Raw genomic sequence first — 110,550 nt, forward strand, 5'->3', positions numbered from 1 at the left:
AATAAATGACTCAAGGAGTATTTTTTTTGTTTTATTAATCCAACCTCATTTTTTTAATTGCCTTTTTTTTTTGTTTTTTTACTAATCCATATCATTCAAACAACATCGTTTTGAGATTTTTTTTAATTATGTTATAAAATTACAATTTCACACATCATTAAAATATAAAAGCTTGTGAATGAATAAAGGTAACGGTGGTGGTTAAGATGGTGAAATCACATGATAATTTGTCTGCTAAAATCCACAACAAATCACGAGGAACAATCCACCTTGAGCATGAATTTTTGCATACAATCATTGCAAATTATTCAATTTAAATAAAAGAATAATAGCCTAAAGATACACCAACTATTAATTTATTAGTATAATTTTAACCATGAATTTTAGTATATTAAAGAAATCAAAATATTTGGATCGTAAAAAAATGATTAAGTACTAAAAGTTAGTACTATACATTTTTCACCATATTAAAAATTCATAGTAGTAAAAATCTGAATGCGCCAATAGTTGATAAATAAGTACTCGTTCCGTCTCAAAGAAGATGACTCATTCCTTAGGTGGCACAGAATTTTATGCATTTTTATTTTGTGTATTAAGTGGAGAGAGTAAAGTAAGAGTGAGAGAATAAAGTAGAGATAAAAGTGTTTGCATTTTAAGTAATGAGTCATCTTGGTTGGGACAAACTAAAAGGGAAAATGAGTCATTTTTAATGGGACAGAAAGAGTACTATATAGCCCTTAGATTAGATATATAGTCATTTCAGTCAATTATTGACACGTTTATTTTGGACATACTTTACTAAATATTTAGAAATGTTGAAAATTGTGTTAAATCGTGGCAACTTAAATGCCCAAAAACGATAGTATTTCGTACACTACTTGATAACTACTCCTTCCTTCCCACAATAAGAATTATATTTAGGGTGGACATAAATTTTAAGAAATGTTAAGAATATTGAGTTGAAAATATTAGTGAAATATGAAATCCACTTTTTATATTAGTTTTATGATAGAATGTGAGTGAAGTGATTTAGTGGACTGTGTGACCTACTTACCTTTTATGGTAAAAGTGAAATGTGATTCTTATTGTAGGACGGACTGAAATAGCAAAATGTAACTCTTATTGTGAGAGGAATGATAGAGTAACATTTTTTAAAATAATTTAGCAAATCTAAAAAAAATTGTTTCTTATATGAATAAGAATAGCATAGATGTGATTAAAGTTTCGACATGGAACGAATTCATAATTCTCAAATTTAACTAATTAAATAAGAATGTATTTATAAATTCTAATTTGAACTTAAAATTAGTAAAATATTTATGAAAGAAATCAACATTGTTTAGGGGCCCCTCCACCCCTATGTAAATGTGTGTTAAAAATATATTATTAGTTGAAGTTGTGTATAATAAAAGTATCTTAAAAACGTGGCATGCTTTATGAAATAACTGAAAGGATCTGTAATTAATAACGGGATAAAATTAAATTATTTGTCCAAATCATATTTTTCTGTCACATACTACTATCATCCAAAAAAATTTTTTGTCATATTTTGTATGTTACAAATATTTATTAACTATTTTAGACAAATCTAGTATGTAGTGGACGTGGTATTAAAAAGTTGCTTTTAAATTTAATTAGTGATAAGAAGAAAAAATTGCTTATAAAATTAGTTAGTGATAAGAAAAAGTGGAAAATTTATTATATTTGTCCATAACAATTCCATGAAGATCCAGATAATTAAACACTGCCATTAATTTGCATTGTTGACAAAATTAGAAGTTTGACATCATTTTTTTTATAAATTAAATTAAATATATGCTTCATTGAGAATAAGTTTTATCTTAAAATTAATTTGGATTTTCCTTTTAATTTCTTTTTAGCAAATTGAAATAATGTGTGTTTATGATAGTAATATTTGTATATCTTTATAAAAAATGTTCTAAACAAGAATTAGCAAGCAACAAAATATTATTAATACAAAAGCGGTTTAAAAGTAGAATAATAATAAAAAAACAACGAAGTCCACTGACTTTATACGATGAATTATATGGAACTTAGTTTCCTAGAAGGGTCAGTATTATTTTGTCACATATATTATATATTAAAATTTATGTCTATATTTAAATACAATGGATCTGATAATTGAGACCTGATAGATACGTGTATTCATGGCTCATCTCAAATGGTATCCAATGCAAATGTCAATGTGCATCCTTCTCCTACCACATATATAAATTAATTACAAATTATAATATCAAGATAGAATCAAATAGAAATCTAATCGGGAATATTTTTCTTATATGAATCTCGATTGTCATGAATTAAATATTAATCGTAATGTATAACACATATAAATCTTGATATTATTTGACTACTTGCCTTGTATAATATACATCGAAGAGAATGATTAAATAAAAAATAAATCTATTTACATTAATTAAATTCAACTCGGTATTATATGATACTAGTATTATAAAAAAGTTTTACTGTACAAAAATAAATTTAGTGATAAAAACACCTATAAATCAATTTTGACCATCTATTTAATCAAGATATCCGATAAAAAAAATTTATCGTAGTGTAGTTTTTGGCGACACATTCTTATAATTCACAATTATTTGTATTTTAATTTATCTCTTAGAAATTTAGACATGGCATGGAGTAAAAAATATATATAAATATGGTTAAAGGGTGGGGGGGGGGGTGGATTTTGGGGGTGGGAGAGAGGTGGCAAACATGTTGAGATTAGATAATTAATGTTTTTTGGAAACATTCTCATTGATTAGAATGGAGTAAAATCCTAGCAGTAAAATTTAATAATCGATAAAGTTACCATGTGAAATGTCTCATAATTATCAATTATAGTTCTAGAAAAAGAAAAAATAAATAAAAGGAGAATATTTTTATAATTATATTGATTATGCACATGCACCACTGTAATATGTTTATAGATAGATAATTTTACTTCATGAAGCTATAATAGTCTTAAGAAAAACTATACTTAGCTATAAACTTTTACACAACGATTCACATAAATTAATATTGAATGTTAAAATATATTATACAAATAAAAAATAGTACTACTATTTAGTAAATTAATATTGAATGTTATTATACAAATAAAAATAGTACTAATATTTAGTATAGGCTGAAGCTCCTCTTAGCTCTTATTAATTATCACTAATTTAGAATAATGCTATGCGGCCACATTATGGCCAGCCATAAATTAATTAAATAACAAAAAAAATTGATTTTTTTTCAAATTTTTGGTTTAATACTACTTGATTTTACTTTTATGTCATCTTCATTATATGTTGCTCAACATGTTAGTGTTGCTCTTTCGTAGTTTTTGCTCAACTTATTACTACTGTCATTTCTTGATTGTTGCTCAACGTATACACTAATTCGTGATATTAATGTGTTTTACGTAATGGAATTCAAAGATAAGTATCAACTCACAAGTCCATTCACACACATATAAGTTTATATCGGTAATTCTAATTTTTTATACATATAAATGGACTAAATTAACTCTTTATGGCCGGCCACATTATGGCCATTTAGCATCACTCAATTTTTAATTGTGTTTTTGCTCATCTTTGCTTATTTTCTTGGATAGCATCGATTCTCTCTTCCTCGGATTAAAACAAAAACAGATTCTTCCTCGTAATCCGCATGCACAGTAGTAGTTTTTGAACATATGAATATATAGGAATTAGAAATAATTGTGGGAATATAATACCATCCCTATTTGCAATGTGATTATAAGTATATTAGTTTTTTAGGAAAATGCATTCCCCTTACAAAAATAAGGCTTTGTAGCAAATTTATATGGTTTTACATTTATCTGGTGATGATGCTGATTTGAAGTCTCGATCTATTGATTAACATAAATATATTTATTATCTATTAAGCAACACTTCATTCACGCACTATCAAGTTGAATACATCAAGTTCACGACCATTTTTTTTATTTCTAACATTGTAACGTGAATGAAACAACATTGTCTCACGTTTGAGGTCAATCAACCTAGCTTTTCAAAACTTTCGCAAAGACACTCGCCTTAAACTGCAAAACAACGTTTTTTTATCCACCTTAGTAAAATATGTGTCACATAATCGTATCTAGTTGTCAGTTGTAATGTCCAACATTATAAAACTATGTGCCAGGATTACACAATTTCAATTTTTTATACTCAAATGTAGTACTAATATTTATTCTCAAAATCATAACTAAACCACTGGCTATACCTTCCACAATTTATTTAAAGTTATATTTCAAGGCGAAAAAAAAAAAATTAAACCGACAAAAATAGAAAGTGGGGAAAAGCAAGTTGGTTTAGAGCCAAAAGCGTGTGAGGGGATGGTGGTGGGAGCCCTTTCATTTTAGCACTTTTATTACTTTTTCAAGTAACGTAACTTCTAAACTTGCTATTGTTGCTAATCTCTCTCTCTCTCTCTCTCACACACACACACACACACACACTATACATATATACTTAAGCAATCTTCATGTGGACTGAATTGATTAATTAATTTAAGACACCTCATAACTAAGGTCAGTATAAACAGCAGAGCATTATTACTTTAGACAGCAATGGGAATAATGAGACCAATTGTCATCTAAGTTAAGTGATGGAGTACGAAATAAACAAGCCCAATAGCAGGGACAGCTCGGCTAGCCCAAAGCCCAAGAAAGAGTTCAGTTCGGCCAAGAGTTCAGTTCGGCACAACCAAAGAGTTCGGCCATAGCCTATAGCTCGGTAAAAGCCAACTAATCAAGCTCTGCTCTCTGGTCGGCATCAAGCTCTACTCTCAGATCGGCAAAAGCTGCTCGGCAATAATTTCAGCAGTTCGGTCTCAGTATTCGACCGAACTAGGAGATAGTGGACTCATGAAAGGCCTCCACGACCTCCACTACACCCACGATCTATTTAGTGGTGTCAAGCAGTCATTAACTCGGGCAGGATAGTGGACCCATGCAAGGTCGCCACGATCTCCACGACATCCACTACCTAATAAATGCTGCATGCCACGATCTTGGTTCGAAATATAAATAGAACCTAGGTCAGATAGATAAGGGATCTTCTCCTTCTTCTGTTAAATTCTAAAAAGCTCTCTAGAGAGAATATCATAAAGCAGGCCAGTGTTGTAAGCTGTAATTCGCAGATCAAGCAATACAAACCTGCCCCCATTTCTCCCCGTGGACGTAGATTTACCTCAGTAAATCGAACCACGTAAAATCTCTGTGTGTTGATCTTCATTTATTTCCTGCATTTACTAACATCAGAAATTCGCCGCCTCATCACTGGCGCCGTCTGTGGGAAACAGAGAACCAAATTTGTGATAAAGCGAGTTTTTGATCCTCCTCCACCAAAAAAATGCATTCCAGATCACGTAACACCCATATTTCTGTCCGTGACAACCGTGAGGAAGTAAGTCTAGCTCGCAGGTCTGAAAAACGGCCTCGGGAGACATCTACTTCCAGTTCTCACGAAGGAGCAAGCCACTCCAGGAGTCATCGCACAGAATCTTCCCAGCAGCCCGATTTAAATGAGGTTGTCAAGCTGTTTTTGGCCGAGAAGCAGGAGGAGTTCTTAGCCTTCCTGCAAAAAAGCCAGCAGCCGGAGAAGAAAACGGGGGATTCTCCCTCCTCCTTCAGACATGAAAGTCACTACCGCAGTAGTAACGTGTCCTCCAGGCGAGAGAATCCTCACCCCCGACATGTTCTTCCTCGCCGAACTCCTTTTGAAAGAATTCAGAGGGCACCGGTACGAAGTAGATTGGGACCACGTCTCAATCCTGAGACGCCACCCGCTCAGTTCGTACCATTGAACAAGTCAAGAGCGGAAATTTTCGAACTACATTCCGAAATGTTCGAAAAACCAAAACGGATGACGAAATCGGCCACACGCCGAAGTCTTGATGCATATTGCTCCTTCCATCAAACCCACGGTCACGATACCGAGGAGTGCCGAAATTTGGCTGCAGGTATTGATGTTCTTGTGAAAACAGGAACGTTAAAAAAATACCAAAGCAAGCAGCCGAAAAACAAAAAACAAAAAGCAGAGGGGTACGAGCTGCTTTCCTCAGAATCCGAAAAGGCAACAGGATCCCGAAGACGATGACGAGCAACAATATGATGGAGTAATCCTGACCATTGATGCTTTCCCTGCCGGGAAGACTAAATCGTCCCTGAAGCCGTAATTCCGGTAGAGATCGGCATACCCAGTTTCCGAACTCTAAACTTCTTCTCAGCAGATCTTGCCGAAGAAGAGAACTGGCCTGCATATAAACAGCCAAGTACAAGGAGCAAGTAGCCCGGTATTACAACCAAAGGGTGAAGAAGCTGCAACTTCAAGTGGGAGATCTCATCTTGAGAAACAACGAAGTTGGCCGAGCAGAAAAGCTGGGCAAACTCTAACCCACCATCAAAAATTTCCATATCGGGTGTCAGAAGTCCTCGGCAAAGGGTCTTATAAATTGACTCTCAAGTCAGGAGAATAAACGCCCCGAGCATGGCATATTTCCAACCTCAAAAAGTTCCATTTGTAAGAGACAGTTCAGTCAGTCTTATGTGTTTTCTTTGTTTTTTACTTGTTCTTGTCTCTACGTGCGTTGTGTCTGTCTATGTGAGTGTCGTCTCTTGCAAATATAACTGAGGTATCTCGTTCTTCAAAGGCTAATCCCCTTTTTAGAACATAACAAGCCAACGATTGTGCGTCAAAGCTTCTACAGAAGATACAAGACCACAATTCAGCTTAAACAAGCAGTTCGTCCGAAACGAGCTGCAACAAGCTAAAGATTGTGTCAAAGCTTCTAAAGAAGATACAAGACCACAATTCAGCTTAAACAAGCAGTTCGTCCGAAACGAGCTGCAACAAGCTAAAGATTGTGTCAAAGCTTCTAAAGAAGATACAAGACCACAATTCAGCTTAAACAAGCAGTTCGTCCGAAACGAGCTGCAACAAGCCAACGATTGTGCGTCAAAGCTTCTACAGAAGATACAAGACCACAATTCAGCTTAAACAAGCAGTTCGTCCGAAACGAGCTGCAACAAGCTAAAGATTGTGTCAAAGCTTCTAAAGAGGATACAAGACCACAATTCTGCTTAAGAATCAAGCACTTCGTCTGAAACGAACTGCAACAAAAGTCCGATTCTCGCGATAAAACTTGCCTGAATTAGGACAAGGGAAAGTCCAATCCACGCGATAAAACTCGCCGAATTAGGACGACCAAGTTCGGTCAAAGCAGTTTACCTCATAAGACCGAGGACGACCATGTCTAGTCAAAGAGGTTTACTGCATAAGACCACTTCGGTTAACTGGGAAAGTCCGATCCACGCGATAAAACTCGCCGAATTAGGACAAGGGAAAGTTCGATCCCGGCGACAAAAATCGCCAAATTAGAACACAAACCAAGTCCGGTCAAAGATGTTTATTTCATCAGACCAAAGACGAATCCGGTCAAAGATGTTTATTTCATCAGACCGACAAGCCAAGTTCGGACAAAGATGTTTATTTCATCAGACCGACAAGCCAAGTCCGGACAAAGATGTTTATTTCATCAGACCGACAAGCCAAGTCCGGACAAAGATGTTTATTTCATCAGACCAAAGACGAGTCCGGTCAAAAGATGTTTATTTCATCAGACCAAAGACGAGTCCGGTCAAAGATGTTTATTTCATCAGACCAAAGACGAATCCGGTCAAAGATGTTTATTTCATCAGACCGACAAGCCAAGTCCGGACAAAGATGTTTATTTCATCAGACCGACAAGCCAAGTCCGGACAAAGATGTTTATTTCATCAGACCGACAAGCCAAGTCCGGACAAAGATGTTTATTTCATTAGACCAAAGACGAGTCCGGTCAAAAGATGTTTATTTCATCAGACCAAAGACGAGTCCGGTCAAAGATGTTTATTTCATCAGACCAAAGACGAGTTCGGTCAAAGATGTTTATTTCATCAGACCAAGGACCTAGTCCGGTCAAAGAAGTTTACTTCAAGGCCATTTTACATAAAGGAAGAAACCAAACTAAGAGAAAGGAGACGAAATCATACTCCGCCAGCTTCGTCTCCGCCTTCTCGGTGAGGTTCAGCTTCCTTCTCCTTGTCTGCCTCAGCTTCAGCCTCCCCCGTATCCTTATCCAGAATGCCGAAGTGATTCACTTCGCTTTTTCGAGGGGGGGTAGTGATGGAGTACGAAATAAACAAGCCCAATAGCAGGGACAGCTCGGCTAGCCCAAAGCCCAAGAAAGAGTTCAGTTCGGCCAAGAGTTCAGTTCGGCACAACCAAAGAGTTCGGCCATAGCCTATAGCTCGGTAAAAGCCAACTAATCAAGCTCTGCTCTCTGGTCGGCATCAAGCTCTACTCTCAGATCGGCAAAAGCTGCTCGGCAATAATTTCAGCAGTTCGGTCTCAGTATTCGACCGAACTAGGAGATAGTGGACTCATGCAAGATTTCCACCTCCGCTACACCGACGATCTATTTTAGTGGTGTCAAGCAGTCATTAACTCATGCAGGATAGTGGACCCATGCAAGGTCGCCACGATCTCCACGACATCCACTACCTAGTAAATGGTGCTGCATGCCACGATCTTGGTTCGAAATATAAATAGAACCTAGGTCAGATAGATAAGGGATCTTCTTCTTCTTCTTCTTCTGTAAAATTCTAATAAGCTCTCTAGAGAGAATATCATAAAGCAGGCCAGTGTTGTAAGCTGTAATTCGCAGATCAAGCAATACAAACCTGCCCCCATTTCTCCCCGTGGACGTAGATTTACCTCAGTAAATCGAACCACGTAAAATCTCTGTGTTGATCTTCATTTATTTCCTGCATTTACAAGCATCAAAAATTCGCCGCTTCATCATTAAGAATCTCTTTTTTGGTCTAAAATAGGATACATTGCTTCTGATTTCTGCATTAGAAGTGTGATCACTAAGGTTTATATACTATTTTAAATTGATTCTCTAAGATTGTGGCTTACTCTAATGAATATAAAGTACATAAATCATCAAAAATTTGGTAATACATCGTAATTTTCGATACGGTACAGGAAGTATGGTATAATAATCGCTTTGACAGTGTTGGAGACTTGCAGTGACTCATCTCTAATATGGTATCAGAGCGGGCCCAACTTGATAATTGATTTTATCTCATTATCTCTTCTCTTGCCTACCCACGTGACGGAAGTCTGATGTGTCATTCCGGCCCACACGTGAGGGGACGTGTTAAAAACTCTTAAATCTTATCCCACATCGACTTGGTGGTGATCCTAGCCCCTCTATATAAGTATGGATAACTGTATCAAACAATTTTGATATAAAATGATTGGTATTTGAATATATTGTAAAAAATTTGGGTGTATCGTAATTTGCAATATAGTATGGTATAACGCAAATATAGTATACGACATAATTGAAAATGCTTCTACCAAAATTAAATATACTTGGAAATTTTATATAGTTTTTTTTATTTATATCGATATTTTTATATATTAAGTATACAAGTATAATATTTTCATTACTTCTCTTACCAATCTAGTGGTAGCGTAACTCATAGCTTTGATGAATTGCAAAATCTAGGTGAGATGTATAATAAAGATGGAAGATTGCAACTTTAAAATCATTAAACCCTCAAAACAAGCAAGAAAAAAGCACTTTTCAAGAATCCTTTTTTTAAGCTCAAGTCATCATAAGTGAGATACAAGGAAAAGGCAAGTTAATTTAAACAATGAAAATTGGTCTATTTTAATTTACTCTACTCACAAAATATACAAAATTCAATGCTTAAATTAATATCCAATCAAAATCCAATGGGGATAAAATTAGAGGTCTGGACCAAATATCTGGCTCAATTAATTTCTGTTAATTTTTATGTAGCACTCTATATATATTTCATTTTACCAATAAGTAATAATACGCAGTATCATTAAACAAAAATAATACTAAGAGCATCCACAACCGTGCCCTTGCCAGCGAGCACGGTTGTGGGCCCGGACCCACTTTTTCTGTCTGCTCTCTGGCAAGAGCACAACACCTACAGCCGTGCTCTTCCGCAAGGACGAGCACAATTCAATTTAAAATTCAATTAAACAAAAACATTTCTATAATATTAAAATTCATTATAAAAACCTAAATAATATTACAAATGACAAATAAAATAAAAACCACATAATTAAAATTCTAAAAATTAAAAATTACATAATTAAAATACTAAAAATTAAAAATTACGTAATTAGACTCCTAAAAATTAAAAATTACATAATTAAAATCCTACAATTTGAGATTGAGAGAGTTGTTTGGTATAGTGTCATTTTTTTGTGTTTGAAATGAGACTATTTATATATGAAAGTATGAATTTTGGGGTTAAAATAATGAAAAAAATAAATTAAAAGTGTGGAAAAAATGGATATATTTTATTAGGAAGTGGAAAAATATTTTTTTTATTAATTTTTAATTTTTCATATTTTTTCGATTAAAAATAATAATAATAATAAAATGATAAATCAACGGGCCAATCAGAGCATGCCACGTCGACGCCTCGTGCTCTTGCCGTTGGCACGGACGTGCTCTTAGCTAAGAGCACGTCCGTGCCAGCGGCAAGAGCGCAGCGGCGGCGGAGCTCGTCCTTGCCAGCGGCACGGACGGACGGACGTCGTCCTTCTACCGTTGTGGATGCTCTAATAATCAATATTTAAAATAAACTATAAAAAAAGAGAAGGCCCCACATTGTCACAAAGACATCAATAAATATAGATCTAAATCCAAATCTTTACATAATTACACTGAGAAATAGTCTTACACGAAAAATTTCTAAATGGACATGACGCCGAAATTGTAAAAGAAAACTATTTTTTTCGACCAAAAAAGCCAACTAATAATAACGAAAAGATGGTCCCACATTGACACGAACATGCTAATAAAACACACATCCAAATCTAAATGAGAAAGGAACGAAAAAATTCCTTTCAAGAACTTGCAAAATCACCATAAAAATTATTGTCTCAAACACGTCAATAAATACAAATCTATATCCAAATTTTCACAAAACACGTCAAACACGATCACACGTGAAGTTCTCTTAAATAATACTATTCCCCTAACAAAACTCATCACGTAAATTGTAACTGAGAATCTCACGACTGTTTTTTCTGACCCAAAGGCATCGATCTCATCCAATTAAAAAGTGTATTATTAAAAATAGGCAACAAATAATGAGAAAAAGAAAACAACAAAAAAAGCTTTTCAAGAATGGCAAATTTAGCCTTAAAAATGGCAAACCAACCATAAATTTCATGTGCCAAACAACCAATAATGAAAAAGAAAAAAGTGAGAGATGGCCCACGTTATCTCAGATACGTCGATAAGCACAAATCTCGATCCAAATCCTTGCATGTTCACGCCGTTAAACTGTCACACACAAAATTCCCCAAGTGAAACCCGACACATAAACTGGAATAAAAAAAATCCACAATCATCTTCCGGTGCAAAAGGCATTTATCTCATCCCGTAGAATGCGGATATCAAAACAAGCAACAACAAATGGAAAAAAGAAACAAAAAAATCCTTTCAGTAATAATAAATTCAACCTCAAAACCCGCAAGATCACCACAAATTTCACGCGCGAAACAACCTACAATCCACAAAAAGGAGAGAACCGGTCCCACATTATCCCAAACACACCGATAAACACAAATCTAGATCCAAATCTTCACACAACCACACCGTTAAACTATCCCACAAAAAATTCCGCATAGATAAATCTCCAAACGAGCACATCGTTAAACCGTCTCGAATAAAATTCCCCCAGCGAAACCCGACGCCACGGAATCCATTATCCCAAGCCAAAACGCGCCGTTCTCATCCCAAACAAAATATGCAGCCAAGAACCAACTAACTAAAGCGAAAAGAATCCAAAACCACTTTTCATGAATAGTAAAACCCCAAATTACATGTGACCATTGAAAAAGCAAATAACAAAAAGTGGTTACAAACAAACAAAACTGTGAGTTTGGAGATGATGCTGAGATTAAAAAGAAATAGCCCAAGATAGAGATGCATCTTCTCCTAAAGCAAATACTATCTCTTGACATAGACATGTTACAAAAGTTCATCTCATGTTTGTGTAAGAATAAAGAAATCCCACCCCACATTTTTTCCTCACTCAATAAACCTTACTTCGCACGCCTCCCCCCCCCCCCCCCACCCCACCCCCCCTACTATACATATATACACACAATAAATTTCACATTTCACAAACAAACCATCTCATTTTTTTTTCACGTTCATAAATCTCCTTTCCCTCTTTCTCTCTCTCTTGGGCCCCCCCATCAGCCCCCCTGGCTCGCGTAACGATGTCTGCAGATCTCGAGATCAGAGCCGTCCCAATCATGAAGGCGGCGGCGGCGCCGCCATCTTCTCAAGAATCGGAGAAAGTGGCCATGAGCAGCGAGTGCTATACGCCGAAGTCGGCGGAGCACCGGATTCCGGCGATGGTGAGCTGCCCGCCGGCGCCGAGGAAGCCGAGGCGAGGGAGCCTCCTCGCGTGCAAGAGGAGGTTCTACGAGATCGACTTCTACGAGGCCGTGGCCGAGGACCAGATCGAGTCGTTTTTTAGGAGGGCCGAGGTGAAGCGGAGATGCGTAGTGTAATTACGGCGGCGGCGGCGGTGGTGGTGAATTTTTTTTTTTTATGTTTTTTTTAATTGATAGTGAATGTGAATTAATTGATTGGCTTGATGAAAGGTTCAAGCTTATGATTATTATGATCTTTTCTTTTCTGAGATGTGTATATTTTTTTTTGTTTTTACATTTAATTGAGCTATCTTGAGATGGATTCAAACCTTTTATCTCTCAATTAATTCATTCATCAACTATAAAATTTTCAATTGATTCAGGTGGAAAGTTTTATAAGATGGATGGAAAGTTTTATTCCTCATCAACTATTAAATTTTCATTTGATTTTGAGGATTTGAGTAACGCTTACCGGAAATAGAATAGCATGGTTTATAATGGACACCCACAAATAGAAAAATGAGATTTTTAATTACTGCAATTTCAATAGTTGGAATTAGTAACTGATTTGGGAGGATGATGTTTTTGTAAAAAAAAAATACGAAATTTTGCAAATAAGACTAATTCATTGGCGTAAATTTCTTCATTTTTCGATCTGTCCGATTTTATTAGTGTGGGATGATTTGGTGATGAATGATCATGACAACTATGGTTGTCTTTTTTGAATTGGGAAAACCCATATTTTATCATTAGTTTGAATTCATTATTTATTTATGTGGTTAGGAAATTGCTGTCACACTATCGATTAATTTAATTAATTTAAAAATATTACGAACTGATCCAAAATCATGGCATGTGGAATGTGATCTACAGCATCATGTTATAAAACATTATTTCATTAACTAACAAATTTTAAAAATAAAATAAAGTGCCATTATTTTTGTAATGTAGTCACAATATATATTAAAAAGAAAAAACGTACTCCATAAAGTAAAAAATTATTTCATTAATTAACAATTTTAAAAAATCAAATAAAGCACCATTATTTTTGTAATGTAGTCACGATATATATTAAAAAGAAAAAACATACTATAAAATAATTATTGCCGTAACTGAAAGTTTGATTGTTTTTAATGTTATTGAATGGAACTAGTACTAATCAAGGAGTATTCAATAGCCAAAAAATTAGTTAAATAAATGAAGTGTAATATACTTGTGATAAAAAGTTAAATTGATGACTTTGAGTAAAAAATATAGGTGAGGTTGGTTAGTTGCTTTTCTTTCACGGAACGTACTTTTCCAAATTAACTAATTAATTAATTAGTTAGTTAATTGGTATAAGAGGAAAAATTATTATTTTAAATTCATGGTTTGGAAGAAGAAATGGGAAGTTTTGATGGGATCATCAATGGTAATATTTTAAGTATTAAAATATAATTAGTAGGTAATATGGTTGATCTGAATGAGATTTGAGTGACTGACACGTCTTTGGGATTGATAAAATTGACTTCTAATTGTCAGTAATATTAATAGTTCTATGTTAAACAGTTTAATTAAGTATTACTATAGGTCAATTCGGATAATTTTGCCACGCAGTCACAAATTTTCATATGCATTATTTATGTATGGTGAAAACTAATCATAATAAAGCATCTATAGATAAATATATTTGTTGTATTTATAATAGTTTCTCACATAACATATACTCCACTAGTCCACTATAAATATGTGTCAAGTTTCATTCATATTTAATTTCATAAATCAGATTACTATGGAATTAATAGCTAATAAAATTATAAAGTAATATATCACTTTGTATGGATCTAAATCTAAACACGAGTGACATTTTGTAAAATTGTTGCATAAGTACGATTTGAAATATTTTTATACAATATTAATAAAATACAATTACTAAATGAATTGCATGATATTTTTTTAATAAATGAATAGAAATTTAAAAGTTATGGCCTCAAGCACGAAATCTTTGGTTTCAATTATTAACCACTCTACACCAACACGGTCTTTTTTTAATCTAGTGATCGTGTATATATAGTAAAATTTACTCTACATATTCACCTAAGTAAAATAAAATATATCAATATTCGTTTATAGTAATATTAGTTCCAACATCGTGGCTGACTATATCGACACGTTCACAAAACAAGAGATTTTTTGCTTGATTAATTATCGTTTACTTTTAAATAAAAAAATTGAAAGATGAGTAAGATTCAATTTAAATTTGGTGTATACATAGGCACGTTACCCACTAGTGATATTCACATGGCTGCCTAAATTCTATATATAGCATATAGGCATTATTTTATTTATTTAATTATTTATAATAAGTAGGAAATTAATTTAATTATTTTAATCATTTGATATGAGCTAATTTAATTAATTCCATATCATAAAATATATATTTATTGTAGTTACCTTACTAGCTAGCTACTAACATAATTAATCTCACAACATTCGTACTGTAGATAGATTAAGCCGTACTTAAATAAATAAAATTACCTAATTATTAATTGTTATTGAATACATGTGTGGTGGGGAAGGATGTGGTTGAGGAGCCAAAATCAACAGACAAATGGGATAATCATTGTAATAAATCCATGAATATGTGAACCCTATTTTTTTCTATCCATCATCTTTAATTATATGATTGGATATATTTCATATTTTCATATACTAATTCATTGGATGAAACTAAATATCTCCACGTTTTCCAAGAAAAAATGCTCATGGTACTTCATTTGTATAAATTCAAGCACTCAGCCATCTATTAAAATATATTACTCCTACCAAAATAAATTCATATATTATTCCATAAAAAAAATACTAGAGTACTATCTAGCTAGGCTGATTTTAGGTAAGGTCGGGCAATGGAATGAAGTATTAGGAAAATGTCACTTTAAACTTTAAGTTATCTACTTTGTATTAAAAATATCATTCATCAATTTATTTGGCCCTTAAATATTGACATTGTTCATAATTTCTGATATATTAGATCAAAATATGAGGGTAATTTTATGCCATGTTAAATTTTAAAAAGTTACATGCACAATGGCATCCGACTATCTACGTTAAGATTCGAAAAATAGACGCATAATAATTTTGGTGCATACATAATAATTTTGGTACAAAGGCATATGTTATAATTAAATTATCTAATCTTATAGTTCATTTTTTTATATAAGTAGGTACTTATTTAAAATTTTAAAATAATATTTTATGTTATGAAAACCTATATATTCTGATCAGTCAGAATTTCCAAAATCCGATCCGTCTTATTAAAAATTAAGATATGTGCCCATTGGACCATTACTTTAATTATAAAAAAAATAGTATTTTTAATTTAAAATGAAAAAAATAAACAATTCTTTTACTTGATAAAATAGAAAATAAGCACACATATATCTAACAAAAGTGAACTAAAATTATAAATAAAAAATCGGATATTAAATAGAGAATAAATAATGTCCCAAACAATTCCATGAGGTCATATATCATAGTACACAAGAAAAAAATAAAATAAATCTATATAATAAAAAAAAACTGAAAGTATAAACCCAATTTACAATCATGTTTTGAGCTTGGTTTTTTCTTTTTACTAATATGTTTAACAAAGGAACAAATCACTTTGGTTATTTAATAAGTAATTAAGTTGTTATTTTCAAGATAAGTTATTCTACAAACATAGTAATATGCCCAATGAAATTAAAATGTTGAAAATCAATAGATGATTGATGGGTGACCTTTCTCTCTCATTATCTGATTTTTAGTCTCGTTATATTATTAAATACTAAATTAATATTGGATAGTAATAAAAAGCTGATTAAAACACTAGTATTGTTGTACGAGTCAGAGGAATAACTGTGTGTATAAAATTAATTACTTTGCCTTTGATTGAGGCTTAATTCATAAGCCAACAACCTTATCTCAATATTTTACTGACTGAAGCAAACACTAATACTCACATAAAACAATCTTCTAACCTATGTTTGTCGGAACCAACATAGTTAATTTATGGGTTGCAAAAGGCAAAAAATGCCTACTTTTCCTCTTAAGTTATAAGGAAAATCTCAATAACAAAAGTTCCATTGTTACACGTTAGATGTGACTTACAATGTGGTTTATTGTAAATTAGCGAGCGGCGAATTCAAGATGAGGGTGCGAGAGGGGACGATTGCCTCAGATCATCAAGGAGAACCTAATTTGCTTTTAGGATCAACCAGAAATAATGTGATCGTTTTTAGATTTGTAGAAAACTTTATACTGGATAAGAAAACATAATAAAGAAACGTCGTTTTATGATATAAAAACAAATTGATAGTGGAACACGATACTAGAAAGCTGAAAATGAATTGTGGTCCAAACAATCACTTCATTGCTCTTATAATTTGTGAAAATTTGCTTTTTGCACCGAATGAACGTACCAAAAACTTGATCGATATTAATTAGTTAGGTGTACGGATTCTATTTATAAAAAAGAGAACCAAGATTGCCTTACAATATTCAAGTTAGACAAACTGTAATACTCCTACCTACCTAGGTAACTAGTTGTAATGTTATGTTTTGAGAGAGAAGTTGAATATATACTTAGTGGAGTAATTATAATGGTGTTTTCATATAAAAGAAATGCATAGAGCCAAAATTTGGCAAGCAATAAAGTAGTAATAGAACAAAATTAGTTTAGAACTTAAACATCATCAAAAAAACAACAAAATTATTATAACGATAAAAACAAATTATATATCATAAACCACTACATAAGAAAGGTAACGAAAGAGCACAAGAAAAAACGAATCAAAAGGGTATCACATATGTTAGCTTTATCCGTTAATTTCATCCACCAAACACTATGATTGTAACGATCTAGTTCCCAGACTAATGACTATCCCCCACACACATCACAAGTCTTTCCAGTGTGCCCCTGTCCTGACTCATACGCTCTCTGAAATACTTGATAGGGGTGACCCATCTCATAATTGCTCTAGGCTAAACACGTTTAATCTTGGAATTTTTATGAGATGGACGCCATAAAAGAAGGCTTGTCTTGTTTGTATGAATTGTTAAGCTCTCCTCGAATATGCAGTCTCATATTTGTATTTTCTTGTAATTCCTTTTTATCCAATTTGTTTAAATTCACTCATGGCCCTTGAGTCACAAAAGTAGGAACCGCTTCTTGTGAGCATTCTCTACTCTTACATTGGACATTGAATCTATCTAAATAACTTTTAACCAATTCAAATTACACATTCATTGATCCTAGATCTATAATTACATATATAAGCTTAAATATGGCAATATAAGCGCATGAAATTGGAATGACACATTAAATTTTATACATTTTGTTTAAACTCCACAAAAAAGTGTCTACTTTCTTATACCCTTTTCCAATTTCTAGTTTAAGGATTTTTCATTTACCAAATTTCTCAAATAGTGGGGGTGGGTGATGAACCAAATTATTTAAATGTATCATAAAAGTGTATATGGATGTCACTGAAACAACACTCATGTGATGTGCTTATATAGGACCATTATCTTAAAGGGACCAAGTGCTTCTATATAATCAATTAGAAAATGCCAGCTTGACATTTTCGATGTTTGTCCTAAATTAATGTGAATGTTCCAATAATCATGATATTTGTTAATTAAAAAAAACTGTAATCTACAATAATTGTGGCATCCACGTTAAATAATTTTTATTGATGGGATAAGATCAAACTTTAAAAATAATGACATAAAGTTTATTATGATGGTATAGATTCATTTATTTTTAATATATTTGATAAAATATCTTTTTATGGTTTGTTATATTATGATTATATAGATTTATTTACTTTTAATGTAACTATAGATGAAAGCAACGACAATAAAAAGTAAAGTGATTTATAACTGAAATTTGCAACATGTTATTTAATCCTATGAGTCAAAAACATCAGTCGAAAAGTTCTTATATATTTGTCGAATGATGTGATACTCATACTGTCTTACTATGCGAAAACTAAGACCATCCACAACGCGTCTCGCGCCGGGCTCGCGTCTCGTCTCGGAGAGACGAGACCCCCGCGAGACGCATTGCAGCGGCCATCTCGTCTCCAGCTCGCGACCGGCTCGTCGCGTAGCTCGTCTCGGAGAGACACGAGACGAGCTGTCTCGCCACGCGCCCGAGACACGTGGCACGTCCCCATGCGTGCGTGACGCCCACTCGCTGGCCCGCGAGTGGGCGTCGTCACTGATGACGCAATAATTCATTTTTTTTAAAAAAAAATCGATTTTTAATAAAAAAAAATTTTTTTTTTTTTCAAACGGTAATATTACCGTTAAATATTTATTTTCATTTTTTAAATTTTTAATTTTTTTACTCTATAAATAATTCTATTCCATACTCATTTCAAACACAAACACACATCTATTCCTCTCAAATCCTCTCTATCACTCCAATTTCCATCTTCAATCAACTCAAACAAATGGATCCTTTTGAGCAAATGCGCCAATTAATGGAACAATCACTCGAAGAAGATCGACGACGAGAGGCGGAGGAAGCCGCACCACCCCCACGACGCTCCCGGAAGTACATCAATCGGAACCTGGAGGAAGCCGCCGCACGGTTAGTACGCGACTACTTCTGCGATAACCCGATTTGGGGAGATACCTATTTCCGTCGCCGTTTCCGCATGCGGAAACCGCTATTTCTCCACATAGCGAATTTTCGGGCAAGGACACGCGACTCTAGCGCCCACACCCAACTCCAAGAGGATCTAATTGAGCACATTTGGGAAAACTTTGGCGGAGAATATTAAATTATGTCATTTTTATTTTTTAGAATTTTAATTATGTCTTCGCTTTTTTAATGTTAAGTTGTAATATTGTTTTAATTTTAATAAAGTGTGTTTGTTTAAATTGAATTGGGTTTTAAAAAAAATTATAAATTAAATTGAATGAATAGTAATTAAGAGACGGTATAGAGACGGTTAAGAGACGGAGCGTTGCAGCCTCCGTCTCTTAGTTAAGAGATGGAGGAAAAAAGGACAGTGGGGCCCTCAAATAGTGCTCAAATAGTAGTTAAGAGACGGTTTAAGAGACGGTATAGAGACAGCGTTGTGGATGGCCTAAGTCTGTTTTCTGAAAAAGAAAAGAAAAATTCACACTGAGTAGTATCATCAAAAAGTACGAAAATGAAAATAATTGCTTTTAGTGCTGAAATTGAGGCATTGATTTTGACCGCCCAACAAAACAAATTGTAAAGGTTAAGAGCATCCGCATCGCCGTCTCGATGCGGGCTCGGATTCGTCTCGGCGAGACGAGCCAGCATCGAGATAGCGATGCAGCCCTCCCGTCGCGTCGCATGTCCCTCCGCCTCGATGAAGCTGGCGAGCTTGGGGCGAGACGTGACGCTCACTCGCCGGCCCGCGAGTGGGCATCGTCAAGCTGACACAATAAATAAAATTTTTTTAAAATTGATTTTCCGAAAGAAAAAAATTAAAATTGTTTTTTTATGATTTAAATTATAATTTTATTTTATTTAATGAAGTGTGTTTTTATTAATTGAATTTTTTGAAAATAAAAATAAAAAATGAAATTGAATGAATAGTTAAGGGATGAGATGGTTAAGAGATGGGGGGTAGCAGATGATGTATTTTAGTTAAGAGATGAGGTAAAAAGTGCAGTGAGACCCATGACTAGTTAAGGAATGAGACGGTATTGAGACAGAGATGTTGATGGCCTAAGAAGTGTATCTATATTCTTTAAAAATTTAAACATATGAGATGGAATTAATAATTATAACGAGGGTAAAAACTTGTCTATCAAAAGTAGTACAAAGTCAATTATAATTCAAGTCTTATTAGAAAAAAGCAAAAGGAGTCAAAATGAACCTCGATAATATATTATAAATAATAGCTAGAAGTCATCAAATTATTAGTGACCAAATTATGCAAATTAAATAAAACAAAAATAAAGGAAATTGTACAAAGAACTATTTCAAAACTTTGTGGAAAAGAAATTTTCTAATTTCACTTGTGGATTTCTTTCTACACGAAATAAACTCATATTTATTGAAGCACCAGTTAAATTATGAGGTTTTTTACCCCCAAAAAAACTCATTTTACTATTAGTTCGTGTCAAGTAAACCACGAAAAAAATTCATTTTTTAACTAGATATTTGACCATAGGTTTACTGACTATATGGGGGTTGTATGGTGCGGACAACTGTAATTATAAATTTGTGAATTCTACATAAGATTATTTAAAAAAAAGTTTATTTAATTAGACTTAATGATTAATTGTTATGTCAAAGTATATATAGCATCTTCTCAAAGAGATTTTCTAATGACAATGGTTTTGAGCCTTTAGTTGTCTACGGCCCAAATTCGTGGGCCTTTACTAGAAAAAGGGCCCTTAGACCATAAGTATAATAATCCAGGATTAATATATATTCATACCCATTTTAGGCCCATTAGCCCATTAATATAATCATCCAGGAGTATTACTATTTTGTTTCAAAATAAAAGATAAATAAATTAAAATTTATTTAAAAAGAAATAAATTTATTTTTTTTAAATAGTCATATATTTATGGGAGGATAAATATTAAATACCATGCATTTCTTTGGATTCGGCCATATATAAAAAATGAATGCATGAATCATCAATCCATTTTATAGTACTATATATCAGTCACTATAATCATTTTTCTTTGGATTAATGATGTGCATGTGCTGGTACTATGTAAAGTGTGAATATTGTGACAACATAATTTTTAAGAAATAAAAAAAGTCATTAAATTATATTTTCAGGCTATCCACCCAAACCAAGGAACATGAGCTCCACCAAAATTTGAGGCAAATACTAGATTTAAAAAAAACATTTACAGCAAGATAAAATCAAATAAAAAATTGGAAATATAAATAAAAGTGATAATAGTACAAATGTGGACCACAAAAATTGCAATAAAATACAAACCAAATTATTAGATAATCCCACTTGTCATGCCCCATATCTTCCAATTATAATAATTCCATAAAAAAATAAATTACTTAATGGTACCATTCTTGATTGGCCTATCCTATAAATTTCTCCAATCAAACCAGAGAGAGAGAGAGAGAGAGATGGTGGGATTCAGTGAGAAACAAGAAGCATTAGTTAAAGAATCATGGGAGGTCATGAAACATGATGCTCCTAATCTCAGCCTTCGTTTCTTCACTCTGTATGTAACTCTCTGTCTTTCTCTCTTAAGCTAATAATTTAGTGTTAAATTTGATTAATTTGAATGTGAATAATTGTAGGATTTTGGAGATTGCACCAGCAGCAAAGGGGATGTTCTCATTTCTCAAAGACTCTGATGAAATCCCACAAAACAATCCAAAGCTAAAGGCTCATGCTGTCAAAGTTTTCAAGATGGTTGGTGTCTCTATATTTTCAACTATTTTGGATATTGAAAAATTGGTAATGTTGATTAATTGGTGTTTTGGTGAAATTGATGAAAGACATGTGAGTCAGCAATTCAGCTACATGAGAAAGGTGAAGTAGTGGTGGCAGACACTACTCTCAGGTGGTTGGGAGCTATTCACATGTTGGGTATGATTAGTTAAATGATATCTAAAAGTAAAACCAATACTATCTTTGAGGAGTGAAAGATTATATTGGGTATGATTAGTTAAATGAATTAACATGTTTCAATTTTTCTCTCAATTATCTTATTTATATATAAAACGATATGTTCTGGTGATGTTCGAATTAACAACATTTAACTGAAATAAGAAAAAAAGGGAAATGCTTTGAAATAATTGGAAAGAAACAAAAAGAAATACTTTTTTCAATGAAATAATAGCATTTCCAGCATTATCAAAGACGTCGTTTTGTACACGGAAGAGACAATTGAGAAAACTGAAACTCACGAGAAGCAATATACAAGTTGTGAAAGAAGCATTGTTGAGAACGGTGAAAGAGGCGATGGGGAGAAATGCAGCGATGAGATGAGTGGCGCGTTGGCGGACACCTACGATCACTTAGCAACGGCAATCAAGAATGAGATGAAAGCTGAAGCATCTGCTTAATTAGTTACTTATAATCCTCTAATTTACGTTTGAAATCAAATAAATTTTGTAGTTTGGAGTCAGAATGTACTAATCACTAGTGCCCAATTCAAGTTCATATCCTTTTTTTCATCCTTTCAATTTTCATGTCTCTTTATGCATACCTATTTTATAACATTAGCTTTGAACTGATTCTAAGATGTAGTATTAGATTTTGTAACATTCATTCCATGAAATCGATTTTTTTTCGTTGATCTCATCTAATGCATACACTCGAGTCATGGAAATGGCAAGCAACAAAGAAATTAAATTGATTACAGATATTGTATTGAGTTCTTGAGTAAAAATTGAAAATTCAGATAAGGTTGCACTACTTGACCTCATAAGTCATAGTCTCAATTTATGTCTATATGTGTTCATAATATATATTAGTATAATATCCAAATAAAATTAAGATAAAGGCATATATGGATCAACATGAAAGTACTCAGGAGCATAGTCGAAAGCGAAATGTAACACAAAAAGCAATAAAGTTCACTTACTTGAAGAGTTTTTTTAATTACAATTGGGGATCATTAGTATATTTCTCTTGTGTAACAAACTAGTTAAATGAAGAGTATGAAATTAGTATTAAATCTAATAGGAGAATCATATTAACAACTAAGTCACTACTTGCATTTGAGTTAGGTAATAGATTTTACAATAACTAATTTGTCACAATTATTAATCTTATCTACCCCAATAATCCAATTATGATTCACTTTTTTGTTAGAAATGTATTAGGAAAAATATCACTTACCCTTTATTTAATGTTTGTTAGAACTGCAACACTTCATTCAACTAAAATCATCAATAATGGAGTATTTGGGAAAAGTATTTTGTTGAAGGACATCAGAAAAACAAATGTAGACTACATGTGTGGGAACTGGATAGCCAAGAGTTGAGCATTATAATTGGATAATTAAATTGATTTTACTAAAGAATATTGATATAATGTTGAAAACAATTAGTAATTTATAGTTATCCAATTATTGAAAAAGTATTGAGAAATCTAATATTATGCTCTTATTTTAAAATAAGAGAAAGCAACACAACTATTAACCTCTTGCAATGAATAGGATAAACAATGATTGAATTGGTAAGAAGTAATGAAATTTGGTGGAGAGAGAGACATAGCAAAAATCCAAGAAACTAAAACCAACTGTAATAACTCCATAAACCCCCCCCCCCCCCCCAACCCCACCCACCCCACCAGCCTGACCATATCCCTAATCACTTCTTCTTCTTCTCCTACTTAACCATTCACATCATTATTACTTACATTCTCTTCAACACAAACACACACACATTTCTTTTATTTATTCTCTTAAATTGTATAGAGTGATTAGAGAAGGAAATATCTCACACAAAACACACACACACAAAACACAATTGAGAAATGATAAGAGAGAAGATTTTCAGACTTCACAGGCACAAGTCTTCAACATCTTACTCATCAGCCACCACAGATGCATCTGCTCAGAAATTTGATTTCACTTTCTCCAAAATTCAAGCAACTCAGGTTCTTTTCCTTTCATCTTGTGTATGTATGTGTATCTATATTTCTTGATTTTTTTTTAAATTTTGAAAAGATGGCTTTTTTAATGGGGAATCTTGAGTTGGTTTGATGCAGATTCTCTGCACATGCTTTCTTATCCATATTGTTATGTAGTAACATGGGCTGGTTAGGGAATTTCCCATTACTAGGTTGTCTTTTGTATTTATATAGATTAGATATTTTAGCATTTGATTATTTTGCAATTTGGTGGAAATATGTTAGAAATGTGAAAGATTTTAGCTAATTGATGTGGAAATCGGGTAGTTAAGGAGTGATAATTAATTGCCAAATGATGTGCTAGTCAATCACAATTGCAAAAAAATGTGAGATTTTAGCTAGTTAGGAGTAATATTAGTGGTTTGGTTAGGAAACATTGTCACGTGGTATGTCTAGTTAATTATTATTGTAAAAATATTATTTCTTATTTTTTTTTCATTCTGTAGTTAAAATTGGCTGAAGATACTACGTAGCAATATATATGAGCAACTAAAACTTTTACTAATATTTGAAAGAGTTTAGCATCATTTGATTTAATAGTTGATTGGTGGATAATGAATATGTTTGAATCTAGAGGTTATATACTATAGTTGCCTATGATGTTATTATAGTGGACCTAGGCAATAAAATGGTGGTTAGGATTACTACTTATAGCCAATAAAAGATGGGTTTTGGTTATTATTTGATTCTCCTTTTTAAGACAATAATTTAGGCCTCTTTATCTGTTTTTTATAGAGTATTTCGTCACCTCCAATAAATGTTGTCAAAAATTTAAGTTATGATAGATTGCTTTTTTGACTAAAGTGGTGCTATAATTGGAAATAAAATGTCCCGATAATAGTGATACGGTTGAAATCCACATTTTGTGGATCAATTTGCTATCTCGTAAATAGATAATTGATAGTATGTCATATGTCACACATTTTTCAAAGTTTTCATATATTTACTGGTTATTATGTTATAAAAATTTTATATATGGATCATCGGTTTATAAATTACACAAAAATCAAAACATAATTTGTTATTAGAATCATTTCAATATAGAAAGGAGAAATGAGTCATTCTTCTTTATACTTTTGGAGTATAATTTACAAGTTTAATATTAGAAAATAAAAATAAAGATGTTGGTGTGTGTAGCGAAGGGGCTTGAGCCCATACGACACATTTTTTTTCAATTTTTGTAAAGACTTTAAATTTATCAAGAATTTATTCCAATTAATATTCCAACACCCTCAATCTAATCACCTAAAAAAATATACTTATTGAATTCATTTTAGAAAACATAGCCCCTATCAATTTTTTCTGCGTCCGTTCGGGCCCTAAACTACCGGCCCGGCCGGCCGCCGAGCCTCTCTATGGAGACAGTTCATTTAAAGCCTAATCAAATAATTATTCTAGTAAAATTATGACAACATAAAGGTCACAAAATTTAATAAATCTTTTGTAACTATTGTTTCCATTAATAAAAAATAATTGAAGTACATCTTTCTTGATGTGTTAGGTTCCAAAAGGATGGGACAAAATCTATGTCTCCCTCATCTCTCTAGAATCAGGTAAAACAGTGCGTAAATCGGTTAAGGCAAATGTGAAAAATGGGAGTTGCCATTGGACAGAAACCTTTGCAGAATCAATATGGATTTCAGACATTGATTTGGAGGAATGTCTCTTCAAATTCCTTGTTGCAACGGTTAGACATTTCATTTCTTAGAAGATTATGTCTGTTTTCTAATATGAGCAAAGATTCACATCTCTATGGTATTTGGTTATTATAGAGATCTTCAAAATCTAGTATTCTTGGAGAGGTTGAACTCAACCTTGCAGCTTTCTTGAGCTCCGAATCTCCGGTGTTAGTTACATTGCCTCTCAAAAAATGCAGCTATGGGACTGCTTTACAAGTAAGTTTGTTATCTGCTTCGATATCGTTGTCTGACATTGTTGTTGTTTGTTATCATACACTTTACTCGCTAGCTCTTGACTTTGAGCATTTTTTTACTAAAAAAATACGGAGTAGTTTTTTTTATAGAAATCCGCGTATGCTAATTTGGGTTTTGTCACTTGCATGATAGTTGGAGATTTGGGATGGACATGGACGAATTAAAATGGAAAAATCAAACAGAACTAGAATCGTTTTTTATTAGAAAAAATAAAGGTGTTTTAGTAATTTTGTGTTATGATCAGATTTTTTTGAAGTTTTATTATTTTAGTAAAAAAGTGAATCAAGAATTTGTTTTAAGTTGGATCTCTAATCCTATGAATGACTAAGATTAATAAAGAAGCAATTATAGAAATATAACTTTTGGAGATTTGTTAAATTTTTCTAGTTTTGACTTAATATTTGTATGATTTCAATAAAAATCTTGTTGGAAAAACTGTGAAAAGTCTTCTATTGCCCTCATAGTGAAATGATTGGCTCTAGTTAATGAATGTGTGAAATTCTTGCTTCTTTGTAGGTTGAAGTGAAATGCCTTACACCAAAAACCAATCCAAGGTTTGTCACAATCTTGTTAACATCTTTTATAAATGTAATCTTTTTTCTCACATTTTTGTGTAATTGTTAATGCAAAGGGAAGAGAAATGGAGAGCCATGAATGCAGCAAAAGATGAGAATTTAGATCATGAAAGCGTAGGGAATCAATCTGAAGCATCAGACTCTTTCAACAAAAACAACTTTAACAAAGTAAGCTCATTTTTTTTGCAAAACACTTCCCAATTCATGATGATCCATGGCCTAATGCTGTCGAAATCAGGAGACGCGCTACAGCTTCGACTCCATGGATGATTCTGTGGGGAGGCAGAGCAGCTACTCCTCCCATGGCTTCGGAAGGCAGGACTCGGTTGATTCGAATGAGAGCTGGAGCCATAGCTCGGTGAGGTCTGTTCGATCTCTTCAACGGAATCAGAGGGAGGAGTTCAGAAGATCTTGCCATGCTGCAGCCACTTTGCTCCAGCCAAATCTTTCTTTAAAGGAAGGAGTTGCTTTTGTTGATGGTGATGACGACGATGGTAATGATTCGAACGCGAGAGAGCTTGAGGCGGAGGCGAGGATGTGGGAGCAGAATGCAAGGAAGTTGTCTTTGGATTTGGAGAGGCTGAGGGATGAGTTGTCTGATCAGAGTGTGTGTGTGACAAGGCTGAATATGGAGCTTGCTTCGTCACGTTTGGAGTGCCAAGAGCTCACTCAAGAGATCGAAAACACGAAGGCCTTGTTTGAGGAGGAGAGGCATACATTTTTAGGCCAGAAGGAGTTGGAAGAGGAGTTGAGGTTTCAGAGGGAGGAGAATGAGAATCTGTTCTCTCAGCTCAACAAGACCCGAGAATCGAACATTGAACTGATCGGGATTCTTCAGGAGATGGAGGAGACTATTGAGAAGCAGAAGCTTGAGATAGAGAGCCTTTCTGTCTCAGCTAACAAATCATCAAGTGTTTATTTGAATGAGTCGAAGAATTCGAATGGTAGTGACTTGGATGAGGAAAACAGCTGCATCTCGGAGATGCAGGGAGCTCTGCAGTATGAGGTTTTGATCCTTGAAAATGCATTGCAGGAGAGGAACATAGAGGTGGAGATCGAGGAGGGTGTGTGGAGACGTGTTGTCAAGGAGTTTGTCGTTGATTGCACGCACGTATTAGCTCAGAAGGAAGACAAGATCATGAGTTTGGAAGGTAGGATGAATGTGTCCAAGATTAGCAATGAGGATAGCTGTGGATTTGAGGAGAAGAGTGAGATTCTTCAAGAAGAGATTGCTGATCTCGATGATGGCGTCTCTGAGTCCTTAGACGAAATGGACCAAACCGAGCTGATGAAGCTCTTGTCTGATCTGCAAGGGGAGAATATCTACTTGCTGCAGCGCGTTGGCGGTTTAGAAGCTCAGCTGAGGTACCTTACTGATATGAGTGAGACGAGGCGTGTGGAGTTGCAGTTGTCGGAGGGGCAACGCGTGAATCTTGAGAATCATGTCAAGAGATTGGGAGAGGAAATTGAGTCAGAAAAGGCTTTAATGAGGGAGAAGTTGAGTGAAATGGAGAGAAAGTGGTTGGAGGCCGAGGAAGGGCGTGTGGAGTTAGACCAAGTGAATGTAACGCTTCAAGCCACGGCGGAGAGGCTAATGGAGGAATGCAACTGTGTTCACAAGTTCAACGGGGAGCTGAGGGAGCAGAAACGGGAGCTCCAGAGCCGGTGTTTGGCTTTGGAGACGAAAGCTAGAACGTTACAAGAGTTGAAAGAGGATGTCGAAGATCTTGATTATGAATCGAAGGTGAAATCCATCATCGATAAGCTGGACTCGAGGCTGGAGGTGTCTGAGGGCGAGAGGCTTCGTCTGGCTGAGGAGAATTCGCTATTGCACATGCGGTTGGAGAAGGCGTCTGAGGTGGAGAAGGAGGTTTTGGGGCTGAGAGTGTCGGGGCAAGAGATGAGGCTTCGGAGCCAGAAGCTTGAGGCCTCGTTGAGGTCTGTCTCGAGGGATCACCAGGAGATGGAATGCGCGAATGCATTCATGGCTGAGGAGATTCGTAGCCTGAAGAGAGCGGTGTGGAACAAGGAGGACTGCAGGATAAGGAAGGGCGCGTTGGAGGAGAAGATTCTTCGGCTCGAAGGAGATCTGATAGCAAGAGATGCAGTGTGTGTACAGGATGCAGAGATGAGGAATGAGTTGAATCTGATCAAGATTGTCAACAGTCAGCTGTTGGTGAAGGTGAAATGTCTCGAGAGTCTAAGAGGAGCCGAAGATGGATGTCGTAAATCCACTTCAGAATGTCATGGACCTCAAGTTCAGGTTGATATCTCAATCTATCTCTTTGTTGTGTATTGTCTTTGCAACGGAGCGAGTATCCGTTGCAATGTGACAGATCTAACACCCTTCGTTTCTTTCTAGATGCGCGAGAATGGACTTGCAGAGGCCAATGTGGAGTGTGAATCAAAGCTTGAGAGGTACTGTATATATTACTCACTATATTTCTGTTTTAGTAGTTTTTTAAGGCATGGTATGGAAGAATGAAAGATGGGGTTGGATTTTTTATTGTGTGGACAGTGCAAAAGGAGGAGATGAAAGCAAGATTAAACGGCTCGAGGCGGAGTTGCAAGAGATTCGGGAGCGATACTTTGATATGAGCCTAAACTACGCAGAGGTGGAGGATCAACGCGAGCAGCTCGTGATGAAACTCAGAGCTCTCAATGTCTAGAGCTCAACGATCCTCGGTTCATGCCAGTTTCTAGGAAGAAACCGGCATGATTCTTGATGCAAGAAACCATTTTGAGGAAGTTTTGAGAAAGTAGATAATCATTTGATTTTTGAGGTACCATCAACATCTTCTTGAGTTGTTTGTAAATGAATGTCTGAAGAAGGGGGCTTCAACATTTTTTTTTTACTTGTTTGTGCAGTTTCAAAAAGCATTCTTTAATGTAAAGGATTTGTTTGTGTTTTGAAATTGTAACGAGCAATGGGATATTTACATATGAGTTGTCAAACGATGAAAATATGAAGTAAAAAAGAGATCAATTTAATTCTAATAGAACCACATTCTGAATGATAATTTGATGCAATTTACTAATTTCATGGTAATTATACTAGTACTTAGAGATAAACAACATTGTTAAACGGAAGAAATGAAATTAACATTTATCCATTATCATGGCTAGCCAGAAATTGAGTCAACACACATACTTAAAAGAATTGGCATTAATTTATATACGAATTGAATGAGGAAGCAATTAGTGCCAATTGTTGTTCCATACTGCATATATCTTACCACAGTTGTTTAAACCTCCCTTATTTCTTCTTCTCTACATCTTTTTTTACAGTATGGAGTAAGCTCTAATCACCTCGACAATGGGCGCTCGACACAACGGACATTTCCCTCCTCCACGTACCAGCTCGTTTGCACATTTCGAGCACGTGCACATATGCCCACATCTATGCACAGAGACAGAAATATAAGCCAAAACCAAAGAGAGCCAGTAACTGTCTTGAGTTAACGAAGATCGTGTATTTGATAACAACCATACCTGTACAGTAGGGCGTCAATATGGTTATCGCAGCATACGCAGCAGGTGCCCTTTCTCACGTTGCCCCATCTTGACCCGTCGTCTGATGTCTCAGCAGCCCCTGCATTTACAGAAAAAGTTGTGACTGGTGACAATCAACGGTCAGAAGTTGTGTTCTACAGCTTAGCATTACGAGTGCAGACCTTGTCCACCAGGTGATCGATTGAGAGCAGCAGAAACTTCCTGTCTGACCGAGCGTTGGAGTTCCAGTTGCATATCCATGCAAGCTTCCAACATCCGCTGCATGTGATTCATTCCTTGCTGGAGTTTGGCAACATCAGCGCGTAGATCATTCATCATCTCCCATTCCTGCTGAAAGTTGGAAGAATAGAGTGTCAGAGGAGTTAGAAGACAAGTTCTGAACGATGAAAGTTGTAACACGAGGGGGTGAGGGAGGATAACATACAAGCTCTGAACGATGAGCACTATGACGAGACCATCCAGAATGGTGCAATTCCTGGTGCCAAAGAGGTTGAGGTGGTGGTGCTGGAGGAGTCGGTAAAACTAGCGAAGGTCTAGCAGTAGCATCACGTGGATCTTCATTCGGCTCGTCATTCTGTTGGTCTTCGTCCCTCTCAGGTGATGGAGGTAGGGGCAAGTTCCTGTGGAGATCCCAATCAATAGGATCCCCTCCTCGCCTTTCCACATATGACTGAATCAACTGATCGAGGCTCTCACGGAAACCACTACGAAGAAGATTGGAAACACTCCTCCTACAAAAAGTTACAGAAAGTGGGTTTAAAATAGAGTAAATTCGATAACGAGAAGATCAAGACTCATACAATACGAGATTATAACCTGCTCAGTAGTTCCCTGAGTTCCATGCTGTACACATTATCATCATCTGGAGGGTGGAACCTGGTAACTCTCCTAGAAGGAACTGACCGTCGCATTCTTGGAGGGTCTGAAGGCCCTTCCGACCAATTGTCCACGGCCTCTCGTGAGCCATCATCAGGCCAAACCTCATGGCTTTGTTGTAAATGACGCTGTCCTCCATCTTGGGCTACAGCTTCTTCAGATGGCCAGTCGGATGCAGGATTTTGCTGCACATCCCGTCCTATACCATCTGAAGCACCATATATACGTCCAGTAGAGTCATTCTGTGCAGATTGTTGTACGCTTGTTCTCTCATCTCCAGCGACCTGACCTTGTCTATTCCTTCCTTGATCAGGTGCAACATGTTGAATTGTAATTTGAACAGCTGGACTCCGATCCATATTCCCCATTCGATCTGGAAATTGAGCACCAATTTCCTGATTTCCATGTGGCACTTCGTGTGAAGCATTTGTATTACTCTGATCGTTTCTAGAATCAATGTTGCCACTGTTAGGTGAATTCTCTGGATGGCTGCTTACTTGCCCACGAACTATACTTTCCAATCTGGAACGGAACCCTTCCCTAAATAGAAACAACATCAAATCAAAATCACGAACTTCTATTATGCAATGAGAATGATGAACCCATGCCAACAATAACATCGCTACCGGAAAAATATTAAAACATGCTTACTAGAGTAAACATTAAGAAGCAAAAATGAGATCTAATTCCCAGTTCAATAGACTTTCTTAGCCAGATAGATTCTTAAAGAAATTCTATGGCCCCCCAAAAAAATAAGATCATTTCTAAACGGAAATACTTTCCTCAACTTCGGTAGGGAATGCAGTGACTGAAATCACTAGCTAGCTCAAACACTATTCTCTTAGCTGCAGTTATATTTAAGATTCAGGAATCACTCTGATTGAGTTGTAGTTTTCAGGATCTGAACACTAGAGGAAACAATTGGGTAAACTGTAAGCTATGTTAATCATGTATATTGATTTGTAAATATCTTAGCAGCAATCTAAAAAGTCATGCAACAAAGAATGCATTCAATCGATTCCACAAATGAATTTTGACTTTTGAAAGAGGAGAAGCTGTCGGTCTATTGCTTAGCTAAATCAAAACCTTTAACCATAAGATGACAATCTCAAACAAGTACTATCAACAACTTATTCTACAAGAATAGGAATTGAGTATCTGTGGTACTTCTTGAACCGAATAACCAAGAACATGTGATAGAACTGACTAAAATGGTACAGTATATCATAAGCAACTCAGACTGCGATTAAACACAAAAAGGGCAAAAGGTTAAAGAAAGGGAAGGAAAGCCAAAAATCAAAATTAAAGTGTAAGTAAAATATATTGCTCGTGAATATAGCATACCTCATTCCAGAGACCGTATTTCGCTGTCTTAATTGATTCAACTCACCAGCCGCCACTGAAGGTGGTCTCTCTTCCTCAACAGGCCTCTCGTTTCTCAAGAATCGACCTCTAAGAAGTGACTGAAAATTTAAAATGTCCTTCAGAGTAGTCTTTTAGTGGCACAGGATAAACAAGTTTGTACGAATAACAGGGAGGTATTAAGATACTAACACACTAGTTTAAAATGCCCAGAATGGCAGATCAAGATATAAGTATATCACCATTCCTAAAACGCCCTCCCACCATAGAAAATCATGAAACGGGAGTTGTTTATCAATACAAAGACAATATCACAGCTAATCCAGCATAAACTATCATGATTTTGAAACTTCATAAGATCAGCAATGTAAACTTTATGTCACCCAATGATGAAGTGTTCTCCTATGCAGGCATAGCTTACCCAAGTTAACCATAGATTAAAGTATAAATACTATTTGTATAAAAAAACCTGAATACGATTGCGGTGAGCAAAATCAGATACAGCGCGATGTTCAAGTAAACCCTGAAGTTCCCGCTGCCTTTCCCTTTCAACCCTCACAAGCAGATCGAGCACAACTTGCCGTCCTCTTAACCTCAAAAGATCCCTGCGTATATGCTCTGGCTGACTTTCTTCATGGTTAGCAGCAGACCCTTCACGAGCACCATCACCTTGGTTTCCAGTCCTAGTTTCCCGACCCCGTTCTTCCCTCCGTCCACTGCGTGACCCTCTTTGCTGACTTGTCATTTGCATCCACTCCCTCACAATCCTAACCCTCTCACGCTCTGTTTCTCCAAGCCATTCAGCTCTTGGACTATCATTCCGCTGTATAAGATTGGAGGAAGTATCACTGATACCACTCTCCATCCATCCACGAACAATATGCCTCACTCTTTCCCTTTCAACTTCTCCAAGGTCAGGTGATTGCTCACGACTAGAACTGTCATGGTCTCTATTCTCATTCGGAGGGCCCAACTGATTATGCGTCCAGGTAGCATAATCATTCTCACTCTCAGTAGCATCAACCAGACTACCCTGATTCTCACCCTCCCTGCCTTCTTCAGTATTTATAGACGCATTGGTGTTAGAATCGACACTCCTCTGCTGCCTCAGCCTCTCTCTTACTCTCCCCCGAGTACGGTCCAGCACATGCTCATCCTCCAACTCCCGCCACATCTGCAAGATAGATGAGGCTCGGGTGCTGAGCGTTTCCACATTCCCCTGATGCCTCGAAGTCGGAGACTCTGTCTCCCTCAGGAACGACGAGTCAAGCATTGACACTGTATGCAAGCCCGCAAGCGCCATCAGCTCTGACTCACGGTTCCTCCTCTCCATCGTGGTCATCATCTCCTGCGCCTGCCTGGCAGCCCACCTGCTCAAAATCCTAGAGTGACGCCTCCTGGCAGCAGAAGATTCCGCCAGGTCATCCCCATCGAGATCCGACCTCCTCCTCCTCCTGATGAGCTGTTCCCCTTCATCATCCTCTTCCTCAGTAGTAGTTGTTCGAGGAGTGCTACAGGAAGCAAAGGACATGTACTCATCATAATGCCCATTCATAAGCTCCTCCAAACCCCTCTCGAATTCCGAAGGAGTATCGTTCTCTGTGCTCTCAGGTTTCTGCTGCAGCTGCTGACGAACATCATCCATCCTACACTCACCCTAAAAAAGCTACCTTTCCTAACTCAATTCGCCCAAACAGAAAGCCCTAAAACTCAAACATTTACCACAGAAAGCCCTAAACCACATTCACACAAAAACCCAATTTCCACAAACAGGGAACAAACCAAACCCTAGACCCAACAATCCATACTTGGCATCACAATTTCTCATCGAATAGTACTCAATCAACCCCTCCAGACCACTGAGCCGACTCATATTATCACCTGATCAAACAATAATTGACAAATATCACCATTTCCAGCTAACACCACCGCTCAATTAAAAAATCAGGATCAAATTAAGATCCAATAAAAGAAATCAATTAAAATTGGCAATTGAGCAGCAAGCATATTGAAATTCAGCAATTAATTTGATGAAGGAAACGTACCACTGAAGCTATATCTCTTCGATTGCAGTGTGGCAATAGGCAAAGATTAAAAACCCCAACTTTTCCCGTGATAATTATCAGTGTGCGAATATAATAATATATGAATACATACAGTAATTGTACGTATAACTTTCACTGTATGAGAGTGTGTGTGTTAATGGATATCTGTAGAGAGAGCAAGGAAAGCAACTGTAAGAAAAAATCAAATGAGAGAGAGAGAGGAGAAGATGAAGAAAGGACCATGGAAATTTATAAGGAGCGAAATGAAAGGGTTTTCTGTTTCTCTATAATTTTTCATTATATTTTTTAAATTTAGTAATTTTATATTGCTATACATTAAATTATAATTTAGCTACAACATGTCATCGAAAATAGTCGATATAATTTGTATATTTATTTAATTTATTGATATAATATTTTTAAAAATATGTGTATTTCAATATTAGAAAGCCTTATTAGTACTTATGGGTATTTTTAAGGAAAATGTACTAAAATTGCGAAAATGGAGTTAATAAACAAATTTCAAATTTTCGAACTAAATATAATTAGCTTAGTTTATTAATATTGAAGAAAATGAGTCAATACCATTGATGAATATGAAATAAGGAAGTGTTCTAACTCTAATTGTGACTGTATTTAATATTATTCCACAATAAAATTACTAGCACTACTAATCATTAATACTGCGTAGTTACTAAACTGCCCTTCTTTGATTGAATTAAAGCCAATACATCTATCAAAAGAATTTTTTAACATATAAAACAAAAGGTGATTGGTCAAAAGCAAATGAACAAATAATATAGTGCTTTCCAACAACCACAGCAATAATAAATTTCATACATATGTGTATAAATAGTTACAGGATTGTAGATAAATAGATGTAGTTGTAATTATGTGATTGGTTGGTCTACGAGGTTGCAATATTGCGTCTTATTATGATTTTAATAAGTATTACTCTAATAAATCATCATCAATTCATATGTTCCGTGTAGGGGTAAATTAGTAAATTGCGTTAAGCATACAATTAGTTTACTACATTGAATATCAAATCCAAATACTAAGATTTGGTAAAAACATAATTCATTCTAACATATCAAGTAAACACTAATAAATTGATAATAATAATAATAATAATAGCATTGCAATATTTTTATTTAGTCAAAAAATATAACGTGTTTCTATTTTAAAATTGCCGAGCCACTATGACTTTGTAGCAACTTTGTTGTTTGTGGTTAAGTAAGGTCAATACTCAATTGAAAAGAAAACAAAAAATAATTCTCATTTTGTAAAAACTTTGTGGTTTATATTGAATTTTCTTTACAATTTGATTCAGCAAAAATAAATTTGATTTTGCAATTACCGTTGCTAGTGAAAGTGACAACGCCTAGTGGTGGCGGATCCAGGATCTTAAAAGGGAAGGGACAAAATCAAATTTATCGGAAGTTGAAACTTGATGTCTTCGCTCTTCTCTTTGCTGTATTATCGTTGGATTACTCAAGTTAAATTGTCAAACTGATCCAGCTGGCCAGGTGTACACCCTTCTACCTGCAAAATGTCGGTGAATGGATCCAATGGAGATTCAGACTGATCAACCTGACTAGATCTGACTTCAGTGAGAGCTCAAAAGCGCTTTCAAAACCTTAACTCACAATACTATTAACTAGTATAGGGAAGTAAGGATCGATCCCACAGAGACGATGTGTTTAACATTTGTTTGCGGACACGAAATGGGAATGGCTGCTGCCACGCTTCACTACGGTGGGTTAAGTTGAGACTTTTGACTTGAAAGACTAAAGTAACTAAAATGATCCACTTGCTAAACGGACTAAAATCAACTTTATCAACTCATCATAAAATTTCCTGAAATGGACAAACAGAATAAAGCGATAACTGTCAGTCTCCTGCAAAATGTACGATAAAGTAAAATTCTCCCAACGACTTCATCTTCTTCACAGGATCAACATGAAAAATAGAGTAAAGCGGATCTGGGCAATTACTAGTGATGAAACATCATAACAACTTGCAAACTTAAATCTACTCTTAAGAGTTAAACCACATTCACGTAAACACGAAACTAACCCATGATCATGCAGAACCTTCAACTAATCTATCAGATCTAAACATCTTAAAACATTTCAACCATAGTTTCCTTCTTTGCAGTCAAACAAACATGAATCAAACTCACATCCACGAAAATCAAATAGCAACAAAGCATTTGAGCTAAGATATGCATCGCAAGAGAGTAATCAGAAACAGATCCGAGAGATCATGCATAACAACAGAAAATACCAATGAGAAAATGAGATCATAATACTGAATTTACTAAATCTAAAGATCATGAGTAGCAATAGAAACATGAACTGAAAGTAACTAAGAAAACAGGAAATTGTTTCATCGCTCCTTTTCGGAGCGAAATAGCTAAATGAACGATTACAGTCACAAAACTACCACCAAACTGATTCAGAACTAAACTAAACTTGGAACCAAGCGTGTGTGCACGGAAATCAGGAAGATGAAGCAAAAAAGCTCCGATTTCAGCCCTAGAAGAGAGCTGAATTCCTAAAGATATTCTAAGAACGCTTGTGAGATCCCACCCAGACCGGACCTCCTTGTTCTCGTGTTGGGCTTCCTTTATATAGAGAGGCATAGGGCTCTGATCCCTAGGGTACCATCCTCTCCGAAATATCATTTCTACCCTTCACTTTTGTGGTGGGGTCTTCAGCTCTATCTTCCATGTGGAAACTCCTGCTAGCTCCACTTGATTCTGACTTGATCAACTCAATGTCGCAATTTTTTTTACTTTTTTTCTTGATCAGTTCATCCGCCCAACTGATCTGTTCCTTTTCTGAATATGGCGGTTTTCACACACACCTGGCTCAAAATTAGATGTTAGATCACACATTTGAGTATAGTTTTACCACATAACACATGCATGAAACGAGCCTCATCAGAAGCCAACGGAAGAGGAGGGGCGACGTTGGAAGCTATCGAAGGGGGCGACAATGAAAAAATCACGTCCGGGTCCATGGTAGCGGATAGCCGGGGAGGGGCGGTCTCCCCCTCCCTCCCACCATCCGCCATTGACATTGCCAAACGGCATGTGGTGGCGATGGAGGATGAGGTGATGGCATAGAGTGGTGGTGGACTGGTGGTGGTAGAAATAGCGAGAGAAGAAGGATATGAGGAAGTCCAACTCCAACTCCAAGTATTTGAATAGAGAATATAAATTTCTCAAATCTCCAAAATCAGTCTAGGTTGAGGATAAAAACATACAACCCATCTCGTCCCTATGTGGGGCTAGCCTTGGGCCACACTCTACGCATAAATGGTGACTCAACTCGATCCTACGCTAGGCCGACATATATCAAGACGGATTGACATGTTTTTTTTGCAACGTTAATACTAAAATCTCAAATTTAAGTACATAATTAAGTTGCAACAATCCCAAAATATACTCAAATTCTATTTTCTTGATGCTAGACAATAAACTCAATTCAAATGTACTGATTTTTAGCCGAAAAGTACTAATTGATGATGATGTGAAATTAAGATATTTTTCGTGTTAGGATTATGATGGAAATAATAAAGAATAAGAAAATTGTATCCCAACTTCACATGTGGAATTGGCTAAAGAGAGAGTTGGAATGTAAATATTTGTTGGGACGCCCTTTTCTGATTTTGATACCTGCTCCCAAAAATGGGAATTTAGTCATAATTTTCTTTTTTAAAAAAACATCTGAATAAAGTATAATTACATATTGCGATCTTTTCGTAGAAACATGGAGACTGGAGTACATATTAATTCCAAAAAACTAGTAATATTCGCGAAATTAGTAAAAATGTTACTCCAGTTCGAACTATTTTAAAATAATTGAACTGGTGGGGTGAAGAATTAATATCTTGTAAAATCATTGGCATTCATTAAATAATTAAAATCCCAATCAAGTAAAACCAAATAATTGAACTCCGTATTATTTTCTCCTTTTGCATTTCACCTTCTAAGTCAACAAAGTATTAAAAATATGCAAATAGCAATTTAATAATCAATTAAATTCCATGATTTTATCCTTACACACTTCTTATAGGCTAGTTATGGAGATAATATTTACTTTAAATAGGTTTTCATAAATAAAAAAATGATTAATGATACAGCATTTTCATTATATTAGTGGCATCAATCAATAATTGTTGACAAAAAATCAAATAATTGTTCTAAAACATAAACAAACAAAAACATTAGTGAATATGATTGGTCTAAAATGGAATCTAATTTATCTTCTGTAATTGTTTGCATAAAGAAAGTCCCTTTAGTGATTTACACTCCTACACTAGGTCTAGGAGATATATATGCATTTTCCCTTTAGGGAGGTATATAAATAGTTTCACAAAATTAATGACATAAATACATAGAAACTGAGAGCACTGATCTCGTTTTGAGCATATTAGTCTTATTAATTTGAGTTGTTTTATATATTTATTTTGATTCTAATACATAAATTATTATTAACGTAATTAATTTTACAAATTACATAAAATTTGAAACAATTTGTGCATGAACATAAGTTTGACATGTCATGTCCAAGAACCCTAGTTGAGTAATTTTATGTATGTCTATTAGCATTGGGACAAATGCATTGGGATATAAAGTCTCTGCACCTATCCATGACGTTAGGTTAAAAAGATAATTATTTTCAATCTTCATCACATGTTCTTCAATAATCACACTATTGCATAAAACTATGCAAAACTCCATCACCAAGAAACAAACGATCTAATCTATTTTCAAACATTTAGCTCTTGGAGACACTTGGTGTGGACCTACACCTAGTCTTTCGTTTGTCGAACATTGAACTCTTGCATGCGATTTTATGATTTCCTCGGATGGGACATGAAATCTGGATCTTAGGTTGTTGATAGGGTTTACGTTGACGAAACAAGGTTGGAAATCGCGGGAAGATCTTCAATGAGACCGTTTGTCGTGCAATTTGCAAAGATGTGGTTTAGCCACGACCTTGTCGTATAGTAGCTCTTGAGTTGTGGCGAAAAGCATACTAGTGCATCATCAACGAAGTAAGGAGAAGCATGTCTCGGCGTGCGCACACAACAATGGGGGGAGGCACGCGCAGAGATGGCATGCATCGCATACCGTTTCACGCGACACATGTGGACTTTATTTTATTTCAATTTTTTATTCGATTAGTTGTATAAATAACCATAAAAAATCATATACAAAAATATAATACCCCTATAGTATAAGTTATTGGTGAAAAGTGAAAACAACATTTCTCTCTAAGACAATAATTCAGGTTTAAATCTGAGTACTCTCAGCAGTGTTGAGTGAAATGCAATTTTAATACTCATGGTTGTGAGCATCAAGTGATGAAGGAAAATGAATGTAAGGCACTCGAATAGTGCATGTGAAGTGCAGCTATAGTGTGTCCGATTGTTGATGTCCTTATAAAGACGGACATGCATGGTCATATTTTATAGCACATGTTTGTGTTGCACTTCAATTATTTGTTGCTCGGGTTCATGCCTATTTTATGTTTATGGTTTTTCTTTGATGTCCATATTCATTTTGTTTGATCTCTAACAAAAGGAATCAGAAGCTGCTTGAATGTCATACCATATTATTAAGGAAACAGGCTTAATTACGACGTGTGTCTGGATATAGGAATATGGTCGCATGTACATATAGCTTAGTTGCATTTTTGTCCCAATTGATGATTGGTTTCATGTCAATTGAAAAGATCGCACTTTATTTCTCAAAGCGTAATGATTTAAATTCATGTTTGTTGTACAAGTGGCTAAATCTATATTAATCTTAGGTAGTTTTTTCAATACTGTGTCGATCTATACTTATCAATCATATTCTAACATTTTTGTATCAATTTTATATAGAACCCCATCTCGTGATGGTATCCTAAGATATTACTTATTAGTATTTGAAAACGGCGACGTTTAGGATCCTTAGAATATATCTTAAATTGTACTATGAAGAGAGTCCATGTGTTGGCTCTCCATTGGTCACATGACAAATGTGCTTGAAATTAATAATCTTAAAATTACACTAAAACATAAAAATAAAAATAAAAGTTAAAGGAGAAGGAAAAGGAATAAAACTTTGAAAAGTTGTAAATGAGATACATAGTGGAAACCAATTGGATTCCAACCTAAGCCCACTTCGTTTCACTGATGGAGTGAGTCTAACCCAGCCCATACCGAGCTTGGGCCAGTCAACTCCATATGAGATATTATCCATCCTAAAAACATCAAAACATCAGTACCTGCACCCCGTGCTTGGAAACTTAAGCACGCTGATGCAGAATACGCATGCGACTTCTCACGTGAACGTGTGGCTAAGCACATTTTTCGTGTGACCAATGGAGAGCCAACACATGGACTCTTTTCATACAATTTATTCATATTGCTATGAATCAAACTCAAGAGAACCTTCTTCCTTCTCCAATTTAGGATCCTTTTTCACCATCTGGATTTGATTTTACTCATATAATACATCAATTCCTAGATTTAATTCCCTAGGGAGAGTGGGTACGTGAGCAACTAATTGTGGGATAAAGAACTGGTGATTCATATGAATTTGCAAGCAACATGCATGAAGGAACCATTAGTTACACATTTATGCAGCATTAAATCACTCATTTTCCTAGTTGAACTGAAAGATGTACTTACACCACAATAGAGATACTAAAATAGCTAGTGTTGAAGTAGAAAGCTTGTTTTTAGATCTCACCCGTCCCAAGAGGCTGTCTGGAAGTATCTCCGGAAGCCCAAGCTTGATAATCCTTCACTAACTGCACATTGTTTAAAAGAAGAGATTTTAGTTTGCGGATAAGCAAAAAGAACTCAGAATGCCAATCTTTAGCAGCACAAGAATAAGTACCAAGATACTTCCAAGACGAGATCACACAATATTTGGTGAAAGATCTATCAGTTTTACTCCTAGAAAGGAATATTTCTAATAAACAGAATGGGATTTTAAATCCAAACTTAGCTTTCTATTAGTACTACTATTATTTAGTTTATATGCAGCGCCAGAGCTTGAACTTGGAGGAAGGGATCCATTTTTTCCCTTTTAAATGCTCAATAAGACTAAAACCAGCTATTTTTATAATACAAATACAATATTTATAAAACACTTGAGAAATAAAAATAATCACATTTGCAGACCTGTGACATAAATCGTGGAAGCATAGCCTTCAGTATCTGTCCTAGAACTTGGGAGCCAGTTGACTCAATGGATTGTGTTGGAATTGCACGAAATGCAAAAGGAATTTCAATGCTAACCTGCACAAGGCAGACGATGATCATCAAGCCATGTAAGAAAAGTTGCCTGTGTATGTAATAATTGATGAGTTCCACGGGCATAATGTGAGTACCTCAATGACTGCATTGGAAGTCAACTTCTGAACCGGTGAATCACTTCTTGGGCTATCACAGGATATCTTATTCTCCATTGAAGCTGCATTGCCCATACCAAATCAGTGTCAAAGGACTCCTGAAAAGAATTATGCAGTAATATTCAGAATCGAAAGACGCAAATCTAGAAAATCATGCCTTGTTTTCGAAAAATGAAAAAAAAACAAATTACTCATCCTTTAGTTCAAAAAGAAGAATGGGAAATGTGAAACTCGGATCATTAATCATGCCATTCATGATTCAATAACACAATCATTGTTTGAAGCTCTATTACTAATGACAGTGATATTCAACTAGCCTAGAGAGGGGAATGATCAGTCAATCAATCAGTGGATAAAATAATGGAATAGCTTACTCGGGCATGAACATACTGCAACTGAATGGCTTTCTTGGTTATGCAATGTAATCTAGTGAGAACAAAAAACGTAATAGACTATGAAACAGAACGAAAGACACAAAAACAAAGGAGCTGACACCAAACCAATATGTGAAATCCTTTTAGAAAAGGCAGACGAAGCAAAGAGTTCCCTTACTGCAAACTACACCGACTACTTCATCTAACACAACATAATTCTAGCATCTTAAGACTTTTAACAAAGATCAGTACATGTTTAACACCATACACACACCAGATCAGAAACCACTGCATTTTCTTTGTTGCAACACAAAAAAAAACCCTCAATCAGTCAATCCAGTAATTGTTAGTTAGCTCTCAGTTGCAGTTCCCACCAAATAATTGTTAGTGCTTCTCATTTTATAGGGTTTGAAAACAAACGACATTAACCTAGAAACAGTAACTATATACTAAAAATATTCACCGCACAATGTAAATGAAGATGCTAACCATCAAATTTGTCATTCTGAGCAACCACAATGGGCGAACCCTCAAGCTGCAAAAATTAAATTCAACTCAATTCAATAAAATTCATCACACATCACACAAGTATGCTCACCGAGAGAGAAATCGATTCATTACCTTACAAGACAACAGATTAATGGAGCAACCATCAGGCTGCTCCTCCACTCTCACCAGCAAAACAGGACAAACTTCAAACGCGAAAAACTTGAATCTATACACATAACACCTGAACGTATTGTCATCCACTCGCTCTATCCTCTCCGCGTCCAACACCGAGTACTGACTCGCCGGCAAGCTCATGTACTCAGCTGGAGCGAAAAATCATCAACAAACACAGTAAGTCTTAAACGAAATCTCACAAGCAGTTACTGCACGAATTCAGGAAAAAAGTATTACTGAGCGGGCGCTGGAGCTGGCGCACGGAGACGGATTCAGTTCTTCGCGCGATGAATCGAGCTTTGGGGCCGGAATCGGCGGAAATGCGGCGCGCGGGCTTGGAGGAATCCTCCGGCGAGGAGGCGAGGTTGGAGAGTACGACGAGGTACGGAGGAATGGACCTCCTGGATGGGGAATTAGCGTTTCTGAAGTGGAATTGGATGGGATTTGGGGTGAGCGACGCCATTTTTGGAAGAAATTGGGGGATTCGGAATGCTTTGGTTTGGTGTGAGAGTTTTGGTAGTGTGAGTGGATAGCAAGATGTGGTGTAGGATAAGTCCACGAGTGCGATAAAAGTGCAGAGCGTGACGTCTCGGCGCAGGTTAGCTGGGACCCTGGATATTTCCCTACGTCCCCAATAAGGATTTCTCAGGTGATATTTCCGGAATTTTTAAACAATAAATAACAACTTAGTTATTAAAAACTTGATAAATGAGAGATTTCTAAGCAAGATTGGATTTCAGTTCGGTGTGATGTTTGCTCTTCAGCTAATAATTTAGAAGTTCTAAGTGCGATAAAAATAAATGACAAAAACAAGATAGTATGTGGAATTTTCTTTTACTTGAATTACGGGTTTGAAAAAATATTCTAATAGGAGCACTACTATGGCATAGTTTGGTAGGTTAAGTGAAATTATCATCCATATAAATTATCTAATAGAATGTGATTAATAATCATAGCAGCAAAAACCATAGTAAAGCAAGAAACCATTATTGCTTAAAAGAGGAATGTGCAAGGCACTTTTCATTGATCGAAGAAGATGCAATACATATACATCTATATATAATAACTACAAGTGGAAAAACTGCCTCATGGAGTAACTGCCTAGTAAACGTGGGAAAGTGCAGCATTGCATCAAGAACATAGGAGGGTGCTCTCATCCGATTGCTCTCATCCTTTCAGCAGAATATCCTTCTAACTTGGCAAGGATCCTCTTGAGCTGATGTAAAGGTCTTATCCAAAATACTCTCAACATGAACATTCTCATTACCTTACCTGTATTGTCAATGATTCAACATAGGTTAACAATTACCAGCTGATTCATGTTCTGTTTTGTGATCTAATGCTTCAATTTCAGCTCCTACCGATACAGAATCACTCAAAATAAAGATCTCGTTGCTTGATTCGTCTCCGCCGCCGTTTCTGTCGACAGTCCTTGTGCCTTCTTTCCAGACACCATCCAGGACTCCGCATTTATTCAGTACAGCTTTGCTGCTTCGGATCTTAAAATTTTAACTGTTTCATATATCTATTGATATGCGATTTCAATTTCGTCGCGTGTCTTCTGCTTTTTTTTGCTAGCTCAATTGAATTAGTATCTAGGTTTTTAATCGTTTCCCCCAAAACCCTGTTTTGGTTGCTTTTGTGAGAAATTGGGATTGACAGAGGTCAATTATTTCACCTTCTGATTGATTCAACCCATTTTGTTTGCTAGGTTAATTCGTTTTTGGATTTTTGTCAACTAAAAGTTCGTTTTCGCTAGCTCAATTGAATTAGTGGCTAGGTTTTTAATCGTTTTTCACTCAAACCCTGAATGTGTTTGCTTTTGTGAGGAATTGAGATTAACAGAGGTGAATTGCCGTACCTTTCTGATTGATACATCTCATTTTGTTGATCAGGTTAATTAGTTTTTGGGTTTTTATGTTTGCCTACTAAAAAGATCGATTTTTTGTCTAATCATACGCATATTTTGTAAATGTTTTGTAAAAAAAGACGTTGAAATTTGAAATACGAAAGCTAGCAAAAGCTCAATGCTGGCATGTCCTGGGTGCTGTGTGGAAGAAGATGCAGAGAAGTTTGCCGATTTGCTTTCTCGTCGTTTATATTTTTTTATTGCACTTATCACTTATTTTGATGTTTAATTGGAACTCTCTGTAGTTGAAATGCATAGCTTCTTTGAATTTGTGATTTATGTTTGAGTGCATCTAGATTACTTAATGAGGAAAAAGTATGGCGGATCCTTTTGCCTGATTCAACTGCCCGGCCTATGGCTGCTGATTGTCGAGATTCGAGGCTTGGATATGATTGTTGCCTTACCCATCTGATGCTAAATTCAGTCAGAACTAGTAATAAGTTTCTCATATGTTCAGGGGCTGTTTACTTTGACTGATATCTTAGATTGAACAATTAGATTGGGTTTGAAACATAATAACTTGATCTATGCTGTTTGGTTCTTGGATTTAAGTTTGATATGGAGAAGGAAGATGATGAGCTTTGACAGGTACTGCTGAATGGGCTCACTTTTCGTTTCAGGTGTTTCTCCTGGTGCAGCCAATTTTATTTGTGCTTGTGCCGAGCATCTGAAATGAATAGGTCCACCTGATTAATGTTAATCATAAGCTGAATCCTCTCTGTCCGAAGCAACGTCGCATGACTCAAATCTTGAGGCTACTACCTTTCATCCTTGTTCAGTAAAGGCATTTTCATATACTCGAATAAAAATAAATGCTGATTTATGGAGTACTATTCTTACATCTATGTTTGTTCGGAGTGAATAGTCTACTTGATTAATGTTTATCATAAGCTGATTCCTCTCTGCCCAAATCTCAATTCTAGGTGTCATATCTTGATCGTACAACATTTGATCCTTGTTCAATTCTAGGAAATGGGAATGAGTCTTGCTGGAGTCTTGTTATGTACTAGTACTATATGTTTCTTTGTAGTGAAATCTTGCAAGCAAAAGGTAGATTTGTGTCTTTAGTTATTTTTGCTATTCATTAAGATGAATTTCTTGTTATGTAAAGGAAGCATTTCAAGCTGCAATGCAGGCTGAGAATGTCGAACAGTTTCTCATGGTTCGAGCATCTCAGCAATGCTTAAACGAGCTTACTGTGATCAGATGTTCGAGTTATGCTGGTTGTGCTTTTGCATCCACCAAAATGAGGTTGGGACTTCAGCTGCTTAACTTCATACTAGTGTTGCTGTTAAGAGAAATAGTTTTAGCCTTGTTATTATTCCTTTTCAGCCGCAGTTTATACAACAACTGCATAATTTTATTTTAAGTGCTGTAGGAGTTGGGTGCATTTAAAGGAGAAGTGTGTATTAAAGTGATTTTTGTAGCTTTCTTCCATCTTTTTTATTGAAATAAATCCTTCCATCTCAATAATTCAAGTTATTCAACTTGTATTTCCTTTTTGGTACTTTGGTTGTAAAATGTTAAAATGTGTCTATCCAGCTTTATATCAAAGATTTCCTTTTCTCAAATACTGGATATGACAGTTTATTGCTACTATGTCGTTCATATGCTTTAGTTTTCAGATATACTCATTAATACACTTAATAATTTACAAGGTTAGTTAATTTATTTTATTTGGTGAAAGAGATGATAAATGTGCATAAGTTTTATCTTGCAAGTGTTATTAAAACCTTAAGAGCATCCACAATGGAGGATGTCCCGCCGGACGTTGGACCGGTGTGCCGGACATTCGCGCGGGACGTCCGCCATTAGGCGAGGGAGGGCGGACGCGGACGTCGGCAGCGGACACCGCACATCTGCGGCTTTCCGGGACGTCCGCCATTGCGGTGCCACGACGGACGTCCCGGCGAATGTCCTGATTTTTTATTTTTTTTGTGGATGTCCTTGGGGATGTCTGTCATTGTGCAGTGGGAGATCCTTATGGCGTGGCAGTGCAGTGGGAGGTCCTTATGACGTGACAAGGGGTGTTTTTGAAAAATCCGCCGGGATGTCTGCCGGGACATCTGCACCACTGTGGATGCTCTAAACATTTGAAAGTGTACAATTTTTCCAATTTGACCCAAGAAATTTTTGGCATACTTTCATCATGCTTAAGTTGTGACTTAGTTTGAATTGCACCTAAAACGATGTTAGATTCGATGCCCTAGCTATTCAATTTACACCTATTGGGTGATGATTTAGAGACATAATGTCTCCAAGACATAATACCCTTATGTCAATTTGACATAAGCCAAATTATTATGTAGACTAATATACCCTTTTTTTGAATTAAATAATAATTAAATAAATAAATATATATCAATTAATCATAAATGGAAAGGCCATTCATATCAAATTACTATCTTTTATCTAAATATACATCAATCAAATTATTATCAAAAGTCAACTTATATCAAATTACATTCTTTAACTAATAAACTAAATCACAAATTAAGATATACAACCCCCCTATCTTCACTCCTCCATCCGTCGACCTCCACCGTCTCCGTCGACCAGCCTCCACCGTCCGGCCCTCTGCGTCGTAGGTTGCGGCATCTTCAGGCTTGTTCACCCAAATCATTGGTGGCACGATATAAGAAAACATCAAAGGTACCACCCCTTTGCTCTTATTTATATGTGTTTTAGGCTTCGTATTCATGTTCATGGTCAAGCATTTCTCCTCACATCAATGTGTTCAATCACTTATCCTCTTGAAAACTTGTTTTCACTACGTACAGTCATTTAGCACTAGAATATCCTAAGGGTTTTTCATATAGAAAGATCATCTTAAGAGATCAGAGAAGGACGATTCATATAGTAGGCCTCCTTTGTGAGGATTTGTGTTTATCTTTGTTCTTTCCCATTCAGTTATCAATAATGCCGAGAGTATTCTTCCCCAAGTTATTTGCATTTCATTGTGGCATTTTATCAAACATTTGGTGTATGGGTGTTTGAGGTGTTATTTCGTCGAGCATAACTCGTAGGAATAATTTGATAGTTTGATACTAATAATCAGGATCCATTAATTAATTTTGTATTGTTAAACAAGGAAAAGCGTGTAGAATTTTTCCTATCAAATATTAGCTAGATTAACTCGTAGGAATAATTTGATAGTTTGATACTAATAATTAGGGAATAGTTTAACTCACAATAATCCTCCAGGAATATATTGATGCAATTAGGGAATAGTTTGATACTAAAAAATGAGTATCAAATATTACTCGACTAATTCGTAGCAATATTTTGATAGTTTGATACTAATAATTAGGGAATAGTTTAACTCACAATAATCCTCCAGGAATAGTTTGATACTAAAAAATGAGTATCAAATATTACTCGACTAATTCGTAGGAATAATTTGATAGTTAGATACTAATAATTAGGGAATAGTTTAACTCACAATAATCCTCCCGGAATAGATTGATGCAATTAGGGAATAGTTTGATACTAAAAAATGAGTATCAAATATTACTCGACTAATTCGTAGCAATATTTTGATAGTTTGATACTAATAATTAGGGAATAGTTTAACTCACAATAATCCTCCAGGAATAGATTGATGCAATTAGGGAATAGTTTGATACTAAAAAATTGAGTATCAAATATTAGCTAGAATAACTCGTTTGATGGTTTAATAGTAGTACTTACTAGTTTTATTGCTTAGTAGGAGCACATAATACTACTGATTTTCATTTCCAGAACACTTGTTCAAGCATTTCTCCTCACATCATGTTCAATCACTTATCCTCTTGTGTTCAGGCATGATGAACGAGATATATGAGAAAATTTTTGGCGACAATCATGAGTTATCGGAAGAGGATAACAACAACGGTGAAGAAGAATATGATGTGACAGTGGAAGAGAAAGGTAACAACAATGACGAAGAAGAAGATGATGTGATAGAAGAAGGAGATGATGTGATAGAAGAAGATGACGCAAATAACAACAGAGAAGAAGAAGCTACTGTGATCCTAGATTCTAATGGTGTAGACGGCGACAATGATGATGATTTTTCGGGTGAAGATCTTATAGCCAATATGGCTCCAGTGAAGGGAATGGAATATGATTCAAAAGAGAGCCTTATGATAGCCTATCAAGATTATGCGAAGTTGCAAGGCTTTTCTGTTGCAATACGTAGCTCGTCGTCTAAGTATTACGTGCTTGCTTGCTTCAAAGGGCGAAAGCCTAAGGATGTAATTACGAAGTTTACCAGACAAACGCAATGTCCGGCTCGTGTTAATTGTATTGTGAAGACTAATGGTAAAGTGATTGTGTCGAATCTATGATGAACACTTGTTCAATCTATGGTAATTATTTCCACTTTTCGAACTTGGTCCCCATCTCCATGTGTCCCTTCATCCCCTAGCTTTGAGTCACAGAACATAGCATAGAGTTTTTTGAGGGGCTGGTTTTCAAGCAACATAGATTGTATGTCACGAGGCTCCATAAGTCCCGCCATTCTCACGAACATTTCTTGTACCTCTTTTTTTAGGTCATTTGTTTCGACCCTCTCACTGAGGTATAGAGATTCTAATTTATTTTTAGAAGGGGAATGCATCCCCAAGGATAGCCTTCGCCTCAGTGGCTGGTTTTTCGACTGTGGGGTAGGAGTGGTGGTGCTAGACATGGGAGACTTCGGAGACATAATGTGTTTGGCTATTGTGTGAAAAAATGAACTGTCAAAGTGTCATTTATATAGTAGTTAAAAGTTTTTTAATAAGGAAAATTCATTTAAAGTTACTCAAATTTATGTGCTATTACAGTAAAGATTTAAAAAGGTCTATGATTTTATTCACCATTTTCGGATGGTAAGATTTAAACTTTTCAAACTAATGCATTTGCCAAATTAATTCACTAGTATTGTAAAGATATGAATATTTCAAATCAATGCTCTAATTTTGCAATTGTATATATTTTCTGATTCTAAGCGCTAGCCTATAATTTAGTAAGATACTCCATATCAAAAATTGACTTTCTACAAAATTTGAATTATATAAAAACATTTGAATTCAATCATCTAAAACGTGGAGTTTGATTTTCTTTCTATTTTTTATACTTTTTATATACCACTAGTTAGTTTATATTTTAATTGTAACGTTCTAAAAATAAAAAAATTTAAACAAATTTAAATTTTAGAATCATAAACAGTTACTAAAATTCTGAATCGTAAAAATGATGGCATGCATATACATACTTATTTTCTTAGTGTCATCGTTCAACGAAATAGTAATAGTCACTCACATCAACTTTTTCTTCTTCTTGTTCTTCTTCTTCTTCTTTTATAATAATGTTTAAAATTCTAAATTGTAAAATAGTACTCCACTAGTGTACATATTTCATATACTTAATTTCTATTTGTACCATCTAATGAAAGGATAATAGTCATTTGCGTCAAATTATTTTATTAGTATTAAATAGTTACTAAAATTTTGAATCATAAAAATGATGGCATGCATATACATACTTAATTTCTCAGTGTCATCGTTCAACGAAATAGTAATAGTCACTCACGTCAACCTTTTTTCTTCTTCTATAATAATGTTTAAAATTCTAAATTGTAAAATAGTACTCCACTAGTGTACATATTTCATATACTTAATTTCTACTTGTACCATCTAATGAAAGGATAATAGCCATTTGCGTCAAATTATTTTATTAGTATCAAATAGTTACTAAAATTCGGAATCGTAAAAATGATGGCATGCATATACATACTTATTTTCTTAGTGTCATCGTTCAACGAAATAGTAATAGTCACTCACATCAACTTTTTCTTCTTCTTGTTCTTCTTCTTCTTCTTTTATAATAATGTTTAAAATTCTAAATTGTAAAATAGTACTCCACTAGTGTACATATTTCATATACTTAATTTCTATTTGTACCATCTAATGAAAGGATAATAGTCATTTGCGTCAAATTATTTTATTAGTATTAAATAGTTACTAAAATTTTGAATCATAAAAATGATGGCATGCATATACATACTTAATTTCTCAGTGGCATCGTTCAACGAAATAGTAATAGTCACTCACGTCAACCTTTTTTCTTCTTCTATAATAATGTTTAAAATTCTAAATTGTAAAATAGTACTCCACTAGTGTACATATTTCATATACTTAATTTCTACTTGTACCATCTAATGAAAGGATAATAGTCATTTGCGTCAAATTATTTTATTAGTATTGCTTGAGAAACAAAGTTCGATAAAAGTAACACTTATATAGTTTTACTCTCTTCGATCGTCTCATTAGAACATGCCTACATTTCGAGACATGAATATTAAGAAGTGAAAAGTTTATAATAAAATATGAAAGCGAATTACAAAATAATTATACTATGTTTATTTTGTATAAACGTTTCTAGAAGTTGATGCATATTAATCATAGATTCACAATTACATGGTAATGAAACTAAAGGCTGATATAATCTAATCTTGTGAGGTTTGCGTAATTTGATTTAGTTAATTAAGTACTATGATTAGAGTATAGAGTATAAAAAGTAAAAAATTAAAACGATTACTTTTACTTTTGGGCTCCTTAACATTTAACATTTTTTATTAAGGATTACTTTTTGATTAAGTATATGTAAATTACATAGTGTACGTATATGTGACACTATACTTTTTGCTTAATCTAATCATCAATGTTGATAGTAAAATGTAAAAAATAAAAAGGTCAACCGAATCAAATTCAGAGAAGCCCCAAAATTAAAGGATCACTTTTTACTATGATTAGAGTATAGATTTGCTTAAATTATGTCATCCATATAAATGCACACAACTTTCCTAAGCAAGTAATTCTCAAATATAAAAAAATATTTTTATATGCACAAGGGTAGTATGGTATATGTATAAAGCATTTATTTAAATAAAAATATAAAACAATATAAAATGACTATTTTAACCTCATTATGTCTTAGACATTATGTCTCCAAAACATTTTCCTTTGTCATTTAAATGATTTTGCAAAATCATCCACTTTCTTTGACAACAACACTCCACCACCCGCCAGTAATTGAGATTGATCTTAAAATTTGTGATTAATTTTTAAGAAAATTACTTTTTCATACCTTTATCTAATTATTTAAGAAAATTAATTGTTGTAATAGTAGTAATATTAAAATATGTATAGGTTCAGAAAAACGATTACTTTTTCCTTAGATTCTCTATTTGCCATCAAATTTAGTAGGACCGCCAAAAGTTTGTTGAAATCAAGGGACCCTGACGTCCCATCTCCAAGTCAATCTCATCCGTCAAAATATCTCATCCAACGGCTCCACATCCCGATCCGCACACTCCAAAGCAACCAATCAAAACACACTCCCCATTCTATAAAACAACCGCCTCAAATTCTTCTCTCCACATCTCGCAAATTCCACACTCTTCAGATTTCATTCAATCCCACTCTCCCTTTTCCCGCAAACAATGGCCGCCAAAGGAGAGAAGAAACCCGCCGAGAAGAAGCCCGCCGCCGAGAAATCCCCGGCCGAGAAGAAGCCGAAGGCCGGGAAAAAGCTCCCGAAGGAGGCCGGCGCCGCGGCCGGAGACAAGAAGAAGAAGAGGAACAAGAAGAGCGTGGAGACATACAAGATCTACATCTTCAAGGTGCTGAAGCAGGTGCACCCCGACATCGGGATCTCCAGCAAGGCGATGGGGATCATGAACAGCTTCATCAACGACATTTTCGAGAAATTGGCGCAGGAGTCGTCGAGGCTTGCGCGCTACAATAAGAAGCCGACGATCACGTCGCGGGAGATCCAGACTGCCGTGCGATTGGTGCTGCCCGGTGAATTGGCGAAGCACGCCGTGTCGGAGGGGACAAAGGCGGTGACGAAGTTCACGAGCTCTTGAATTTGTGCGTTTGTGGTACCTAGGGTTTCGCGCCTCTGGGAATTGTGGATCTTCTGGTATTGATTTGATTTTAATTTCAGCTGGTGTTAGGTTTAATTTCTGATTGTATAAATTTGATGCTTATGATGAATCGTTTAATGGAAATTGGAGTTTCGATTAATGCGTCTAGATACTGAAATTTCTAATTTTGAATAATACTTAGTAGCTTGAGTTTTCGATTGTGTATCAGATTTTGAGTAATATTTGTTTTGATTGAATATGCTCTTCATTTAGATTGGGATTTTCTGTGACAGCCTTGAATCCCTCTCTATTTATATCTTTTTATCCATTTAGGAAGATGAATTTTTTATTTTGTGATTTTGCGTAATTTTTATGCTGTAAAATGTTGGAAAGCAAACTTATGAAATTTTGTATAGTGGAATTTGATAATGGAATGTATATTTTGTTATTGTTACTGCAATTTTTTGAGCATAATATCTATACAAATTAAATGGATTAATTTTTGTAAATGTATTCAAATGTTAAAAAAATAGATTATTGTTGAAAATGTGGATGGAGTGTTGTTAGTGAAAGCACTGATGATTTCTCTTTTGAAACTTATGAGCTATGACATGTATTATTTGTAGACGTTTCACCTATGTTTTTGGTTGCTTAATTCTGTTAATGGAATTAGCTATGTGGGGTTTGAATTAGCAAATGAAAAAAATGATTGTATTGGAAACAAATTGTACAGATGTTCTCTACAGATTATACATTTGATTATATTTGAGTTTAGAATTTATAAGTACTGCTTTTATGTATATTGATTAGTTTTTCTTTTAACTTCTTCACCTTGATTCTTGAAATATACAAAAATACATAAGATTCATTTTTCGTTTCGATTAATGTGTGGTGGAAGATATACAAAAAATACTCTGGTTCATAGACTATATACAATGTGAAAAAATATAAAGATACTAATTTTTAAACTTTTACGGAGTATCATTTAATCATTGATAATTATTTAGAAATGTTTTTTTCATAATTGCGATCCATATTCATTTTTATGTCTTGATCATTTCAAAATCAATTCATTTTTATTGTTTGAGTTTGCTATTAGAAGTACTAATATTTATTTTTAATACTATATTTCATCCCACACTATATAATTTTAAGATAGATTACGTTATTCTTAAATTATAAATAAATATTATACTGCTATTATTGAAAATTAAATTTGATAATGATACAAAAAATATGAAAAAATGGAAATATTTGTATATGTTCTTAAAGTTGGAAAATGTATATTCAAAAGAGTCAATAGTATGTTAGTAGTAATTCTTTTTATTTTGAATAAATATTGCAACCCCATGAGTCCATGAGATCATGACCATGACTAAAAATATAGCACTATATTTATTTTATTTTTCCTCTACTAAAATACCATTGGTTATAGCAAAATCAAAGCTATTTATCACATTCAGATTTTCAATTAATTAACATTTAATTCAAATCAAGATCATCATTTCCAAATCCCCATCGAAGTAATGGCGGTCAGATTAAATCCAGCGCCAAAACGAAAAACTTTCAAAATTCCCAAACTTAATCCCCCATCATCCAATCTCCACCGTCCACTCCTAATCGCATCCACGGTTCAAATTCAATCACATCTCAATATAAACACCACCACCTCACTCTCTTCTCTCCCATCATTTCTCCTCTTCAATCTTCATCCAATCAAATCTCTCTCTTTCAACATAAAAATGGCACCAAAGGCGGAGAAGAAGCCGGCGGCGGAGAAGTCTCCGGTACTCGAGAAATCGCCCAAGGCCTCCGGGAAGAAGCTGCCGAAGGAGAGCGGCGGCGCCGACAGGAAGAAGAAGCGATCGAAGAGCATCGAGACGTACAAGATCTACATCTTCAAGGTGCTGAAGCAGGTGCACCCTGACATCGGGATCTCGAGCAAGGCGATGGGGATCATGAACAGTTTCATCAACGACATCTTCGAGAAGCTCGCGCAGGAGTCGGCGAGGCTCGCGCGCTACAATAAGAAGCCGACGATCACCTCTCGCGAGATCCAGACTGCGGTGAGATTGGTGCTGCCTGGTGAATTGGCGAAGCATGCGGTTTCGGAGGGGACCAAGGCGGTTACGAAGTTTACGAGCTCTTGAATTGTGCGGTTTATGATGATTGATTATAATAATGCTCTGTTTTACCCCTTTGGTGTCTGTGAAAGGATGCTGGCATTGCCTTCCTACTGAAATTTCTTTCGAGCTATTCACTTGATTTGGTTTGAAACTTTTTTCGATAAAATATAAAATATGATTGATATAATTATAAATTTTCTATTTGATTATCGTTGAAATTTGAAATGCTTCTAATCATTAGGTGTTTTACCTTTTTCAATGAATTTTCATGAGAATATTTGACATGTTCGATGTATCTGTTTATTAATTTGATTAGAAATCATTGCACTAGTTTCGATTTCATAGATTTTGGGGACATTTACTTAGTACATGATGAGATCACGCCAAATTCAGTCTGCAATTGATGATCTATATTGATTCACCGATTTTTAGCTTGGTTGCAGTGGTTTAACAATGATGTGTAACGATGCTTGCTGTGGGGATTGTCCTATACGGACTCAGTCAAGGTCTCTACAATATCGGGGGAGGGCTTTTCGGTCGTATTGGTGGGATTGAGGATTCAGGTCTTCACTTATCCCCTTAATTAGCTGGATAGGATTTAGTATTTGAATTTGCTTTTCGTGTGCTCGATATAATTCTGATGCTGGTGTTGGTCTGTATATGTTCTGATTCAGGTTTGGTTATGAATTGTAAACCGAGCATTATGGTGTAGGGAAAATAAGAGGGGTATGTTGATTTGGGTCGGTTTTATTGCGTTTTCTAATGGTTATGCAATCATGATGAGAAAATGTAGTTAGGATTACTGTTTTCTTGCTTGATCTGTGTTGGTTTTGCGTATGAGCTTCTGTTATCGTTTCTTCGTATTGCTAGTAGGTTTATGTTTGTCATTTGGTATGAGATCACTAGTTGATTAGTAGTAGTACTATATGTTAGGATTACTGTCTTTCTTGCTTGATGTTTTTGTTTTTGCATTTGAGCTTTTGTACTCGTTTCTTTGTATCGTTTGTATGTTATGTTTTTCATTTGGTGTGACATCTTTAGTTGATTGTTTGTGAGAACTGCATCAACTTCATTGTGTATTGTGGAAACTTATAATGTTTTCATGAGAAATGTCATTATATTCTTATATATTGTGAATGTGAACTGATATGTAGGATAGTTAGGGGAGTACTGCCTTATGACCTTTACTGACTCACTCTCTTACTATCCAACACAAACACACGAATAATCTGTGCATGTTTTAACACTTGCACCATAGCTTAAAAGAGTTGGATTTCTGTTGTCATTTGAAAAGTGAAATAATCTCCATCCAGCAGCAAATACTAGTAAGAGCATCCACAGTGGTACGGATGTCTGGTGGGACATCCTCCATTTTGGATGCTCTAAGGATGTTATTGTAAAATGTGTTGAAGCACAAGCATGAAGTGTGCTGACACTTAAGCCCTTTGATTGATATGATTCGAGCCATTTTTGTCTCATTGACACTATGTTTTTGCCTCGGTATGTAAAATGATTCGGGTCATTTTTTGTCCCATTTGGACGGAAGTGTTAAAACTGTTTACAGTGAATGAGAGTAAGCTCATTTTTTTTATCCCAACACATGAGCACTTTTTATTAGTATCCTTGACATTTTGGGATGCTAGATTATAAGTATTGCTCTAGAATTATGAGTATTGGAATGTTAACTCACTTTGAATGAATAAAATCTCATTGTAACAATTTCATTCCTTGTTTCCAACATTAATTTTGATTTTGATTGCATGTGCCCTGACACAATTTTAAACACATAAAGCGAATCCAAAATTCCAAATCACAATACATGTCAGTAACTTTTAGTGATGGTGCAAATATTTACTCTTTTAGCTACGTAAATATAAATGTATTTTTATAACAGAGCTTCACATAACTTAAGCTTGTTAAGAGACAGAAAATATTCGGAAAATGTAACATTTCATATATTCACGATTTGGAGAGAGCAACAACCAGAGAGAGACAGCAGAAACATACAATCCAAATTAAAACTATCTTAAAACCCTAATTACCACAGAAAATCCCCAATTCAACCAAAAGCCCTGATTTTAACTAATTCAAGAGCTCGTGAACTTCGTCACCGCCTTAGTCCCCTCCGACACCGCGTGCTTCGCCAATTCACCGGGAAGCACCAATCTCACGGCGGTCTGGATCTCCCGCGACGTGATCGTCGGCTTCTTGTTGTAGCGAGCAAGCCGCGCAGCCTCCTGCGCCAGCTTCTCGAAGATGTCGTTGATGAAGCTGTTCATGATCCCCATCGCCTTGCTGGAGATTCCGATGTCGGGGTGCACCTGCTTCAGCACCTTGAAGATGTAGATCTTGTAGGTCTCCACGCTCTTCTTGTTCCTCTTCTTCTTCTTGTCTCCGCCGGCGGCGGCGTCCTTCGGCAGCTTCTTCCCCGCCTTCGGCTTCTTCTCGGCCGGAGCCTTCTCCGCCGCGGGAGCTTTCTCGGCGGCGGGCTTCTTCTCAGCTGGCTTCTTCTCTGCCTTTGGTGCCATTGCTTGCGTGCTGTTTTGATTTGGGGGAAAATTGAACTTTCGGTCTGTTGTGAAATGTTGGAAGAGGAGAAGATTTTATATAGTTGGGAGATAGTCGTTTGTGATTGGTGGATTGGTATCGGCGCGGATCGTGATTGGAGGCGTTGATGGGGTGGAGTGTTTGGACGGTGTAGATTGTTGCTAGTAACGTCACTTTGGAATAAAGTTTTGCTTTATTGTTATTGGTGGGATTTCGAGGGTGCGGATTGTGGTGAATGACCGTTGATTGGAGGATTCATCAACGGCTGTGATTCAACATGGTTGGAGATGTATTTAAGTATAGTTGACATCTTTGGTTAAGGAAAAATGTGTTTAATAATCAGTTAATCACTATATAAGCTTATGCTATGAAATTTGTTTAAACTTTAAACTCAGTGAATATCGGATTTAGAATATTTGGAATTAAGTATACTAACTAAAAAGTTTTTAACCATTATTAGAGTTAACATGTACGTTGGTGACATCTAATTTTTCTAATTCTTTAAGGCCATCCACAATAGGAATAGCTCAGCTATAGCCTAGCCACTGCCACATCAGCAGCACTAAAAATCCTCCTGCCACATCATCAAAACAAGCAAATAGCCCAGCAATAGCCCAGACATAGCCTAGCCACATAATATCTACATCACTATTAACAAATATATACAAAATGAAATAATTAACAATCACACAATATGCGAAATTTAATTTACGAGACATATACGGGAAATGTTTAATAATACTATTAAAATTTAAAAAAGTACAATAATTTAAAAAAAGTACATTAATTTAAAAAAAAATACAATAATAAAAAAGAGTGACAATTCACTCCTCGTCTGAATTAATTTTCGGAAATTAAGATAGAGAGAGTACTCGTTAAAACAAGTTGTGCGAATGAAAATGACGAGCAAAGCGCGTATATATAGTGTTTCGGAAGAAAAAAAATTAATTTTCGCGCTAGGCGGTGCGCTGGGCGATCCGGGCGCTGCAATAGCGCCGAACGGACCGCCCAGCGCCACATAACCGCCCAGCGCTGCGCGGTTTCTCTCTCCACTCAGCCGCTAGGCGGCTACAATAGACCGCCCAGCGAACCGCCCAGCGCCGGCATTCGACTGGGCGGTCGCTGGGCGCCTATTGTGGATGGTCTAATAGGCTATTGGTTTAAATTCTCATTGGTGGCGACTAGATCTTTATCAAACCATCATTCAAAGTCAAATCCCAATCATCATCGTGATCACAACGGTCTTGCGCATGCCACGACTCTAAATAGTTAGACATCTCGACTAAAGCACCAAATTTTTAGAAATCAAACTTGAGAATTCACCCTAAAAAACTAAGTCTGTTGAGGAATAAAGTTTATTTATTTTATAAACCACACCACTTGTTCTTCATAACCAACATGAACATTTTTAATGTAATAAACTAATTGCGAATTACTATTTGATCATAAATATAGTACCAACAACTCATGCAGAACCAGTTAGATAACTTTATCATGAGTTCATCTACAACCACATCTAATGAGGTATCAATATAGTACCAACAATTCATGCATCACACACTTATCATATAGAACAAGTTAAATAAATTTGTTATGAGTTCATCTACAACCACATCTAACGAGGAAAGATTGTCGAGGCCGTCACCAAAAAACTTATTATCGTTTATTGGCCTAACGATGACAATCTCATTGGTCATAAAGCAATGTCATTGGTGACAATGATCTAATGGGTACTGTGGCCGAAAAAATAAATTCAATAAGTTGCACATTACTAATCAATTTCGAATTTCATATTAGATGTTTGTCCAATTTGGTCGGACCAAATTTAAAATTTTACGAAAATGAACTCAATCGAATTTGAACTATCCCAAAGTCCGACCCAAAATTTAAAATTGCATAAAAATATAAAAAATCAATAATTTTAGAATCCAATAGCAAAATTTAATGGAAATACCATGATAAATGATAATTGTTCAACATAAAAGTTAGTTTTAAATATTCCATCTGGAAATCTGATCCGAATAAAAAATTCAATTAGATTTTAAAATTTAGGATAATTTGCTCGCTCGTATAAGAGCATTAGCAATGGGGCGTCCCTGGGCGGGTCCTATGCACCGCCACGTCATCATTTTTATTCTCCTACCCTCCCACCTGCAATGGGGCGCCCTAAGGCGCGCCCTATGCATTTTCTTTTATTTGAATATTTAAATAACTATAAAAATTGGGGAAAAACTTCATTTCATTTATAAAAATTAATACATTACAATACGAATTAAAAAATACGCAAACTCAGCGATGGCGGTTACGGGCCCACACTTCTTCAATCATGTTGTTCATGAGCTGAGCATGTTCTTGTTGGTTGCGCGTTGAGGCATGTCTAGATAGAACCTCATTGAAGCCCGTCGGTAATCCTCTAGCGGTGGGCGCGGTCGGCGTGCCGGACGAGCTAGATGCACCTTTATCATCGTTCCAGTCGGTGATGCTCCCACCTTCATGCTAGACTATCATGTTGTGCATGATTATGCACGCATACATGATATCGGCGATGACTTCCTTGAACCAGAGACGAGCTGACCCTTTCACTATTGCCCACCGTGCTTGGAGCACACTAAATGTCCGCTCGACATCCTTCTGCGCCGCCTCCTGCCTGTGCGCAAATAAAATCCTATTCTCACCAATTGGGCAGCTGATCGTCTTCACAAAAACAGGCCACTGTGGGTATATGCCATCGGCCAAGTAGTACCTCATGTGGTATTGGCGCCTGTTGGCAGTGAACTCGATGGCCGGGCCGTTGCCATTGCATTGCTCGGTGAAGATGGTGGATGAGTTGAGGACGTTGATGTCGTTGTTCGACCCGGCTACACTGAAGTAAGCATGCCAGATCCAGAGCCGATAGTCAGCGACGGCTTCGAGGATCATCGTCGGGTGGCTGCTCTTGTATCCACTAGTGAATTGGCCTCTTCACGCCTTTGGACAATTCTTCCACTCCCAGTGCATACAGTCGATGCTCCCTAGCATCCCAGGAAAGCCATGCACCGTCTCGTGCATCTTATTCAGGCTCTGGCAATCAACAGCGATCGCCTGCGCAAATATGTGTCCCCGTAGGCCTCCACAATTCCCCTACAAAATCTCTTCAGGCACTCCCGGCCTGTTGTCTCCCCGACGTGGAGGTACTCGTCGAAAATGTCCGCCGTGGTGCCGTAGGCCAACTGACGGAGCGCAGCCGTGCACTTTTGCAACGGTGTAAGGCCGGGTCTGCCGACGCCATCTTCCCGTTACGTCATGTATTCATCACGTGACTCCAACGTCCGGGCAATGCTGAGAAAAAGGTAACGCGGCATTCTAAACCGGCGACAGAAAACGGTCGGGCCCCACCGTGGTTGCTCGGTAAAATAGTCTGCAACCAGACGTTGGTTAGCTGCCGCGTGGTCACGTCGGACAACCGTCCGAAGTTGAATAGGCCCGGTGGATCCGCTCCGCCGCCGCCTCCTCGCGCTGCAGTTTGGCTAAGCATTCCGCCATGACCTCTTCAACGGCTGCATCTAAGTCCGAGGAACTAGTGGTGTCGTCGTCGTGGTTCATTTTGGTATGTAAGAGAGGTAGAAATATGAGAGATGAGAGAAATGAGAGAGGCGAGATATTCGTATGAACAAGTGAATGAGAAACGAGGTTTAAATAGACAAGATTCGAAAAAAAAAATAAAAAAATGCGTGCCATCGTCCGCGGAGCCCAAAATGGTGCCCGATGGCGCGGACGATGGCCTATCACCCGCGCTTCTTCCGTGCCCAAAGTTTAGGGCGTGGGCGTAGGGCGTGCCATCGTCCGGGCACCCACAATGGAGCCATCGGACGCACCCGAGGACGATGACACGTATCGGGCGTGCCATCGGACGCCCCATTATGGGTGCTCTAACACTTTTTGTAGCAAACTGGTCACACCGTAGGAAATGTCACCGCAGAAGACACGTAAAGGCTCAAAGCCGCAGCTTGCAGGTACAGCACATTCTCCTACACCTAAACGCCCTCTCTCACAAAGTCGTCTCTCTCTCTCTCTCTCTCTCTACGTTCACTATATCCATAAATTATACACGCATCAAAGAGTCGGCATCACGTTCCCCTCTCAACTTCGATTTGAGTTCAGATTTAGAATCCTCTGACTTTTATTTGCTTAACAGAACATTTGAATGGAGCTCGATGCACCGCCGTCCGAGGCTCAACAGATTGAGTCGCCGCCTCACAAATCGACCGGTAATTTCATTGTATTTTAACACGAAAGATTTATTGCTGTTGTCGTGGTTGTCACTGAAGATCTGTGTTTGCCGTGGTTGGTTTCAATGTTGAGATGTTATTTTATTTCGGAGTTTGCTGCTTCTAAGCTAGTTTTAAGTGTTTTTGTTGTTGCCGTTGAAGATATTGAGTAGTGTTGTTGGTTGTTGTATGCGGCTTCGGTTTCTGAAGCTGATTTGAAATTGAGCTTGTTGTGTTACCATCTTATGGAGACGTAGATGAACATTTGAAGTGTATTAGTGACACTCAAATCGTGATGGAATGGATTACAGTATAGCGTTGCTTGTTCTGTTAATCAGTTTCAACTCATTTCCCAGTAATTTGCGTTCAGGATATTGATTGGTTACTGGTTAGACATTCGTTTCCATGTTATACAACAGCCTGAATGTATTAATTTTATGATTGAATTCCATCTTTCTCTATTTTCGTGGTCAAGAAATATACCACAAGGCACAACCTTGCCTTTTCTGCTGTAGGTTGTGCTATGTTCATGAACTCTAATTACAGTACTTAATTTTGTACCTAGACTTCGTGGTCAAACTATCCTATTTTTGTACATGTTGGATTGAAATACTCTATCATTGGAATTTTGATATTGAAATTGGATGGTTTTGGATGAGAATGAGTTCACAAGCCTGCAGATCTTAGATCTTTATATTTGTAAATATTATTTGTAGTCTGTAGAGTAGAGTTAAAGTAGTAGATTTAGCAGTATCTATGTTCATGTGGAATTCATGGGCTGCATTTTACCGGTTCAATCCGTTACAAAGAGGGAGACATAGTCATTGAAACTGAAAATCTTATGTAAACCTTCGTATGGTTAGCTTATGTTTGGCAGATCACTACATCCTTGAATATTGAGATGTGACGTCCTCTCATTTGACACATTAAATGCCACGTGTAGGGACAGAGGATATGGAATTTCAGTCACACATGAATAACCTTCCAAAATTCCATATCCACAACATATTGCATCTATTTCTTATTGACAACAGAAAGCTTTAAACAAATCTTGTACTGTTGGTCTCAGTGTGATCACTAGTACATCTAATAACGACTCTGTTATAGACTAGAGCTTCATTTTCTGCTACTTCCCCCTTTGAGTTTATGAAAATATAGTGTTAAAGATGCAGAAATAAAAAAAATAGTGAAACATGGTTGTTCTCACTCCTTGCCAGTGCATGCTGCGGATGCCAGTTTATTCACTTTCTGATTCTGCCTGGATGACATTTTATAGGCCGTACTATTTCCTAAATTTCTGTCTCTATTTTTTTACTTATTGCGCAGACAATGAAGAGAAAGCCACTCATGTTAGGCTCCTTTTATCAAATGCGGAAGCTGGAGCTATAATTGGAAAAGGTGGCTCAACAATAAATGAGATTAAGTCGCAGTCTGGAATCCGTATCCAGTTGTCACGCAACAATGAGTGTTTTCCTGGCACATCTGATAGGATTATCATGCTCTCTGGAGGAGTAGATGGCATATTGATGGCAACTGAGCTTATTCTATCTAGATTGATGGATGAGGTTAGTGATATTGATGCACTTTTACAAGCAATTTCCAGTTAATTGTTAAACAGTTAGTAAGAAGATCTCTTATCTGTTTGGGTTAGTTTTATCCTGAGGATGGAGCTGAAATGGATCCAGAATATAAAATAAGAATGGTGGTACCCAATAGCTCATGTGGTGGAATAATTGGGAAGGCTGGCGCCAACATAAGGTAAACCTACCCGATGTTTTAAATGTACGTGATAGTAATACTCATGATTTTTATATTTCTGTTGATATTATGGTGGAGTCAGCAGTGGTCGGGAATCTAGTCAAGCTCAAAGATTCCAATCAATTCTTTGTTCATGTCGTCTCTGGTTTCTCTTTTGGGAGGTACAGGGGTGGGGTGGGAAGGATCTTGGAGTTTCCTTTTTTGACCTTCTACTAGCATACTCAGCTTAAAGGCATCTGATGCATGTATAATCTCAGACCATGATGAGTTTAGAAGTGGCCATTCTTATTTGTGTGTACACATGCCTCTACCATGCCTATATACTATTTCATCCATCATCTCATATTTGCTAGCATTGTTGATCATGTAGCCTTGCCATTGTTGTTTGTTGGTGAATTAAATTGGTGGCTTTTTGGTATCTTTAAATGAACAGAGTCTTGTTTATTTAAAACCAATAATGCTGTTGCTTTTGGATATGTTCATCTGATTCCCAGACACTGATGTTACCTGATATTGGTCAATGGGTGATACTTCCAACATGTATAGCTATACTGGCCTGATATACCTTTGCATGCACTTGCTTGAATGGGCTGTTTCTTGGATGTTTGTTCACTCTCATGTTTCTTTAACTTCATTGTTTTTTTTTAAAAAATTAACCGAATTTGGGAACAGATCATTGATTGAAGAAACTGGAGCTGACATTAGGATATCTCCCCAAGATATGTATTACCCTGGCTTGCAGGACCGGATTGTAACTGTAGCAGGTGCTTTAGCCCAGCAAATGCGGGCGATTGCGCTAATCGTATGGAAATTGATGGAAGACCCATATTATCAGCAGTCCGCAAATACTCCATTTCCTTATGCAGGTTTGGTTTTAATTGCAACTTATTTCTTCTCTTTCTAGTTCTAAGGGCAGTTGTTTAGTTTTCCAAGGGACTAAGGGTATCTTCTTTCTTTTGTGTCTTGTTCTTTCACCTTTAATTTTGAAAGAGATTTATTTGTTTTCCTTCTTAAAACCATGTTGTCTGTTTCCTGTAGTTAATGTTTATTATTTATTTTGTCCCACTTATCCAGCTCTTATGTACAATGCGATGAACTATGGACAAAATGGACCGGGAATGATGTATCAGAACAATAGACAGCCTAACAAGGTACGCTCACAGCTTTCATTAGTTTGATGAATGTTTCTTTCATGTTTTCTAGCTATTTGCTTCTGGTTGCACATGCACACTGCTCATACAGATCTAATGCTACCTTTTTTTCTCATCAGCCAAGTGATTTTACTAGTGCATATTATTATTGGTTACTTTTGTCGTGCCTTATACTCCCTCCATATTCAAAAATAGAAACATTTGAAACGACACAGGTTTTAATGCACAATTGGTAAAGTAAGTGAGAAAAATTGGTAAAGTAAAAGAGAGGAAAAGAAAAATGAGTGAAGTAAGTGAAAGTAGAGTTAGTGGATTGTGGGGTCCATGTCCTAAAATAGAAAGATTCTAAAGTTTCTATTTTTAAGGAACGGACCATAATGGAAATAGTTGCTATTTTAAAAAACGGAGGGAGTATGTACTTAAAAGTGATTACACTGTTAATTCCTAGAAATGACTATAACCATGCTCTTTTGCACTTGTAATGAGCTGTGAGGAAATTCATCTTTTCTGGTAATGTTGGTTACAAAATACACCATCCGTCCTAAAAAATATAGACTAACTTGTAAATGCCTAAATGACACGGGTTTTAAAGTGCAATTGGTAAAGTAACGGAGAAATGAGAAAGTAAGAGAGAGGGAAAAGGTAGTGAAACTAGTGTTAGTGCATTGTGGGGTCCACACTATTAGTGGTGTGCAATTGGTTAAACTTTCCATATTTAGACTCTGTCTAATTTTGGAAAACGGCCTAAAATGGTAAAACTGGTTTATTTTTTTATGACTGAGGGAGTATGTGTTTTCTCGGAATTGTTACACATCAACTGATCAACCTGCACATCCTAATTCCTAAACCATAAAATTGTTGTTAACGACTTAATGTTCTTATTATTGGTTGCAACATTTCTTCACCGTTGGGATTGAGTATCAATCTCTCATACCTGATCAAGTTTCTCATGGTTCATTTTATGTGGCTTATTCTCTGATGCAATGTGTTACTGCAGGACGATAGAAGTACTTCGATGACTATTGGGGTCGCAGATGAACGTATCGGACTAGTTGTGGGACGTGGAGGAAGGAACCTGATGGAGATTACCCAGGTTAACATTCTGGTTTTCATTTTCCATTTTTCTTTTTTCTTTTTTTCTTTTTTTCCCGAGTGCCAACTGTTTCCTTCTTGCTGTGCAGCTTACTGGAGCCCGGATAAAAATCTCTGACAGAGGTGATTTCATGCCCGGGACATCAGATAGGTAATGAGTGGATCAACTTCTCGATGTCTTCTCAACGTTTGTTAGTGTATATCTAGTAAGTATGTCACATCTGCATCTTAATCCAGGAAAGTCACCATCACCGGGTCTGAAAACGCAATTCATGCAGCTGAGTCCATGATATCTGCAAAAGTTGTTTCTGCTGCTGAGAGATAATCATGTAATGGTCCTGAACTCTACCTACCTTTAAGTTCCTAGATTCTGAGTGAACCTTTCCAGTTTATCATTCGGTGACTTCTTAAATTCGTTCATGCCATCAGCTATAATGAGACTGCGAATTTAGGATTCTATGTTTATTCGAAGCAATTGTGTTGCACTATATAATAAGTTGGAGAATGTCTGTTGTAGGCTATAGATCAAGAAAGAGGAAATTGTGGCAAAATTTATTTGTTTTCCCCCTGTTTCTTTAGTGCTGTAAAACTCCATTACTCTCATGTTGTATATTTGATGATTAAGGTTAGCCATATGTCCGTGTTGGTGTTGTTATTATTGTTGAAGTGCGTCGGATAATAGTGGATTCTACACCCGACGAAGCTCACTAAGTGATCTATTCCTGCTTTTTGCGTGTCCTCGGACATTTATGATCTGCCATTCGATCTAGGTACAAATTCACCGGATTTGTGATCTGCCATTCGATCTATTATGTTTGATGATTGCTTAAACTTGACGCTTTTTTGTGCATTTCAGCATCTTGTTGCTATTCACCATTGTACTTTTGACTTTGCTTATCACAGTTTGTGTTAGGATTTAGGACAATGGTTCAATTTCATGTTTTGGTGTCATTTTTTTTCGAGATATTCAATAATTTACCTCGTGTCTTTGATGTCTCGGTTCTCTAATATGTTACTAGTTGGAAGAGAATGTCCTACCAACTAAGCAACATTTCATATGGTAGGATTCCTTGCATGAAAGTCAGTTTTTGTACACAATTTCAAATTTGATATAAACTTTACAATTTGAATACTCTTTCTGTCAATATTTGTCACTAATTTTCTTTTTCAGTCTACTTGCTACTAGTATTATTTATCACATTTATTTTTTTACTACTTTTAGTAATGAATTTCACATTTAACTAATTCTTTCCATTCAAATTTCATTAAAAACTAAGTATATTGAATATTAAAATAGAACTCACATTCTATTAAATTTTTTCACTGACTTTCTATTTCATTTCTTAGACTAAAGTCTGAAATGGGACCCTTATATTTGCCAAAAAAAATTTGGTGCTACATATTAAGTGTTTCCTTTGGTCCTAAATAATACCATTTCGTTCAAACTAAGTTGAATCAACTTTTGAGTACAAAGGTCAAGAAATAGTATTAAATAGAGTAAATGAAAGTAAAGTAAAATAAGAGAGAGGAAAAAAGTAGGAGAGATAAGAGAGAGTAAAAAGTAGGTTATAAAATAAAATGAAAGTGATTGAATGTTTTATTTTTTGTCAAAGAGAAAATGACTCAACTTTGTTGGGACGTTCCAAAAGAGAATACGACTCAACTTAGTTGGGACGGATGGAGTATGTCTTGGTCAATTTTTTCAATGGTTGTGTAAAAAATTAATGGTCAACTACAATATGACCTATTTGATGAGCTAAAATATAAATGAAAATATATTACTCTAGGACTAATAGTTACCACACTTAAAATGTGTATGACCAAATATGTTTTTTGTGCAAATGTACGAGGTCAATTTTGCACTTTAAAATGCGGTTAACTATTAATTTTTGACGAAATTGTTAAATATCAATAAAAAAAACACTCTTAAAATATATATAAACGAAAAAGTTTTTTTTTGAATAAATATAAGACTTATATTTCTTAACAATTAATGGTGGACAAAGGGAGTACCACATTTTCATTTTGATGTAAATTAAGTTCTAGAATTAGATTTTATTGTGCTTGTAAAAGGAAATATCATTGCCATTCGAACACAACAACTACAATAGTAAAAAAAACAATAACAAAACTGCATGATAGAGGAGAGGATATAAACATGATAGTACATGTAACATAAGAAGATGATAAACCATGCAACTTTATTCATTTAAATTATTAAAATCCAGATTCTCAAATCATGTGTAATGAAAATAACTCATTTCCCTACTATCTCATGTTTCAACGAATCATTCCGAAGAAAAAGAGAACGATAGAGATGCGTTCTAACTGCCTAAGATAATATAATGAATTTTTTTATTCAACCTTGACTTCCATACCCGGATCCGGATCCCCACCCGGATCCACTTCCATACCCGGACCCACTCCCGGAACCACCTCCGCCTCCTCCACCGCCGCCTCCGCCTCCACCTCCTCCGCCACTCTTCCCATCTCCACTCCCGTAGCCGCTCCCACTCCCGTACCCTGAACCGCTCCCGGAGCCACCGGAGCCACCACCGCCGCCTTGGCCTCCTCCTCCGCCGCCACCTCCCGCTTTCGCTCCCCCTCCACCGGACCCATACCCGGACCCGTATCCCGACCCGTACCCGTATCCCGACCCTGATGTGGGAGCGGCAGCAGGAGCACTAGCAACTCCTCCACCGCCTCCACCGCCGCCGCCGCCGCCACCTCCTCCTCCGGAGCTCGGCGCAAGATACGCACCCTCGGCATCACAATCTACGTATTCCCAGTCACCATCATCACAATCTTCTTCTCCCGAGCCACTCCCCGAGCCTCCTCCCGAACCATACCCCGAACCCGAACCAGATCCCGAGCCTCCTCCAACACCACCACCGCCGCCGCCTCCGCCACCGCCGCCTCCGCCGCCGCCGCCGCTGGCCTTAATGCTTTTCCCGATCCTAGATCCCATGGCAATGTTCACAAACAGCATTACTAACAATGCCGTAGCTAAAACACTGGAATTACGTGCCATTTTTTCGAAATCTCGAAAAAAAAAGCACAATTTGTTACTAATAATACTCTAAAGAAACAATAATGTTTTTAATTAGCTCTTGTAGAGTTAATTTGTGTTGTTTGTGAATGAGTTATGCTAAAGAATGAGGTCTATTTATAGGTCGAAAACTTGCATGAACTTCTAGTATATTCTTTCCATCGAATTTAATCATTAATTGAGATTTCGAGGAAGTTATTAACGTGTGAGATGAGACAAAATGGCGCGGTTGGGTGGTGCGGTGGTTATATAATAAAATTTACTTTTAGGTAAAAATAATTTATATCATCAATCTAAATTTTGTCTTTTGGCAAAATGTCATAATGATTAATACCCTCCCATTTTTTCAATATGTAGTCAACTTTTGAATGGCCAATCATCAAAATTAGTCAACTTTCTGTTATAGTAATTTTATCTTCTAATGATATGAGGTCAATCACTATTAAAGAAACTTATTTTTCTTAAGAATATAAAAATTAAGGTGCAATTACTTACTTACCTTGGAAATTTTTAAAAAACAACAATAATTTTGAGACAAAAAGAAAGCTTCCATTTGCTTCCTCTAATTTTAGTTGGGACACCAACAATAAGGATGTTTTTTGAATTTTTGGTGGTATATTTAGAAACACAAATTAAGATCTTTAATTGCATTAAAAATGTCCTTGATGATTTTCTTTTTGTATTACAATTTTCTACTAATAATACGTTAATCACTTCTTCTTTCTATCTTTCTCTAACTTTACTAGTAATTTCATATTAAATCTCATGTCGTTTTTAAATTTTCTATTTATAAGAGATAGAAGGAATTTCAGTTAATATTAGTCATCAATAGTGAGACGTTATAATTCCGTCTTTGGTTAATTCCACTTTTTGACAAGTCAAAAACAATTTTATGAATAGTGAACTTCAATTTTAGGTAATTGGAAAATGGAGTTATCACATTTTAAGTCCCTGAATTCGGAAGATTAATATCATCACAACTCAATGGACAATTATTAAACACATTTCTAGATATTCTCAACTTTCATTCCCATATTGCCCTAAACTCCTTCAAACATTACTGTAGTAATTAGCTTTATTAGTATTTTAAGAATTTAAATTTAACATTTAAAGTTCAAATATATTAATATTTTAGTTTATACATAACATAAATATATAATGTGCATACATCATTAGATCATAAGTAAAAAACCATTTAAAAATATGAAAAATATTTTTTTAAATAGTGTAAAGTTTTAGATACTAATATTGTGTATGTGATTCTTATGTAAGATAAAAATCACAGAAACTATTATTACTATTATTATTAAATATAATGTATACATCTGGAAATATACAATACGTGTAAATAAATATTTTAAAAATGGTGTAAATTTGATACGTTAGATTTAATTTAATTTTTTTTCTATATTAAAAGTCTTGATTTTTGCCATTTCGTTTGTCCTCTTTAGAAATCTCATTTAGAATTTTTAAAAAATGACAATAAACTTTATCATCGCCTTTTCTCCTTATTACATAAGAACCACTGTGAAAATACTAAATAAAGTCAAACAATTAATAACATACCAACCAAGGTAGGACCCAATATATATCTCATTTAATAAGTCAAATATACCTTATTTAGAAATGAGACTTTAATGGGAGTAATTTTTTTGAAACCCGCGCTAGTTAGAAATGAGACCTAAACTTTTTTAAAAATTTGTGAGTAAAAAATGCATAATATACAAAACATTCTTTTAAATTTAAGTTTAGTGTAAATGGTTTGAGTAAATTAGTAAAATCATATTTGATGTGACATTTATATTAAAATATGTTTGAGTTTAGTGTAAATGGTTGGAGATGTTATAAGGAATAATAATGAATATATAAGTTAATTATACCCCCAAGTGATTTAGTGGTACAATGGATTTTTTTTTAGAAAAGATTCTAAAATGTGATTAATGACAATTCAGAGATATATTGTGACATTCAAGTTGAGTGACCTAAAATGTGCAATCCTCTTTTTTTAGGGACTAAATTTGAAATTCATCAAACTTAAGTCTCCTACTCAAAATTTCCGATAAAAAAAAATTTCCAGCGGCTACAATAAACTTTTATTCACAATAACTTTATTCAATAAAAAGATGTTATTTTGATTTATAATAAGTGTAACATTTATTTTGATCATCAAGTTTAGCTATATCGCTTAGGACTTAGGACAATAGTTCAATTTCGAGTGTTAGGTGTCATTTTTTCAAAAAAAATTATAATGATTATGCCTTGACCTTTATGTCTATGATATTTGGAAGAGAATGTCATAACAACTAAGTAATATTTCAAAAATGGTTGTAGGATTCATTGCATGAAAATCACTATGTCTGTACACTATAAACTTTAAACTTTACAATTTTAATACCACATTTTGATAATGATGTAAATGACGTATGTCCACTTTTTTTCATGTACAATCGGATTCTAATATATATTCAATATTTTTATTGGCAATACAATATTAAAGGATCCTTGATTTTTTTATAAATAAAATTATAAAAAATACTCGGAAATTAGAATTTATTGTGCATGTAAAAAGGAAATATCATTTCTATTCGAAACAAGTACAATAATATCATAACATCAATAACAAAATTACAATAGAGAAAGATAATACATATGCATAGGTCATCACCTAACATAAGAAGATAATAAAACCATGCAACTTTATTGCTATAGATACTAAAATTCAGATACCCCCAATTATGTTCACAGAAAAAAACTCCTCTCCCTTTATCTCATTTTTCATCAAATCATTTCGAAGAAAAAGAGAATGATAGAGATGCATTTGAGCTGCCTAAAGTAATAGGATTGATTTTTTTTTATTTAACCTCCACGGCCACGTCCGTGTCCCGATCCGGACCCGGATCCGGATCCACTTCCATACCCAGACCCACTCCCGGAGGCACCCCCGCCTCCGCCACCTCCACCACCGCCTCCTCCTCCTCCACCACCGCCTCCGCCACCGCTCTTCCCACCTCCACTCCCATACCCACTCCCACTCCCACTCCCACTCCCGTACCCGGACCCGCTCCCCGACCCACCAGCCGAGCCACCGCCACCGCCACCCCCGCCACCCTGACCGCCTCCACCGCCTCCTTTCCCTCCCCCTCCACCCGACCCATACCCGGACCCGTACCCGGACCCATATCCCGACCCGGAACCACTAGCACCTCCTCCTCCACTACCCCCTCCGCCGCCGCCGCCACTACCGCCGCCTCCGCCGCCGGCATTCCCATAATACTCACCCCCCTCGTCATCATAGCCTCCGTATCCCGAGCCACTCCCCGAGCCATATCCCGAACCATACCCCGACCCCGAACCAAGGTCCGAGCCTCCCCCACCACCACCTCCGCCTCCCTCGCCTCCGCCACCGCCGCCGGCGCCGGCCTTAATGCTTTTCCCGAGCCTAGCGCCCACGGCAATGTCCACAAACAGCATTATTAACAATGCTGCAGCTAAAACATTGGAATTGCGTGCCATTTTTTTTTGAAATATTCAAAAAATAGCACAATTTGTAAGAATCAATGATTTGTTTTTTGAGCTCTTGTGAGGAAGAGTTTGTAATTGTTTTTTAATGATGATGAATTACGTTAAGGCATGAGGCCTATTTATAGGAGTGGGAAATTCAATTTTTCGATAAGTTGCATGGGTTTCTAGTATCTTCTCTCGATCGAATTTAATTATTTATTTATTGACATTTTGAGGAAATTATTAACGTGTGTGATGAGATAGTGGCGTAGGTGGTGGTGCCGTGGTGGTAGACTCTGACAAATTTTTATACAATTAAATTAAATTTTAGGTGAAATTATATTTTATACCACCAATATAGTTTTTTTCTTCTTCTTTCAAAATGTCATAATTTTTAATACACCTAGAATACAAATTGATTTTGAATATTTTCGACATGTGACATGTAAATTATTGTGTTATCTGATTGAAATCTTAGGTTTACACACTCACCTAAATAATTTGAAATAATATTGGCCTCCAATATTTTTATGCAATTTTTCGTAGTTGATCCCACTTTTTGACCATGAGGCCAAAAGCAATTCAATGAAATGCTTCAAACTTAAGTCTCCCACTAAAGTTTTTTCTTTTCCCTTTTCCAAATAGATAAGAAAGATTCATAGTTGTAATAATAACTTTTAATACAATGGTTACTTTGATTCATAACAAATGTAACATTCCTAAATGAGTCATGAATCAGTTCTGGTTCAGATGGGATCCAAGTTGGTTGTTTCATAATTGAGTCATAAATCAGTGTTTTAATTCATTATTATTTAGATTCGGGTTTGAATTAATTGGATCCGAGCTAGTTGTTTCATAAATGAGTTGTGAATTAGGTTTGGTTCAGATTCGGGTTTCGGTTTGGAGTTGGATCAACAGGTTTAGTTCTGATTCGGGTTTGGGTCGAGGCCAGAGTCGGATTCGGGCTGATCCAACCCGTATGTAACATGTGGATGCACGTAGTGAAGTGTTTGATTTTGAATTTTGTACCCACAAACCAAAAGGGATTCCCACTTAAATTCTTTCACATCCGATTTTGACTATAGCACTCCAAAGCTACACTTATAGTCCTTCATAAGTATTTTTCACCATATTTAAATTTTTATATCCATGACCCACCAAAAAGAAATAGAAATGATAAAATGGAAAATCTTATATATATTTCTAGAAACTTTCTTAGGATAAATAGTACTAGTACTTATGATACAGTTATAAAATTTGGTCAAATTCATCCTTAAAACATGAAATTTGGATTTATTAGCAGTTATACTTCATAAGAAAATATAGTTGTCTAATTCTTTGCTGAATTGCTGGTAACGTCCATGTATGATTTCCTACATGTTATACCATATACTCCTTATATACATTTTCACCAAAAAATCGTCTTCATATATGATTACGAATGAATCCAAACAACCTAAATTTTTCGACAGATTTTTAAAGACGTTGGACCAACCAAATTTAAGCAAACTTCATAATTTTTCTATGATTTACCTTTTATATCTCATACTTATATTGTTTTATTGCTTTACTACATACAACACAAGCCACACAAATTGCCAAATTGCAAATCGGAATTGGTAGATATAAACTTGAACTTTTAAGAAAATTTTAAACCGCATAAAATGTATCTATTCATATCATGCGTTGGTATTGTGACACATCACATTTCTTGATGGACATGTACGATCTTAAGTTCACATATAAAATAATTATATAAGTTGATTTTCATTGATTAAATTGCAATATGTTAGCATTATTAATTTTTTTTGTCAAATAAATATTATCTCAAAAGGTCAATGCCTCGTACTAGTAAAGAAACGTGGATGGTCATCAATCTATAGAATTATCTTTGATAGTGGTAAGACTTTTTTACAATTTATTGTTTTTATGCGTATCCAAATCAAGCCACATTTTTATTATCCCCCAATAAAAAAATTAACCAATGGACTTTGTGTTTACGTACCAAAAAAGCTATGTTTATTTGAGAGATATAATTATATTGTTAAAGTATTTTCCAATGTGATTATAAATATTAATGACAATAGTTATTGGGACTAAACTATTCATATATACTCCTTTTGTAATTATTTGATGATTTGCATGTTTTTGTATAAATTGGCGCATGCCAAGTAAAAGCATATCCAAAAAAAAATATTAATTTAATATCAATAATATTATTCGGCATCTATAGACCTAATTATTGAATTGAAAACGATAAAGAGTTATCACCTAATATATCATGTTCTTATCCCATCAAAAAATATATATATCGTGTTCTTATCATTTTCCTCAACCGATGCGTATAAAATAATTATACTAGTTTCATAAATTAAAAAATAATAGGAGGTGTCTAGTCTTTTACTAATAAAACCATAGGAGTCTTCTAATATGGGAATGTAGCTGATTCATTTAAGGAAAACAAAATCCATCTAATTTAAGGATCTGAGGTGAATTTCGATTCGTAGAAAAACAGAACCATGTATAATCGACTTGACAATTAAATTCATAATTCGAAGAAAAACAGAACCATAATCAACCTGACAAATAAATTTACGGTTCTGATTTTGCACCGCTCTCTCTCTCACTCCTCTCTCATACACACCAACCAAAATTCCTTGTCTAGAATGTGAGTAGGTTAGTGGGGCTTTCTTTCATAAGCATGCTTTTGTTCATAAGTGAAAAAGGTATTGGGTTTTGGTATAAGTCTTCTATGATTGACAAATGTCTTCTCCAATTCCAAGTTTTATTTGTGTGCCCACATGCCTCTCTCTACCCATGCTTACTTGCACTTTACAGTTGGTAAATGCCTACATATATCTTTGTATTATTATACAAATATGATTTCATATTGTGTACACATTATATGATTTTGTTGTCACCCACCGAAAAAAAAATGTCACCCACTGCTAAATCAATTATAAATTTTTTCATAGATTTCAAAGGTTAATTATTCTTGGGCAGAAAATGAAAAATTCAATTATTTAAGAATAACAAATGATACTATAGTCGAGATTTCAAGTCATCACAATTTTTTTTTCTTTTAAATTATGTCTGCATACAATATATATTTCACAGGTGGGGGCACCCCTACGACTAATTAGCCCTTATCTACACGTAAAATTTCCATGTTCATTCCATTCATTTGCCTTTAACGTTATCCCAAAGACAGAAAATATGCTATTTTTATTTTTGAATTTGGATCTGTCACTAATCACACTGTATAATTAATGATTGTAGAGTATGTATTATATACACACTATATGATTTTAATGTCAACCACCAAGGTATCGGTTTTAAATTTGAGGTTGAAATCAATTATAGTGGAATTCTTTGTCACATCATTATTAATTAATACTATAAGCATTTATGTGTTAGTAGTATTTATCGAAATTGTTATTGCGCGTTTTCGATTAGTTCATTTCATTGTTTGAACAAATCAATTAAGGTCAAAATTGACAATTTTCGATCAATGTGTCGGCATGTCTTAATCATATCTCTAATTGCGCATGAATTTGTCTAAGTGTATTTGTTTATTGTTAATGCATAAACACATAGTTCGTAAATATACTAATTAATGAAATTCAATATATAATTCATGACACGTTTTTTTCTTCTAAACGATGTGCAATTTTTTATTCCAAATATTAGATTTAAAACTCCTTCTGCTAGGAGAATTCTCCTTAATAATCATACTTTTTCATTCAAATATTATGTTGAGTCTATCATGTTTAAATCAATTGATAAGATGTTTTTCTGTTATCATAATACATTTGTTTTTTCAGTAAAGTTCACAAAATCTGAATATATTTTGTAAATTAACTTTGATATAACCTCAGTAACAAAGAAGGTATATACTCAATTTTGTTTGTATTGATCTAAAAAAATAAAATATTATTTTATTATTACTATAGCCTAACTCATGAAGCTATATCGCTACAAGCCCAATACAGTTAAACTGGACTAGGTTAATGAAATTGGGTCATTATCATTTTGCCTTCCAAACTAGTAGGCTTGGCCCAATTGCTTTTAATATTAGCACTCCTTATTAACATTATTACTGTGCAATAATATTGGATTTGGCAACAAAAATTATGATAATTAATAAAATTGGCCATTGGGCTTACAAATAGACTGTACATAAATATTGAAGTGTATATATTTTAAACAAAGGATTATATTTGTTAATAGAACAATACCCCTTATTTAAGGGGTATACACGGAGTACTATTTTCAATCGAGAAAAGTAAGAATTTTGAATTTGTTCATAATTATTCTATGATGAAATTCTATCTGATACCACAATTGTAAAATTATAAATGAACATCATTGCTGGTGAGTTATACGATGTTATTAATTCAAATAAAACAAAGTTACTTAGTTAAAAAAAATACTATGAATAATATTACCATAATAAATCTAACTTTAGAGCATCAGCAGTGGAGCGGAATTCACGGCGGAATTCCCAAAAACACGTCATACGGACTTCCCACTGCTCTGCCAAGTCATACGGAATTCCCACTGCACAGTAGCGGAATTCCCTGCGGAATTCCCGACGGAATTCCAACATTAAAAAATTCATAAATTCACAAATTATACAATTTTCGAAATTAAACAATTTACGGAATTAAAATTTCGACGCGAATACGGAGAAAATGCATCCACTTTATTTAAAAAAAAACCATACTTCATTAAAAAAAATACATAATTACTAAAAAAGGTATTTTGAGAGAGAGAAACTTATTAATACAAGTGGTGCAAATGAAATGAAGTTCAACGGGATGTATATATAGGAATCGAAAAAAAACATTTAACGAAAAAAAGCGGATTTCCTCGGGCGTGGCGGACGTCCGCACGGAATTCTCCACGGAATTCCGCGGAACGCCGTGGAACTGCGAATTCCTTCGCAGAATTTCGTATCCGTGCCTAGGACGCGCAATGGCGGACGTCCGCCTCAGAGTTCCCGCACACTGGTGGAAATTCCGCGTGGACGTCCGCGATTGCTGATGCTCTTATAAAATTTGAGAATCAGTTTACCCTAATCTAAATTTACACTTTGTTGGGGGGCGGGCATTATAGTTATACTCTTTCCTATTTGCTATTTATACCCTTCTCCATATATACTACGACGATACGTCGTCGGTTTCGCCACTGTCAATCTCCAAAACCCTAAACCCTCCCAGCTCAAGAAATTTTCTCCCATGGCGGTAAGCTCCCCTCCCTATTCACTATATTGATTGTGTGTTTGTGTATGTTTATTCAGATCTAACCGTTCATGAAATGGAAGGCTAGAAAAAATAACGAAGAGAGCAAAATTGGGGGGAGGGGTGGATATAGGGGCTTTGGAATTTCCATTTTCTGCTTCGGTTTTATATGCTTACGATGCTTGTTTTCGTTTTTCTGATGAATAGCGTGTTGTTATACGAGATAGGGGATTCGTTTGAATTCTTGCTTTTGCTGTGAAGAAAAGGCGAAAATTCAAGGGTTTCTGAAAATGCACTGTGATTGAGCAACTTAATCGAGTTAAATTATGAGTTGATTGAGTTCCTGCTTTCTGTTTGACATGATTACATTTTTTGTTTGTTTTTTTGCCTTTGGAAAGCTCATAGACTCATAGTGTTTGACATTGAGGAGTTTTAACCTCAGCTGAACGATCCAAAACTCGCCAATGTTAATGCCGTCTTTCATTGCAGTCCGTATTTCAACTTATGGTTATTGAGTGGAGATGAGTTTCATCTTGCTTAGCACTGTTTTTTACTGCATGCTCTGGTTTAGGTGGTGTATGTATCTACATACCTGTTCTTAGGTGTAGATTCTTTTAGGTTAAGTATGCCCAAAACACTATTTATTTCCAGCTTGTATTGTCAACTCATATTCCTGCTTTAGAGATAAACCCCATGCCATTGCATCAAGGATAATTAGTTGGTAGGAGTGAAAGACTGCCAATTTTCTTTTCCGGTTTTATTTACGTCTTTCTTGGTTTCACTAAGTCAGCATGGCTTGGTCCATTGTGTCAACTTGATATAGTATGCAGAGATTATCTGTGTGTGGGCATAATGATAAATTTCTGTGTTCTGAAATATTTTTGGTTGTTGCTTGCAGACCGTGCCAGTTAACCCCAAGCCTTTCTTGAACAATTTGACTGGGAAGCCTGTCATGGTCAAACTCAAATGGGGAATGGAATACAAAGGTTACTAAAGTTTTGGGATTGATTTTTCTAATAATATGAATACCTCTTCGTTACTCTTATCTTTTCTCCTTCATATATTAAATATTTGGCATTCTTATATCACTGAGAAGATTAATTTTCTATTTCTGTTGTGTTCCAGGTTTCCTCGTCTCTGTGGATTCATACATGAACTTGCAGGTACCTAGTACTGTATTAAAACATCAACCTATAATTTGCTACATTGTATATTAACTCACAACAACAGTACTTGATACGAATTTGGATGTGATGAGAAATATGACAATTACCTAGCTTGTAGGTTATACTCTGACATGAAAATGTATGTTCTTTTTTATTTTGATGGAATGTTTCTGTAGTGGAAAGTGGGAACTTCCGTCCTACACCTGACAATTAGTAATTCCCTGCATAAATTCACTCCCCATCTAAATGGATGTGAATTTTGTTGGGCTAGTTTCTGCTATAGCATTTATTTACAGGAAAAATTTGAAGCTTCACTGTTCTAAACTTATGTTATACAAGCAAAATATTTTTATATTGAATGTAGAAACTGAATAAGGACATAATCTGTTGGTTATATAGCTTGATAGTATTTTATCCAATTGAGTGGTTTACCTTAAAACGGTCAAAATTGTTTGACATATAGCTATTAAATGCTTAATCATTTATTTTTGTAGCTTGCGAATGCTGAGGAATACATTGATGGGCAGTGCACTGGAAGCCTTGGAGAAATCTTGATCAGGTTCCATTCATCTTCTCTCCAATCATCTTCTAAGTACATACACATACTTGGATGAAACTAGATAGATTAATATACTTCGCACAAACTACTATTACTTCTCACTATCTCAGTTCTCATAGAATACAGTATGTCTTAATTTTTCATATGAACATTTGTTCCTTTGAGGAATTTATTACTTAAGTTGTGAATATTCTGTTCAGCAGTTGGGCTTTACGAAGCAATATAGTTCTCAGAGAAATACAGTTAGCTGATGAAATCTTTTTGGGTTATCTTGTGCAGATGCAATAATGTTCTGTATCTTCGCGGTGTGCCTGAGGATGAAGAGATCGAAGATGCTGACCGTGATTAGTCTGACCGATTGTATCATCGTATGCCTAATTGAACTGGTGGTTGATCTTGCATCTGCACTTCTCCCAAGCTTCTATCATTTGTGTAGTAGTTGTACTTGACATGCATTCTATCTTTGTTCATGTAAAATTTATGCACGTGAGCTGTTGAAGGGATATATTTTGTTATAAATTGTCACATATCAGTCCAGAAAATTGAAAAAAATGAGAGTTTGAATTCATTTGGTGCATTAGGGTTCGTTATTACTCGGTTGAATTATTGGATAGAAAATTAATTTGCCCATATTTTTTGCAATGGGTTCAATTATCACCAAATCATGATTTTCTTGTTTGCCCACATATATATATATATATATATATATATATATATATAGTATATATTTATGTGAGAATTACACAATTTTCAAAACTTTGTGATTTATGATATCATTGTTCAACTGTGTACGCATTTTAATGACATGATCTATGTCTACTAATTAAGATGATCTGATGTGTATGCGTACTAAGTAATGGAGTAGTTATTTAAATCAGACTGTTATATATAATCAGAATTTGATTAAATTTGGTACTGTAATTAATTAAGTTATTTTATTATGGAATTATACCAAACCTCACTGATTTGTCAAACTTAATACCAAACTACCTATTTTTGAAATTTTAAACACTACATACCTATATTATGGCCAAAGTTGGGAATGTAATAAAATGGAAAATTATGTATCGTGATAAAAGTCTCATAAATCCGATTTCCTCCAAAAGGCCAATTAATTTTACTATTAAAGATTATGATCTATTGGAATATAATTTCAAGGTACATGATTCCTAATAAATTACTTATCATTTGTCATGTGTTTGAAAATATCAAAGAAAATTGGTAGGATTTTTAATTTATGTTCAACTAAGTAATTGTTATAATAACTGAATTAACTAATAGGTGTACTAATTGAAGCAGTAATAATAATAACAATCGAAATCATAATTTTAAAATTAAATTAATATTTTCTTAATAATTGTTATAATAAATGAATTAACTTATATTATTATTATTATTATCTATAGTTTTAACAATTACATTAAGATCAATGTAATTAATTATTGATTGCTAATAATAATACTAGTAAAATATGATTGATAATTTAAAATCATGTTAAGATTTTGTTAATTACTCGTTAATTTTCCAGATATAATTCTCACAAGTAAACAACCCCAATGAAGTAATTCGAATTATTTATTTTTGTATAATCTAGCATTGTACTAATTAGAAAAAACGATGATTGTAACCCACATATAAGAAAGCATTGTTATAAAATGGAAATTATTATCCAAATGACAATTATACCCCTTTGACTTGCATCAAATTATCAATTCTCAACATATTGTTCGAAAAAAAATCCCTCATCCATTAAAACCAGAGCTCAACTGCTTTGTAAATTTCGGTTTCGTCGGTGCCTCGATCTGCTCCATTTGTCCCGGTTCGAGATCGGGCGATCTCAGCCGTCCGATCTCTCTCCACTGCGCGGATCCGATTCCCTACCTCTCTCGTAAGCTTTCTGCTGTTTCGAATTCTGAATTTTTCCCCCTGTAGTTGATCAATTTCTGTGTTTTTTGGCGGCATTTCATGCGATGATTTTTGTTTTGTCGTTTTGATTATTGCGTATTGTTGATCTATCATGTGAATTTTCGAAATCTGAAGACCGGGAAATGAGCGTCGATCATGAGAATTTTGTGATTGTGATACTTGGTTTTGATCAGTGGCTGGATCTAATTAATCACAGCTGTAAGTGTGCTTTGGAGTTTGATGACCGTGTACGGAGTTTTAATCCAGCTGAGTGTGTTGCTTTGAATTCGAATTAGCTCAGTCCACAGCTGAATGGGAGTATTCCAATTATGTACATTGTGAAACTGAGAAATTAGAGTTAACTTGGGATTTGAAACTTCGTGAAATTTGCTGATCATTCCTTTCTTATATTGTTTGGAAAATGTAACCAAATTTACTATCTATTGAGATATAGATTTGGTAAGCTGCATTTCGAACCTCAATAATAAATAGCTATACTTTCTCTCATTTTTAGGTTTTTAGTCTAGAAAAGATAGATTATGTGTACTACTGTAACTAATGCTTGTTTTTTCTCCGAACTGATAATTTTTCTGGTGTGGCAGGACACCTGCAATGGGAATGGACAATCAAAGTTGGCATTTGGATTTAAACCATGAACAGTGGGCAGCGCTCCCGGTAGATGGCCAGCGGCCTGCTGCTCGGTACAAAGTAAAGTTATCTAGAAAATTGAACTCTCTGGATTTTCAACTGTCCTTTTCCTGTTTTAAGTTTCTCTTCTGCTTTCATTTTATTGAAAAAAGCTGTAAATTTGTAAACGTTGATTGCTATTCACAATATGTTTAATGTACTTTTTCCCAATATATATTTGTCCTTGCCTTACAGCATGCCGCAACAGTATTGGGAGAGAAGTTATACGTTATGGGTGGAAGCCGCAATGGTAGATACCTATCTGATATACAGGTATTGCTAACTGTTCCTTGCTTACAACTCATGAATTTTTGATTGGGGTTTATGTTTTATTAATTTTTCCGCATGATTTTAGGTGTTCGATCTGAAAAACTTGATGTGGTCAAGTATCAAACTGAACATGGAAGCCAATGATGATAAAAGTACAGATGGTGCCAAACTTGGAGCTTTCCCAGCAACCTCGGGTCACAGCATGGTAATCAGTTTGGATGTTTCATCTTTTATGCATTTTATATGCCCTCCTCCTTTACCATTCATCATATTTTCTAATTTTTGGTTGCAAATAGCCATGATAGTTTTGAAGTAATATTAGTTTATATTTTAATATATCTAATTGATCTATAGAGTTAATTTCCCAACTCCAGATTGTGTGGAATGGAAGACTTCTTCTTCTTGCTGGCCTCACAAAGGAGAGTGGTGACACCGTCGTTGGTTTGTTTTTAAGATCTACTATGCTAAACTCTTGATTATGCTGAACTAACATTTTTGTCTTTGTTTAATTTGTTTTTTTTTTTCATCCAGTACTGACTCTTATGTCTTTTCTATATACTCTGTAGTGCGGTTCATTGATCTTGAATCATACACTTGCGGTGTTGTTGAGACCTTCGGAAATATTCCGGTAAACTGATTCTTTGATTTCGCATTAAAAGTTTTGTCTTTGTCATACTCCCTCCGTCCCATAATAGATGTCACACTTTCTTTTTTTGTTCGTCCCACAAAAGATGTCACATTTCCATTTTTGGAAAAAGTTCTCTCACATTAATATAAAAATTATATTTTCTCTCTCCATCTAACACACGAAACAAAACCTCATAAAGTCCCGTGCTGTCCCACAAGTGTGACATCTTTTGTGGGACGGAGGGAGTATTAGTTTTCCATTCATCGACTAAACGTGCCCCTTGTTTGCTAATATGAGTCATGTGGATAAAACAAAGTTTATGTAGTTTCTAATTTTGTATAAAATGTTTTCTTGGGGGTTCGTTTTTGCCTCACAGATGTAACTATTAAGTGTTCTTATGGTGTTTCATTTGGCAGCTCAGAGTGGACACTGTATGTATGTTTATTATTTATTTATTTTCCTTCAATGATGTAATTGTTAGGCATTATCATGGTATTTCATTAGGTAGCTCGGAGTGGACAGTCTGTTACACAGTTTGGTTCTAAAATTATCATGTTTGGTGGAGAAGACCGCCATAGACGATTACTAAATGATGTTCATGTTCTTGATTTGGAGACAAAAACATGGAGTGCTGTTGAGACCACGTACGTTACTTTATCTAATCAATGCGTTACTGTATCTACTCAAATTGCTGATTTCTATATACATTTCATCAATGAATTCCAATTAATATTTGTTTTTTACTTTGACAGACAGATACCTCCATCCCCTAGATTTGATCATGCAGCTGCTCTACATGCCGATCGCTATCTTTTCATATTTGGTGGATGCTCTCATTCAGTCTTTTACAATGACCTTCATGTGCTGGACTTAGAAACAGTGAGCCTACCTTCTTCTTTCCATTATATTTCTGTCCATGTTGATCCAGCCTCGGTAATGACATGCGAGCATACTTTCCCAATTTTCCTTATAAGAAGTAATTAACTGAGTAAATAGAAATCCATATGCAAGTGAACCTTTAGCATATTGCTTCTTGGTTGAGTTTAGTTTTTCCTCCCAAGGGACTCCTTTTACTGTTTGGAAAATCGTAAACTAAATCAGGTTGTGGCCAAGTGTTGCTATGCGCTATGCATACATGGAGTTTGTTTTCAAAACATCTCTATTTTTTTATCACAAATGTTCATATGCCTGTTTATTTGTTTCTTGTTACATTCAAATGATATCTTTTCTTGTTAAATGTATCTCCAAGATCTGTTAGTTTACTGCATATTTTAGGACTACCAAACAATAGTAATGGGAGAAATGATTTGTAACTCATGTGACCCAACTAATTTAGTTAATTGCATATGTTGTTCGATACCATTGTGGGACTGAGTTACATATTTCTTCTCTCCCCCCCCCCCCAAAAAAAGGCAAATGTAGGTAATTTTTTGGATCATGGCGGATGAGGAAACTACAACTTGTCCACAATAGTGCCTTTAAATATTAAGATAATAAAAAGATCCTTATTTTTCTAGACCTTATGTAATAAACTAAAGGCATTTGATTTGCAGGAGGGGGTGAGGTCCTTGGGATTTGTTTTCTTGAATACCCGATTGTTACTTGCTAATAAGATGAATATTAAATGGACTGCAATTCTTTTATTGTAGATGGAATGGTCCAAACCACAATTGCAGGGTGATGTGGTTGCTCCTAGGGCTGGTCATGCTGGTGTTGCAGTTGATGGAAATTGGTATATAGTTGGTGGTGGAGATAACAAAAGTGGTGGGTGAAATCTAATATAGGGTCGAGTTTTGTCATAACATTTCAATTTCCTTCTCACATTAGTCTGTGCTTCTGTTTTTCTATGACTAGTTGTGAAACACACCATGTTTCTTGCAGGTTCCCTAGAGACCATTGTTATAAATATGTCAAAGCTTGCTGTATCTGTGGTTACTTCTGTGAAGGGAAGAGATCCACTAGCTAGTGAGGTACTTCACTGGCTGTGTGTATTTAATTTGTCATATTGTCATTTGAGCTGTATCTATAGATTGCAGAACTGGTATTAAATATATTTATTGTTTGCATGAGATTTTAATGTGAAACATAAAACAGGGTCTCAGCATTGCATCTGCATCACTTGGGAGTGAGAACGTGTTGATCACGTATGGCGGCTATAATGGGAAGTATCACAACGAGGTACTTTTTTTGTGATTGTACAAGATCTACCTTCATACCAGGAGTGATTACAATTAGATGTTGGTGAATTTGTCTATTTGTTTGTTTTACAATTAAGAGAAGTTCCATCTTTATATGATAGAAGTATGTCTATTTTATGGGACGTGTAAGTTTACCATGGGCCATGGGGACACAAAAATGGGAAGTATGATGATAAAATGTTACTCCCTCCGTCCGCGAATAGGAGTCCCGTTTTTCTATTTTAGTCCGTCCGCGAATAGGAGTCCCGGTTACTTTTACCTTAAATGGTAATAGGGTCCCACATTCCACTAACTCATTCCACTCACATTTCATTTAAAACTAATATATACAAGCGAGACTCATATTCCACTTAACTTTTTTCTACCCACTTTTCTTGACATTTCTTAAAACCCGTGCCGCCAAGGAATGAGACTCCCAATGGCAGACGGAAGGAGTATATGAGAAAAATTAATTTATTTGTGTAGGAAACCTTTGTGTATGAGTGGGGTGTTTTGGCAAAGCTCTTGAGTCTTGAAGCTTATATATATCTTTTATCATAGTAAGTTCTATCTGTGCAGTACCCAAACAACCTCTAAATAAAATATGAAAATCTTTTGTATAGTTACGTGTATGTTGTGAGGGATACTTCTTCATTTCTACCTTTTCTTTTAATCATTTACATTATTTGTTTTTTCAATACTTTCACTTTCCTGTTTTCCTTCTGCTTTAACTCAAACTAACCAGTAGGTTTGGTGTATCCTTTCGTGTATAGGTGTTTGCTATGAGGGTCAAACCTAGGGATTATTTGCAACCTAAGATTTTGCAATCACCAGCAGCCGCCGCTGCCGCTGCTTCTGTAACTACTGCATATGCCTTGGCAAAACCTGAACTGTCGAGTTTCAGTGAAAAAGAAGATTCAAATTCTAAGATAATCCCAGTGGATACCTCCCAGAAGGATATCTCAGCTGAAATTAACTCACTCAAAGAGGAAAAGAAGGCTTTGGAATTGTCACTTGCTGAGATAACAGCTGACAACTCTGCTATCAAGACAAAGATTGAAGAGATAAACGAAAATCATGCTGAGTTGTCCAAGGTTAGGTGCCAGAATATTGTTTAAAACTCTTTGCATCATTGTTGCTGTAAAAAAAATATTTATCATCGAGAACTGGATGCAGGAATTACATTCGGTGCAAGGACAGCTTGTTCAGGAGAGGTCAAGATGTGCCAACCTAGAGGTCATACAACTATCTGCATCCTCTCTTCTTTTTTTTTTTTGGGTCATGTCAACTCTGTTGAACTTGCCCCCATCCCGCCGAGGATGACTGGTATAATAATTGTTCTGGCTGATATCTAATTAATCGATATCTTACGTCATTTCCAGGCACAAATAGCAGAGCTGCAGAAGGTGCTTGAATCACTTCCATCATTAGAAGAGGAAGTTCAAGCACTTAGGATGGAAAAATCTGCACTTGAAAGTGATATGGAGCACGCAGAAGTCCAGAAGCAGCGATCTGGTGGTATCTGGAAGTGGGTTGCTGGATAAGCTAGTTGCTCAGAACAGATGAAGTTGCCAAGGGCAGTCGAGTCCATAAACGTGATGATTGTCCGACTGCAATCACTATGCTTGATGGAGTGAATTTTGAAGTACTTTTTCCCATTGTAGAATGTCTTTGCGTAGAAAACTATATATGAAATGGATTATCTTCACCCCATTCACGCAACTTTTGTTTCTCTTGAAATACTTTGGAACAACACAAATCACTAGTCTTTTTGTAATTTTTTGTGACTTTTAAACATTTAGATTCATTCATTTTGTCTTTATCTTCAATGTAAAACTTCCAATTAAAATGAATAACAACATTATGCGCAGCTCGAGAATATACTTTTTGGACACTTCTTAGGCAATGCTTACTATTGGAAGGTAGTTTGAACAGAGTTGAGCTGCTAGAACAACCTTTTTATTACAAATTTGGACATTGCAGTTTCTTTATTACATGATATATATATAGAAACACAATGATTCGATTTGAAAATTCAGATGAAGAATCCTCCCACTGCGGGTTCAGGATGCTTCTTAGCTACTTCATAATCTGGAAGGCATCTGTTGCTTACTCTGTGATATCAATTGCCTTCTCAGAATTTTGCCAGCAGCAGACCTCGGTATGGCATTGATGAAACTTACTCTCCTAATCGCTTTGTATGGCGCTACCTGCGAATTGTCGATATAGTTTCTGATTGTTATAATCATGTTTCAGCAGAAGGGACAGAAGAGCTGGTCTCGTGAATACCTGGCTATTAATGAATTGTATGACTTGATCTTCTGTTAACTTATCAGCTGCTGCTCTGACCACACATGCGACAGGTATTTGTCCTGCAGCTTCATCTTCAAGCCTGCACAATGTTCTTACCGCGTTAGAATATTACATAAACTCGACATGTATAGATTATTCCGTGTATTGCATTTTTGCGTCTCTGCACTTTGTGTGTGTTTGTGTTTTGGGGATGGGGAAGGGGTTAATTGAAGGTATATGGAAACACACGGTATGACTGCTGCATCGGTTATTTCGGGATGGCCTATTAGTATTGCTTCCAGCTCTGCTGGAGCCACCTGCATTATGGCAGCAGTTTAGTTATCTAAACTGTAGTTTTAAATGGAAACACTCTTTTATTAGATGTTGTGACTAAATAATACCTGATAACCATTGTGCTTGATCAATTCCTTGATCCGGTCGACGACATAAATGTATCCTTCATCATCGAAGTAACAAAGGTCGCCTGTTTTAAGCCACCCTTCCGAATCAAAAGTTACAGCAGTTGCCTCCTTATTTCCCAAGTACTCTTTCATCACACTTGGGCTCTTTAACCAGAGTTCTCCTTCCCTGAAAGGCGGAAGCGCCACTCCAGTCTCGGGGTCCACCACCTTGGCACTGAAATACGGGAGCAGTCTTGCTGATGAGCCAGGGCGAGCCTTTGCCTCCTTATCAGTAGCAAAGTAGGTAGTAGCTCCGCAAGACTCAGTTAATCCGTAGCCTGTCCTAAGCTCAACCCAAGGGAACTTCTTCCTGAACGCCTCAGCCACCTCGTTGCTCAGTGGCGCCGCTCCTGATCCCACTCGTCGCAAGGAAGTTAAGTCATGCCTTCTTGTATCATGCTTAACCAGACCAAGAATCACTGGTGGAACAGCAGGTATGTTGTTCACCTTGTATTTCTGAATAGCTTCAAGCATTGCTTGGAAATCGAATCTTTTCATTAGCACGACCGTGTTGCCCGTGGTGAACAATCCCAGCGCGAAAAATACTAGGCCGTAGATGTGAAATATAGGTATGAAACATAAGATCACATCATCACTGGCCTTGGATACTTGGGTAGACCATTTCATCATTGTCACAACTGAGATGAAGTTGGAATGAGTCAATACCACTCCTTTGCTCGTTCCGGTAGTCCCCGACGAGTACAAAATTGCTGCCGTCTCGGACTGATTCGGCTTTGCCTCTGTAATCTCCAAAGCTTCACAGTTCTCGATCAGCTCCTCAACAGAAAGATGACCGCCTCCTCCACCACGCGAAGTATGGAGAACAGGCACTCCAGCCGAAGACAGCTTGGAAATCTCCGAGGGTACAGCAATGGCTAGGATTGCACCTGAATCACGCACTTGCTTGATGATCTCCGCTTCAGTATTAACCGGATTAGCAGTGGTGATGACGGCACCGATGTAGAGCACAGCGAGACATATGGTTGGATACAGCAGCGAGTTAGGCGACAAGACGAACACCACATCGCCCTTCCTCACCCCAAGCCCGTGATGCAAACCAGCAGCCAGGCGGGTTATGGACCGCTGGAGCTGAGCATAGGTGACGCGGTGGCCGGTATCGGAGTCAATGAGCGCAACACGCCTCTCAGCCTCCTCCGGCGGAGGGAAATGCGACAACACGTATGTGGCTATGTCAAGATTAGGCTGAGTTGGGATCTTTTGATGTTCGTTGAGACGAACCAAGGAATGATAGATTCCGGTTTGCGAATCGAAACCACACTTCTTATCAAAGTGTAGAGAATTTTGTAGGGATTCTTCCTCCATAGTGGCCATTGCCATTAGCCTCTTCTCACTCAGTATGTTCTATGCCATTTTTTTCAATAATTTTCCTCATTTTGTATGATGTTTGTTTGTTAAATATTTGTTAAAAACATGTCGCATTCTGCTAGTTGCCGGCTATAACGAGGTGAAGACAGCTTCATATTTGCAATTAAGATTCACTTTTTATTCCTTTGGAATATTGTCTTTGTCTAGAAAGCGACATTTTTCTTAGTGTTTGGACATTTTCAAGAAGATCAACATTTTTGCCGCCCAAGCTTGTCTGATTATGTTGATCAGGAGTGACGTGTCACCACCCCATCGGCCGTATATCGATACAATAGCTGGTATCCTTAAACCTATGGAGCTGGACCAGGTAGGATTGTAAGAACACAATCGATTAAGATTATTTCGGCGATGATATGGTTTGCGCGGTGCGCCTTGGTGACTGGCGAGGTCGGGCACTGACGGATTCACTGCGGCCGTATGATCCAGTAGAGGTTGATGTGATGACCTAATGAGCTAAAACTTAAAAAATCATAAAATTTTCAACCTCTACCAACAATGTCAGACCAAATCAGAAATTTTAATTATTTTTTTTCTTATTAGAAAGATAAGAAAATACCGTTGAAAATTTTAGGTACCCCACTGCTCTCTCTAGGCCGGCCATTGGTAATTAGCAGTCTTCATTTCATAGTAGAGATGCATCAACTCAAGTTAGGAATGCATTATTCTCTTTGCAATGGCAATTTCTTCGCTCCTATTCTTAGTCTTCTTCATAATATTTGTCGATGCCCGATGCCTCGATCATAAAAAAAAATTGTTACTTGACCTCAAGAGTGAATTAGTATTCAATTCTTCTCGATCTCAGAATTTGGAGACATGGAACCAAACATATGATTGTTGCGAATGGGGTGGCGTGGAATGCGATGGTGCTGGTCGTGTCATCAGTTTAGTATTAGACCAAAACTCATTGAATGGTAGCATTCACCAACATCTCTTTCTCCTTCCTTCGCTTTTGCACTGTTAGTGTAGCCAACAACCAATTTAGTGGACAGATCGAAGAATTTCCCGTTGTAAACGATCTTGTTTGGCTAGATTTGAGTAATAATAGGATACAAGGTCCTCTTCCTAGCTCCTTCTTCCGTTTTCAAAACATTTCCGTTCTTTGGCTTTCTGACAACTTGTTCGATGGCACTTTTGAACTGCGAAAGATTCAAAGTCTTTCAAAGCTTACGCGATCTCTTTCTTACAACAACTTGTCTGTCGACACTGACAACTTAAGCTTGAATTCTGAAGGTTTCCCCCAGTTTGATACGTTGCACCTTGCGTCATGCAATCTGTACGAGTTTCCAAATCTCAGAAATCAATCCGTGGACCTCTGGAACAACCACATCGGAGGGGATATTCGTAGTTGGATTTGGGGACTGGAAATGAGCTATTTGAACCTTTCTTTTAATCTTTTGACATATCTGCAAAAGCCTAGACTTGCAGTCTAACAAGTTGCATCGTGTTTTGATTTCCCCGATTCTATCCTCTCTAAATTTTAGTTATTCTGTTGTCTTGCTCGCAGACAACATACTAACTGGAGTGATTCCGACCTCCATCTGCACTATATCTCCGCTTAGCGTTCTCGATTTGTCTTTCAATAACCTGAGTGGTAGCATAACGAAAAATACTGTGAGTGAAGTGCTCAATCTTAGGGGAAACAAAATCAGTGGTGTTATCCCGGATCAATTTTCTAGTGAGTGTAGCCTACAAACCTTTGATGTTAGTAATAACAACTTAGGCGGGCGGGAAGGTTCCTAAGTCTCTGATAAATTGTAACAACTTAGAGGTGTTGAACGTTGGAAACAACAACCTCGAGGGTAGTTTCCCTTGCATGTTGCCGTTGAGCTTGCGCATTCTTGTTTTGCGTTCCAACAAATTCCAAGGAGACTTGAGATGTCGAAGAAGTTGGCCGGATCTTCAAATTCTGGATATATCTTCAAATAATTTCGGTGGCTCCATGGATATGCTAAACTTCTCGAGTTTGAGAGGAATGATGCTACAGAGTCCTACACATTCCAGGCTCCAGGGGATGATCCCAACTGGCCCTCAATTCCAAACGTATTCGGCAGATATGTTTGAAGGAAACCCGGGGCTATGTGGTTTCCCACTCGACAGAAGTTGCAGCAGCTCTCGTGGACCCGCTTCAACGCCATCAGAAGTGAAAGATGAGGAGATTGAGTGGGAATATGTGTTTGCTGCTTTTGGTTATGTTGTGGGATTCGGAAGTATAGCATGTGCACTTTTATGTTGCAGAAGCTTCAGAGAAAGATACTTCGAGAAGATAGAGGAGGTTGTTGACGAGATATTCTACGAGAGAGGAAGAAGAATAAGAAGGCATGAAAGAAGAATAAGGCATGAAAGAAGAATAAGGCATGAAAGAAGAATAAGAAGAAGAGCAGAGAGGATCCTTGGCAATAGAAGAAGAATAAGAAGAATTTCAATTCACACCCCACTTAAGAATTTCGTCAAACACCTTTTGTTCGTTCTAGTTCCCAGCTTTCAGTTTGGCAATAGAACAAACAGTTGGCGAATATTATTTAGCCATTAAAACAAATATTTCGATTAGTGCATACATCAATAAGTTTACGAATTATTCAAACTATCCATGGGATGTGGATCGATTTTAAATCCACATCTGTTTCTGTCAAAAAAATATGTGATTTAATTATATTTAAAGTTGATAAATTTCGTAGATATGGCATTGCAAAAAACAGTAGATCATTTCAGTAATTAAATATTGGGATTGTCGGAATCTAATTAATGTATATGAAGATTGTGGAATAACAATTAGTTTATGTGTAGCCAGCAGAAATTTGAAGTTCTTGAAGGAAATTCACAATTCACTCACGCAATTAACAAAACAGTTGGCGAATTACTGCAAAAACAGAAGCTCCTACATAATTAGTAGTGTTTTGATATAAAGAAACTTTCAATATTTAGTATTAGACTAAATAAAGTGGATAACATTGTCTTCTCCCAGAAAAAAAAAAGACTTACATTGTCAACGAATCAAATGAATATTGATTTTGGGCATAATTAACTTTTATTAAAATAATTTGGATTAATTAGCAGGCTTTTTCAGGTTTGGGTCCTTCTCAACCTTACTGGGCTCGTGCACACACTTTATATTGGGCTTCGATTGTAATAAATGGGCCTTTAGAACCAGCCCAATAACAAGGGCTATCAAGGGAAATTCAACTATAATATTATCTGTTTCTCAAATAGCACCCTTTTTAAAAAGTAGTCTATTTTATTTTATTTTATTTTATTTTAATAACATTGATAAAATTTATTTATTTCAATTTAAGATACTCCATGATATATATTGGAGGTGCAAACCATCCCACGTGGAGAAATGAGAAATAAGTAAATGTGTAAGAAATATAGGGTTTTTTCTTTTTTTGTTCTAAAATAAAACTTAGATTCCGTGAGTGTACTAGACTTTTTTTTTGTTCCGATTTTGGGAGAGACGCATGACCCTCATGCGTCTCTTTTTAATGAAACGCATGACGGAGATGCGTCTTTAAGGGAGACGCATAAGGGTCATGCGTCTTTCTAACGACACACAACCATCATGCGTCTTAGGGCGTCTCTTAACCCATATATATGAAACCATTCTTGGTTGTTTCTCTTTTATAGAAACATCCTTGAATGTTTTATGTTTCACTTTCGATGTGAAACAAAATCATTCTTGGTTATTTCTCTTTTATAGAGACATCCATGAATGTTTTATGTTTCACTTTCGATGTGGGACAAAATCATTCTTGGTTGTTTCTCTTTTATAGAGACATCATTGAATGTTTTATGTTTCACTTTCGATGTGGGACAAAATCATCTTTGGTTGTTTTATGTTTTATAGATACATCCAACACTTTTGCCTTTCTTAAGATCATCATTTATCACGTCCAACACTCTTATTTTATAGAATATTATTTTATTTTCTAACAGCCTCAAAATTCTTACCATCAAATATATTTTTTAATTAAAAATATTGGATGATTTTTAATAAAACAATTTAGCAATCGCACGCGGTGTGAGTTTATTTGTAATCAAGGACGAAAAATTAGTTGATTTTTATGGGATTTTTTATAAAGGTGCCAAAAATAAATTACTAATTTCTCTTGAATTAATCTATTTTCAATAATTTTTTAATCACAAATGAACTCCTCTATGCTTTTTCTATGAATTATACTTTATCTATTCTATTAGAAATGAAACATTTCTTAAAATGTAAAATATCATCGTCTTTATTTTTCCTTTTTTTTTTTTACTTTATTCTCTTTTCACTTAATTTAAATAAATATATATGAATTCTATGCCAAAAAACAAATATTTCTAAATTAATAGGATGGAGAAAGTATATGCTTTTCTAAGTAAGAGATAACCAGATTTAATTCTTCTTAGCTCCAACAATATCTATATTGGTTACAACAATGAACTACAAAAAATAAGTCTTGCTATGTCAAAATAATTAAGTCAAGATGGACTTTAAGATAAAATAAATGATATAGAATTAAGATAAAGATTTAGTACTGTTGCTTGATTAGTAAAATAAGAATAAGAATAAAATAAATTAATTGTGTGATGGACTAGATTGTTCTATAAATTAAATGTGAAATGATATTTTTGCCTTTATAATGAACTCATATAATTTCATGTGTTTTAATGTTTAATTGTACAAAATCATTGACTAATCCATTTCACAATTTCTCCAAGCCAAACATGCTTAACTTTAGAATTCTTATAAGATGGACGCCAACAAATTAAAGAAGATGCATTTCTCCAAGAAATATTTTGTCCCACATCGAAAGTGAAACATAAAATATTCAAGGATGTCTCTATAAAAGAAAAATAACCAAGAATGATTTTGTCCCACATCGAAAGTGAAACATAAAACATTCAAGGATGTCTCTACAAAAGAGAAATAATCAAGAGTGATTTTGTCTCACATCGAAAGTGAAACATAAAACATTCAAGGATGTCTCTATAAAAGAGAAACAACCAAGAATGATTTTATCCCACATCGAAAGTGAAACATAAAACATTCAATGATGTTTCTATAAAAGAGAAACAACCAAGAATGGTTTCATATATATGTGTTAAGAGACGCATGAGGGAGATGCGTCTCTCCCTAAGAAGCATGATGGTTGTGCGTCGTTAAAAAGACGCATGGCCCTTATGCGTCTCCCTTAAAGACGCATCTCCGTCATGCGTTTCATTAAAAAGACGTCTCTCCCAAAATCGGAACAAAAAAAAAGTCCAGTACACTCACGGAATCTAAGTTTTATTTTAGAACAATAAAAGAAAAAACCCAAGAAATATAGTATACTAATCCCAACTCCATTAGTATGATAAATTTTTTTTAATTTGAAAAATGATTCAAAAGCAAAAAATAGCGTATTAATGTTGAATTCAAATGTGTATCACCAAATCCTAGAGAAACCATTTCAGTTAATCATGCATTTGAAGACCTGCTTAATCGGTTCTCGGTTCTCGGGTACCCGGAATCGGAACCGGAACCGACCGGTTCTAGTGAGTGTGGCCTACAAACCTTTGATGTTAGTACCAAGAACTTAGGCGGGAAGGTTCCTAAGTCTCTAGCAAATTGTAAGAATCTACTGGTGATGAATGTTGGAAACAACAACCTTGAGGGTCGTTTCCCTTGCATGCATTGATTTGTCTTCCAATCGTTTTCAAGGAAAAATACCAAATGCAATTGGTAATCTTAGCTCACTCTATCTTCTCAACTTATCCCACAACTCTCTCACTCATGCAATCCCAACATCATTGGGTGCCTTGACGGAGCTTGGGTCACTGGGATGAGCTCACTGTTAGAATAATATTCCCTAAAATCAGGAATTGATATGAAATTGATTTAGAGTATATCTTGCCAAGAATAGAAGTGCCTTAATTGTAAATTAGGTTTACCTTGTATAGGATGGAATTAGCCTATAAAGGTGTAACTATGTAATACAATTCAGTGAATACAATAGAATGAAATTACCCTATACCGATTTATACATGGCCTCAGAGCAGGAATAACGATCCTAGGCTCAGAAAATTTTCATCATTGCCAATACCAATTCTCGACTTTCCGACCAGAATCAAGCCCAGAAACCTACCAATACCAATTCCCGACTTTCCGACCAAAAACCAAATCCAGAAACCTGCATCAAAACATGTCAGACACGGAGGAGGAGAAACCCAATCCAGATCAGACAAAGAGTCTACGAAACTGCAAGAGCATCACCGTAGCATTCAAATTGAATGGCAAGAATTACCCCCTATGGTCTCGACTAATGAAAGTCAAGATTGGGGGAAGAGGAGCTTACTCCTACATCAGGAACGAACCACCAGAAGCGGGCAGCAAGGGGTTCGACGAGTGGGAGGAGAACGACCTTGTGGTGTTCTCATGGATCGTCGACAACATCGAGAACAAAATTGTCGCCGATTTCGCACACCACCTCACGTCGAAGGCTTTGTGGGACAGCCTCGCGGTCACGTTCGAAAACAAGGCAGACCGCTACCTCATCTACGACCTAGAAGAAAAGGCAATCAACATCAAACAAGGCAACCTCGACCTTGAAACATACTATCGAAGGATTCATGGGCTATGGATCAATATAGATCGCTGTCAAAAACAACCTATCGACTGCTGTGACAAGGGGATCGATCAATTTCGAACCCATTCGAACTCGAAACGACTAATCAAGTTCTTGACCGGATTGAATCAAGAGTATGACTCGATCCGGCGTGATATCCTCAAGGAAGACCCAGCCCCATCAGTAGAAGCGGCATATGGGTGGGTGAAGACGGAGGCGGCTCGACGTCGCATCATGCCACCGACGTCGCCCTCACCCACCGGAGAAGCCAACGGTGGAAACACCGATTCATCATTTGGGAGTGAAATTGGCCACGGTCTCGCCGCACAGAGCAACCGCCCGACACACCGCAACAGCCAGCCACCACCGCGCTCCGCAGCCACCAGCCGACCGACGGGAAATCGCCCAGATACTTCGAAATTGTGGTGCTCCCACTGTGGGAAGCAAAAACACACATGGGAGACCTGCTTTAAACGATTAGGTTACCCGGAATGGTGGGAGGACAGGCAGAAGGCTAGGGCTGCCCAAGCTCAGGCGAAAATGGCTGTCGGGGTGAACAGTGACGGAGCACCGCGACGAATCGAGACCGACAACCATGGGGAAACGACGGGACAAGGATCTGGGAAGCATCAGGCGAGTCCGCCGGCCGGCGGCAACATACGGGGCGCCGGGAATTTCGCAGAGTGGATGGAACCGATTGGCGGCGGGAGAGGTAACGGGTTTGGCTCTGAGCCAAACCCTAGAATCAATTTCATATATGATTTTGGTCCCCCAGCCCTCAAGTTTTCGAAATTTAAAAATAAACCCCACTCTATTCAAATCAGGCCCCCCAATTTTATGGAATTTGAAAACAGACCCCCAGATACCCAGAATATATATAACTACCCCAATTTTGTGCATGTTAATCAATTTGCACCCCTACGAGACATTTCCGCTGCGTTTCATGTTTCTAGTAATACAAGTACAACTGGTTGGATATTTGATTGCGGGGCAACTGACACTATGACACCTTATCGGAGTGATTTTGTTGACTTGCATGATGTTACTAAATCCTATATTAAGACTGCGAGTGGGGAATTTATCACCGTTATGGGGGCAGGCACTATTGAAATATCACCTACTCTCCGGCTCACAAATTGTTTATATGTTCCCACGTTATCCCAGAGATTGATGTCTATTAGTCACGTGACTAAAGAACTAAATTGCACACTTCTAATGCAACCCGACTTTTGCATTTTGTAGGATATTCTGACGAGGAGGATTCTTGGGCGTGGCACTGAGAAGCATGGACTCTACTACGTGGACGAGATAGCTCAAACCGGCAGTGCAATGTTGGCTCACGGATCCACGAAACAGGAAACTTGGCTCTGGCACCGAAGACTAGGACACCCTTCTCCTGGTTACTTTAAATTACTTTATCCGAACCTTTCAATTCCTTCTGATTTTTCTTGTGAAACTTGTGTTTTGGCCAAGAGCCACAGACAGTCATTTAAACCTACAAACACTCGTATGAAATCCATGTTTTCATTAGTGCATTCTGATGTTTGGGGTCCTGCACCAATTGTTGGTGGGAATGGTTTCCGATACTTTGTGATTTTTATTGATGACTGCACTAGAATGACGTGGATATATTTCTTGAAAAACAAATCTGATGTGTTTGATAGATTTAGTTCTTTCTTCAAATTGGTCCAAACACAATTCCAAACCACTATTAAAACCCTTAGGTCAGATAATGGGCGGGAATTTGTTAACAGTGATATGACCCAGTTTTGCAAGGAAAAAGGTATAATTCACCAAACCTCTTGTGCTTATACACCTGAACAAAATGGGGTAGCAGAACGGAAAAATAGGACAATCCTAGAAATGACCCGAGCTATGATGATTGACTCTAAAGTTCCCAAATCCTTTTGGCCAGAAGCAATTGCTACATCTGTCTACCTCATGAACCGTCTTCCTACCAAGATTTTGAACATGAAAACCCCTCTTGATGCACCCTCCAAACAGGCCAAGATACCCGAACACTTGAACCTCCAACCCAAAGTTTTTGGCTGTTCCGTCTACACCCATATCCCTAAACATGAGAGAACCAAATTGTCCCCCTGTGCAACCAAATGTGTCTTTGTAGGGTATGGGGTAAACCAAAAAGGATACAGATGTTTCGATCCCCACACTCGTAAAATTATCACCACTATGAACTGTAACTTCCTTGAAACCGAATTCTTCTATGATACCCACCTTAGTAGTCAGGGGGAGAAGGACCTAGATAATTCCAATACCGATGACTATCTAAGTTGGGTTGTGCCGTTGCCAAGCTCCTCGATTGGGGGTCCAACAGATCCAGTGACAGTCACCGCCACCGAGCCAGCCTCACCACAAGAGTCATCTCATCCGCCCCCAAGCAATCCCTCTCTGACGGTATCCGAGGTAGTTCCTGAACCTTGTGCTATTGAAAGTCCGGTTATTACTAATCTAGTAGATACAGATCTCCAAGAAGAAGATAACACTGTGGATGGAGACACGGGGAGATATGTACTCCCTCACAGAAGTACAAGGGGAATTCCACCAAAGAGATACTGCCCTGAGAAGATAGGGAAGAAGAGTCGGTACGGAGTGGCAAACTTTGTTCAGGGCAACCTGACTAAAATGGCTCGAGCTTTTGAAGCTGCACTGTACGAAGAAGAGGAAATACCACAGTCAGCAGAAGAAGCAATGAAGCATAAAAAATGGAGGGAAGCAATGCTTGTTGAAATGAAGGCATTGATGAAAAACAGTACGTGGGTTAAGGAGAAACTTCCCGAGGGAGCTAGAACCGTCGGATGCAGATGGGTGTTCACAATTAAGCGAAAGCCAGATGGAACTGTCGAGAGATATAAGGCACGACTTGTAGCGAAGGGATACACCCAGACCTATGGTGTGGATTATGCTGAAACATTCTCACCAGTCGCCAAAATTAATACCGTGAGAGTACTATTCTCCATTGCAGCCAACAAGGACTGGCCTCTTCACCAGTTCGATGTGACAAATGCTTTTCTACACGGGGAGTTATCAAAACCGGTATACATGGAGCCACCGCCAGGGTTCACAGAAGAGTTTTCTGATGGGGAAGTCTGTCAGCTCAAGAAGACATTATATGGACTGAAACAGTCACCACGAGCTTGGTTTGGGAGATTCACAGAAGTAATAAAGAAGTATGAGTACAGACAGAGTAACTCAGATCATACTCTGTTTCTCAAGAAAAGGAATGGAAAGATCACGTGCTTAATCATATATGTAGACGACATGATCATTACTGGAGATGACGAGGAGGAAATAGCCGAACTAAGGAAGAATTTGTTTCATGAGTTCGAGATGAAAGACCTTGGTCTTCTTAAATACTTCTTAGGAATAGAGGTACTAAGGTCGAAAAAGGGAATCTTTATAAGTCAGAGAAAGTATATACTAGATTTGCTCGCAGAAATAGGAATGATCGACTGCAAGCCAGCAGATACTCCAATGGTGCAGAATCATGGATTACAAATAAGGGAGGGAGCTAACTTGGCCGACAGGGGGAGATATCAGAGGTTAGTTGGGAAGCTCATTTATTTATCTCATACTCGACCAGATATTGCGTATGCAGTTGGAGTAGTAAGCCAGTTTATGCACGCACCACAGGAGGAACATTGGGAAGCAGTTTTGAGAATTGTTCGGTATCTGAAGGGAACAACGGAGCATGGACTTCTGTTCGGAAAACACGGACATCTGGAGATACATGGTTTCACTGATGCAGATTGGGCAGGAAACCCGAATGATCGGAAGTCAACTGCAGGATATTTTACCTTTGTAGGAGGTAACCTTGTTACATGGAGAAGCAAGAAACAGAAGGTGGTAGCGCTCTCAAGTGCAGAGGCGGAATTCGGAGGAATCAAGAGTGGATTAACTGAGATTCTATGGTTGCGGAGACTCATGACAGAATTGGATCTTCGCTCGGTCCACCCTTGCAAATTGTTCTGTGATAATAAGGCAGCTATAAGTATCTCCGAGAACCCGGTTCAACACGATAGGACGAAACATGTGGAGGTAGATCGGCACTTCATAAAGGAGAATCTTGAAGCAAAAGTTGTGGAGATGCCGTATGTGAAATCCAAAGATCAACTGGCCGACATCTTAACAAAGGCGGTGGACTCAAAGTCTTTTCGAGAAGTACTATACAAGCTAAGTATCGGAAACTCCGTTACTTAGCTTGAGGGGGAGTGTTAGAATAATATTCCCTAAAATCAGGAATTGATATGTAATTGATTTAGAGTATATCTTGCCAAGAATAGAAGTGCCTTAATTGTAAATTAGGTTTACCTTGTATAGGATGGAATTAGCCTATAAAGGTGTAACTATGTAATACAATTCAGTGAATACAATAGAATGAAATTACCCTATACCGATTTATACACTCACAAAACTCGATTTCCTATCATTCTTGAATCTGTCTTACAATCATCTCACTGGACCCATCCCAACTGGCCGCCAGTTTCAAACATTTTCAGAAGATTCATTTGAAGGAAACGCGGGGTTATCTGGATTCCCACTCAACGGAAGTGTCAACAACCGTCGCCCACCCGGTCCATCGCCATCAGAGGATTCAGAACCAAAAGAGGAGGAGATTGAGTGGGAATATGTGTTTGCTGCGGCTGGTTATGTTGTGGGAATAGGATGCGTCGCGTGGACACTGTTATGTTGCAGAAGGTTGAGAGAAAGATACTTCGAGAAGATAGAAGAGGTTGCAGACAAGATATTCTTTGAGAGAGGAAGGAGAAAAAGAAGACATGAAAGAAGAGTAAGAAGAGAAGAGAGGAATGCGGTTAGAAGAAGGCATCATCAGCGAGGTTGAGCAATTTGGTTTGTGTTTAATTAGAGCATATTTCAAATATGAAATGTGATGTAAAACTTTCTTTTAGCAATGTGTGATTGTGTTTTTGTAACGTGAAAACTGTGTTTTTAAACAAAGAGATCAAACAATTTGGTTGTGTACTATAGAGGAAAGTTCTACCCCCTCCGTCCACCAATAAACTTCCTATTTGTTTTATATTACTCCCTCGGTTCCATAATGGAGCCATGGTGGCGTTTCTTTTCGGCACGGAGATTAAGAAAATTGTGTTATGTGAATTAAATTAAAGGGAGAATAAAGTGGAAAATGGAAAAGGTAGAGAGATGAAGAGATAATAAAGTAAGAGAGAGTAAAATAAGTAAGGAGAAATGTGTTGACTTTTATTAAAAAAAGAAAATGACTCTATTACTATAAAATGTACCAAAATGGCAAAATAACTCTATTACTATGGAACGGGGGGAGTACTACTTTTGGTATGGACTCTACGTTCCACTGACTTTAACTCACTCACATTTTATTATAAAAATAAATGTATGACCACCTTCCACTTATCTTTTCACCCAACTTTCTACAACATTCTACGACATTTCTTAAAATTCGTGTTAGGTCAAAACTCCCTTATATTGGTGGACGGAGGAAATAATACAAATTGTTTGTTTGTTTCACAAATAATACTTCCTCACATTTTAAAATTAGTCTGTTTTTATTTATCTTGATATACTCACTAAATTTATTTATTTCAATTTATAAATATTGTAATTATAATAATAATAATAATTATTATTTAAATATATTATAAAATATGGTAAAATTATTGTTTGTTTCGCACTTTTCAAAAGTTAATTATAAATTATAAAGCTTGTATCATTAGCAGTTATTTCATTTGTCTTATTTTCTACAAAATAGTGACTATTTTTAGGGAGGGAGTATTATTCTTGATTTATTTTTTATCTTGTGTTTGAGCAAACAAACCAAAGACCTCAACTTCACCAAAATTTCCCAAATTTGTAGCCATCCCCATACGAAAGCAACTTACTAGAATCATAAAAATCTCAATGCATCAAAAATTCTCAAATCAGTACAAACACAAAATAACTCTTTTCCAGATGAGATGATATCTTGTCGCCACGTGTCATCTCCTCCAACCTCATAACTCCAACTCCCATATATCCATTCTCTTACTCATTCGTCATCCTCTGCTTTCCCTCCCACTTTTCACACACACACAGAGCCTCAGCTGCAGCTCCAATGGCGGCGGTGGCAGAGCTAACTCAATACACTAACACAGCCCACCGTTTTTCATCGGAGGTTTCGTATGCTTCCACGAGAATTTCCGGCCTCCGCCGCCTCCATCTCCGGCCGATCAAGAATTCGGGAATTAGGTGCTCTGTCACGTCCAAGTAAGTCTTTTTTTGCAGAAATGTCATCAAATTTCAGCTGTTTTGGAGGGGTTTTTTTTTGGATTGATTGAGTGAAGTTGATAAAAGTTTGTTTTTTGATGGATTTGTTTGCGCAGTGAAGTTCAGGCGGCGCCGGAGGCGGTGAAGGCGGAGGAAGTGAAGAAGAAAGCTGAGTGCTATGGGGTTTTTTGTCTAACTTATGATCTCAAAGCTGTGAGTATTTTTAGTGCACATATCGCGTTCGACATATTTCTCATGCGATTTTAATGCTGCTTGGTCCACGAAAAATAGGGCTAAAGAGGTGTGACACAAGTTTTAATAAAGGTGGTTGAAATATTGTGGATAAAGAAATGTTAAGTGATGTATAAAAAATGCATTTTTAGTAAGAAAGTAGTGATCCATGTAGTAGATAAGGATAAAAAGTAAATAAATTTATATATTGAAGAACTATTAGTTGACAGTTTGTATGGTTTGTGCCACCAACTGATAAGTTTTCAAGTTCTCTTTTTAAGATAGTTCTCGATTGAAACACTGTCGAACATAATATATTTTGAGTCATAGTTTATATATGGAGGGATAGAGTAGAATGACAACTTTCAGAAATTTGTTAAATTTATAGAAATTGAGTTTAATTCATGGTCGCAGCGTGAAATATCTGGTTCCGTGGTGCCCTAATGTGTGGATGCACGCTTTCCGTGTCGTTGGCAGGAGGAGGAAACGAAGTCGTGGAAGAAGTTGGTTAACATCGCGGTCTCCGGTGCTGCGGGGATGATATCCAATCATCTACTCTTCAAAGTAAGAAAATTTTGTTCCAATAGTATCTTAAGTTGGGATTCTGTTGAACTGTCAATGCACAAATGCATGTTTTGTGATTGAAAAATGAAGGCTTCATTGTGAATTAATTGCTTCAAGAAGTATTAGCAATTTGAGTAGTAGATTTTGTGATATTTCAGCTTGCTTCTGGTGAGGTTCTTGGATATGATCAGCCGATTGCCTTGAAATTATTGGGATCCGGGCGATCACTGCAGGCGCTTGAAGGTATGAATTTGAACTTCGAAGCTCCAAGTCGTTGTAATTTTGTCTGCTACTAACCATAACATTCTAGGTGTGGCAATGGAGCTTGAGGACTCGTTGTTTCCCCTACTAAGGGAAGTGAGCATCGGCATTGATCCATACGAAGTTTTCCAAGATGCGGATTGGGCTCTCCTGATTGGAGCCAAGCCTCGTGGACCAGGCATGGAGCGAGCAGCGCTACTAGACATCAATGGACAGATCTTTGTCGAACAGGTTTCGCTTCTTGTTCTCTGTCTTCTTCGTGTTTTATGTGTGTGACGGACTTTAGTTGTGGTTGTAAGGCAACATAGCTACACGGTTCATAGACCAAAATGAACCTTCTCCTCTCGTTGGCCAGTTTGTTGAATGAATTCTTATGTTTGGACTATATGCAGGGGAAGGCCCTTAACGCTGTTGCTTCCCGTGATGTGAAAGTGCTCGTCGTGGGAAACCCTTGCAACACCAAGTAAGTTGATCGCGCTCATCCTTTTGCTCTCTTCTTCGTTCTTGATTTTCTCAGAGACTTCTCACGGATGTAACTTCTTTCCTTTGAAGCGCATTGATCTGTTTGAAAAATGCTCCAAATATTCCTGCCAAAAACTTCCATGCCTTGACTAGATTGGATGAGAACAGAGCAAAATGTCAGGTACATAAGCTCTCTCTATATGCTTATGTTTTCTTGTTTTGTGACAACACGATTGCTGTCTCGACTCTGGAGTGATCTTATTCTTGCCCGTATCATTCGCAGCTTGCCTTGAAGGCGGGAGTCTTCTACGACAAAGTGTCGAATGTGACCATTTGGGGAAACCACTCTACCACTCAGGTCATTTTTCAGACTGTGTGGATTTTGACTCCAAATTTTGAAGATGGGTAAAGTAAGAATCTTGTGTTCTGATTGTGTGGTTCGATTGTTTTTAGGTTCCCGACTTCTTGAACGCTAGGATCAATGGTTTGCCCGTCAAGGAGGTTATCAAAGATACTAAATGGCTAGAAGAAGAGTTCACAAATAAGGTCCAAACGGTAAGTTGTGGATATATGCTATGGACTTCAGTGCAAGAAAACTTGCTTCGCATCATTTGTGTATAACATATGATTTACCAAAAAGGCTCTCTGTTATAATAGACTAGTCTTTTCGGATGAGTTCTACTATTTCGTCTATAGTCTAATTTTGCGAAGCCGGTGATCATAGCTCGTTCGATGTTTTATTTTTCAGAGAGGTGGCGTTCTCATTAAGAAATGGGGAAGATCATCAGCTGCATCGACCGCTGTTTCCATTGTAGACGCGATGAGATCTCTTGTGACGCCTACACCTGAGGGAGATTGGTTTTCAACAGGAGTAAGTGATTTTCCTTTTAAGAATGCTGTAGTTTCAACTGAAAGATGCAAGAAACTTAACTTAATGCTTTCACATCTTAAACTAACATTTATATTTTTAGGTATATACCACTGGGAATCCTTACTGTATAGCAGACGACATTGTCTTCAGCATGCCTTGCAGATCTAATGTAAGTGTTTTGCAAGCTCGTCTCGTTAATTAACACGACTTTGTGTAACGTCTTCCTCCTCTGTTTGTAGGGGGATGGAGACTATGAACTCGTCAAGGATGTGGAATTCGACGACTACCTTTGGAATCGAATTAAGACGGTAGGTTTCTGTTCTGCGATTTTGTTTGGACTGAACAATTGGGGATTTATGAATCTTGATTTTTTTGCAGACTGAAGCTGAGCTGCTGGCAGAGAAGAAATGTGTAGCTCACCTTACAGGAGAGGGTATTGCTGTATGTGATCTCCCCGGGGACACGATGCTCCCCGGAGAAATGTGAGATATTTTGCAATGATCATCGCACAGCGTCGGCCAGCTCAGGCCTAGTCTTGGCTGTGGTTATGTATGTAGAATAGCATCAAATAGACCACTGCAAGATACTAACATTCTCAGTCAAATCAGATTCTACTCATTCCTATATATGCATATATATAAATACTAACCACTGCAAAAACTGAACAAAAATGACAAAAAATTTGGCTCATGCAGCGATATAAGTCAAGAAGTAGAAATGAATCTGGCAAGTGTTATAAAACGCATCAAGCCGCTTCACTTGATGCCTGCATAGTTCCCAAACCTGAAGCTCATCATTGAGAAGATTAGGATCCAGAAAAATATGAAGCAGAGCCAGCCACGAGAGATCGCAGCAACAGACTTCCCTGGGACAATGTAAACACTCGAATCCAAACTCGAAGAACCGTCATCAGCATGTGAGAAGCCGAAAGAGAGGACGATGTTGAAGTCCTTGTGGTTGCCAGAGGACTGATCTGTTGTCCCTTTGCCGCCCATAGTCAAGTTCCTTACTTGAATTGTGCTGCCACTAACATGCACTGAACTGGGAGATCGCACAACAGAATTGAGACGCCGCATTGTATCTTTGGAGGGAAACTCTGCAGCGTATGCTGGTGGTGCATTGATGTCCCCTAGCATCCGGCTTGCCTGCTTGATATATGGATGCTGGAAATCTGCAGCATATGGAAAAACGAATAAAGCAACCAGAAACTAGAAATCCGTTTGATAAGGATTAAATGATCAAAACCAGAAACTTCCATGACCTGATTGAGACTCTGTAGACGCTTGCTTCTCGGGTGAAAACACAGCATTGAAGTTATTATTGTCGATAAGTGGCCCACTTGGCAACATTGCTTGCTCGGTTCCATTGCCCATGTTCTACCAAAAACAGAGACACAGCCACAGATCAGTATTTTGAAGCAGTACAAAGAAAACACAATGAAACTTCAAATGTATTCTTACCATCTGAGGAAGCAATGCCTGGTTGGAAGCAAGATCCTCATTTCCGAAGATCACAAAAGGATCGCAAGCAAAGTAGAGCGAGCTATCATCATCACCAGCATCAAGATACTCAGCAAGCATTTCAAAACCACCAGTATTAGTTTCATGGGGTTTTGAGAGATCATTAGCTTCAATGAATCCGTCATCATCATTTAGGAATTTTTCAAAAGAATCGAGGAACGGTTCATCAAGCAAGAAACTAAGATCACCGGTAGCAGAATCAGAGTTCCCAGATTTGCTGCATTCACCAAGGTCCGCGTGATTGACTGGTATAGTCTCTGTATCATATGAAGCAGGCCAATTTGGTATGTTCTGGTCATAACAAATCCTGGGTTGACAATAGCTATCACCTGCTGACTCTAAGGGATTTTGGGTACCACTAAAAGTTTCAACGGCCTCGCAATCATGGCTACCATCTGAGCTGACAGGAGTCATGTTCAACAGAACATCTGACTCAATAATCTGAAACTTTAAAAAATATACTACTTGAGAGAGTACACAATCAAATGAACAGAACGCACAAGGACGGTTGTCACATTAAGACTAATATGCAAGCCCAAAAATATTGCACAGTGCAAACCTGCAGATTGTTATAAGTTTCAATGGCCTCACAATCATGGCTGCCATCTGAGCTGACAGGAGTCATGTTCAACGGAACATCTGACTCAATAATCTGGAATTTAAAAAAAAGTATACTACTTGAGAGAATATAATGCAATGAACAGAGTGTACAAGGATGGTTGTCAGTTTGTCACATTTAAACATTATAATGCAAGCCCAAAAAATATTGCCAAAAGTGAAAACCTGGTTAAGTTCTTGCATATAGGTATTATCACCAAAGTCAATTTCATTTGTAGCTTCGTCCTGTGGAACCAATTCGAACTCATCATCATCCCATTCCTCTTCCACAAATGGTGCTCCATACTGCTCACCATTCTTTGGACCTGAGCCACTCTTTTTAAAGATTCGGCAGACAACAAACGAGTCCTACTCCACAAAAATTATGCCAATAAAAATTAGATCCGGAATAACAGTAATAATGCACTGATCAATTGGAATTACAGATAATAGTTGAAATATTAAAAACTCGAATATCTGGCCAATAATCAATAGCATCACATGAAGAGATTTTTTTCATGTATAAATTCAAATTAGGAATGGGGACATAACATATTAGTTGCAATGAAGTAAAGTCAGAGAGGAAAAACTACTTAGTGTTCAAATAGGGGGTGATATTGCTTAAGGTCCAAATCTAGTGATTTATTTTTCTTCATCTATCAACAAACACAAACTTACTCCAGCATCCTACCCCGAGGCATTGCATAAGTTCCTGGCAACATCGTCCTCGCTTATGCTTCCAATTAGTGTGTCTGCGGGGTGGTGGAGGAGTACTATAAAAACTCATGATGAGACACGACCATGCAACCAATACAACCAACCTTAGCAACTTTAGCAGTCTCCGACTCGGAGGCAGCAAGCCTGTACTCGTGCATGACCCAGTTACTCCTCTGACCCTTGGGGGCCCGTCCACAATGATACACAAGAGTTTTCTTCATACCAACCATCTGCCTTTTATGATAAATGGGCCTATCCTTTCCTGTTGTCTTCCAATACCCTTTTTCAGTTGCCCTGTTTGTTCTCGCTCCATTGCCGTACTTCTTGTCCAGAAAACTGAAGAAATACCATTCCAAATCTCTGTTCTTCATCTTTGACATATCTAAAGCACCCAAAATCACATAAAAGCTACAGTCATCCATGAGGAGTAAAATTAGCTACTAGTTAAATCGTGCATATAAACATATAGAGCCATGTAGCCGCGTCCAGAAGCAGTCGTATCAATATAAAAAGAAAACATAACTATAAAAAATAGGGCTTTCCACCAATTATTTATACAAAAGAAGAAATTGAACAAATATCTACATTCACCATCTTCACTGACAATCAAAATTTCAGGGGGTTTGACTTGTTTCACCTCTCAATCCCGAGTCAACAAGCCACCTACGCGAATTCAGCCCAATCATTGATTTCCACTAATCACTTAACTCGGTACTGAAATCGCGATATTACATCCATAAACAATTGGCATCTTTGTAAAGCAAAAGGCACAAATTCGTTTTCCACTGCAAGCACAAGTCTGATGATTCTTAATAGGAGTAATAATTAAATTTTCAATACTGAGACATAATCAACATTGTATCTCATCAATCAAACAATAAATAGACGCAGTGCACACGAAATCATGATCAACAATTCGAGCTAATCAGCTAATACACATGATCAACAATTCGAGCTAATCAGCTAAAGCATAATTGCTAAACACACACAGAGAGGAGGTAAAGAGAGACATACATGGGAGATCCCAGGGCTCGGCCTTGTAAACATCGACATCAGTAATAGCGTCGAATCGGAAACCTTTGCCGCTGGATTTTCGCCGCAGATAATACTGCACCAATTCCTCATCGGTCGGGTGAAATCGGAAGCCCGGCCCGAGCAAACTCGGCAATCTCGAAGGCTTGTTTCCACTCGCTACCAGCTCCATTGCATCAAATTGATGATTCAATTCAAAAAATTTCAATATCTAACTAAAATTAGGATCTATATGGAAGGTTTTGGGAGGGGTTGGGGATGATTTAGTGTGGTCGAGAGGAGGGATTCGCCATTGCCATTGGAGGCGAAGCTTTTGGAGAAAAAAAGAGGCAAATTTTGCTTTTTATTAGAGGAGTTTTGACGGTGACGGAGGTGTTGAGTGTAACGTAAGCTAGGTTAGGTGAAGGCGACTGCGCTGTTAAAAATTTGACAGCGTTATTATGGTCAAACTTTTTCTCCATTTAAATTATTGTTTTTTTCCATTTATTTGATTTATATAAAAGAATTATACGTATAGAGAGATTTAAAAAAATAATAATTGCGTCGTTCGGTTCGCTCCCTAATTTATGATACTAAAGTTATAGTATGCGATAATTTATTTTTTATAGATTAAGATATAAAATAACATTAAGACTATCCAATATTCATATTCCAATACTATATCTCCATCGTTTGGATTGGAATAAAAAAGCCAAATCATAAAATTTTAATAAAAGTATAAATAAAAATTTAAATCCAAATAATTTAGTTTGATTTGTTATTTTGATGAATTGGACTTTGATTCGGAAAATAATATTCCAAACATATACTCCATTGTAACGTCGTCAATAGCTTAGGCCTCAAGGAAGGGCCCCACACTCCAATCTAACATGTCATTATCATATTTGGCGCCTTGGATTCTTGCAATTAAATAATTATTTTCTTAAGTATTTAAACCTCGTGCTATTTTTTAATATGGCAAATTGGTGGTATTATATTCCCTTCCAATTTTATTAATTTTATAATAAAATATAATTATAATTATCTATACATCTATACATTATATAAAATGGGAGTTTTAGAGAAATTTACAAGATTGCCATTTAATTTTAAAAAATTTATTAAATTAGGTATATATAATTTAAAGGCTATTAAATGTGTGATAAAGTGGGTTTTTGCTTCCTTTCGCTTCATTGTTTTTGTATAGAATATATTTTTAGTTAGCACGATAATTTGATATTGCTGCCATTTGATTGAAACATTGTTTTCGTATGGTAAGTTCGGATTACGATTTATATCGATTTTGTACTGATCAGGTCTACATTAGGATGGAAAGTTATAATTCAGGTTTTAGTCCACTAAGAATTGTGATCCCGATCTTTACAATGACGAGATCAATTTTACCTATAAGTTTTGTTGAAGAGTGACGAATTGTTGTATAAGTTTTGTTGAAGAGTGACGAATTGTGAAGAATTAAAGGTTTTAGTTTATAATGATGAGATTGATTTTAATTTTAAAGTTAATGTAGTACTCCATAAAGAAGTTTTAAAAATGATGAGTAATTATCCATTGTGTTTAATTCTTTATTGTGATAGATTTTATCTTCCTACTCCATGATTTAATGTTTAAACATTATATTATGTGATTTCTTTCAAATTTATTATGCTTCAATATGGATTTGTATAGATTTTTTATACTAATATTGTTCATTATTAATATTGATTCTAATTTTATTTAATTAATTTTAAAATGAAAACTAGCACAGGCATGATACTAGTTTAATTAATTATGAAGTCCATGTATTTAAATAAAAAAGTAAATGAACGGGGAAAATATCTTTTTTCCAGTGCCAATATTTTCAGCAAACTTTTTTTATGTAAAAAATATAGGAATTATGTCCAATCCGTACTTTTTCCATCATTATTTATTTCTATTCAAAATATTAATATGATCTTTAAAGTTTATGCTAACGATTAGATGTATCAACACAAATCTTAATATCTTTAAAATTTATGCGCATAAATAATCTACTATGTCTATTGCATACAGAGATTCCTAATTCCAATATCATACTCCCTCCGTCCTCAAGAAATATGCACTTTGGGTTCGGCACGAGTTTTAATGTAAAATGGAGAAAGTAAGAGAGAGGTAGAGAAAAAAAGTAATTAAAATATTGTTAGTGAATAATGAGCCCCACATCATTAGAGTGAAAAGACTTTCCAAAATTGGAAAAATATATATTCTTGTGGGACAGACTAAAAAGGAAATAGTGCATATTCTTGTGAGATGGAGGGAGGGAGTATATAATAAGGACTAGTATTTTAAAATAAAATACAATGAAATACGAAATGTAACATGGATTAAATTGGCCGTAGATAACCCGATGAAAGCTTGCTCGAGCTTGTTTCGTTAAAGCTTATTTTTGCTAAATGAAACAAGCTTGTGCATAGTAATATTCATCAACCTGTAACATGGAATATATTGGCTATAAATGAATCAATGAAAGCTTTGC

At 36.4% G+C, this 110,550-nt stretch overlaps 15 protein-coding genes, 1 long non-coding RNA gene and 1 pseudogene across 23 annotated transcripts; 11 read left to right on the forward strand and 6 right to left on the reverse strand.

Moving 5' to 3' along the window:
• Positions 1-12,359: 12,359 nt before the first annotated feature.
• On the forward strand, positions 12,360-12,656 carry LOC121764519 (cyclin-dependent protein kinase inhibitor SMR3-like). The gene has a single exon (XM_042160529.1). It carries the CDS (start codon positions 12,360-12,362, stop codon positions 12,654-12,656), a length of 297 nt encoding a protein of 98 aa, XP_042016463.1.
• Positions 12,657-21,565: 8,909 nt separating this feature from the next.
• On the forward strand, positions 21,566-22,701 carry LOC121763254 (non-symbiotic hemoglobin 2-like). 2 transcript variants are annotated; one of them, XM_042159217.1, is made up of 3 exons: positions 21,566-21,731; positions 21,811-21,925; positions 22,012-22,701. In XM_042159217.1, exons 1-3 carry the CDS (start codon positions 21,634-21,636, stop codon positions 22,114-22,116), a joined length of 318 nt encoding a protein of 105 aa, XP_042015151.1. In that variant the 5' UTR covers positions 21,566-21,633; the 3' UTR covers positions 22,117-22,701. The 2 variants fall into 2 exon arrangements, with proteins under 2 accessions (XP_042015151.1, XP_042015150.1); XM_042159216.1 differs by having other exon boundaries at positions 21,573-21,731; positions 21,811-22,701.
• Positions 22,702-23,824: 1,123 nt separating this feature from the next.
• On the forward strand, positions 23,825-29,618 carry LOC121766172 (cingulin-like). Of its 2 annotated transcripts, none has more exons than XM_042162526.1 (8): positions 23,825-24,121; positions 25,656-25,841; positions 25,927-26,049; positions 26,605-26,642; positions 26,720-26,831; positions 26,902-28,926; positions 29,026-29,086; positions 29,182-29,618. In XM_042162526.1, the coding sequence occupies exons 1-8, from the start codon at positions 23,999-24,001 to the stop codon at positions 29,259-29,261; spliced, it is 2,748 nt and encodes a 915-aa protein (XP_042018460.1). In that variant the 5' UTR covers positions 23,825-23,998; the 3' UTR covers positions 29,262-29,618. The 2 variants fall into 2 exon arrangements, with proteins under 2 accessions (XP_042018460.1, XP_042018458.1); XM_042162524.1 differs by having other exon boundaries at positions 29,026-29,081.
• A 122-nt stretch (positions 29,619-29,740) lies between these two features.
• LOC121766173 lies at positions 29,741-34,712 on the reverse strand. Of its 2 annotated transcripts, none has more exons than XM_042162528.1 (8): positions 34,460-34,712; positions 32,884-34,295; positions 32,397-32,515; positions 30,993-31,592; positions 30,601-30,907; positions 30,338-30,503; positions 30,156-30,255; positions 29,741-30,063 (listed from the first exon to the last, which is right to left on the reverse strand). In XM_042162528.1, exons 2-8 carry the CDS (start codon positions 34,057-34,059, stop codon positions 29,946-29,948), a joined length of 2,586 nt encoding a protein of 861 aa, XP_042018462.1. In that variant the 5' UTR covers positions 34,060-34,295; positions 34,460-34,712; the 3' UTR covers positions 29,741-29,945. The 2 variants fall into 2 exon arrangements, with proteins under 2 accessions (XP_042018462.1, XP_042018461.1); XM_042162527.1 differs by having other exon boundaries at positions 30,338-30,506; positions 34,460-34,711.
• Positions 34,713-41,027: 6,315 nt separating this feature from the next.
• LOC121763398 (uncharacterized protein SYNPCC7002_A1590-like) lies at positions 41,028-43,464 on the reverse strand. Its single transcript, XM_042159409.1, has 6 exons — positions 43,155-43,464; positions 42,876-43,066; positions 42,744-42,789; positions 41,860-41,942; positions 41,651-41,767; positions 41,028-41,274 (listed from the first exon to the last, which is right to left on the reverse strand). The coding sequence occupies exons 1-6, from the start codon at positions 43,378-43,380 to the stop codon at positions 41,203-41,205; spliced, it is 735 nt and encodes a 244-aa protein (XP_042015343.1). The 5' UTR covers positions 43,381-43,464; the 3' UTR covers positions 41,028-41,202.
• A 425-nt stretch (positions 43,465-43,889) lies between these two features.
• On the forward strand, positions 43,890-46,308 carry LOC121763776. The gene is made up of 2 exons (XR_006042493.1): positions 43,890-44,144; positions 44,272-46,308. It is a non-coding gene; the product is annotated as an uncharacterized LOC121763776 (long non-coding RNA).
• Positions 46,309-47,180: 872 nt separating this feature from the next.
• LOC121764520 lies at positions 47,181-49,154 on the forward strand. Its single transcript, XM_042160530.1, has 2 exons — positions 47,181-47,478; positions 48,628-49,154. The coding sequence occupies exon 2, from the start codon at positions 48,630-48,632 to the stop codon at positions 49,152-49,154; it is 525 nt and encodes a 174-aa protein (XP_042016464.1). The 5' UTR covers positions 47,181-47,478; positions 48,628-48,629.
• Positions 49,155-52,229: 3,075 nt separating this feature from the next.
• LOC121763530 lies at positions 52,230-54,882 on the forward strand (annotated as a pseudogene).
• A 1,892-nt stretch (positions 54,883-56,774) lies between these two features.
• On the reverse strand, positions 56,775-57,430 carry LOC121765964 (histone H2B.3-like). The gene has a single exon (XM_042162263.1). It carries the CDS (start codon positions 57,369-57,371, stop codon positions 56,931-56,933), a length of 441 nt encoding a protein of 146 aa, XP_042018197.1. The 5' UTR covers positions 57,372-57,430; the 3' UTR covers positions 56,775-56,930.
• Positions 57,431-61,342: 3,912 nt separating this feature from the next.
• Positions 61,343-66,273, forward strand: LOC121765874 (protein BTR1-like). 2 transcript variants are annotated; one of them, XM_042162155.1, is made up of 9 exons: positions 61,343-61,382; positions 61,565-61,637; positions 62,964-63,202; positions 63,289-63,395; positions 64,068-64,261; positions 64,470-64,546; positions 65,544-65,639; positions 65,728-65,789; positions 65,876-66,273. In XM_042162155.1, exons 2-9 carry the CDS (start codon positions 61,574-61,576, stop codon positions 65,961-65,963), a joined length of 927 nt encoding a protein of 308 aa, XP_042018089.1. In that variant the 5' UTR covers positions 61,343-61,382; positions 61,565-61,573; the 3' UTR covers positions 65,964-66,273. The 2 variants fall into 2 exon arrangements, with proteins under 2 accessions (XP_042018089.1, XP_042018088.1); XM_042162154.1 differs by lacking the exon at positions 61,343-61,382 and having other exon boundaries at positions 61,392-61,637.
• A 1,724-nt stretch (positions 66,274-67,997) lies between these two features.
• Positions 67,998-72,200, reverse strand: LOC121764521 (glycine-rich cell wall structural protein 1-like). Its single transcript, XM_042160532.1, has 2 exons — positions 71,549-72,200; positions 67,998-68,413 (listed from the first exon to the last, which is right to left on the reverse strand). Exons 1-2 carry the CDS (start codon positions 72,198-72,200, stop codon positions 67,998-68,000), a joined length of 1,068 nt encoding a protein of 355 aa, XP_042016466.1.
• Positions 72,201-77,294: 5,094 nt separating this feature from the next.
• Positions 77,295-79,724, forward strand: LOC121763670 (probable small nuclear ribonucleoprotein F). The gene is made up of 5 exons (XM_042159731.1): positions 77,295-77,434; positions 78,330-78,417; positions 78,557-78,594; positions 79,092-79,156; positions 79,436-79,724. Exons 1-5 carry the CDS (start codon positions 77,429-77,431, stop codon positions 79,503-79,505), a joined length of 267 nt encoding a protein of 88 aa, XP_042015665.1. The 5' UTR covers positions 77,295-77,428; the 3' UTR covers positions 79,506-79,724.
• A 1,161-nt stretch (positions 79,725-80,885) lies between these two features.
• LOC121763364 (acyl-CoA-binding domain-containing protein 6-like) lies at positions 80,886-86,634 on the forward strand. The gene is made up of 14 exons (XM_042159366.1): positions 80,886-81,044; positions 81,664-81,769; positions 81,944-82,021; positions 82,104-82,223; positions 82,393-82,459; positions 82,585-82,646; positions 83,151-83,290; positions 83,399-83,525; positions 84,296-84,410; positions 84,528-84,616; positions 84,741-84,824; positions 85,597-85,917; positions 86,000-86,059; positions 86,206-86,634. The coding sequence occupies exons 2-14, from the start codon at positions 81,674-81,676 to the stop codon at positions 86,365-86,367; spliced, it is 1,521 nt and encodes a 506-aa protein (XP_042015300.1). The 5' UTR covers positions 80,886-81,044; positions 81,664-81,673; the 3' UTR covers positions 86,368-86,634.
• Positions 86,635-86,833: 199 nt separating this feature from the next.
• LOC121764782 (probable CoA ligase CCL5) lies at positions 86,834-88,956 on the reverse strand. Its single transcript, XM_042160805.1, has 4 exons — positions 87,517-88,956; positions 87,365-87,432; positions 87,113-87,215; positions 86,834-87,033 (listed from the first exon to the last, which is right to left on the reverse strand). Exons 1-4 carry the CDS (start codon positions 88,912-88,914, stop codon positions 86,908-86,910), a joined length of 1,695 nt encoding a protein of 564 aa, XP_042016739.1. The 5' UTR covers positions 88,915-88,956; the 3' UTR covers positions 86,834-86,907.
• A 914-nt stretch (positions 88,957-89,870) lies between these two features.
• On the forward strand, positions 89,871-91,458 carry LOC121764522 (receptor like protein 26-like). Its single transcript, XM_042160533.1, has 4 exons — positions 89,871-90,303; positions 90,467-90,573; positions 90,683-91,314; positions 91,434-91,458. Exons 1-4 carry the CDS (start codon positions 89,871-89,873, stop codon positions 91,456-91,458), a joined length of 1,197 nt encoding a protein of 398 aa, XP_042016467.1.
• Positions 91,459-101,574: 10,116 nt separating this feature from the next.
• LOC121763643 (malate dehydrogenase [NADP], chloroplastic-like) lies at positions 101,575-104,819 on the forward strand. Its single transcript, XM_042159708.1, has 13 exons — positions 101,575-101,804; positions 101,921-102,017; positions 102,513-102,599; positions 102,758-102,842; positions 102,910-103,091; positions 103,253-103,323; positions 103,413-103,503; positions 103,606-103,680; positions 103,776-103,877; positions 104,071-104,193; positions 104,294-104,362; positions 104,433-104,501; positions 104,572-104,819. Exons 1-13 carry the CDS (start codon positions 101,653-101,655, stop codon positions 104,677-104,679), a joined length of 1,311 nt encoding a protein of 436 aa, XP_042015642.1. The 5' UTR covers positions 101,575-101,652; the 3' UTR covers positions 104,680-104,819.
• Positions 103,865-108,383, reverse strand: LOC121763642 (NAC domain-containing protein 53-like). Of its 4 annotated transcripts, XM_042159707.1 has the most exons (11): positions 108,042-108,183; positions 107,665-107,812; positions 107,132-107,409; positions 106,497-106,679; positions 106,273-106,365; positions 105,654-106,160; positions 105,455-105,569; positions 104,977-105,364; positions 104,614-104,769; positions 104,318-104,531; positions 103,865-104,167 (listed from the first exon to the last, which is right to left on the reverse strand). In XM_042159707.1, exons 2-9 carry the CDS (start codon positions 107,711-107,713, stop codon positions 104,739-104,741), a joined length of 1,644 nt encoding a protein of 547 aa, XP_042015641.1. In that variant the 5' UTR covers positions 107,714-107,812; positions 108,042-108,183; the 3' UTR covers positions 103,865-104,167; positions 104,318-104,531; positions 104,614-104,738. The 4 variants fall into 4 exon arrangements, with proteins under 4 accessions (XP_042015641.1, XP_042015638.1, XP_042015640.1 ...); XM_042159704.1 differs by lacking the exon at positions 107,665-107,812 and having other exon boundaries at positions 108,042-108,383; XM_042159706.1 differs by lacking the exon at positions 107,665-107,812 and having other exon boundaries at positions 105,654-106,154; positions 108,042-108,382.
• Between the last annotated feature and the right edge of the window lie 2,167 nt (positions 108,384-110,550).

The sequence above is a fragment of the Salvia splendens genome, chromosome 14 (genome assembly GCF_004379255.2).
Source record: "Salvia splendens isolate huo1 chromosome 14, SspV2, whole genome shotgun sequence".
NCBI lineage: Eukaryota > Viridiplantae > Streptophyta > Magnoliopsida > Lamiales > Lamiaceae > Salvia > Salvia splendens.

What these genes read in the sequence shown, in the direction of transcription:
- LOC121764519 (XM_042160529.1), top strand. Translation starts at nt 12,360, where the DNA reads ATGTCTGCAGATCTCGAGATCAGAGCCGTCCCAATCATGAAGGCGGCG.
- LOC121763254 (XM_042159216.1), top strand. Translation starts at nt 21,634, where the DNA reads ATGGTGGGATTCAGTGAGAAACAAGAAGCATTAGTTAAAGAATCATGG. An exon ending in AGCCTTCGTTTCTTCACTCT is followed by an intron (nt 21,732 to 21,810) that starts GTATGTAACTCT and finishes GAATAATTGTAG; the next exon opens with GATTTTGGAGATTGCACCAG.
- LOC121766172 (XM_042162524.1), top strand. Translation starts at nt 23,999, where the DNA reads ATGATAAGAGAGAAGATTTTCAGACTTCACAGGCACAAGTCTTCAACA. An exon ending in GCTATGGGACTGCTTTACAA is followed by an intron (nt 26,050 to 26,604) that starts GTAAGTTTGTTA and finishes GCTTCTTTGTAG; the next exon opens with GTTGAAGTGAAATGCCTTAC. An exon ending in ACAAAAACAACTTTAACAAA is followed by an intron (nt 26,832 to 26,901) that starts GTAAGCTCATTT and finishes TGTCGAAATCAG; the next exon opens with GAGACGCGCTACAGCTTCGA.
- LOC121766173 (XM_042162527.1), bottom strand. Translation starts at nt 34,059, where the DNA reads ATGGATGATGTTCGTCAGCAGCTGCAGCAGAAACCTGAGAGCACAGAG. An exon ending in CTCACCGCAATCGTATTCAG is followed by an intron (nt 32,516 to 32,883) that starts GTTTTTTTATAC and finishes TTAAATTTTCAG; the next exon opens with TCACTTCTTAGAGGTCGATT. An exon ending in ATTGACGCCCTACTGTACAG is followed by an intron (nt 30,064 to 30,155) that starts GTATGGTTGTTA and finishes CTCTGTGCATAG; the next exon opens with ATGTGGGCATATGTGCACGT.
- LOC121763398 (XM_042159409.1), bottom strand. Translation starts at nt 43,380, where the DNA reads ATGGCGTCGCTCACCCCAAATCCCATCCAATTCCACTTCAGAAACGCT. An exon ending in TCAGAATGACAAATTTGATG is followed by an intron (nt 41,943 to 42,743) that starts GTTAGCATCTTC and finishes TGGGCAATGCAG; the next exon opens with CTTCAATGGAGAATAAGATA. An exon ending in TTCCACGATTTATGTCACAG is followed by an intron (nt 41,275 to 41,650) that starts GTCTGCAAATGT and finishes AACAATGTGCAG; the next exon opens with TTAGTGAAGGATTATCAAGC.
- LOC121764520 (XM_042160530.1), top strand. Translation starts at nt 48,630, where the DNA reads ATGATGAACGAGATATATGAGAAAATTTTTGGCGACAATCATGAGTTA.
- LOC121765964 (XM_042162263.1), bottom strand. Translation starts at nt 57,371, where the DNA reads ATGGCACCAAAGGCAGAGAAGAAGCCAGCTGAGAAGAAGCCCGCCGCC.
- LOC121765874 (XM_042162155.1), top strand. Translation starts at nt 61,574, where the DNA reads ATGGAGCTCGATGCACCGCCGTCCGAGGCTCAACAGATTGAGTCGCCG. An exon ending in TATCTAGATTGATGGATGAG is followed by an intron (nt 63,203 to 63,288) that starts GTTAGTGATATT and finishes TGTTTGGGTTAG; the next exon opens with TTTTATCCTGAGGATGGAGC. An exon ending in AAGGCTGGCGCCAACATAAG is followed by an intron (nt 63,396 to 64,067) that starts GTAAACCTACCC and finishes ATTTGGGAACAG; the next exon opens with ATCATTGATTGAAGAAACTG.
- LOC121764521 (XM_042160532.1), bottom strand. Translation starts at nt 72,200, where the DNA reads ATGGCACGCAATTCCAATGTTTTAGCTGCAGCATTGTTAATAATGCTG. An exon ending in ACACGGACGTGGCCGTGGAG is followed by an intron (nt 68,414 to 71,548) that starts GTTAAATAAAAA and finishes GGGAATACGTAG; the next exon opens with ATTGTGATGCCGAGGGTGCG.
- LOC121763670 (XM_042159731.1), top strand. An exon ending in ATGGGGAATGGAATACAAAG is followed by an intron (nt 78,418 to 78,556) that starts GTTACTAAAGTT and finishes GTTGTGTTCCAG; the next exon opens with GTTTCCTCGTCTCTGTGGAT. An exon ending in ATTCATACATGAACTTGCAG is followed by an intron (nt 78,595 to 79,091) that starts GTACCTAGTACT and finishes TTATTTTTGTAG; the next exon opens with CTTGCGAATGCTGAGGAATA.
- LOC121763364 (XM_042159366.1), top strand. Translation starts at nt 81,674, where the DNA reads ATGGGAATGGACAATCAAAGTTGGCATTTGGATTTAAACCATGAACAG. An exon ending in CAACCTCGGGTCACAGCATG is followed by an intron (nt 82,224 to 82,392) that starts GTAATCAGTTTG and finishes TCCCAACTCCAG; the next exon opens with ATTGTGTGGAATGGAAGACT. An exon ending in ATGTGCTGGACTTAGAAACA is followed by an intron (nt 83,526 to 84,295) that starts GTGAGCCTACCT and finishes CTTTTATTGTAG; the next exon opens with ATGGAATGGTCCAAACCACA.
- LOC121764782 (XM_042160805.1), bottom strand. Translation starts at nt 88,914, where the DNA reads ATGGCAATGGCCACTATGGAGGAAGAATCCCTACAAAATTCTCTACAC. An exon ending in TCAAGCACAATGGTTATCAG is followed by an intron (nt 87,433 to 87,516) that starts GTATTATTTAGT and finishes GCCATAATGCAG; the next exon opens with GTGGCTCCAGCAGAGCTGGA. An exon ending in TACAATTCATTAATAGCCAG is followed by an intron (nt 87,034 to 87,112) that starts GTATTCACGAGA and finishes GACAATTCGCAG; the next exon opens with GTAGCGCCATACAAAGCGAT.
- LOC121764522 (XM_042160533.1), top strand. Translation starts at nt 89,871, where the DNA reads ATGGTAGCATTCACCAACATCTCTTTCTCCTTCCTTCGCTTTTGCACT. An exon ending in CCACATCGGAGGGGATATTC is followed by an intron (nt 90,304 to 90,466) that starts GTAGTTGGATTT and finishes TCTTGCTCGCAG; the next exon opens with ACAACATACTAACTGGAGTG. An exon ending in GTAGCATAACGAAAAATACT is followed by an intron (nt 90,574 to 90,682) that starts GTGAGTGAAGTG and finishes ATAACAACTTAG; the next exon opens with GCGGGCGGGAAGGTTCCTAA.
- LOC121763643 (XM_042159708.1), top strand. Translation starts at nt 101,653, where the DNA reads ATGGCGGCGGTGGCAGAGCTAACTCAATACACTAACACAGCCCACCGT. An exon ending in AGGTGCTCTGTCACGTCCAA is followed by an intron (nt 101,805 to 101,920) that starts GTAAGTCTTTTT and finishes TTGTTTGCGCAG; the next exon opens with TGAAGTTCAGGCGGCGCCGG. An exon ending in AGAACAGAGCAAAATGTCAG is followed by an intron (nt 103,504 to 103,605) that starts GTACATAAGCTC and finishes TATCATTCGCAG; the next exon opens with CTTGCCTTGAAGGCGGGAGT.
- LOC121763642 (XM_042159704.1), bottom strand. Translation starts at nt 108,231, where the DNA reads ATGGAGCTGGTAGCGAGTGGAAACAAGCCTTCGAGATTGCCGAGTTTG. An exon ending in AAACTTATAACAATCTGCAG is followed by an intron (nt 106,161 to 106,272) that starts GTTTGCACTGTG and finishes TATTTTTTAAAG; the next exon opens with TTTCAGATTATTGAGTCAGA. An exon ending in TTCTCAATGATGAGCTTCAG is followed by an intron (nt 104,770 to 104,976) that starts GTTTGGGAACTA and finishes AGTATCTTGCAG; the next exon opens with TGGTCTATTTGATGCTATTC.